Source organism: Panicum virgatum, chromosome 3K (assembly GCF_016808335.1).
Source record: "Panicum virgatum strain AP13 chromosome 3K, P.virgatum_v5, whole genome shotgun sequence".
Lineage (NCBI taxonomy): Eukaryota > Viridiplantae > Streptophyta > Magnoliopsida > Poales > Poaceae > Panicum > Panicum virgatum.
The window spans coordinates 2,688,862-2,825,279 of record NC_053138.1 but is presented as its reverse complement, the minus strand read 5'-3'; the positions used below and the strand labels follow the sequence as shown (position 1 = coordinate 2,825,279).

The 136,418-nt window shown below is 47.9% G+C and overlaps 9 protein-coding genes and 1 pseudogene across 16 annotated transcripts in view; 6 read left to right on the top strand and 4 right to left on the bottom strand.

Moving 5' to 3' along the window:
• Positions 1-1,184, bottom strand: part of LOC120696782 (transcription factor VIP1-like) — a 3,538-nt gene extending 2,354 nt beyond the window's left edge. Inside the window, exons 1-2 of the mRNA XM_039979768.1 lie at positions 535-1,184; positions 121-253 (exon numbers count right to left, since the gene is read on the bottom strand). Coding sequence (XP_039835702.1) covers positions 121-253; positions 535-1,040 — 639 coding nt within the window. The 5' untranslated portion in view covers positions 1,041-1,184. The remainder of the gene's footprint in view (positions 1-120; positions 254-534) is intronic.
• A 16,144-nt stretch (positions 1,185-17,328) lies between these two features.
• On the top strand, positions 17,329-21,311 carry LOC120696781 (calcineurin B-like protein 6). Its single transcript, XM_039979767.1, has 9 exons — positions 17,329-17,693; positions 17,769-17,934; positions 18,044-18,126; positions 18,240-18,299; positions 18,779-18,887; positions 19,416-19,468; positions 19,837-19,917; positions 20,014-20,126; positions 20,942-21,311. The coding sequence occupies exons 2-9, from the start codon at positions 17,820-17,822 to the stop codon at positions 20,997-20,999; spliced, it is 672 nt and encodes a 223-aa protein (XP_039835701.1). The 5' UTR covers positions 17,329-17,693; positions 17,769-17,819; the 3' UTR covers positions 21,000-21,311.
• Positions 21,312-23,824: 2,513 nt separating this feature from the next.
• Positions 23,825-31,692, top strand: LOC120696780. Its single transcript, XM_039979766.1, has 6 exons — positions 23,825-24,119; positions 27,297-27,382; positions 27,457-29,385; positions 29,472-29,681; positions 29,760-29,884; positions 30,332-31,692. Exons 1-6 carry the CDS (start codon positions 24,117-24,119, stop codon positions 31,270-31,272), a joined length of 3,294 nt encoding a protein of 1,097 aa, XP_039835700.1. The 5' UTR covers positions 23,825-24,116; the 3' UTR covers positions 31,273-31,692.
• Positions 31,693-34,638: 2,946 nt separating this feature from the next.
• On the top strand, positions 34,639-42,180 carry LOC120696779 (annotated as a pseudogene).
• A 4,533-nt stretch (positions 42,181-46,713) lies between these two features.
• Positions 46,714-54,844, top strand: LOC120696778. Of its 4 annotated transcripts, none has more exons than XM_039979764.1 (5): positions 46,714-46,954; positions 52,676-53,092; positions 53,184-53,390; positions 53,480-53,604; positions 53,819-54,844. In XM_039979764.1, the coding sequence occupies exons 2-5, from the start codon at positions 52,680-52,682 to the stop codon at positions 54,409-54,411; spliced, it is 1,338 nt and encodes a 445-aa protein (XP_039835698.1). In that variant the 5' UTR covers positions 46,714-46,954; positions 52,676-52,679; the 3' UTR covers positions 54,412-54,844. The 4 variants fall into 4 exon arrangements, with proteins under 4 accessions (XP_039835698.1, XP_039835699.1, XP_039835697.1 ...); XM_039979765.1 differs by lacking the exon at positions 52,676-53,092 and having other exon boundaries at positions 46,720-46,954; positions 53,184-53,203; positions 53,281-53,390; XM_039979763.1 differs by lacking the exon at positions 46,714-46,954 and adding an exon at positions 49,184-49,894.
• A 2,449-nt stretch (positions 54,845-57,293) lies between these two features.
• Positions 57,294-65,523, top strand: LOC120696777. Of its 2 annotated transcripts, none has more exons than XR_005684293.1 (4): positions 57,294-57,629; positions 64,239-64,451; positions 64,525-64,649; positions 65,077-65,523. XR_005684293.1 is itself a non-coding variant. In XM_039979760.1 (4 exons), the coding sequence occupies exons 1-4, from the start codon at positions 62,613-62,615 to the stop codon at positions 65,184-65,186; spliced, it is 1,548 nt and encodes a 515-aa protein (XP_039835694.1). In that variant the 5' UTR covers positions 61,244-62,612; the 3' UTR covers positions 65,187-65,523. The 2 variants fall into 2 exon arrangements, 1 of the variants encoding a protein (XP_039835694.1); XM_039979760.1 differs by lacking the exon at positions 57,294-57,629 and adding an exon at positions 61,244-63,712.
• A 17,142-nt stretch (positions 65,524-82,665) lies between these two features.
• Positions 82,666-87,040, top strand: LOC120696776. Its single transcript, XM_039979759.1, has 5 exons — positions 82,666-82,878; positions 83,731-84,969; positions 85,056-85,268; positions 85,360-85,484; positions 86,205-87,040. The coding sequence occupies exons 2-5, from the start codon at positions 83,759-83,761 to the stop codon at positions 86,723-86,725; spliced, it is 2,070 nt and encodes a 689-aa protein (XP_039835693.1). The 5' UTR covers positions 82,666-82,878; positions 83,731-83,758; the 3' UTR covers positions 86,726-87,040.
• A 4,442-nt stretch (positions 87,041-91,482) lies between these two features.
• LOC120696775 (E3 ubiquitin-protein ligase PUB23-like) lies at positions 91,483-93,118 on the bottom strand. Its single transcript, XM_039979758.1, has one exon. The coding sequence runs from the start codon at positions 93,067-93,069 to the stop codon at positions 91,807-91,809; it is 1,263 nt and encodes a 420-aa protein (XP_039835692.1). The 5' UTR covers positions 93,070-93,118; the 3' UTR covers positions 91,483-91,806.
• Positions 93,119-108,443: 15,325 nt separating this feature from the next.
• Positions 108,444-113,091, bottom strand: LOC120696774 (protein FAR1-RELATED SEQUENCE 9-like). 3 transcript variants are annotated; one of them, XM_039979756.1, is made up of 6 exons: positions 112,965-113,091; positions 112,862-112,893; positions 109,552-111,729; positions 109,347-109,477; positions 109,183-109,263; positions 108,444-108,767 (listed from the first exon to the last, which is right to left on the bottom strand). In XM_039979756.1, exons 2-6 carry the CDS (start codon positions 112,878-112,880, stop codon positions 108,705-108,707), a joined length of 2,472 nt encoding a protein of 823 aa, XP_039835690.1. In that variant the 5' UTR covers positions 112,881-112,893; positions 112,965-113,091; the 3' UTR covers positions 108,444-108,704. The 3 variants fall into 3 exon arrangements, with proteins under 3 accessions (XP_039835690.1, XP_039835689.1, XP_039835691.1); XM_039979755.1 differs by lacking the exon at positions 112,965-113,091 and having other exon boundaries at positions 109,552-111,785; XM_039979757.1 differs by lacking the exons at positions 112,862-112,893; positions 112,965-113,091 and adding an exon at positions 112,106-112,811.
• Positions 113,092-115,270: 2,179 nt separating this feature from the next.
• LOC120696773 (transcription factor LHW-like) lies at positions 115,271-120,912 on the bottom strand. Of its 2 annotated transcripts, none has more exons than XM_039979753.1 (10): positions 120,302-120,909; positions 119,657-119,803; positions 119,457-119,538; positions 118,927-118,968; positions 118,781-118,840; positions 116,660-118,378; positions 116,424-116,525; positions 116,188-116,325; positions 115,979-116,104; positions 115,271-115,804 (listed from the first exon to the last, which is right to left on the bottom strand). In XM_039979753.1, the coding sequence occupies exons 1-10, from the start codon at positions 120,391-120,393 to the stop codon at positions 115,643-115,645; spliced, it is 2,670 nt and encodes an 889-aa protein (XP_039835687.1). In that variant the 5' UTR covers positions 120,394-120,909; the 3' UTR covers positions 115,271-115,642. The 2 variants fall into 2 exon arrangements, 1 of the variants encoding a protein (XP_039835687.1); XR_005684291.1 differs by having other exon boundaries at positions 115,705-115,804; positions 116,424-116,520; positions 120,302-120,912.
• Between the last annotated feature and the right edge of the window lie 15,506 nt (positions 120,913-136,418).

Here is a 136,418-nt window from a genome sequence, read left to right as displayed (position 1 = left end):
ACCAAGCTACTGCACAGAAACCAGCAAGATGTTATGACCCAAGTACAACAAAACATGTTATTACCCAACACATCAATTCATCAAACAGTTTAACTGATTTTGGCAAATATAACCCTATACCTGGAGAAGAGTGAGCTGCGCTGACAGCGTAGTGGCCTCGGTCTGCAGAGTCTGGACCTTCCTCTCCAGTTCACTAGTATACTTGATCTTCCTCTCCTTAGACCTTGCCGCTGACTGCCTGTTCGCCAGAATCCTACGCAACAGCACCAGCATAAGCTTAACATAATTTGGTAATAATGATAACCCTAAATCTCGCAACTATTGTTATTAAAATGATGCAGACAGCTCAGATTCCATAACAGATAGCACACTAACACTAGCAGCACATCGCTACAAAACTTTGATGACTCAACGTGCATACATGCTAAATTACAGTATTGGATAAGAAGGTAACATTCGGATCTGGGAAGCATCAAATATCGATTGATGGGGAATAAAAAAAGGGGGGAGCAAAGCAGGCCAAAATTTCCCAACCTCTTGGCGCGCTTGGGGTCGATGAGCGCGAGCTCGGCGATCCTCTCGGCGGGCATGGCCTTCTTGGCGTAGTCCGGCAGGCCGGTCGAGAGCGCCGACTCGCCCTCGAACGGCGAGCTGGCCCCATCCATGGAGCCGCTCCTCTTGTGCCCAGCCCCTCCTCCTCCTCCGCTTCCCGTGCCTTGCAAGGCGAGTCCCTCGAAGAAAGCGGCGTCGAGAGAGAGGCTCCGCGTGTGGGACCCTCCAGGCGGGCGGGGCGCGGGCGCCGGGGCCGCCTGCGGCGGCGGCGGGGGCGGGGTGGGGTCAGAGACGGCCGGGGAGTCGTCGGAGAGCGAGGGGAAGTCGAGGTCGGAGAAGGAGAAGTCGCCGTCCGGGTCGAGGAGGAGGTCCGCGTCGGGGAAGCGGAGGAACGTCTCCGAGTGGGCGCGCCGGTGGTGCCCCCGCGGCGCGGCGCCGCCGCCCGAGGACGGCGCCGGCGCGGACGGCAGCGGGAAGCGCGGGTCCATGTCGGTCAGCGACGGCGGCGAGGTCCTCGGCTAGCTCACACCCTCGCAGCGGCAGCGGCAGCGGCAGCGGCAGCGGCGGCGGCGGCGTTCCGGGTGGGGGCTGCGAGGAGAGACAAGAGTGTGTCTGCGTGAGGGCAGTGGGTCGGGTTGGTGGGCTTTCGTACGTGTGAGGAGTAGAAGGGCGGAGGACGCGGGGTTGCTGCCGCTGCCCACCGCGTGGTCGCGGTTCACGGAGGGGGTGAAGCCTTGACACGGATCTCGAGGTGGATGGACGGTGGAGGGAGGACTCAGTCAGTGGGGACGGTGCAGGGAGCGTGGGGAATCTTTGGTGTGGACGCGAGGTGTCTGCGGGGTGGACTCGGTGTACGTGGTCTGGGTCTACGCGAGTCAGGGTGCAAGGAGGGTAAAAGCGTCATTTTCGCTGGGGAGAATGCCTTGCCGCGGTTCCTATTCATATCGGGCTGTGCTCCAGCAGACGCGGGCGGGCCCGGGCGACTGTTTGCCGGTGGCCTCGGTAGCCGCCCAATGACGTGTGGGCCCCAATCCGCGTGGGCCCTCATGCCAGTGCGAATTCCTGGTGCCCCTGCGTCGTGTCAGTTGGATGGCGGTTGGGTCTTGCGGTTTGGAGAGTGTGGGGCCAGCGCGTAGGGGCCTGGGTCCCTGCTGTAAAGTGTGTGTGGGTCTTGGGGGAGGACGACGACCGGCTGCCACGCCGGCGGCACAGTTGGCAAGCCATGGCGGTGGAGCTGTGGAAGGAAGGTCCCATGAACTTGCATCCCAGTGGCCACTGGCCAGCGCCCTGGCTGGCAGTGGCGTGGGAAGTTTTCCTGAAGCCGCGGTGAAGGTGAAATTATACTTTCTAATATAAAAGTGTGTAATACTCCCTCCGTCCCAAAGTAAACGCAATTATTTGATTTTTAGAAACTATGTTTGACCGCTCATCTTATTTAAATTTTTTATGTAAATTATAAGACAAATAAAATATTATTAAAATATTATTAGTGATGTAATAAGTCATAACAAAAGTGATAATATTTGTAAAAGAAAGTTGAATAAGAAGAGCGGTCAAACACAGTTTCTAAAAGTCAAAGAATTGCGTTTATTTAGAGATAGGGAGAATAGTAGTTTCTATATATAAAATCATTTATTGTTTTTCTTCCATCACATGATCAATGGACTCCACGCCCCCTCCACAATGCAAGTCTCCCTGGTTTTTTGGGCATGGAAGAGCGCGTAGACTTGAAGTCTTATCTAGAAATCAAGTCTTGTTTTTTTCTTCTCTTTTCAATAATTAGGGTGCCACATCAGCAAAAAAGGTATAAATAGAGAACTATAAATATACTTACACTCCATGATAGAGTCTAGGTTAGGACTGCTTTTAGTGCTTACCATCGGGCACTCTGTGTGTGTTTTACTTTTTGAAACGAACAAGAGCTGCGCGTTTAAGGTGGGTGAGAGCATGAAGTATGTTTGACCCCCTGGTCGGCTGGTCACCGACAGGATAAAAATCTCTCCACCAATGCATGAAGTATTTGTGTTGAGATTTGCATTTCACCCATAGTGATCAATGGATCACGTCGACGAATGCATTCAAGTATATATAAATCAATAGATAGATGTGAGGTTAGATATATATAAATAAATTGATGATGTTAGGATGTCTTGCGAGATAGTATCACTAAGCCTCCGTTCGGCTTTTACAAGAACGGGCCGCTCCGTACATGGAAGAGAAAATTCCTTCTGCAGCCCTAGAAAAAACAGAGCTCCCCTCCATGGCCTGTAAAAATGAAACTTCCTTATTTGACACCAATTTTATTTTCTATCCCCTCTATAGTCTTACCGTTACCTCCGTGAGCAAATTCTGTTAGTTTCCTTTAGCGTCGTTGCCTGCCGCCTGTGGTTCCAACCTTGCCGTAGGCCGTAGGCACGCCTTGCCCCCGCTGTCCTGGCATTCTCAGACAGCCGCCATGCTAGCCCCGCCAACCCCGCTGCCCCGCCGGCCGTCTGCACCACCGACCGCTCAACCTGCCGGCCTTCCGCGGCCGCCCGCGCCGCACCGTCGGCCAGGGCGGCACGTCGCCGCGCCACCACACTGGGGCGGGGCCGTGTGCTCGCGCCGCCACCGCTGCGCTAGGCTGGTTGCGACCAAGCCCCGGGGAAGTCTGCTCATGTCCCTCAACTGTCCGCGCCCACTGCCCTCGCCGCCACCTTCGACCGCTCCCTCCGCTCCTGCTGCCGCCGCCTGCTCAAGCTCTTCGCCCGGCTCGCCGTGCCCTCGGCTCCCCGCGCAAGCGCTGCGCCGTGGCGGCCGGGTTCCAGCTGCTCCAGCAGTCACCAGTGGCAAGGACCCCCCGCGGACTTGCCCACCACGCTAGAGCAGCTCCTGCGGCCGCCGCCATGCGTCAAGGGCAAGCCGAGGAGGCGCAGTCCTGCCTTCTGCTCTTGCGTGCAGGGCCGTGGCCGCGTCACTACTACAAAAACGTTAATTTGTCCCGGTTTCCCAACCGGAAACGCCAGTCCGGGACAAAAGAGGGTGCCCTTTTGTCCCGGGTCTGGCAACCGGGACAAAAGAGGACTTTTTGTCCCGGTTGGTAACACCAACCGGGACAAAAGGGTGCGCCAGCCAACCGGGACAAAAGGTGCAGCCAGCGCCCACGTGGCTGGCGCACCCTTTTGTCCCGGTTGGTGTTACCAACCGGGACAAAAGGTATTTTTTTTCATGTTTTTCTTTTCTCAATTCTTTTTCTATTTCAATTATACTTTTGCATTTTAATTAAACTTATGTATTGGAATTCAGTGTGTATGATCTCCACTAATATATACATATATATAGTTACTTATATATTATTTTTCCTAGATAGTTTTCATATATAAATTAATTCACTTATATATATGTATACACATATCTATACATGTGAATTCTTTTACATATGAAAATGTCTAGGACCAATATTATACAAATATATATATATACACATATATATTATTGGAGTGCTTATATATATAATACATACATACTCCATTATATTTGCATAGGTATATTCGTTCTTAATTACATAGTAGAATTCGCCTTTTGGAAATTTAATACATACATACATACTCATAAATAGAAATTTAATACATAGACACACATATATATTTACATAGTTATATTCGTTCTTAATTACATATATACGCGTATATTGTCATATTTGCTGTGATTGTCAATATTAGATATTCCATCATAGTAGAATTCGTCTTTTGGATCGAGGACTTGCTCAACAATAAATCCGGAGAATTGTTTTTGAATTGCCATAATCTTTTCCTCCGGTATGAGTTTATCGCGCATCTCCCCGACCTATGGAAAAAGGGGATAATTAATTTCGACTAATTAAAATACGAGTTTAAATATTAAGTAATGAATCGTGCAACGAATCATCCAAGTGCATACCGGAAAATCTGTCTTGATCTTCAATTCCTTGTCAAATTTGCCTGGATGATTTTTAGCGAATTCTTTCCAAACCCTGTGCATGATTAGAACAATTATAGTCAAGTAACAAAGTGATTCAAATTATCGGTCACCGACGGAGTAGTGGTAGAATTAATTTTTCATCATGTTAAGAAGATTTTCGTATTGTTCTGGAGGTCTCCTCAATGAGTCCATAACCACGAGTAGGCTCTTCTCGGGAATTATGACAATTAGGACCCAGTGTTCACTGCAAGATTATACGGAGGCAGTTCTTGGTAGTTAAGGTTTAAACAATTCGATTACAGAATAGAAAGAGTTAGACGGAAGGAATCACTCATGCAAAGTTGTAAGGAAACAATATCATTTGCTTGTTGTGATGAACGCTTATGTACTTGAACAAGTTTTGGAATATCTCATCGGTATTGTCGCGTAGAAACCTCCAATTACAAGTAATTGGGTCGATGAAGCCGAGGTGAGAGTATCACTTTCTTCTGCAAGTATGTATCACCATTCTACATGATACCGAATAAATTAAGAGATCAGTATGTTGAGATCGTGCAAAACAATACGTAAGGAGACTAAAATACTTACAGAACCCACAAGCCGACCATAGAGATGTCGAGGGCCTCCTGATGGAATAGTTGGTAAATTTCTTCCCAGTTTATCCATATAATGGCCTCCCTCCGTAAGAAATCGTCATCTTTAATCTTTGCGCCCTGCATGAAGATGCAATCGGCCATTGCACGCATGTAGTGCTGGTGCAGCTTATACATTTGCGTTGGAAGCACAGACACTACTTCGGGGGGTACAAGAGTTTTGCCGATCTCAAACGTCCATTTGACGACCACATCGGCCTTTGGAATATCTTCTCCCCCTGCAATCTGAGCGGCCGTCAGGTTTGATTCTTTCAAAAATATAACAAAGTCTTGTTCTTGCGTCGTCTGTCCCACTACGAGAGGCACTATTGATTGTTTCTTTTGGGCTCCGAGCTGTGGAACGTCGGACGACGACGACTTTGATTGTCTCTTCTTTTTCTCAGTAGTTTTGATAATTGTGCGTTCGTAGTCTGAAGGGGGGTCTCTCGGAATGAATTTTCTCTTATTTGTTTCGCACATTCCCTTAAAAAATTTCAAATCTATCAGATTTATCACTTTCTCGGGCTCCGGCTCCGGCTTCGGCTTGAAGTGCTCTTTAACTCTTTCTTGAGCTATCCGATCGCATTCTTCAAGGCTCATGTCCCAGGGTTTAATAGGAGCCTCCTTGGTTTTCTTCTTCTTTTCCTTCTTCTTTGGAGGCTCCTTAGCCGGTGCAGCTACCTTCTTTGCCGGCGGCCGTTTCTGCTTCTTTGCCGGCGGCGGAGGGGGTGACCATGGAGGCGATGGTGACGCTTGAGTGTTCATCAGCGCATGAGATGATGGTGATGGAGAATGTGCTGGTGAACCTTGCCGAGACAGTGCTACCCTTGGGGAGTTTTGCGGAGATGCCGGTCTTGGAGAGGCATGCTGAGATGCCGGTCTTGGTGTTTGATCATCCGACTTTAGGACAATGTAGCGCTTATCCCATAGGATGTAGCCATGAATGACTTCTGCTAGTGTCCTCTCCCCATCGCCTCCAGGAATATCAAGCTCGAGCGTCTCCCAACCCTGGCACACCTGCTCCACGCCAACTCTTGTGTATCTAGGCGGAATTTGCTGCCCGTGGTACACGTCGCCTGGTTCGGTTGGCATGGCGGTACCGTACGCAACAGTGAACATTAAGTTCTTAACGGCAGTCTGCAGGTCACAAGGTGTCCGGTGGGTGATCTCAACCACTGGAAATCGCTGCGGGGCCGACGCTTCAACTGCGGCCTGGATCCCAGTGGGCTCGACGGCGGCGACGTCTGTGGAAGCGCAGCTGCTTTTCCGCTGAGACAGGTGATCGGCTGCGACACTAGGCTCTGGAGGCAACGTTTGCGCTTGCTGTTGCTGGATCATTGCTACGGCCACTTGGCGTTGAACCTCTTCCTCCAGTCTTTGATCGTGTGACATGAGCCGTTCCTCTAGCCTTCGCAAGTGCTCCCGCTCATCATTCTTTCTTCTTTGCCGGCTTCTATATGAATCAATGTAATCCCTGAACCCATACTTCCACGGAACCACGCCTTTGCCTCTTGTGCGGTCCGGATGCTCTGGATTCCCAAGGGCGTAAGTCAGCTCGTCCCTCTCTCTATCCGGCTGGAATGTTCCCTCGGCCGCTGCTTGTATGGCCTCCTGTAGTCTCTGGGCTGCTCGCTGGATGTTTGGCCCATAGATGCAGTCACCAGTCAATGGGTCCAAGCTTCCCCCGTGACCATAAAACCAGGTCCTTGACCTTTCAGGCCAGTTCATGGTCGCAGGTTGGATGCCTCTGTCAAGCAGATCCTGCTCTATCTTCTCCCATTTGGGTACTGCAAGCTTGTAGCCTCCTTGGCCTAGAGTGTGATGGTACACTTTCTTCGAGGCGTTGTCTTTGGCCTTCTGCACCTTCTGAAGCCCAAGCTCTGAAGACTTGTATTCCACAAATGCATCCCAGTGACCCCTGAGCTTTTCGAGCTCGCCGGTAAATACGGGTGTGGTCCCGGTCTTGATATATTTCTTCGTCAAAATTTTCTTGAATGATCGCAGCTGTTCGGCCATCTTACTCAGGGTCCAGCGCTTGCATATCTCTTCGGATTCAGCTGGAACCGTGAAGTTTTTCTTAAGCTCCCGCCAGCACCATTCTTTTTCTCTTTCGGGTACCGCATCCCGTTCCTCGCTTGGATTGGAAGCTTTCCAGAGCCTGAAGCTGATCGGGATGTTGTTCCTGACAATACATCCGGATTGTCTTATGAATTTTTTGGCGGCAGCTTCTGGAGCGATCGGTTCGCCATCTGGACCAACTTCCGTTATAATGAACCGCCCTTCCAGTTTTTTTGTTGGGCCTCGCTTCGTCTTTTTCTGCTGCGATGATGATCCAGACGGCTATAAAAAAACATTCATAGTATTCATATAGATTCAGATGAAAATATGATTGTCACTACAAATAATTATAGTTGTGATATGTACATTAGCACTTTGTTCAGCAGCAGCGTCATCCTGAATAGATGGTGCCTCAATTCCATCACCGGACATATTCAAATATATGTCGGTATTGCTGCCATCATCAGCTTGTTCAGCGACATCTCCTTGACCTTCGCCAATCATATTCAACAAGAACTGTTCGTCTTCCGCGTCTGTGTGTCGCGGGTCCATCGTAACTAAAATATGAATACAAATAAAACCCTTAAAAAATTATCTAAATAATCCACATATTTGCGAGCATTTGACTAAGTACCGATCGATGGACGAGGTCGAGTAATATTCTCTAAGTAATTCAAGAAATAAACTTGAAATATTCTATCGATAATTTTACTAAGTACCGATCGATGGATGAGGTCGAGAAATATTCTCTAAGTAATTCAAAAAATATACACGAAATATTCTATCTATAATTTCACTAAGTATCGACTGTGAAATATTCTAGACGGTTTTTTCACTAAGTAATTCAAGAAATATACATGAAATATTTAAAAGAAATTTAAACTCACTTTACACATACATACATACATTCATACATTTAAAAATTTGTAAATATACCTTTATTTATACAACAAATTATGATTTCACTCTTAACAACAAATTATGATTTCACTCTAAATAACATGAACTCTAAATTATGATTTCAAATTATGAGCATGTCCCAAAGTTACATGGGTGTAGCTTCCTAGCTACTGAAAATGAGCCATAATTGGTCGACGATGTCGATCTCAGAGCTGCCAGTTGCAATGCTAACTGTGGAAATGATAAGGCAGCACGGCTTATATAGTAAAATCCATCAATATTGCATATAGAAGGAGCAGATGTCTTCATCCAGGCCCCGCAGTGTCAATGGTAGAAAAGGTCATCTAACGATCGCAAAGATAGCATCCATCTTGGGCCTTCTTTGTGCTCGCCGATTGACTTGCTGCCGGTCCCTCTGGCTGCCTCCACAAACTTTAATTTGCACTTGAGGTTGCATGCAGAACCTTGAGCCATGGATATCGTTGAACCTTCACTGGGCTAAGGTAGTAGCGAACATGCATGTTTTCACCAAATATGGGGATCACTAACAGCAGTCCTGAAGGTGGTCAGTGCTTAACCCACACGAAAACATCAGTATAGCCATGTCTTATATATATAATTTTGGATTTGCAGGCACGAACCAAGGTATCTTGCAGTAACAAACAGTTTCCATTTCATAGTGATTAAGCAGTAGCTTCCTAAGCTTCCCAATGTTTTTTTTTGAAATGGCAGGGGCTCTGCCAATTTATTTAAGGAGAAGTAGTTTTACAGGGAAGTGATATCACATAAATAAGTAAACACTCGACACACTCTGAAAACTAAAAATTAAAGAACATTGGGGAACTATACAGAGGCAGGAGCTTCCCAACGTAGCGAGAGGTTCTGGGGTTCAATGGAATGGAGAAGGTGTTGAGGGGACTCAGGAGATCGAGCTCTACCTTTGGGTAGTCGCGGCGTGGGCTGGGATGGCCTGTAGCGGCGGGTCGACGGCGAGCAGGGGATGGTGGTGAGGGTGTTACGGCGGCGGTGGTGTTCCGGTGGGTCTCCGGTGGGTTGGTCGGGGCTCTGGGCGGCGGCGTGAGGTCGGGGCTCTGGGCGGCGGCGTGAGGTCGGGGCTCTGGGCGGCGGCGACGTCGATGGCGGTGGTGCTCGGCTCGCGCGGTGGGGGGAGCAGGACGGCGGCGGCACCAGGCGCAGATGAGAAACCAAGTGTTAGGGAAAGGGCGAAGGAGGAAGGAAATATATGGGGGCCTTTTGTCCCGGGTGAAGCCACCACCCGGGACAAAAGGACCTTTTGTCCCGTGTCGTGGCTTCACCCGGGACAAAAGGGGTTTTTGGGCGGGCCGGGAAAATTCCCAGCCCGCGGCCCACCTTTAGTCCCGGGTGGATCTACCACCCGGGACAAAAGGGGCCCGTTTTCCCTCGTTCCAGCCTAATGTTATGTTTGTTTTTGTTTCTTTTTACTTCTCTTTTAAAATTGGCTTTCATTTGTTAATTCAGTTAATAAAATTATGATTCCAAAAATTATGGAACAAAATTTCTTATCTCTATATAAACTTGATACACGCAACAAAAATAATTAATTTTCATTTAAGTGATTGGGTCAATGAAATATCTAACTTTTTTGAAATCATATTTGTTATTTTGACCATGCAAAAATATATTAGGTGATTTTTTTTTCAAACTGTTGCTTTTCGACAGAAAGTGGATTCTATCACGATATTAACGTTTAAAAAGTGAATTTTAGATAAAATTAAGCAATTTCATGATATTAATGAGTAGTGTGTGAGTTTGAGAGATAGTGTGTATTAGCGAGATTGTGTGTGTTAGTGAGAGAGTATAGTGTGTTAATGTGAATGTAATTTCATGAAATAAATAAAATTAGTTGAGTAATCCATTATTGAATGAAAATTATAATTGAGTCTAGTAATTAAGTGAAAAATATATAAAATAATATATATAACACATAAAGTATAATTGTACAGTACATATATAATAAAAGTATTCGAATTGCGATTATGTTTTTATACAATAATATAAAATGATTCAAGTACATGAAGGATTAGCGGTAACAGACTTTCTCTTCACAAATGTCCCTTGATTATGATCACGGCGCAAGTATGGAGCATCATCATTGGCTAGCAGAATGCATGGATCAGCATTTACTTCGAAAGGTGGAATGGCAACAAAATTATTATATTCTTCTGAAAAGTCTGTCTTGTCCTCCACTCCAACGATGTTTCTCTTTCCTGATAGAACTATGTGTCGCTTAGGCTCATCCTTTTACTTGTTTATCCCCTTCTTTGACTTGCTGGACATGTCCTTAATGTAGAAAACCTGAGCGACATCCTGGGCTAGGACAAATGGCTCGTCTCTATATCTAAGATTGTTGAGATCAACTATTGTCATCCCATACTCATCTTTTGTTACCCCTCCTCCAGATAGCTTAACCCATTGGCAACGAAATAGAGGCACCTTGAAATTGGGACCGTAATCCAGCTCCCATATCTCTTCAATGTAGCCGTAATATGTGTCTTTTTTTTCATTATTGTCCGTGGCATCCATACGAACACCGCTATTTTGGTTGGTACTCTTTTTATCTTGGGCTATCGTATAAAATGTGTTTCCATTTATCTCGTACCCTTGGTATGTTAAGATATTTGAAGATGGTCCCCTAACCAATAAGAGCAGTTGTTCACTTATATCCATGTTATACATTAGATGCTTCCGCAACCAGCTGCAGAAAGTGTTCATGTGCTCAAGTGTAATCCATGCCTCAGACTTTTCCGGGAAATTGGAGAGCAGAATTTTCTTGTGTTCCTCGATATATGGGTCAACCAAGGATGATTGTTGAAGAACCGTATAATGCGCTTTCTTGAATGAGAAATTATCTGTGCAGACATAAGATTTCTTTCTTAATGTACCCTTTCCAGTTAGTCTCCCCTCATATCGCGATTCAGGGACTCCAATCGGTTTAAGGTCATCAATAAAGTCATCATAAAAGTCAATGACCTCCTCAGTTCCGTAGGCACTGGCGATGCTTCCTTCTGGACGAGCTCTATTACGAACACATTTCTTGAGTACCCCCATGAACCTTTCGAATGGGAACATGTTGTGTAGAAATACTGGTCCGAGAATATCAATCTCTTTGACAAGGTGCACTAGAAGATGTGTCATAATATTGAAGAAAGATGGTGGAAATATCAGCTCAAAGCCAACAAGACATTGCACCACATCGTTTTGCAGCTTTATCAAATTCTCCGGGTCAATTATCTTCTGAGAAACTGCGTTGAGGAAGGCACATATCTTCACGATGGTTAACCGGACGTTATCAGGCAGAATCCCCCGCAGCACATCCGGAAGAAGTTCGGTCATAAGCACATGGCAGTCATGGGACTTGAGATTTGTAAATTTCTTCTCTGCCAAATTTAAGATTCCTTTTATATTGGATGAGTATCCAGATGGAACTTTTATACTGCTCAAGCAGTCAAACATGGTTTCTTTCTCTCCCTTGCTAAGAGTATAGCTGGCAGGACTTAAGTATTGTCGTCCATTATCTCGCTGTTGTGGATGTAAGGCATCTCGTTCTTCCATAAGTTGCAATTCTTGACGTGCTTCTACTGTATCTTTTGTCTTTCCGTACACTCCCAAGAATGCTATCAGGTTGACGCAAAAATTCTTCGTGAAGTGCATCACATCAATTGCATGACAAACATCTAAGATTCCCAATATGGTAGCTCCCAAAATATAGATTTCTTCTTCCACATGGGCGCCATTCCGTTTTCGTTCGGAACAGGTTGGCTACCAGATCCCTTTCCAAAAATAACTTCTAGATCTTTTACCATGTTGAAGACGTCTTTACCACTACGGTGCATCGGTTTTGTTCAGTGGTCCGCTTGGCCTTTGAAATGCTTGCCTTTCTTTTCGTACCGCATGCCTGATGGGAAGAAACCGACGATGACCCATGTATACAACCTTCTTACAGTGAGTCAACCATATATTATCGGTATCATCTAAACAGTGTGTGCATGCTTTGTATCCCTTGTTCGAATGTCCTGACAAGTTACTAAGAGCAGGCCAGTCATTGATCGTTACGAACAGCAATGCTCGTAGGTTGAAGTTTTCCTGTTTGTATTCATCCCTCATCTGTACACCTTCATCGCCCCAGAGCAATAAGAGTTCTTCGACCAATGGTCTTAGGTACACATCAATGTCATTTCCGGGCTGCTTTGGACCCGGGATAAGCACTGGCATCATGATGAATTTTTGTTTCATGCAGAGTCATGGTGGAAGATTGTACAGACAAAGAGTCACAGGCCAAGTGCTATGACCACTGCTCATCTCACCAAAAGGATTCATGCCATCCGTACTCAAACCGAACCTTATGTTTCTCGCATCCAAATCAAATTCAGGGTACGTTCTATCTATTTTTCTCCACTGCGACCCATCAGCGGGGTGTCTCAACATCGAGTCTTTCTTGCGTTCCTCTTTGTGCCATCGCATCAACTTAGCATTATCTTTATTTCTAAACAGACGCTTCAAATGTGGTATTATAGGCGAATACCACATGACCTTCGCAGGAACTCTCTTCGGGGAGGCTCCCCCTCGACATCTCCAGGATCATCTTTTCTAATCTTGTAACGCAATGCACTGCATACGGGGCATGCATCCAAATTCTCGTACTCGCCTCGGTAGAGGATGCAGTCGTTGGGGCATGCATGTATCTTTTGCACTTCCAGTCCCAAAGGGCAAACAAGTTGTTTGGCTTCATACGTTGTGGCAGGCAATTCATTGTCCTTAGGAAGTATTTTTTAACAAGTTTGAGTAATTCACCAAATCCCTTGTCGGATACACCATTTGTTGCCTTCCATTGCAGCAACTCCAAGGTGGTGCCAAGTTTCTTAAATCAATTTTGACAATCTGGGTACAACAACTTATGGTGGTCCTCTAACAACTTCTGGAACTTCAACCTCTCCGTTTCACTCTCACAGTCTGCCTGCACATTGTGCAATGCCTGCCCCAGATCGTCGCTGGGATCATTTTCTGCTACATCTACTTCGGGCTCTTCCATGGGAATATCGTCATCGAATGCACCGATTCCAGCATTCCCGGGAAAGTGGTCGTCAAAATCTTCTTCTTCATTGTCTTTCATGGTAACCCCCTGTTCTCCGTGCTTCGTCCAACAAACATACTTCTTCATGAAACCATTTGCGAAAATGTGGCTGTGTAGGATTCTTGAAGATGAGTAATCCTTGTTATTGTTGCAATGAACACACGGGCAGCACATAAAACCATTCTGCTTGTTTGCCTCAGCCACAGACAAAAAATAATACAGGCCATCAATGAATTCTTTCGAACGTCGGTCAGCATTGTACATCCATTGCCGGTCCATCTGTATTTTAAATAAATCGATTTGAATTCTTTACACGTATCGAATAAATAAAATATATCAAACCTAAATTAAACTAAATGTAACATAATATGAATGATTAAAAGATATGCAATATCCATCATACATCTTGATTAATTAAAAGGAGTACTTAATCCATTACAGAACTTAACAAAGGAGTACTATACATGAAATTTAAAAATTCGGTCAACAACACATAGGTTTTCAACCGTCCTTGCGTTGGAACGCAGAATGCTCTAACGGATTTCTTGCTAGCGCAAAAGAAGATGGCGGTACTCAGACCTCTGAGTTTGGTGGTGACGAACCGTAACGCCGCAATAAATCCTCAAGATCAAACGGAGGTTCCTCGCCCCTTGCCATGCATTCTCTATATTCTTTTTCCAAATAACGGAGCGCTGCCCTATGAAAAGCACTAGGTTTTTTGGACCGACGACCTACTCGAGTTGTGCCCTTCTCTCCAGAAGGATAACGATCACCCCCACCGGCGCCACTCTCTCCAGCTGCTGAAGCCATATTTTACTGAAAAATACCTTTATTTTCCACAAAATTATAAATTCTTACCATTACAATGCAAAAATTATTTACTATTACAATTATGATCAGATTAATAACTCTTGCAAATAACAATGAAATCATATAAAAAAGACGAAATGTATCATTAATCCTCAAGAAATCTCTAATTAATTGAAAGAATTCTCTATAACTTCTAATTATTTTGACACCCTTCAGTTCCAGGAGTACACTAGAGTACTGAATAAATACATTCATGAATAATTCATTCATATTACAAAAATTCTATTATACTCATTTCATTAATTCATTCATGAATACAAAAATCAACTATCCACAATATGGTCATGTATACAAGTACATCACATGAAGTGTCTACACTCATTCTAAAAATTTCTACTATCCACATACTCATCTAAATCTAAAAGAAAATCACACCTACATATGCAATCTAGCTAAATGTCCAAGAAATGAGCTAGCTACACATTTTCTCTATTTCTAAAGCATGAAATGAGCTATACAAGCCAAGGAAGAAGAGAAAAACAAGCCCCAAACCTTTAGCGCCGATGGATGGACGGGGAATCAAAGATCTTCATAAATGTGGTGAAGAAATGAGCAAGAACTCCTCCCTCCCGAGCCGAGAATAGCATGAAACAAGTGAGCTGAATGGCTCGGGCGGGGGGAGAGGGAAGGGGATAAGGGGGGTCAAGTCCTTTTGTCCCGGTTGGAGACACCAACCGGGACAAAATGCCCCCATTTTGTCCCGGTTGTTGTCTCCAACCGGGACAAAAGGCCTTGGCCCCCCCTGCTGACCCGGCTAGCCGTTGGACCCGGGACAAAAATCACCTATTGTCCCGGGCCCAAAGGCTGCCGGGACAAATGGTCTAGAACAAAGGCATGTTCTGTAGTAGTGCGTACATGTCGTGTCGTGCGGCACGGTGGAGCGTGCGTGTTGCTGCCGTGACCGGCACATGTGGCTGCTCTGCTCCACGTCCAGGAAACGCCGACGCCATCCAAAACTCTCACGGCAACTGAGGAAACGAACGGAAGTTGCTCACGGAGGTAATGGTAGGGCTATAGAGAGGATAAAAAAAATTGGTGTCAAATAAGGAAGTTTCGTTTTGCGAGGGCCACAGAGGGGAGCTCTAATTTTTCTAGGGCCTTAGAAAGAATTTTCTCTATATGGAACAGCCGAATAGTCCCTGTGTTATACAAATTTGTGAAGAATCCGTTTGGCTGGGAAAGAGCCCAAGTTTATCTGAGAACTTCCATTCTATTTGGAACGTAACCAACGAGTTTTTTTTTGGGGGGGGGGGGGCATCTATTGGTCTGATAAAATAGTTACATCTATCGTTCACTAGTATATTCAGAATGAAACTAGGGGGTTCATCGACCCAAATACAAGACGATTTTGATGAAAAAACTTTCCTAGCAAGCTCTTGAGCTACTTGATTAGCCTCCCTATTACAGTGTTCAATGGATATACTGTCGAATCCGCTCCACAAAGTAATGCAATCATCGTAAATTGCCGTCGCCGCTGTTGCCGAGAAACCTCCATCATTCATCGTCTCCACAACCAGCATGCAGTCAGTTTGTATAATGAACCGATTGCATCCTATATGTTGCGCCAGCATCAATCCTTCTTTAAGTGCATATGCCTCCGCCATTGGGGCATCAATAACATGTGGTAAGAAGCTATGAGCAGCTGCAATCCATTGTTTCATTGGGGCATCAATAACATGTGGTAAGAAGCTATGAGCAGCAGCAATCCATTGTTCTTTCTCTTCTCTGATGATAACTCTAGTACTCCCACTTCCCGTACCAGTGTCAAAAGCTCCATCCACACTCACCATCAGTTTTTCTTCCTGGGGTTTCTTCCATCCTTGGCGTATAATGCTTGTTTTCCTCGTGGCCCTTACGTAATTGCTAGTCAACGCTGCAATCGACATTGCTGATGTGAATGGTGTTTGAGTGCTTTCTCCGTGCACAAATTTCCTTCTCTCCCACCACATATACCATCCAGCTGTTAGCACTAGTTCCACAAAGCCCACATTGCCTATGTTTGTTGTGCTGTGGCTGGTGGCTGGTGCTGATTTGTTGTGAGAGAAAAGTACTGCTGGCTGGCTGATGGCTGTTGGCTAGTGCTGGTTTGGTGTGAGAGAAAAATACTGTTGGCTGAATGCAGAAAAGAATGATTATTCAGAGATGGAATTTTCCTACCTGAGCGAGATTGATATCACGCCAAACCTTCGTTCTTGCAAAGGCTCTCTCTGATTTTGGGATGATTTGGTCTGTGGACCCATCATGCACGGGACTGAGTGTCTAGCTTGCGGGATGTATTTCTTCGAGATAATGTGCAGATGTAATGATTCGGTTGAGATAGGCCTAGCCGCCTAGGGCCACAAGGGCCATGGCCCAAATAACCTCTTATGCCCCTCCCTCCTGCCTCCTATACATCTTGTGAAAGATGGTTAGATTGTCTATCTAAAATCCAGTTAAGACCCAATGTGTACACTAGCAGGTCCAGGACGGCCCACAAACATTAAGTAGCCATAGTTTTCGTTTCTTTTTTATTTTTTTCTGCCAGCGGGTTTAGGTCTGCTGAGAGTCGATGCTGGTGGGCCAATGCAAGCACAGCAGGAAGGAGCAGCCGAGCGCAGTACAGCAGGAAGCATCTTTTTTCATTTGTTCCTTTTCTTGCTCCGGTTGTACGTTAAAGCTGGTGACCCTCAATTTTCCTTTTCCACCAGAAGAAAAGATAAGTAAATGTTGAGCTAGTATATATTATTTCAACATTTCAAAATACTTTATCCAACATTATTTTAGATCTTGTTCAACATTTTATGTAGTAATGTTGAAATAGTATATCTGGAAATGTTGAAATGGTATATCTAAAATGTTGAAATAAAAAAAAATAGAAAAATATTGCAATGTCGGATCTCAATTTGTTAGAAAAATCCTAATAAAGATGATGGTTGAATCAGAATTGAAAACAAATGAGTCGTTAGAGAGATAAAGAAGTTCAAAATTCAGTTTGGAAAACAAATTCGTGTAAGGTAATAAAGTTCATGTCCCATCTATCCACGTCCATCCGCTCCGCTCCCAGGCCTAGTAGTCGGTGGTCCTCCGCACGGCAGCACCTGCTGTTCTGTCCAAACCGTGTCATGCTAGTTTGCCCCACGCATCCAGTCCGTTAACTTAGCTACGTGCACATATCTCAAAGTGGAAGGTGTTGAAAAAACTTTCTTTCGGAAGATATATAGGAATAGCCCTCCCTCCTTTTCATCTATCTGGTCCAACGAGTATTTCTGTGGTGTGGGTCGGCCCCTAGGCGTTGGTGGCCCAAACTCCGTTTCGCTCATCCACACGCCCCGTCGACCTGCTTGCGTCAGAGTCGACGACGCGACGAGAGAGAACCAGGGAGGAATCGGCCGCGTCTCCCGTGACCCGTCTCGCTCGCCTCTCTGCGCGCGCGACCCGCGACCCCTCCTCCTCGCTCGGCGCTCGCCGACCCTAGCTAGCGGCGGCGCGCAGCAGGCAGCCCGAGCCCGCAGCCACCTCCCGGCTCCCGGGGACCTGGATCGACGAATCTCCAAGCCGCAAGGCCGGAGGGCGGAGGCGACGCGCCGACGAGACCGGGCCGGCGCCTAGACCTAGAGCTGGACCGTTGCGGTCATGGGGTCCTACACTGGGTCCGCCCCTGCTGTCATCGTGATTGCTCCACTACTGTGGCCGTGGGGTCCTGACCCATTCGTTGGTTTTTGCAGCTGTGAGCCGCGTTGATTTGGGGATTTGGATCGCCGTCGGTAGGGTGTGAAATGGTGGACTTTCTGCGGCGGCTTGCTGCTGGCCTGCTCAAGTGCTGCGATCTCGACATACCCAATCGGCCAAAGGGCCTTGAGGAGCCCGAGCGTCTGGCAAGGGAGACAGTTTGTATGTTCTCTTTTACTCTTGCTTGCTTCTGCGGAATCAGTCTTTACGTTCAGATGCTTGTTTCATATTTGTTGCCTTGCATTCAGCAGCGAATATCATGTGTTTGCAGTTAATGTAAACGAAATCGAGGCTTTGTACGAGCTGTTCAAGAAGATTAGCAGTGCCGTGGTTGATGATGGCTTGATTAATAAGGTCTGTAAGTCCTGCTAATTTCTTTGAGTGTGAAGTGGCAGTGAATGGTAATTTTGTTACACCTGAACCATGATGCCTGATCTCGCTTGAGGCCTCGACTGTCTTATCTGCAGGAAGAATTCCAATTAGCACTGTTTAAGACCAACAGAAAGGATAGCATGTTTGCTGATCGGGTATGCCCACTGGAACCTTGTACCTCTACTTAGTGAAAATTTGTTATGAAATGAAAGTTCATGTTGCTCAGTTCATAATGGTGTTCAGTCTATTCTTTCACAATTGTTGTGTCCTTTGCGCTATTTGGGTCACAATTTTTTTTTGTATTTGTGTGTTACAAAAGGATCAATGGTACACTACACCATGTGTTTTGTGAACATTGACATTATGTCAAGCTATCTACAACAGTGATAGGATGGAATGGACCCTGAGCTTTTTCAACCTTCAATAATGTGCTCATGTGTGGAAATATATATTTCAATGTCTCTGCTTGTGTAATCACCCACCTGCAATCATCGTGATGGAGAGCCAAGTGTCAACTCTCTTTTTTTTTTTGAGTTACAGTTTTGTTTGATTTCTGAAACTTGCATGTGTATACTTCTTTTGGGTTGACCTGAAATCAACACAAAGGTGTCCTGTTTTCAATTCATTGACTTAGGTATTTGACTTGTTCGACACCAAGCATAATGGAATTCTTGAATTTGAGGAATTTGCTCGAGCTCTTTCTGTGTTCCATCCGAATGCACCAATTGATGACAAAATTGATTGTAAGCCTTGATGCTTCACTTTATTTATCCATTTATGTATCCTTGGTAATGCCACATAAGTGGCCGAGTATCAAGTTAAGTTTTTCTATTTGATAATATTTCAAGATAAAATGCTGAGTCATTACTGCTTACTAAATATCCGTGAAAAGGCTGTTGGCTGTTGGATTCATTGGGATATTCCATGTGTATGTGGACATGATAGGTCGCCAGACAGACATTCATCCCCCCTTTACAAGTCAAAATGTACTGCCACCAAATCCTATTTGTGGCAACTGGGAATAGTTTCTTTTGATTTGGTTACCTGTTGAGGCTCTCTAGGTAGGGAGAGACTTGTAGAGTATATTAGTGCAAGGCCTGCATCTTTGTTTCCAAAAAATATACCAAATCTTTAGTATTGGAACTTTTCTGTTATGAACTATTTAGAATGACTTTATAGTTAACCAATTCAGCTGATTCTACTTTGAGAAATCATCTTTGTGTCATACTAAGTCATTCATCCTCATGAACTTGTCTCACATCAACTTGCAGTTGCTTTCAAACTGTATGATCTCAAGCAACAAGGCTTCATTGAAAAGCAGGAGGTACCTTTTGTTTGCTTATTTTTAAATAAACAATTTGTTTTGTGCTATATGTATTAGTGCATATGTTTGGTTTGCATATATTTTCCCAATATGTGCTATAATACCTCATACATGAGTGCCATTATTCATCCTTTCAAGTCATGTTCCAAGTTTAGCATATGATTTACCATCATTGAAATTTGGAGGTTATTTCTCAAGTTGAGCCGAACAAAATTGATGATGTTGAACATTATGATTCTCCAAGGACCACATACACTACTCCTTTTTATGGATCATTCTTAAATTTGCATGGAAGAAGCATATCCAATTTGGCAACAAATGCAGCCAGCAACACTGAAAATGTTGTGTTGCACCTTCTTGATTGTCAGGTCAAGCAAATGGTGGTTGCAACACTTGCTGAATCAGGAATGAATCTTTCAGATGATATTATTGAAGGCATTATTGACAAGGTATATCTGAGTACATGTTTTTCTGTATAGGATATATGTCTATCAAATTTAAGGTTAGTTGCTTGCTCAGCAAATCCTCATTTTTTATATTACTAGACATTTGAGGAAGCAGATACAAAACATGATGGGAAAATTGACAAGGAGGAATGGCGGAACCTTGTCCTGAGGCATCCATCTTTGTTGAAAAATATGACTCTCCCATATCTCCGGTCAGTACTGTTGATGAGCTGCCCTTTTCTTGACAATTTGAGTTTACTTCCTGAATTTCTACTTGGGTTCCTAGGGATATATTTGAAGCTCAGCATCTTAGATCATAACAATTTGTCATGCTATTGTCAATCACAAATGGGGCATAGGCCATCTGCTCCCAACATTTCTCTACATCTTTCCATGGCCTCAGGACAGGCTGTTTCAAATTCATTGCCCCTCAGCACACAAAAACTATGGTGTTTTATTGTGACTTTTCGGTTTCATGTTATGACGTGCATGATACGCACGGGAGACTTTTGCTGTTTCCAACAAGCTTCAATGTAAACTGTGCCCTTTGCTTTACCCTGCGTAATAAGTCTTTTTAATGTCTTAGTAATAGTGGACATGTGTAGTGAAATGGAGGGGATACATATTCATTCAACTCTTGCTTGCCACAGATTGCTTGTTCTTGTCCATAAAATTAGATGGGACGGGGTAGACTCCTTAAAACACCATCCTTTCCACCCTTGGCCCTGCTTTGATTTGAGAAAGAACATCAGACTTGAACCAGACACCTGGACTGGCTGCCTGAGAGCGTGCTAGCCTGCGATAGGGCTCGCTTGATCTCTTCCTTCAGATCCTTATCCGGTATTCTGTGCTAATCATGCACATCAGGATCACTAATTGAAACTAGGCCAAACTGTTGGAGAAAAACACTTGCATGAAAATGATGATGTGTTTTATCCCTGTTTTTTTAACTTAACCCTTGCATGTTAGATCAACTAATAGAATTTGTTGAAATATATCATTCTTATTTTGATTAATTTTTGAACAGGGATATTACAACAACATTTCCAAGTTTTGTGTTCAACTCTCAAGTAGAGGATGCATGAGATCCTTCCTGAAGACACCATTCAAGCCTCTGGGGCGCCAACATAACAGATTCTGCGAGGGGGCATTGTGTGTATTTCCTTGAAAATGTAAATTTTGTGTGGTGGCGATGCCCTTCTGAGGGTTCTTTCTTTTGTATAGTTGAAGTGTTGAGTATATTCTACCCAAGATTTCAGTATGAACAATCTCTTGTCATGTGTTTATAAGATGTTCTTCAAATATATTGTTTAATTAACAAGTTGCACCTGCTGGGACGAAAATTTTAATGTGAGAAATGGATAGGCTTGTGAATATGTGATTATTTCCTCGATCAACTGTTTGTTCGGACTTCGGATGGTGCTCGTACTGTGCCTTGATGGTTGAGTTGTTGAGTACCCTAGCTGATTAGATATACAGATTTGATCCCTGAAACTTTTTTTTTGAGGCAAATCACGAGAGCTTCATTAAGGCAGGATAACATGATTACAATCCTTGTTCGCTGCGTCCCTTATACAGTCCGGGAACACATCAAACCAGGAGCACACGGGGGCCTCCATGGACGGCAGCGTAGAACAGGAATGTGCCGCCATATTAGCACCCCTTCCTACCCACCCAACTCGAAAAGAAACAAAGTTTGCACTCAGCTCTCAGATCTCTTGCCAGAACCCAGCTACAGCACTGCGTCTACCATCTTCCGACAGGAGAAGACCTGCAAGCGACTGATTATCCACCTGAAACTGGGCATGATACGGATCAACAGACGGCTGAAACCGTTTCAATCGCGCGGCTCTGTGTTCGGGAAGTATTTTTTTTTTTGCCTCGTGTTTTTTTTCTTTCTAAAATTCAAGTGGCGATCGATGAGTCCATCGGCCCTACACGAGCTTTCCTTTCCTCTACAAGCAGGCCCGCCACTAGGTTCCGCATATGCGTCTGTGGCCACAAATGCATCGGATCGGAATAATTCAGGTTCATGGTCGTGGCCTCTCGCCCAGGATGGCACCAGCACGGGGCATCAGCACGGTCCACCCGACCTACTTACCTGGCGACCCGTCCAATAATCCCCCCCACCCCCGCAATAGATATCGTGAGAGCAAGATTAATGATTTAGTTCGCTGCTGGTTGTAAGAATCTTTGCAGCTCATCTCTTAGCCTACTGTATAATGATTTAGCTCTTCACCACTAATACATGACTCATTTGTCTCTTTCACAAAGTTTTTTAGTTTGTGTCCGAGCTTACAATCTGTTTCCCTTATCTCTCTTCTTCTCTCTCCTCCACCGCAGCATTTAGCTAGCTTACAGCCTATCATTATATTTGCTCTAAAAGAAAAATTAGTGATGTGTTTAGTTTCCAAAAAATTTCTTACAGTACCTATCACATCAAATTTTTGAACACATGTATGGAGCATTAAATGCAGTTGAAAAAAAACTAATTACACAGTCTAACTGATTACCACGAGATGAATCTTTTAAGCCTAATTAGTCTATGATTGGACATTATTTATCAAATAAAAATAAAATGTACTACAGTACCAAAATTTAAACTTTTCACCAACTAAACATATCCGTAGGAGTACAAAAGTTCCTTCAGTTTTGGGACCGGCAATCACTCTCCAATGTGCTTGTAGCCTGTACCAATTGAGCAAGAACCCAGTCTGCAGGTAGGTACAAAAGTTGGAAGTACATGTGGGGGCGTTCTGCTCAAAAGCTAAAAGAGAACACAGAACAGCCTTAGGCAGTCGCAAAAAGATCAAATCCATGTGATTATTCTGGAGATCTCATTATTCTGCCAAAAAAATTAGTACTCCCTATGTTCCAAATTATAGGTCGTTTGACTTTTTCGATCCTAAATTTGACCACTCGTTTTATTTAAAAATTTATGTAAAACATCACTTCTTTTATTGTGGATTGTTTTATCAATACAAGTTATTCAAGAGTGACTTAAATTTAACTATGTTTGCATAAATTTTTTAAATAAGACGAGTGTTCAAACTTGATATTAAAAAAATCAAACGACATATAATTTAGAACGGATGAAGTAGAAAGCAAGTAAACAACCGAGACAAGCACAGATTGACTTGTAAGGAACTGAACTGGAATACGTACGTCTCAAGGAATAGGAACGCTGTCACGCAAGGAACAAGAGAATCGTTTGATTATTCAGAGCTGTACGTGTTGATGATGGTCACACTTACAGACAGGCGCGACGAACGAACGGATGGGATAGCAGCACAGATCGGGTCACACGAACACAAAGCCACAGGCTGCTTTTGCCGGAGATGAGCTCCAAGAACCACAAGCTCGTAAAAGCTAAAGGGATCTACAGAAAGCTCAGGCTGATCGGTCAAAAGATCGGAGGCCGCTCCTCATGATCATGCTGCAAGAAAAGCCACAAACCCTCGTTGCGTCACGCATTTGCCTAATCGGGATTGTGGGGGTTCACAGAGCTTAATCTTTCCCAAAGCAGCCAAAGATGATCTAATAAGAACGCACTTTCGCTGTAATGTACTATAAAATTATAATTCTAGCGCAAAGCGCGTCGGTATTGGCATGCATTCATTTTAGTCTTTAGAGTAGGGGTTTTTTGTATTTATATACGGCCCAAATTCAATTGGGGACGGAAGCCCAACCTCATGACCTGATGAAAAAAAATAGATGGGGTCGTGGCGGGCCCCACATCGGCCAAATGCGGTAACCAACGCTGATCAGACCGTAATCACCGTCGTCCACAGCGGGATCCAACGGCGCCCGCGCCCCCAAACCCCACGGTCCCACCCACGTCCCTCTGCAGTCTGCACCGCCTTCCTTGGAAACCCCCTGAAACCCGCCATTCCAGGAACGCCATCATTACCTTCCTGGCTACCCCTCCTCTCCCATCGTTTCGTCTGCTTCCCACTCTCTCGGCCATCACCCGTAAATAAATCCCCTAATCACCCGCTTCATCCTCCCGTTTGTTTCTCGCCATCTTGGGGAGGAGTGGGGTTTGTTGGCTCCTTCAAAAATCCATACTTGGAGGTTTCGGAAGAAGAGGGTTTTATGCCTTGGGTTCCTGGGTGTGTGTCGGTGCTTCTTCTTGGAAGATTTGTACCAGTCTGAGTTCCTGAAGCTGGGCGGTTCTTGGAGATAAACTTGGCTAGGCTAAAATGGTATGTTTCCCATATCTCCTCCCGCGGTTTCTTCCGTGTCTTTATTGGTTCTTCGAGGAAGAAGTGTGGACTGAATCGATTCGGTAGGCAATGCGCCAAGAAAGATGAGTTGTTGGCGATCGATTGCGCGTGGACAGGGGGAGTATTTGATCTTGGCCCCGGCCTTGATCTGGATGGCCCCCCACTGTGCACCAAGGTTGGGGGCATTACTGTTGCGAACTGCATTTATTTTGGTGTCCTATTCGTCTGATTTCGTACTTCGATATTCATCAGTCCGGATTAAAATTCGTCTCTGAAAGTTGTACCTTTTCAACTGCTCCGGCAGAATATTCTCTTGCTCGGGCTGATTGAGGACCAAAGCTCTTGGAGATGCTCTTAAGCTGGTTTCTTTGTGTAGAATCTAAATCCAGATCAGTCTGAAGTAGGGACTGCTCAATGGCTTCTGTATCTAATGCTGCACGAGCTGCCACGGATTCGGTGTAGCCAGCTTGTTGATTACCTACCAATGCAACCTTTGGCTTTTTAGATTATAGCGCATGCGTGATGTTGTGACATGTGGCCTCACTGAGCATGATACTCACTTCTCGTCGATGCACTAGAGTGGGCACTGAAATTTGATCCATGATGTCGGTACCCTGCAACTGGGTACCCACTCCTACTGTGCCAAGACTCGCGTAGTTATCCGTAACTATGAGATAACTACGCCCTAATGAGCTGAGCAGCCGGACTCCTGGGGTCCGACTCCATCTCACCGGACCAACGGTCCTGGACCCGCTTTCCGCTCGGGGATAGGTCCGGTGTCACCACGTGTCCTAGAGGTGGAAATGCTCAGTACCTGTGGCCGCGGACCCGGACCCCCGCAGGTGGGTCCGGGACCTCCACGTGCCATCCGGACTGCCGCAGATGGGTCCGGGACCTCCACGTGCCTATCCGGACCCCCGTGAGCTCTCGGCTCAGCTAGCTGATCGGGAGGGGTCCGGAGCCGCCGCGTGTCACGCAGACGCGGGCGCGGGCGCAAGCCTTCCGCTGGAAGCTCCCTCACCCACCAGCATTAAGTGCGAGTGGTCGAGGCAGGCTCTGCTGCCTCTGTGCACGGGACAGCTTTTGTCAGTCCACACTGTGGATCACCAGTTACCGAGGCGGCTCGTCAGTTACCAAGACAAGCATTAAAGACTCAGCGCCGTGCGCATGGGCGACGAGTCATGATGACTAGCTACTGACTGGAGCAACAGTGCACGCTGCTACAGTGGACTGAGTCAGTAGTTCGGCGCTTCATCATGACCTCGACGCGCGGCTGCAGAGGCTAGACTCTACTCTGACAGGACAGCTCAAGACCATCCCCGGTCAGAAGCTACGCACAGAAGCCGACGACAAGATCTCCGGATCTGAGGCATTGAAGGCCAAAGTGTAGTTTATAATACATCGCTGGGTCCACATGTCGGGGCCCCGCTCAGTGTACGTGCTCCCCTTGGACATATAAAAGGGAGAGCACGCCCTCCTAAAAAAAAGATATCTCAGACAGACTCTAGGCAATCCAGAACACAAGCTCACTCAGACTCAAGCAATACAGCACACAGTGGACGTAGGGTATTACGCTCCGGCGGCCCGAACCACTCTAAACCCGGTGTATTCATCGTGTTCTTGGTGTTCTTGAGCGAGATCGAACTAGTCCTAGCTAACCCCCGAGTACTCACCCTCTGGGCTTAGGCGGGTGTATTCCGCCACCCGGCTGTGGTTTGCCACACCACGACACATGAGTAGCAGAGTATCCATGTCTCCTGTCCCCCATGGCACCAGCCTACATATAGATCAATGGGCTAATAGAGCATGAGGGCGTTACAGTTGCACAAGGAGTAACTCTCGCAACCTCACTTGTTTGTAGCTAGGTTGGAAATGAACAAAGCATGGTCTAATTAATGCATATAGCTCATGGTAAGAAATGAAGTACAAAACAACATAGCTACAAACTTATGGCAAAAGTAATAATGAACAAAACGTGCATGTTTGCTTCTTTAGGGTCTCAGCTTTGAATCTACCTTGCAATGGAATTCCATGAAACCTTAGGTTGGAATTTTGGAAAGTGTCAAATTGGGCTAGTTCACTCTCTGAAATTTATCTTTTTTTTGTATTTCCTTGTACGACTTGTTTTTAGTTTTAAATTTTGTGGGGTTTGACCTGACGTAGTAACCTATTACAAAAATACATCCAATTTTTCATGATTCTTTTCTAGGTCGGGTATCTAACATTGGTTTAATCATTGCAAACCAAAATGCATGAAATAAATCATAAAGGGCTCTTAAAGAATGTTTCTAAATAGGGCATGATATAATTCATCAGCTTACAGAATTGGAGCTTAAAACCGAACTTTTTTAGGGGGAACCAAAAATGATAATAGATATATAAAGATGGAAGCTAATACAGGAGGAGTAGCGAGTATATAAGTTGTCTTATTAGCAACCATAAGAAGAATAGGAGTATTGGCTTAGGAATCGGAAAGAAAGCTATAAATAAGGTCATTGGCTTTAGTAGCTGCAGCTGGAGAAAGCAAGTCAGCTAATTTTGAAGTATTTGTTTGCCAGTTACTAATGTCATGAGGTAGTGATACAGTGGTGGAATGATCACGTAACCAGTAACAACCAGCACCTTATTTTCTGGTCAGGGAGACAAATTGACTATTGAAGTTTGTGTTCGATAAATAGAGGTGGCTCACCATCAGCATGGTACAACCTGCAAATAACCTTTTATGATCCAGGACGCAAGTGCCTTAACTTAATTCCTTCTACTTGTACATCATGGGTGAGGGTGTATCATGATCAGGTATTCAGGTCAGGGCAGATAACCATGCGTTGGTGCACAGTACAGCAGGTGTTTCGAATTTCGATTTTGGCAATGCCAAGGATGATGGCAGTACTTGTAATGTATGGGTTAGGCGCAATGCAGTGAAGGAAAAGCAGGCATGAGGTCAAGTAGCAAGGCAGGAGATGAAATGATGAATGCATCGCGAATCCTTTTTGTTACTGTTTTGTAGCAAGTTTAAGTTATTAATGATTTAATGCACGCAAACTTTCATTTTGTACTAGATAATATGCGAATATCATCAGTCAGTTTTATGATGTTATCGTGCAGTTCTTCTATAGTTGATTGTTTATATAACTAACCACTCTCACATTTATGCAGAACATCGTGTGTGAAGTGTGTGGAGATATTGGCTTCAAACATCTGCTTTTGTGTTGCACTGACTGCAAGGGAGCTTCCACACACCAGTATGTTTTCCTTTTTCGGATTTAAGAAAAGTAACGCCCTGCCTTTTTCTTATTACAATTCATCATTGATGCAGATACTGTTTGGACAAAGTTCTATATGATGCATCATCAGTAGACTGGCTGTGCAATGAATGCCATCAAAGGCATAGTGAAGGTTCTTACAGCAGGTCTCTAGGGAAGGTGTCAAGTGAAAGGTCGTCAAATCACACCCACTTTGGCTCTACATCACAGCAACCAATTACCAATAGAGTGGAGTCAGCCAGAGTTTTTGGTTCATGGGGACAACGAAAAAGTACGTCCTACACAGCTAACAGTGCATATCTAAAGAAAATCAGTTCTTCCGAGATGAATTCTTTGCGCGAGAAGGGCATTAGAAAGAAATCAAATATGAGAGGCATGAGCATCAAGAGAAGAGGATGCAGGGATGCAAGTATTGCCTGCACCAGTGGGAAGGCATCACATTCTTGTGAGAGCATCAGGGCAGAAACAGCTGAGAACAAGGATGGGAATTGGCAGGATGCTAATGAAAACTCTGTTCAAACTTTGAAGTTGAACAATGATGTTGGTTCAAATCATTTGACACTAGGATTAAAACAAATCAATCACCTAAAGCCACATGATGAGAGATCAAAGTGCATGAAGGAAATGATGGATAATTCTAATGAATCAGAGCCTTCTAATATGAATGAATGCTCTGTTACTCATGAAGTTAATTCGAAGGCAGGGAATAAACCATCAGATGAACTCTTGGTCCATCAAGTTGAGGATAGACGAGGGGAATTGACTATTGTTTCGTCTCAGAACACATCAAGAGGTGATGTCCATTTTACTCATCGTTATCCAAACAAGCAACATTATTCATTCAAGGCAAGCCAAAATCTGAATCCTGGGTCAGCACCTGAGCTCAACCAAACTGGTCAGAGTGATCTCGAAAGAAAATTTTCGTTTTCTGTTGGTAAAGTGGCTGTAAACCAGGTATCAGGGTTGAAAGATGACAGTGGTGCAATTTTGTCTTCCAAACACACTGATCATGACAAACAACCAAATCAACACACTCCAGTTATCCGCAAAAATATGAAAGATAAGTCCGAAAAGGATCATAGAACTGTGGTCGGTGCACATCAAAACAAGTATTGTGCAAGGAACAAGGACAAGCTTGACCCACATGATGATAATAATATCAATGTCCTAGATGACTTCATGCTAGTAAGAGTGAAGAAACAGATCAGACTCCAGCTTGATCATGAGGCTAGCAATGAGTTGCAGAAGAGAAGCATACCTGCCAATGGACCACAGCCTTCCACTCCACAAAATGATAGTTTAGATAAAGCCATGTCAGATTTATCAAATATGGGTGTGTTGCCAAAGGAAAACAACTGTCTGCCATCTATGCGCATTGAAAGTGATAATCTGAAGAAAAAACACAGTGGGCCATCAAAGCTATTGGATAAGGATAATTCATGTTCATCCTTAGAGATCTCTTCAAAATCAATTGTTATTAAGGCTAGTGGTACAGAAGTAGAGATTTCTGATACTCTTGAAAACTTTGGCAAGGTCAAACCAAGAAAGCGACGGCGACTCATTCTCAATGATGATGATGAAGTTGAAGAAAAGAAGGCTGAAGATATGCGGAAGGAAAATGCCAATCCTCAGCCTCCTAAGTGCGATGAACCAATGACAAAGCATAGGGTAAACACTGAATATTGTGTGGAAGAGGCTGTACAGACTGGTGAATTAAATGATCAAAATCTCATGAATGGTACGCCTGTGAAGAGGAGAAGATACATAGCTCAAAACGAAGATGAAGAGGATATTTTATGTTCTGCAAATGCTGAGTGTGCTCTGAATGAGGCTAAAAATCGGTCTCTAAATGATGGTGCAAAGTTGGTGCCACAAACTTCAGTTGCAACAGATCATTCCCAACAATGCAGGCCATCTCATTCAGAATCTGACGATCAACAATATTATATTTACTCGCAAGCCCTTGATGAGCCTGTTTGGAGGTATGTTTAATGATATTTTTCTATCTTTGAATAAAAGAAAATTCTTTTGTATAAAATGGTGATGTATTCTATCTTCTTGTCAACAGTGGAGTCTTTAAGATAGATACTGAAGTGCTTATGTTGGATGCCCACTTGTCCACGAAAGCATGTCAGAGAGTAAGGGATTTGTCAACATCGTTACAACCAGTAGTTGAAGTAAACAAGCTCCCACGGTCACAAGCCTGGCCAAAGAGTTGGAAGTCTTTTGGACCTACTGATGACAACATCGGGTTGTTTTTCTTCCCACATAGTTTGAGGTGTGTTTGTGTCTCTTATTTCTTGCTTTTCTCCTGCTTGATGTGATTCGATTTACTCATCTTCTTATCATATCCCAGGCAAAATGAAGTGTCAAACAGACTAGTTAACAACTTGATCAATAGTGATGGTGCCTTAAAAGCTACAGTTGGTATCGCAGAGCTACTTATCTTCCCCTCTTCTTTATTGCCGGAACAATACCACTGTAAGTTTCCAATTGGATAATTTTTTTTTCCTTTTTGCCTCTGTGTCCCGGACAATGCATGCAGCCATGCACCCATTTAGGATGTGGAAACAGATTATGTCCAGCTGTTATGATTTTTCTACTTTAAACTTAACATGTGAACCAGTGTTGCTTTTGATATTTGTTTGTGCGGGCAGTGGGAGAAGAGTGACCTCTCTGGTGCGCTGCTGGAGCTAGGGACCTCCAGAATTTGCTCGTAGGATAGTGTAGGATCTGTTGTCTTTTTTATTGCTTTTATTATTATTTTTTGGTATGGAGCGTAGGTTCTAAGAGTTGTTCAGAGGGTGGGACTTGGTGTCACATCTCCTTTCCCCCCTTATATAATGAATGATACACAACCTTGTCTTATATTGTATCACAATATTCTCCCACTTTTCCAGTTACTGATCAAATTGTCTTGAACTTTAGTTTTCCAGGGGAATCACTACCTGTGGGGAGTGTTTAGGCGAAGGAAAGATATGGCAGATGAAACTGTCCTAGTCAAAGAGCAAGATGGTTCAGTGAAACATGCCATAGAGCAAGGGCAACAACAAGAACAAGATCTTTCGGACCAGCGGGATGAAGCATTGTATGAGTCATCAGACCAAGAAACTTTTGCCGTGAAGCATGTTGTGCATATTGAGAATCAGCTGCTGGTGGAGTGCGACCATGAGGCAAAAAAGGAGGCTGTGGAAGCTGCCACAAGAGAAGGCACTAACTCACCTGGCAGGAATTGGTCCTCTGCTAAGACGGATTCTGCAAAAGTTGGATCAAACTGCACTGTGGAGCCAAGAAATGATAGTGAATTGGATGTGCTTGGAGACTTGGACCAGCAAGAAGGCTTCACCCCTTTGCCTGAGTCGAATGCCTCAAGTATTACTGAACAATCAAGTAACTCTGGACCTGCTACAACCAGTACCAAACTGATCAAACCTGTTGAGCACGGTTATGGACAACCCCACTCAGGTTCAGAACCGTCGACAAGAAAGCTGTTTGGATTTGTCACTGCCCAGACACCAAGATCTCAGCAACTAATCCAGGAGATGGTCAGGGAAGGTGCACTGCTGTTCCCAGTGCCAGAGATTGTGACTACTGATTCCATCACAGGCCACAGCACTGGAGTTATATCTTCTGAAATGAACCCTGATATTGAGCGTCCACATCTGCTGCGTGATCCCCCTCAGGCCTTTGACTTCGTATCCATGGGAGACGGCCTGCCTGGTGCAGATTCTGAAGCCTGCCTGGATCTGTTCCCAGTGCGACAGGAACATATTGGATGGGCGCCCAGGGTGGAAGTTAGCAGGGAAGTGGACCTCGACCTGAACCTTGGCAAGCGGTCGCAAGTGCCCTCATTGCCACCGCTGCTCTGAAGCTCACTGCGGAGTTTCTTCTGTACAGGACTCCTGGCTGAGCTCGATTTTGTTCAGAATCGTAATGAGGTGTTTTGTCTCCCTTGTCTCCCAATGGTCGTTGCTTCCTTAGGTTACTGCCAGCGCCTGTAAGTTTTGTAAAGCAGTGCAGGGGTTTTCCTTATGATTATTTAGTTTTTTTGGTGTTGTGGATCCCAGACAGTAGGGGTAGTACTGAAGAGCTAACCATAATGTTGTTGGCAAAGGGAGTTCATTGGTGTATTTGCATTAAGAGCCTGTAATTAAGTCAATTCTGTTTGTTGTCTGGCCTTTTCGGATGACAGGGTGTAGGGTTTGAGCTTGAGCGAAAGGTTTGTTAACTTTGTATGTAGAGGTAGATGAGTTTGCTTAGAACTTGAGAAGCTAAAGTTATTGCTGGAAGCTGCAGCATGGCTTCACAAGTCGCGAGTATTACGGGAGCAAGCCGACCCTGCTTTTGCCTTCACCACGGTCACAACATGAACATGTGACTTTGTATGGTGTTTTGGAAAACGGAATTCATAATCACCACTCGATTATTTTCTATTCTGTCACCAGTCAAATTTCGATGCCCATCAGCCCAAGCCCATCTTTTCTTTTCTTTTTCCCTTCTGTCTAGCTGGCTTGTCGGCTGACTGTTGTTGTGTTGTCTTTTTTTTTTTTCGTTTCAGATTCATCCCATTTATAACTCAGCTTTGCATCAGTCACGTGTTTGCATCAGCAGTTAGCGCCATCAAATGAGTTCTCTCTCTCGCCTGCTGCCGCTGTCGTTGTTATCGCCGGAAGCCCGGAACCCGGGCTACTAGCAACGAGTGTTATATCGTCTCGACAAAAGATTCTCAAAAGGATAATGCTTCCTGTAGGGCGTCCGACGAGAAAAAAATCGGACGCTCTCCACATCAGCGAATCGGTCTTGTTCGCACTCCCCTTCTCCCTGGCTCCCTCGCACTCCTCTCCACCTGGCTCGCTTGCTCGCCCTTCGCGACCCGCCGCGCGGCGGAAACGCCACGCCCGGGGTGAGATCCACGCTGGCCTTCGCCGCCTTTACAGGATCTCTTATTCGTCAAAATGGCTGTTCCTTTTACAACCTGATTACCAAGGGACCACTATTAGAAGAGAGCATAATAAGTAAATGCTGACGCCATCTTTTACTTTTTAGATGGTCAGCGGAGCCATAGGCCTTGTTTTGGTTGGGTTGGGGGAAAAAATTTCTGCGAAAGAAAACTATGTGTTTGGTTGCCACAGTGCTGAAATTGAGCCCAAGAGATGGGGCCATATGCAACTAAACATATGGAAAAATTGTGTGCATGCAGTAATTATTGATTTTGCAACCAAATATGTGAAAAAATTTACAACCAAACATGTATAAAAGTTTGCATGAATTTTTTTTCACCTCCAAACCAAACAAGGCAATAAACTCGATAACCAGCACCGTGGAGTCAATAAGTTCAAATTGACAGCTAATGACATTGATTCAATAGTATTTGGCTGCCGCCGCCTCCAATCTCCACAGGTGCGCCTGCGGCCTGCTTCGCCTGGATCGTCGAGGGCTCATGCCGCTCGGATTTGATTTTGCTTGATTAGGAGGGAACTCGGGGTCGGCGGTGGGAGATCCAGGGGCGTCCTACTCTCTGCGCCGCCGCGGGAAGCCCCAGTCTACGATGTGGTGAGCCCCATGTGGGCGGCAGCGCACGAGGCCGGCGTCGAGCTCCGGAGCGGCAGCGGGAGATCTGGGGGCGGCGAGGTCCACATGACATTGCAGTAGAATTTTCGAATGTTGCAATAGTTTGATTCAAGACGTTGAGATCGTGATTCATATTGCCATAGGGATATCCTTCTCGCCGGTTGTTTTCGTAGACGCAACTTTGTATTTTGACGAAAAGTGTGGGGGAGTTCCACAGCAAATGCATTAAAAAATAAAATTGTACAATGAAGGAGATACTTGCGGAGAGAAGGGGGGAGGGATAAACAAAAAACAAAGAGGGTTACAACACAGGGATTAAGTAATAGACTCTAGCCATTGTACAATTGTTGGCCGATCTACTTCTCTAACTCTCAAGAGCTGGTGATGAGCCTGTGTTCTTGAAGTTGTGTAACCATAGCCGAATAGTGGCCTACCATTATTGAAGATTTTTGAGTTTCTCATATTCTAAATCTCCCAGCTATCGAAAAGGTCTCCATGAAAAAGGGGTGTTGGTTGATCGGCAAGGAGAGTGGTAAATAAAAGAGAGAATCAAGATCATCCGCACTCATGATCTCTTGGACAGAAATGTTACTATTGTTAGCAAAAGAGTGGATAATTGGGAATTTGTTAGCAAGTATTTGATCATTCCAGAGATCTTCCCAAAAGGACATTGTTGTTCGATCACTAATTGTGCATTTGGCCACTCCCTTGCATAGAATATTCAGCCTTAGGCTGACCACAGCAGAGGGAGCAAGAGCAAATTTGCTCCCTCCTCGTTTCCCACGCCCTCTCTGTCTACAGTGACAAACAGTGCATCTACAGTATCAAACAGTGTATTTGTTTCTTCATTTGCTCTTTTCATTGTGGATGGTCTTAAGGCATTTTTTCACCGGAAAGAATCCACTTCTGCAGAGGCATGAGGTACTTTTCTTGTGTAATATTTGAACCAGACAAGGTGTACCCTAAGGAATGTCTTCTTTATTATAGAACTTATGCAGCTATTTCATCAGAAGAGCATTATTCTACAATCTGAGACTAATGACACCCAAATCTCCTTTAAATTTATGCTTCTGAACCATAGACCAAGCTGCAAGGTTGCCAATTTTTTTGTGTGTCATCATTTCCTCTCCAAAGACACCGTTTACGAACTCTGTCAATATTTTTAATCACCCGAACCGGTTGTTTAATGGAATACATAGTATAGGTAGTAATAAGGGAGATTGAAGAGATGCATCTTTTTTTTCCCTTGTTGCACCTATATGAATTTAATATTTCAGTAGTTTTTTTATGTTGCATGAATTTAAATGAATATTTAATAAAATAGAACTACGATGTTGCGGCAGAAATTCTACTCTTTGTATCTAGATATTTTGATGTGTAAATATAATTTTTATAATGCAATCGTGTATCCTTAATGTTGCGACCGAATGTAAAGTCCAATAGCATAAGTATTTGTTACGAATATAACCACCAAATAATACAGAAACTGCTACGAGTACCTTGTATCGTGGTGGACCCATCTGGGCCAACGGCGATCTCTAATCACACGCTACGATCTCTAACCTCCTCCGCGTGGTGTTTGCACAAGCACAACCCAAAACCCAAGGCTGTCACCTCCACCGCCTACCCAACACCTTGCCGCCGCCGTCCGAGTCTCCAGCGACTCCAGTCTTCAAGTACCTTCTCTTTCGTTCCTTGAGGGGGAGGGGGAGAAGGGGCCCGTCTCCATCGGCAAGGAGGAGGAGAAGGCAATCTCATCTCGCACGTTGTGCGGTGGGCCGTTCCGCCGGGGTCGGGATTGATGGGTTTGCGTCGTTGAGGCCGAGGCAGTTCTTGTTCTTGGGGTCATCGACATGGTACGAGTTCAATAATCTTTCCTCTGTTCTCTCTCTCTCTCTCTCTCTCTCTCTCTCTCTCTCTCTCTCTCTCTCTCTCTCTCTGCAAGGGATGTGGCCGGAATGAGTTTACTTGGTAATGTGCCTGGGTTCCAGTCTTCCGGATGTATGCGCGAGCCCGAACGATCGGTCGTGCGCAGTGATCATTGCTGTTCTTCCTCTGGACACCCACATTGCTCATTTGCTCCACAGGATCGCAGCATTACTACTGTCAGGAGTTAATTTGTTGTTGTGCACCGTTAGTTTGGTTTTGGTGCTCCGGTAGTATTCCATCTGGATGGAATCTATCTTCGAGGCGTACCAATCCATTCTAACAAATTTTCTTGTGTTTGCAACTGTGAAATGATCGCCTGAGTAGTTGGATGCAGCGCCTCCTTTCTTTCATGATCTCGGAAAAAAAACTAAATTGTTATTTGATCAGCATATAGTTAGGTTTCCAATCTTATCCCCCCCACCCCCCGGGGTAGTCTGAGTGTGTGGCCATGGGTGTATGTGGCAGTGAGTATGGCGGTCACAATTATAGGAATTCATAGTTGTCATTGGCTTTTCAGGTGCAATGAGTTGGAACTACTTGTAAGAAAAGTATTTTAGTATTCATAAAAATATAGCAAAACTTAATCCTCACCACCAGATCCGACTGCACTAACCACCTCGTTGCCCTTGTTGCTAGCCTCTGTCGAATTTGCCATTGGCACCTACCTGGTTACCCAAGTCGCCTGATTGCCACCTCCTCCCACCTTGTCACGCTTGTCCTGCTCCGCAGTTGCTGCCTGTCTACAAAATTAAACAATGTGCCTTGCACCAGATATTAGCAAAGATCACAATATGACAATATAGCTATACAGTTTGGTGACCTTATCATGGGATACCTTTTACATATGATAATTTCATTAGAAACCTTTCTGCAATTTTATGCAGGGAACTGTGTGTGAAGTGTGTGGGGATATTGGATTCGAACACCTCATGGTATGTTGCAGCGACTGCAAAGGATCTTCTACACACAGGTATGATTTCTTTTCTCCCTAATGATTTTTATTGTATTAAATATGTGAAAAACTTGGCTACACCTTCAAATCTAGCTTCCTGTATTGGAGAGAATAATTGTGTGTATACCTCCAAATCCTAGAAGGGTGGGTAATATAGTAGCTATACATGGGCCTCTATACATGGGCTCACATGTACACCAACACCCCCCGCAGTCTGAACTACCGGCGCAGCGGTGTTCAAGACTGGACAACAAGAAAGCCAACACCCTCCCGCAGTCTGAACAACCGGCACAACGGTGTTCAAGACTGGACAACGAGAAAGTACACACAGGGCAAATACCACCCCCGCAGCCACAACTAGCCACCGGCTACGTTGAGGCTGGAGCGAAACTCCGCGAAAGTCGAGGAGGGAAGACCCTTGGTGAAGATGTCAGCAAACTGGGAGGTGGTCGGGATATGGAGAACTCAAACATCACCGATAGCGACCCTGTCGCGCACGAAGTGCAAGTCGATCTCCACATGCTTCGTCCGCTGATGCTGGACGGGGTTGGTGGAGAGATACACAGCGCTGACGTTGTCGCAATAGACGAGCGTGCTCTTGGCGAGCGGGCTGTGGAGCTCCGGCAAGAGCTGTCGTAGCCAGGACGCCTCCGCCACGCCATTAGCGACAGCCCGGTACTCCGTCTCAGCGCTGGAGCGGGATACAACCGCCTGCCGCTTGGACGACCAGGAGACCAGGTTGCCGCCCAGGAAGACGGCGTAGCCGGAAGTGGAGCGGCGAGTGTCCGGACAGCCAGCCCAGTCAGTGTCGGTGTAGACAACCAGCTCAGCTGTGGGAGAGCGGTGAAGAATCAAGCCGAAGCCAACAGTGCCACGGACGTAGCGGAGGAGACGCTTCAGCGCAACAAGGTGTGACTCACGGGGATCATGCATGTGAAGACAGACTTGCTGAACGACATATGTGAGATCCGGCCGGGTGAAAGTGAGGTACTGCAAGGCACCGGCAAGGCTCCGGTAGGAAGTAGGATCAGCCACGGGATCACCCAGATCAGCAGATAGCTTCGCTTGAGTGTCATCAGGAGTGGAGTAGGGCTTGCAATCAGTCATCCCAGCCCGCTCCAGAATGTCGAGTGCATATTGCCGCTGGTGAAGGAACAGGCCAGACGGGCGATGCTCAACAGTAACACCCAAGAAATGGTGGAGCTTACCAAGATCCTTCATAGCAAACTCCTGCTGTAGGGAGGAGATGACGCGCTAAAGCAACTGCTGACTGGAGGCTGTGAGCACAATGTCATCAACATAAAGCAGCAGGTAGGCAGTCTCATCCCCACGGCGGTAGATGAAGAGAGAAGTGTCAGACTTGGCCTCGGTGAACCCCAATATCAACAAGAACGTGGCGAATCGAGAATACCAAGCCCGAGAAACCTGTTTCAGACCATAGAGAGACTTGTTGAGCCGACATACCATATCCAGACGACTGGAGTCCACAAATCCCGCTGACTGAGAGCAGTAGACTGTCTCTGACAGAGTGCCATGAAGAAACGCATTTTTCACATTCAGCTGGTGCACAGGCCAAGAGCGAGAGAGTGCAAACGAGAGGACCGTGCGCATAGTAGCATGCTTCACCACTGGACTGAAGGTCTCATTTTATAGTCCACACCAGGCCGCTGGGTGAAACCCCGGAGAACCCAGCGAGCCTTGTAGCGCTCCAGTGTGCCATCAGACCGACGCTTATGCGTCCAGATCCACTTGCCAATGACCACATTGCAACCAGAGGGACGCGGCACGAGGTCCCATGTCTGGTTGGCAATAAGAGCCGCGTACTCCTCTTCCATCGCGCGATGCCAGTGAGGATCCGTCAGGGCGTCGCGGACAGAGGAGGGTACCGGAGAGACCCGCGGCTCTCCCTCGGTGGCGGAGAGAGTCGCGGCCGGAGACGCCATCCGCCGAGGCACCATGGGATGGATATGCCGAGGATCCCGATGGATGACTGGCGGGTGGTACACCGACGGCTCAACTCAAGAGCGAGTCGGCGGAGGCGGCGGCGGCGACGACTCCGATGTAGGCGCCGCAGGAGCCTCCGGAGCCGGAGGCGGCGCCGGCGCCGAACGACGCCGGTACACCTGCACCGGCTGAGCGTACCGCGCAAGTGCAGGGGGAGGCACCGGGCCGCGCGTGGCGCAGCAGGAGACACCGGGTTCGCGCGCAGCACGATTGGAGGTCCGGGGGTCGCGCGTGGCGCGACAGCGGGCACTGGGGCCGCGCTTGGCGCAGCAGGGATCACCGGAAGCAGTGCCAGAGTCCCGGGAAAACCTGTAGGGAAAGGATAGACAGGCAAAGGTGGCTGAACCACCGGGTCAGTCGAAAAGAGGAACTCCAACTTGGGGTCAGGAGAAGGTGTGGAGGAGGTGGAGTAGGGGAAATTCGACTCGTCAAACACAACGTGTCGGAAGATGAGGACCCAGCGAGAGGTGAGGTCAAATCATCGGTACTCCTTGTAGTCAGGGGAGTAACCAAGAAACACACAATGAGTTGAGCGGGGTGCCAGCTTGTGAGGAGCAGTGGCGGAGATGTTAGGATAACATACACACCCGAAGACACGAAGGTGGTCGTAGCGAGGAGGGGTACCGAAAAGAGCGTGGTGTGGAGTGGGAGCAGGAGAAGCAGTGGACGGAAGACGGTTAAGTAAGTAGGTGGCGGTGTGGAGGCTCTCAGCCTAAAAGCGGGTAGACAGAGAGGCCTGGATGTGAAGAATGTGTTTCTTCATATTGGAGAGAATAATTGTGTGTATACCTAACCCTAGAAGGGTGGATAATATAATAGCTATACATGGGCCTCTAGATGGGCCTCTATACATGGGCTCACATATACACCAACAGTCTGTTATGCTCATTATTGGGCACGGCCTAAACTGGATTTGTTTCCTTATAAAAAAATCATCACAAATTACACCAAGTATTCTATCTTTTGTAGTTCAATTATGATTTCAAGAGAGAATTGACTGTTATCAATTCTTATCATGATTTGTGATTCTGCAGATACTGTTTGGACAAAGTTCTCTTTGATGCAGCATTAGCAGACTGCTGGTTCTGCTATGACTGCCAACAAAGGCATGGTGAAGATCCTTGCAGCAGATCTATAGATAAGGTGTCTAGTGAAAAGAAGCCAGGTTATGCTCATTTTTGTGCTTTAGCGAACCAGCGAATTACCAAAAGATCAGTGTCAGCAAAGGATGATGCCGCGGCAGTGAGAAACGGAAAAAGAAATCCATACAGGAAAAAAAAATAAATCTCTCAAAAAAATATATTCTCCAGAAAAGAATTCTCCATGGAAGAAATGCTCTGAAAAGAAGTCCAATGTGCGACCAATGGGCAACTGCACCAATAGAAAAGCGCGCAATGCTACAAGTATTGGCCGTACATGTGCGAAGGCATTACATTCTTGTGAAACTAGGGCGACAGAGACAGCTAAGAGCAACAATGGTGAGAACCGGCAGATCAACAATGAAGACTCTGTTCACACACAGAACAGTGTTAAGCAGCCTTGCCCTGTGATTGTGAATTGCTTGGGTTTTAAATTAGGAGATATTGACCTCTTGAAAATGAGGAGAGGTCGCAAACCGAAGATCTCCCAATCAGTAACAGCACCACTGAAAGGTTTTGTTGTCATGGAGAAGAATTCTATTTTAGGATCAAAGAATCCAAAGCCTTCAAGTCCCACATCTGAGCGTGGAAACTCAGCTAATGAGAAAAGTGGAGACAAATTGAACTGTATGGACAATGGTGTGGACTCCTCTTTAAAGCCCAGAGATCATGAGGATCCGACAGATCACCCAGATCTACTTGGATGCAAGAATACAAAAGTGAATTCTGTAGAGGACAATAGAAATTCAGCTGGTGAACATCAAAACACATATCAGGCAGTGTCGTTATCGACGAATAATGGTGGTAATAGAAATGTCATAGATGACCTGGCGCTAGAAAGAGAAGATGAAGAGATCAGGCCCCAACAGGATTGTAGGGCTAGCACTGAGTCGCAACCAAGAATCATCGCTGCGAATGTAACACAGCCTTCCAGTCTGGAAAATGGTGTTGCGGACAAAGTCACACTGTATTCAGCAAACATGGGTATGTTGCCCAAAGAAAACTACTGTAGGCCATCTGAGCACATTGAAATTGAAAATCAAATGGAATATCAGAGAGAGAAATCAAAGCTATTGGATCCGAAAAAATTTATTCTTGCAGACAGTGCTACAGAAGAGGAAATTTCCGATTCTCTTCAAAACTTTGGCAAGAAAAAAACAAGGAAACGAAGAAAACTCATTCTACTGAATGATGATGATGACAACAAAGAGAAGGTTGTAGATGTGCAGTTGGAAAATGTTAGTCCTCGATCTCTTAAGTATGATGGACCAATGGTGAAGCATAGAGTCGACAATGAGTATCATGTGGAAGCAGCTGCACTGACTGGAGACTTCAGGAATCAAAATCCCAATAATGGTGGACCTGTTAAGAAACAAAGAGGATACATAAATTTCAACAAAGATGAAGATGCTGTTGTCGGTGCTGCAAATTCTGATTTTGCTCTGGATGATGTCACAAACTATGCTCTAAATGATGGCACGAACATGGCATTAGAAAATGATGTTGCAAATGATCATTACCTGCAATCTAGAATGACATCAAATTCAGAATCTGCTGATCTGTATATTTACTCGCAACCTGTTGATGAACCTATTAGGAGGTATGTTGGATGATCTTTTCCTTCTGATTCAAAGTAACACTCCTTTGTATAAAATGGTTGTCTTCATTTCTTTGTCAATAGTGTAGTCTTGACGGTAAACAGTGACGTATCTGTTAAGATGGATGTACACTTATCAAATAAGGCATGTCAGAAAGTGTGGGAATTTTCAAAGTCATTGCAACCGGTACTTGTAGTAGAGAAGGTCCCTTGGTTGCAAGTCCGGCCAAAGAAATGGAGGTCTTCAGGACCTACTCATGACTGCATCGGATTGTTTTTCTTCCCACCTAGTTTTAGGTATGTTTGCTTTTGTCATTGCTTCCTTTTCTTCTACTTGTTCGATTCTGAAGTACTAATTGTGTTGATGCATTTCAGGCCAAACGAAGTATCAAACAAACTCACAAGGGAAATAATAGAGAGTGATAGTGCGTTAAAACTTACAGTTGGCGTTGCTGATCTATTGATCTTCCCCTCTACCATATTGCCAGAACAAAATCACTGTAAGTTGTTCGGTTGGAGAATTCCTTCTCCCCTTTCTTATTTCTTTCTGTGCAACACAGGCAAACACTTAGTTGATACACAGGCAATTTTTTGTTGTTGTCTGATATAGAATCTTTCTTGTGAACCAAATTTGTTTTTTATATGTGGCCTTGTTCTATAATTTATCACCGCTTACCAGTTTCTGATCAAATCTTATTCTTTAGTGTACCAGGGGAAACACTACCTTTGGGGAATGTTTGAACGAAGGAAAGACATGTCTGACAAAGGTGTTGTAGCTAGGGAACAAGATGGTTCAACATGTGCCGAAGAGGAACGTAGACAACAAGAACATAAATTTTTCGACCAACAAGATGGTTCAGTGTGTACCTCAGAGAAAGGGGAACTACAGGAAGAGCATGATTTGTGGCAACGAGATTTAGAACATCACAAGTCTTCACACCAAGACACTATTGTCGTGAATCATGTAGAGAGTCAGCAGCTCGTGGTGGAGTCCGATTCTGAGGCACAAATGGAGGCTTTAAAAATTCCCATAGTGGGATCAAACAGCTCAATGCATTCTGAACAAACGAACAAGCATGAAGGCATCACCTCTTCACCGGAATTTAATGCCCCAAATGCCGCCGAACCATCTGCTGAGGGTGATCACAGACAATCCTGCTCTGGCTCAGATCCTCTCACTACCAAACTGTTTGGCATCCTCATTGCTGAGACACCAAGAGCTCGGCTATTGTTCCAAGAGATGGCCATTGCTGAGACACCAAGAGCTCGGCTATTGTTCCAAGAGATTGCTAGTTGAGGAATGTTGAGTACTCTATCCTGTTTGTGATGAGTGAATTGTCAACCGTGCGGTGTTTGTGATGAGTGAATTGTCAACCGTGCGGTGTGATCATGTGCTTGGTCTTTGGATTGCAGGTACACGGGCATCGAGTGTCGACGAAGAGTTGCCGCGGAGGAGCTCGGTCCGGGCGGCAGCTGTGGCGTTCATTCCTGGACCGAGGGCGCAAGCAGCGACGGAAGGCGGGTTTTTTGGTTTGCGCCACAAAACCAAGGAGGCGGACGGCGGTTGAAGACGCCAAGTCGTGGAGGCACGGGCGTCGGTCTCGGGACTGACGGAGGCGACGGGCGTCGACGACGTCTAGGGCCTCGCTGCGGGCGAGGAGGTGACGGGCGTCGGGCGGCGTCTGGGGCCGTTAGAAGGCCGAGGCGGGAACGACGTCTAGGGCCACAGCGTGAAGGCGGGAATCTTCCCGCGCGAGGTGTTTTGGCGGTTTTCTCAAAACCGGTCACCTACCCGAGTTTCGCGGACCTTCTAAAACCGTGGACCGGAACTTCGTCGACGTGGCGGCATCGCAGCAAAGACTTCGAGTCGAAGAAAGAAACTCCGCCGTCGATCGAGTCTGTACAGCGGGTGCTGCAGACCCGACCGGTCTGACCGGTCCCATGGACCGGTCTGACCGGTCTGGCCGCAGCAACTGGGTATAAATACCCCCACCAGGCTGGTTGAGTCTCTTAGTCTTTTTGTATTCTCTTCGTTTTTCCTTTACCCTGCCCCTGCTCCAGGTTAGGGCCAAGGACTCCAACGCAAACGAGGGTTAGGGTTTAGCTAATCTCTCAATTTTAGTGGGTAGGATGATGGGCGGATGGCTCTAGCTTTGTATAGGTGAATTCATCTGAAATTTATGAATGAAATCTTGTTGAGATCATCTATGTGTGCTGAGTATTCGTTCTCCCCTTTCTCTCTTGCGTTTTGGGTTTGATTTCTCCTCTTTTGGGATGCTTCATGTTTAAAGGAATCGAGCCCTTGGTTTCGTGCTTTGTGGAACTCTTTGTGACGATTTCGATGCATCTAGTCTAGTGCCAAACCCCCTGGAATCGTGAGTTCTCACGAATTGTAGGTTTTGTGTTCTTGAAAAAAACCCAATCCACTTTGATCTTTCCCGAAATTCTCAAGATCCTTTAATTTTTTGGGAGAGATTTCTTGGGGATATGTTCACGGGACAGGTGTGAAGGTATCCTCCAAGTTTCGTTGGATTTAGACTTCGTTAGCTCGAGATTTGTCATTTGGAGCTTTGGTTGCGGGTTGTCTGGGAGCGACCGGTCTGACCGGTCTGTGTAACCGGTCTGACCGGTCTGGAAATTCAAATTCCAGCCCGACCGGTCTGTGCTAGCGGTCAGACCGGTCTGACTCAGCAGAGCTGTTGTTTGGGGAGTTTTTCCGTATTGCTTCCGTTTATCTTCCTAGGGGTTTTTGCTTAGAGATAGCTAGTCCATAGCAACTCTCTCACCCTAGGTTCGAGGGTTTGTGGTGATTTTCGAGATATAGGCCGACGGATCGATTTCGAGAGAAAATTTGATCGGCTCCCATTCACCCCCTCTGGTCGCAAGTTTCGGTCCCTCACTAGTAAAGGCGCACTAGTATTCCCAGTGCAGGAAGAGACTGCGATTGCTGATTATACCAGCACACGCAGCAGTGCTGGAGTTGGATCTGGACTGAACCCTGACTATCATCATCTGCTTGAGCGTTCTCAACCCTTTGATTTCATTTCGACGGGCCTCGATGAGCTTCCTCAGGCTGATGCGGTGGCTTCTGACGGCTGTCTGGATCTGTTCCCCGTCCGGAGGGAGCATATTGGACGGGCTCCCGGGGCAGAAGCCGGCAGTATGGAAGTAGACCTTGAGCTGAGCCTTTCTGTGCCCTCGCGGACGACCCCCGTGTTTCAGCTCTAAAGAAGCTTTGATCTGGAGTTTTTGGGGAATGTTACAAGGTTCATTGATATTGTAGTGGCTTCCAATTCCATAGGTCACATATGACTGTTTTCTTTAGTTACTTCTGCCAATGCAAGTTCTGTAGTGCATGCAGGCTTCTTTTGCGTAATGGGTAAGGCTGTCTACGAGAAGTTTTGCATTGGACATTGCGTAAATTTTGGTTAATTCTGTTTGATGTTTGGCCTTTGGGTAGTGCTGACCCAAAAGGAAAAGTTTTGCTAAGGTGAGTTAATGGATCGGATTCTGTTAAATCTTCAGCTTTTTGGCATATACCCAAAAGGAAATGCATTAGTTAACAGAATCCGATCCACTAATGGCGTTTCAGTATATGCTTTGTTAGTGGATCGGATTCTGTTAAATCTTCAGCTTTTTGGCAATGAAGACCACTTCGTTTTATGACACGTTGAGGCTAGCTCGTCCTACAACTCATTTGTTGGTCGGAACCTCGGACCTATCTCCAACTCATTTGTTGTTGGATGGCTCTGCAATGCTTGGAATCATGGTGGTTCAACTTTCATGTCAGTCCTGTAACGACACTGCTGCGTGCTCTTGTTTGTAGTGGCTTTCAGGACAAGTTTTTCTGCCACCTTGTAGTATCACTTCATCTGTCATCAGTAACATGCGAGACTACATATGGCACCTGAATGCTCCGGAGAATTTTGTGTATGATACCCGATGAATGATTTGGAGCATCTCCACACATTCTCAGTTTCAGGACACCATCTCTTCTTGCTTGGGTGAAACTGAATCGCGCTGATGGCAATTTGACAGATGCAATTAAATGAACGTGCTAAAGGCGTGTGTTGACGCGCCGTGTCGTTTGACAAGCAGATCAGAAGCCACGGGGAATGTTGAGTGGTGAACGCCGGGGGATCTCAATGGATGGTAACTGTTGACAATCTGAAACAGAAGCACAGGCAGGAGGAAGCATGGCCAGCGGCGTGGCGGCCCGACTTAGTGACTTGCTCAATCCGTCACTCCATTGCCATGGCTTGTTAGAATGACCTTGCCTGGCCGGTGGCCATCCTGCCTGCGTTTAAGCATGATGGTTCCTCTCTTGACCTCAGCCTCCATCTCTGTCCGTTGATTTTGGGCCAGATATCCTGCATGAACCTCCTCCTTTTATTGTCATTAGATCGACGCTGACAGTGTGTTAGAGTTAGAAGTGTGTTAGAGTTAGATCCAGTGGGACTGACATACTTGACCGCTTGAAAAGGATCCACGCCCCAACCTAACAACAGTTTTAACATTCCTAAAAAAAACTATAGTTTTAACTTTTATAAAGGATGGTGTAGATGCAATAAGTTTAAGGGCAGTAATACCGTCGAGAACGTGCATGTGGAGAGGGTGGAGCATCGGAACGGAATGTTGTGTTGAGATGGAGAAGATGCAACTTCAAAAAAAGTGATTGTCGGTACCCAGGACTGGGGTACCCTTTCTTGTTGTATCTAGACAAGGACCTTGTAGTTATCCATGACTACGACCAAACAGCCGGACCCCTGTGGACCGGAGTCCTGATCTCTCGGCAACGGTTCCGGACCTGCCTCACGACTGCGAAAGATCCGGGAACGACGCGTGTCTCGAAAGAGGCGGGTAGCCCGAACAGCCGGGGCTCCGGACCTCCCGAGGGGTCCGGGCCCCCGCGGAAGTCCCGGACCCCTCATGGGGTCCCGGACCCCTAGTATGGTAACCGGACCCCTCGCTAAGGAAAGAAGTCGACGCCATGCTTCGGGGTGGTCCGGAGCCGACACGTGTCTACAAGCACGGACACATGTACAAGGCCGCTTGGTCTCCATACTAAGCCTCACCCACCACTGCATTCATTACGATAGGGAAACATCCGCATTGATGTAGCAGAAGCCGAGGCGATACTTTGACCAGGGGACACTATTGATCGCGTATTACCAAGATAGTGGAGCTGCTGGCGCCGCCCACGCCGCGCCTGCCAGTCTGCCATAACAGATGAACACGACGGCTCGGCTTCACCCATTATGACACCTACATAATAGCCTCCACAGGCTACGCCGCAAGCTACGCTCCCCCAACGGACACCTTGGTGACGGGACAAGAGAAGACCACTGTAGCGCTAGCAGGGCGTGGGAGCGTATCGGGGAAAGATTCGTAACCACTGTACCCATCTAAATACTCTGCGTAGTATGCTACGCAGTCACGTTGGGCCTACTTGTCGGGGCCCAAACGTCTATGTATCCGCCCCCTTGGTCTATAAAAGAGGGCGCCCGCTAGAAGGAAACTCAAGCTGGGTAAGAGCCAAGGCCCGGCAGAGGATAGACTCATACACAACAGAGATCAAAACTTCTCCCAGTGGACGTAGGGTATTACGCTCCGGCGGCCCGAACCACTCTAGATCGTGTGTTCTTGTGTGCTTATCTCAGAGTTAGATCAGCCCAATCGCCTAGTACCTTTCCGAGCACTCCCTCTCTGGGAATAGACGGGTGCGCTCCGCCACCCGGCTGTGGGTACCCTAAAAATCCCACGACAGAGATGGAGAAGATGGGCATCATGGTCAAGGATGAGACGATCAGTTGACCACAGCAAGACCTTGGTCCGGCGGAGGAAACTGAAACTGAAACCGCGAGGCACACCCTCCGATGTGTGAGCTCACCAAGTTGACTGCGAATTCAAAATTCCAAGGGAACGGAATGGGCGAACTCCGTTCAGGCGGCAAACGGAGCCGCCGCCGCCGCGCTTCATCAGTTTCCAACTCTACTGCTCTGCATGACTCCATCCATGTTTCCGCCGTTCCGTTCCGTTCCGTTCCGCTCCCACCTGCTGGCTCGGCGGCGCTCTCCCACCGTCCCACGGCAAAAGGCACCGCGCCGGGTATATAAACGCAGGTAGCGTGGGGTTGGGGCTTTGGCGTTTCGCTTCGCTCCTTTCGCCCTCCTCCCGCTCCGGTGGGGTTTTCGCCCGCCTCACGCCGCCGCCGCGGCAGCCGGGTCTGGGGATTCCGGCGCCCAGGACCCTAGCCAAGCTCCGTCGGCGCGCTGTGGGGGATTGCTGGGAGGGGTGGTTGGTCTCTGCGCCTCCACTTCGGATTCCTCGGCCGGCGTAGAGGGGATCAGACGCCTAAGGTACCGCACAGCCTCCATCTCCGCTCTTCCGCTTCGTAGGATTGTGCTGCTCGGATGAGCACCGGTTGTTGTAATTGTGCCGACGGGGATTGTGTATGTGCTTGCGGCTTCCATGTTTGTTTGATGGATTGATGTTTGCTGTGGTCGGGTCGATGCTTGCCCGAAAAAATGCTACCTTTATTTAGAAATTCGTAGTGATTTGTCGGCCAGTTTCTGTGGCTGTCTGGTTCCAATTTTTGGGTGGGGTTCGGCCTTGGTTGTGTGCAGTCACTAAAGATTGGAATTTTCCCTCGATCGGATGAGCATGATTCGGGTTCTTGAGGGGCAAGTGGAATTGAAAGTCTCATGGTGCCGTGGGTTCAATTTGATAAATTTTCTTTTCCTAAAAACGGTAATGCTTAGTGATTTGTCAGCTGATCGCTGTCTGTTTTATCACTGGAGGCTTTGATTTCTTGGTGGGCCTCAGTCTTGGTTGTGTGCACCTATTGCTAATGCCAAATTTGTGGCAATCTGGTCATTATGACTTTGATTATTGAGGGGCAAGACGAATTGGAGGCCTAGTTTTTATCGAGTCAGAGGACTGTGGTTCTTGGCATGGTACAGATTGATGTCGAGCAGAGAAGGGGACGATTTTGAGGATATTGATGCGTGTAACTATATAATCCCAGCGGATGATTTGAATGCCTTCTATCCGGTGCTCTTGTGGTTGCTTGAAGCAGGGTTTCCTGCACGCTGCTGCAGCAAGTAAGCTGTGTTTCTCCTGCCAAATCTGTGGCTAATGGGATGTTAGGATCGTGGATATGGTGTGTTATACCATATGAAGTCATCCGTAGGTGGCATATTGCAGTATGCCATGTGTGGCCGATATAGCATTTAAGTTTAAATAGATGGCACTTTGATGCATTTCCAGTTCTAGAATTTTGTTTCATTTCACTTCATTCCATTCCATTTTGATGGTTTGAACGAGTTAGTAGAGTCCTAGAGGGTAGCTTTTGTGTTGTTATTCATTTCAAATGTTACCTTCAAAAATTGGTAACTGGATTGATCGCTTATTTTATGAGCACCTTGTATATATAAAACATTTTTAGAGGAGGTTAAAAAAATTATTTTTAAACTGTTATTTTCCATATATATATATATATTCACGTTAACCTTGTTTTTTTTCTAACACATTGGTTTAGAGGATATTTGCTATTGTTAGTTCCATCTTCCTCCTAACTTTTGTTCATGTGCCCACTTCGTATCTTTTCTTCCTTGAGGCACTATGAGTGTTTTGGCATTATTCCATTCTTGCAATTAGTGTTGACTGTTGACATAAACTTTAATCTTGCCATGGCACGAGTGAGGAGATGCGGCATGCTGTGTTGGCCCAAGGACATAGTCGACGGCTCAGGCATGGCATGGTGGTGGCCTGTCTTGGCTAGCCCCACGGGCCTATTGGAAGCACGGACACATTGTCCACACTTCACATATCATAATTCATCAATGCATATTGCATTGGAAAGAATAAAATTCCATTGAAGAGGCGAATATATTCGCCTTCCAAGATAGAAATGTATCCATTGAACATAGAAATGAGAGATGGAAAGGACAAGAGCTTGTCGTTCATCTTCATGAAAGTTGTTCATAGGTTGGCCCACCTTGCCACCATAGCCAAGCAAGAGGTTGGATCCAGTAGGAGGGTGCTTGTCAGTGTTTTGGATCGCCGACTAGTGAATTTAGAATTGCGCGTATGGCTCGGATGGTGTACAGAGCATAGTCACAGGATTCGGGGTCGATGCCTCGTCCCTCGACCCGGGAACGTCGTTCCGATTCGAGGGTCGGGGTCGAAGAGGGTCAGTGTCCCATTCAAGGTTGGATCGTGTCCCGGTTTGAAAGGGGTCGCAGCCCCATTGCTAGCAGATTTAGTTGGGATAAGGAGGTTAAGGACAGTGGATTGGTGTGGTTTTTGTTAGACAATGAGCTGAGTACGTGTAGCATGGTCTAAATGTACTCTTTTATATGTTTCTTATATGCTTGTGCAGATTAATTTCTTCATTAGTAGCACATATATAGTTTTTGTCTTTATCGACCCGAAGATATCGACCCCGATGAATCAGGGTCGCGTCCCACATAATAATTTATCGTTCCATAGATATATACCCCCTTCGTACCACAATTTTATAAAATGACGACCCTCGACCCTCGACCCCGTTCCTCGACCCGGTCGACCCAGGAACTTTGTGACTATGGTACAGAGTAGACATGCGGGCAGAATGTCCATACGTCCAGTTTGAGCGGCTCTTGTACTTGCACTTGTTTGCAGTAGGGGTTATAAACGGGCGAGAGGGGGAGTCTCTGGTTCGGTCCCCCGCGGGGGGTCTCACCTAGGGTTGGGCATAATACCCGAAACCCGAACCCGAAAAATCCGAACCCGTACTCGAAAAGCCTAAGCCCAAAAAACCCGTTCACTACTTCGAGTATCAAGTCCTAGCACCCGAAATTATTACGGGTAAATCAGGTTTAGAACCCGGCACCCGAATTTTGGAAAAACCCAGAACAACTAGGCAGGCCCAACAACACGAGTAATTTTGGCCCAGCCCACCAAGCCTCTTCTTTACCCTTCACAGCAATCCACTACCCTATCAAGCCCGCCACGAAACTAGACCCCCATCAGTAAGGCAGTAACTCCTGCCGCAACTCCATCCGATGGCGGCGTATCTCGACTGGACGCCGAAGATAGCACCCACCAGCCACCGCAACGTGAGTGTGCGACTGCACAGCGTTGCGGTCCTTACCCCAGGCCTCCTCGTCGAGCTACAGGCCAACAGCGACTCAATCTCTCCCCATCCCCATCAGCATCTAGTGCCTCTCATCGCTGCAAGCAGGTGTCGGAGTATCTGCTCGAGCTTCATTGCCTTGGTGTCGGCCGGCCACAAGTCCACGATGTGATGCCACTAGGTGTCCACTAAAGACTAGTTGGATCTTGGATTCTTTGGGTGTCGATCAGCAGATATATTTTAATGCTAGTGCTCTGCTCTTCTTGAATGCTTCATGCCTTTTGGCCTGTTTGATGCATGCAATGCGAAGTCTCCTGCCTTTGTTTTGTATGCTTATTTTCTTGTTTTGCGGCTTTGGTTAATGTTGACAATTTATACTTTTAAATTTTTGTTGGTTCACAAAAATATATTACAAATCCTGGATGCAATGTATGCACACAGAACATCTCGTAGATTTTTTGGTACTTCGAGAATACTCGAACCTGAACCCGAATTGTTGGGTACCCGTATTGTCGGGTTCTTCTGCTTTTAGCAAATTTTGGGTAGCAATCTTGAAAACCCGAAATTCCTAAAACCCGAATTACCCGACCCAAAATTACCCGAATGCCCAGGCCTTGTCTCACCTTCCTTTTTATATATCAAGGGAACGAGACAGAGTAAGAGGGAGGGATGGAGGGAGGGAGAGGGTCTTCGGGATTCCGCCACCTTCCTCTTTCGAATGTGGATGACGACGGGGGCGTTCGCATGTCACGCCCTAGCGCAGCAGGTGACGTGTGTCCCGTCGTGGTGCCCCAACGTGGCGGCGGCGCGGGCTCCCCGTTATGGCCAGTCACCTCCACCGGTCATAACGAGACGTGCTTGCTTCCGTTCTTATGCCGGAAGCCTTGACCCTAAGCGCGGTCTCCCACGCCCATGACAGTTGGGGGAGGTGTAGGACCCTAAGGGTCCCACATTTTTGGGTCGGCAAGGCCGAGTCTGTGCCTTTGGGGTTGGGTGATGCAGAAACTTTCCCCTTGGATCGGATGAGGCGGAAACCTCCCTTGAGGGTCAAGCGAGGCGGAGGCTTCCCTCCAGGTGTCGCACGAGACACCACGTGCCTCATGCCTGGTCCCACTGGCTGGCTGTCGACGCCTTCCCCGCTAATGGGCTGGCTGCGGCCATGCGTTGGCTCGATTGGGCCCAGCCACGTGGTCAATAGAATTAACCCTGTGGTTAGGTTTCTAAGGGTCGTATTTTAGGGTATCCGTAATATCTGACCCTGTTAGTGCCCCATGTCGCAAGAGCACGACATGGCGCACTTTGCTGTCGTCAATGAACAGGAACTCAAGGTGGGGATCCGACCTGAATTTGGCAAGGACTGGGGCCTAATTTCCCATTCGGGGATATGTGGTGTCGCCTGAAACAAAAATGAGGTTTCAGGGCTTCTTTACGAAGGATTGGAAGGGAGGGATAGTGCATGCACACTTTTCCCGACGGGCTCTTTTAATGGGTCATGCTCATCCCCCATCAAATCTTGCATTGTCTGTGTCGTGCCGAAGCCACCATACCTCCCATTTGGCATGACCTGTTTGGCCAACTATATTGATGTTGTTGTAAAACTTACTAGAATTGATGTGGTTGAACAAGATTAGGATAGTTTGATCCTTTTTTGATTTGTTTGTACCTGTAGATGTTATACTAATCTTTATACATGTTCTCTTTGTAGATATTTCCTGGATGCAATCATTGTGAACAATGAATTTTGATTTGACCTCAAAGATGAATGATCAAAGCCAACCGGGCCGGTCCAATTTTGGTCCAAGGTTGAAGTTGGCAAATCAATTACCTTTGAGGAAATCAAAAGGTAGGTTTAGATCTAAGCCTATGTTGAAAATTGATAGGGATTGCCGGAACTATCAAGCAAATTTGAAATATATGAATATTTGCAAGCGCAATCGCAATGTGAATGATCAACAAGCAAACGTTGCGTAACAACTAACCAAAAGAAATCCTCCCAAAGATAGAGAAGTTGGGCCATGGAATGCTTTGGTAGCAAAGAATTGCGAATCAAAGCATTCAAGGCAACCGACTACCTTAAGCCTAGAGAATACCTTGAGTCTTTCTTGAACGGATTTCAAGTGCTCCAAGACCTCTAGAGATCGAAATAGAGTTCTTTCGGAAAAAATGAAGATGGTGGCCCCTCCGAAGTCAAAGAATGACTCAAACGCCACATCAGGGTGTTTGGAGCAATCTCATCGTATGGATAATTCATGTCCAACTCAGTTGAAGGTGATAGCAAGTTTAGTTCACAAAGCAAACAATGTTGAGACGTCAAATCTAAACAATAGTGCCTTGGTTTCACGGTCCGAGGGCCGATCAAATCCTTATCAAGGAGAATACATCAATGTTGGGATAGATGGCACAAAAAATCAAATCATGTGAAGAAGAGAAGAGTTTCAAGAAAATCAAACATCCCAACGGCAAGTAGGTTCTTTGTTGTTGACAACAATGGCTCAAGCAAAGAGAAGGGAGGTCAAGATGAAGTTATGACCAAAGAAAAGGGAATGATAGGTCGTACAAGTGAAGCCATTGCCACGTCTAGCAATGCTCATAAGCAGACGGGCACAACAAAGACAGAAAATGAAGTTCCGAATTCAAGCTCATTGTTGGTTGGCAAGAAACACGGGCAAGGCGGTTTCGTGGATAATTTGGGAGATATTGTTGTGAACCATTCTAGACTCCAGAGCAATAATGCATCATTCATGGAAGGTCGCAATTATGCAATAGTTTCTTCCAAACTTATGCTTCCGAATGAGCTTACAAAAACAAACTTGAAGTTGCCTAATAGGAACAAACTGGTTGGAGGCAATGGGAAGACCAATGACAACAAGTGTAGGATGAAACAACCCTTGTTAGAAGAAATGCTTGATAAAGATGATTGTATTGGTAGTGATGGATCCGTACGACATGATCTAACTTGTAGGTCAATGAAGAGGTGGAGATGCATTGAAGACAGTGAAGATGAAGAAGATAATGGCGGTGATCAATGTGCCATGGTTTTTGAACATGACGAAGGTGTCCACCTGAAGAATTTGACTTCAGTGTCAATTATGAAGCAGAGAAGATGTACAGAAACAAATGAAGGCAAAGTTGATGGTGGTTATCAGAACCCATTTGGTGTTGAAAATGATTGTGAAGGAGTTCAGCGATTGGGGACTTATAAGTCGAAGAAGAAACGAAGAAAATACATTGAAACAAGCGAACATGAAGATGAGATGTGTGACCAGCATCGAGTGTGTGTTGAAGATGGTACCAATGAGTTGACACAAGCTGCTATTTCAATGCATTGTGTCCGGCAATGCCATTGTTGCCCAAAGCCTATTGACAAACCTAGATGGAGGTGTAGTAGATGCTGTGGATTTTCTTTTACATTCTGAAACATTATTGTATTCTTCACATGCTAAATTTTTTTTGGTGTTTCATGTGAACAGTGGAATCTTTAAGATAGATGGTAAGGAATACGTATCATTGGCTGGACATTTCTCAACCAAATCATGCGAGAAAGTGTGGAAATTGTCATTGCCGCAGGTGGTTCAAGTGACAAAGGTTCCTAGATTGGCAGCATGGCCCAAGATATGGAAGGCATCAAAACCCACTGGTGACAGCATTGGATTGTATTTCTTCCCTCATGAAATGAGGTGCTTTTACCTTTCTTTCCATTTCCATTTCCTGCACTGTCATTTCCATGTGAATAATTGTCTAATCATCATCTTGTATCTATTACTAGGCATGATGAAGAACTAGATCAACTAGTTAAGGAAGTCATTAATAAAGATTTGGTCTTGCGAGCTGTTATTGATGAAGCCGAGATGCTGATATTCCCATCTGTTCTACTGCCTGAACGACATCAGAGTATGTGTGTCTTGTTCTCTTGAATATATGACCTCATCTTGCAATAGACAACATATCTGGTGCACTTGATTTCCTATTTCATCAATCAGATTCAAAAGTAGCCAGTTATTAGAGTTACTGTGTGCTGCTACTGAGAAATATTATTAACTCTTCCAAACCAACATTTGTTCAGAACAGGGCCGTTCTTTACATTGTACTGTTTATATAATTGCAGCATTCCGAACAAAACACTACCTATGGGCGGCATTCAAGGCAAAGGAGGATAAAGGTGCTGTAACTGTAGAACAGGAAGAAGATAAGGAAAAACATGTTTCAAGCCAGCTAGCTGAGGTACAATCTGAAGAGTCAGATCAAGAAACGATTTCGATGAAATGTGACAAACCTTTGGTGAACCAGCAGTTGCCTGCTAATAGCATTCAAGAAGTTGAAACTTGCTGCATTCAAGGGCCAACCAACATGCACCTTGAACGTGTAGCTCCTGAAGAAAAGAGACTGATGAGAGAATTATCTTATGATGTCAGCACCAGTGCAACTACTGCTGTTGCTACTGATGCCACGACAGTTGCTAATGCTGATACCTTTCCCTCTGAAGCTACTTCGTTTGCTACTAATACAACTCCCGTTCCTGCAAATTATCGACCCATCAGTCCAAGCATGGAAGCTCTCCCGTGCAGCAGCAGTGTCTTCGGTATTGTTGTCCGTCAAACTCCGGATCTTGAGCTGAAAGTCCAGCAATTTATCCAGGATATGGAACGTGAAGGTTTACTGGTAGCTGTTATGCAGGAGGAGGCAATTGGTCCCGGCTAGTGGCCAAGCAATATCACAACCGCCATACCGTAGCTGTAGGGAGTAGAGAGCACGCCATGATCAAGCTGCTCACTGGTGATAGCAGACCAGCCAAGGTCCAGCATGAGCAGACAAGGTGACTCTGCATGGATCGGTGAAGCAGCTTGCAAATGTGCTTGGGCTTTCTGGGGTGGAGGTAGTCAGTCAGGTAGTGTTCTTGGATACTAGCTTTTTTCAGTTTATGTAAGGTGTATACTTAAATGACACCACCTGTTTGTAAGGTTCAGATGCTTGTAGCGGAGAGTGCTGTTAGTCTAGTCTAATGCATGTTTGGTCGTGCAAATAATTTCTCAAGTAAGACATACCTGGGCTGGGCACCTGTTTTCTGAATGCTTGCCGTTTCCTTTAAAGAGAATCGGAGTTGTGTCAAACTCATGGTGATTTCCTTCAATTGAAGTTGTGTCTTCGTAGCATCTGGTTGCTTTCTCGTCTCTTATATTGCGTTGAACCTGCATACAATACAAACAAGATGTTTGGCTGGTCTGCTTGTGCTGGCTTGTAATTGCTACTTGAAGATAGATCGTTCTTGCCAAAAGTTTCTGCGGAAGAATCTGAAGTATATGCTGTTTATGCTGCAGGCCCTCACTGTTTTAGATTATTTTTCCTCACATACGTCAGCCTTTAGATCTCTAGAGGTCAGACGAGCGCTCTTTTGGACTCCACAATTTCGCAATATTCCCTTGCCTTCAGACTGCGGCATTTTGTTTTGCGGAGGAACGATGTTGGATCGCATTCCGGTAGCTTGAGTGCTTCCTTGTCTAGTTCAGATCCGAGCAATTGAACTGAAAGCCAGCGTCTGTTCTGGTTAGTTTTGTGCCGTAGTGATATTAAGGACATTTATTCAGTAGTGTTTCTTCTATGGTCCTATGGATTGATGCCCCTATTTACAGTCAATCGGGCCGAGCCTCCTTTTTTCCCTCTGTTTTTCAAAAGAAAGAAACAAATACACACCTCTGTCAGCTTTAGATTCACGTAATAATGATGGCTAATGCAGCAGCAACCCATGCTGTCCGGACGCCGCGAACACGGTTCCCCGTTTCGACCTTGCAGGTGTACAATTATGAATAGGAGCAGAGGACATCATCGCTCATGAGTCATGCCCCGCCTATCGCGGCTACTGGTCGATGTTTAAGGGATGATTGCATTATCCACGTACTTCCTCCGTTACAAAATAATTATTATTTTAGAAGATTTTAGACACATTACTCATCCTAAGAAATAATTTTGTTATACCTAATTACTTCTAGCAATTATAATTGAAAATCATGTTATTTATTTGATTTTCTGAATACTCAATGAATGCATATCCATTGGACTAGCAAAGTAACATCTACTAAGTATTTTAGCGGCTCTATCATTTTTGTACACAATGTTTTCTTGGTACTTAGTTTGTTTTAATTAAATGGATCTCGTTACAAGCTAAAAAAACTCTTTGTGGGACTAAGGTGTCCAAACATCTGATTTGACAGGGACTGAAGTTTAGTCCTCGAATCTAAATGGAATTTTATTATACTCCACACAAGCTAAAATTTTATTAAAATATAATATTTATTTTGGAATGGGAGGTTAGAAATATCCTACTGTGTCTGAATTTTTTTAAAATAATATTTATTTTGGAATGGAGGGAGTGCACGATAGATAGAACAAATAAATGATCGTTTAATTTTAGAAAGTCTCGCCTTATCTGATTGCCCTCGGGTACGAAAAACGTTAATTTTAGTGACGGCCACGGGCATGACACAGTTAACAAGGCAAGAGACCTCTTGAAAGGAAAAAGCACCGTGGGACGGGGACTGCCGCGGGCCGGGGCGTCCACGACACGTTGAAATGCGCAATTTGTCGTGCCCAGCTACGAGCTAGCGCCCATCGCACTGTAGGTCCATCCATGTCTAGCCCCGCGAGTGGAGCGAGCACTGTTCAGCCCACCCTACCCTCAACCCGCCCGTGAATTTGGGATCTGTTTGGTTGCTGTTTCGACCCACCTCAACCCGTGTTTGGTTGTAAAAGGAGGTGGGTTGAATTCAACTTAAAAAATGAATATTCTCCTCAGATCCGGGTTGGGATGGTCCGCCCAAATAAAACGGACCACCCCAACCCACTTGCACGCCGTGTTCGCTCTGTCACGTGTGGCCAGCGGGGAGGGGAGACGGGGGAGCGCAAGCGGAGGTCGCCCATGGCTCCGCAGAGGAGCAGCACAGGGCTCGAGTAGCTGGACGGCGGCCGGCGTGGCGCGGCCCGGGGACGGCAGCCGGCATGACGCGGTGCGGGAACGACGGCGGCAGTAGCTTGCCCTGGCGGTGCGCATCGCGGGGACGGAGGCGGTGGCGGCGGCGGCTCGTCCAGGCGGCGTGCGGTGCGGGGACGGCAGTGGTGGCTCGCCCAGGCGGTGCGTGGCGCGGGGACGGCGGCGGCGTCGTCCAATCTGAGTAGCGGTGCACGCGCGGGGCCAGCAGGAGCTCACAGCTAGGCAGCCATGGCGGGCGAGCTCGAGCTGGAAGCGGGCGGAGGTGCGGTTGCGGCGGCCGGCGAGATTGCGGGAGGCGGCCAGAGGACCGTGGGAGATTGAGGAAGGAGGCAGTGAGAGAGAAAAATAAACGAGGATGACAGGTGGACCCCACAAATAACAAGCTAACGGAGTGAAATCTCCATCCATTGTAACCTCCCTCAACCTTGCAACCAAACAGAAAATTGGATCGGACCCATCTCTTCTAACCAAACATGAAATTGGATTGAACCCAACCCAAAAATAGAGATGAACCCAACCCATCCCATTTGGTCCCGGAACCAAACACATGCTTGCAGTTTTCACGGCAAACATCTCGCGAGCCGCACGAGCACGAGCGCGAAGCCACGAACACCGTAATGTCCGCGCTTTCCATGTATCGCGAGTAAACGCAATCGAAAGGTGTCCTCACGGGCGCCGATATTTCGCCGGACGCACCGCGTCCGTATCCAATCCCTGCAGAGGGCGGTTCCCTCAAGTCCAGCGGTTGCACGCCTAGCTTCTACAAGGAAACCGCTTGGCATTTCCTCTCCTCCTCCTCCGCCTCCTCTTTCTACCGCGGCAAACCTCGAGCTTCCATCGGTTCCAGGAGTCACCGTGGGGGGTTCCTTGGTTGTCTCTGTTCCGGATTTCTTCTCTGAAGTTGTGCTAGAGATGAACGAACGCCCGCCATAAGGTACGCGCGTGCTCTCTCACCGATCTTTTCTTTTGCGGTTTTGCCCTTAATTCTTTACCAGCATTGTGGTGCCGACTTCCGGGATGAGCAGAGCTCTGTGTGCTTGCTTGTATTATTTTTGCTGGTGAATGAATTGGTACTTGTCTTTAGTATTTATTCGCCGATTGGTTTGGGCTGGGCGAGTCGGGGCCTCGGCCCTCGAGGGTTGATCTCTCGTGGGGATTAGCTGGGTTAGTTGTGCGTAGTCGGCAATCAGGTGCTGGTTGCAAGGTTGGGTCTTATCGTGGTTCCTCCTGGCCGGAAGTTGTTTGGGTGGCGTGCTGTACTGCTGTGGATGGGGAGCAAATGAGACTAGGAGAGGCGATTACTGGATGAATCTAGAAAGCCTGGACGGCCTGGCAGGTATACCTGCCTCTGCATCTCGTGCTCTCACCATTATGAGGCAGGGTGTTCTACATCCATGTATGTCGTTCTTCACTCTCTTGGGTATTGGTTGGGTAGCGGCGCCATCCTGCCAGTGCCCAGCATGGACGTTTCAGCATTTATGTGCCAAAAGATGGTTGCTTGATTCACTTGCAGATAAGTCTTGATGCACTTATGCTGATGCTTTGATAGTTATTCTGAATGGTATGTTCATGGATTGGGCAAGCAGTTTGGCTAGATGGCCAAACAGCATGACTTCTACCGGGCAAAGCTTGTGCTGCAATCTGACACACACATTGAAACAGCCACTTAGTCTCTATTTATAGTACGGACAGCTACGTACTATTACGTAGAGGTGCAATGGAACCAGAGACACCGATGGATTACATTTTTCTAGTCAGAATAAAAAACATTATTGTTGAAATAAGATGCAGATGTGGTAATGTCTATTACGAGCACATATTAATACAAGACGAGTTGGATGCCAATAATATTGATCATGTTCCTTATATTTTGAGTGAAAGCAACAACAATATGTATCATTTGTTATGATCATTCGAACATTTTACAAACCACATTCTAACCAACAAGCACATTAGTAATATATAATATACCATGGACTCCAAATCACATGGAGCCGTAACCAAAGAGATAGTGTCTAACACATTACTTAAAAGAATTCATATGTTGCACAATGACACGAAGCCAAATAGTTGACACTTTATTCTCTCTTTAAATTAAGTTGGTTGGTCACAAAACCCATAAAGATCAAACCATTTATAAAATTATCTTCAATAAAACACTTTTAATTGAAATGTTAAGTCAAACACTTTCAAACTTTCTTCAAATTTGAAACTTTTATACAAGATAATAAGTTACTGTTGCATCGAACTTTGAACTTTGTTCATGATCAACTAGCAAATACTTAGAAAAATAGGAACTTGGCTTCATTTGTTCTCTTGGCCCTAAACTTACCTTGAGACTTAATCAAATTGCCCTACAATTCATGCCTAATAGATATCCTATGCATATATCTGACTTCATCCAACCTAATTATGTGGATATTATATGTTGAAATGCTGGGGTATCCGATATCCAAAGAATACTAGCTGTACATATTTGAAACTGGCCAGGGTCCAAGATTTTTTCAGGAGTAAATTGCACTCTAGGTCCCCAAATTTGTCTTGAAGTTTCACCAAGATCCCTAAACTCTCAAATCATACATTTGGGTCTCTAAACTGTGTTAAGTGGTTCATCCAAGATTCCAAACGTGCCACGTGAGCTTTCAACGCCGACGTGGCATGCCACGTGGTGCCACGCTGGTAAATACTGACAAAAATTCCCCTGCACAATATCATCTTCTCACATCCGCTCCTCTCCCTCACCAATCTCTCTCTCTCACGGACTGCGGGAGCCGTGGTCGTCTTCGGCGCAGCCGCCATGGCGGGAGCCGTGCTCCCAAGGAATGGGCACCGCGGACGCATTGGCCACCAGGGAGGTTCGTGCTCTATGTCCCGGTGGCGTCCATCACCCACACGTCGTGCCACCCTCGACGCCGTCGTCTGGACCGCCTGCAGATGAGGGGCGGCGCGCCCACGGGGCAAGGGGAGACAGCTCTAGGCTGCCCGAGGGAGCCTGCGTGGCCGCCACCAATGCAGGAGCCGACGCCCAGGTCGCTGCCCCAGCACTCTCCTAGCCCATCGCCGTGGGATCCCTACTCCGTGGCTGGAACAGGGGAAGCAGCAGCAAGGCGGCGCACCTAACGCGATGCCGCCCGCCACACCATCACAGTTGTTGCCCGCCGTCCTGCAGCTCCCGGACATGCACCAGCGTGCGTAGGTGGTGCCCGCAGGAGGAGGAGGCTTGTCGGCCGTACACATCTTTTCCAGCGGAAAGCAATCGACGAAAGAGATTGATAGAGGTAGCAAGCAGCTCACTGGGAATCACGCGCCTGATGCTTCCGTTGTCATCAAAAAGGGCAATCTCTCCTCTCTTACTTTTGGCTAGCCTTCACCAAGTAGCTCTGCGCTGCTCAAGCAGGCCGACAGCAGACGTGCGCGCCGCCGGCGCTGCGCATGCTGCCGCCACACCAGTCGGGCGGCCTGCCGCTGCGACGGTCATGCAGGCTGCCGCAGCATGCAGGTCGCGCGGGCTGTCGTCGCGCAGGCAGGAGCAGCGCCAGCACGAGCTTCGCCATGGCCGGCAGGCCTAGGTGCTCTACGGAATGCAAGAGAGATTGGAGAGGGAGGGAGGGAGATAGGAGCAATTGGGAGAATATAAAATTATGCAGGGGGATTTTGTTGTTTATAAATTTTTACCAATGTGGCACCACGTGGCATGCCACGTCAGCGTCGGAAGATCGTGTGGCACATTTGGACCTCGGACGAACCATTTAACACGGTTTAGGGACCCAGATAGCATAGTTCAGCTAGGCGGCGATTAGGCGCGATTAGGCGCTAATCGGAGGGGAACCGCGTCGATTTGGGGCTAGGCAGGCTCCTAGGCGGCGGCGTCTTGTCGGCGGCACCGGTGGGGGAGGTGGAGGGGTTCCGCGGGCCTGGCGGAGGTTGCTGGTGGGGGCAAGGTTCACCAAACCGGTGGGAACCGGTCCGGTTTGACCGGTTACCGGTCAAACCGGTCCGGCCCGATTCCGGTTTGGTCCGGTACCCAACCGGCCAAAATTCAAAATTTAAATTTAAATTCAAAAAATGAAAAATTCCCAAAAAATTCCTAAAAATACTTCAAGGTGCAATGAATCTAATAGTGTCAAATTTTCTCAAAAAATCGTTCATTTAGTATAGTTTGCGGGGATTTAAAGTTAAATCAAAAAAGAAAAAGAAAAAAATGGGCCGGCCCATTAAGGCCCACCGGTCAAACCGGCCGGTAAACCGGTAAAACCAATCGGTAAACCGGTAAAACCGGCCGGTAAACCGGTTGCACGGGAGCTTTTGAATTTGGATTTGAATTCAAACCGGTCAAACCGACCGGTAAACCGGTAAAACCGGCCGGTAAACCGGTCGGAACCGGTTGCACGGGATTTTTTGAATTTATTTGAATTCAACCGGTTTCCACCGGTTACCGGTGAAACCGGTCCGGTAAACCGCTACCGGAGGGCGGCGGTTTGACCGGACCGGTCGGTTTGGTTAACCCTGGGTGGGGGAGGAACTTCAGACGTGCTTGACATCGGGCGGCGGCGGAGGAGGAGGACGAGGTGGAGGTGGCAGGCGCGGCGGAGGAGGAGAAGGAGGCGGCGGTTGCATCTGCGGGAGCGCAGACGGGCGGCGTCGAAGAAACAGGGGAGAGGGAGAAGTCATCGTATGGTGAGGATGGCCAGATGGATAAGGTGGGATGGGTGGATAAGTGGGCTGCTGGGCTTTCCTGATGGGCCTTTCTTTAATTTTGGGTCCACAGTTCTCTTATTTTTTTCTTTTATTAAGGTAATACATATATAGGTATATAAAAATTAAAACGCCTAGAAAAACGACTAGCGCCGCTTAGGCGCGATTAATCCCGCCTAGGCGCTAGGCAGTGGGTCGGCGCCTAGAATCCGCCTAGCGCCTAGCTGAACTATGCCAGATAGACAATTTGAGAGTTTAGGGGCCTATGTGAAACTTCGGAATAAGTTTGGGAATTTGGAGTGCAATTTACTCTTTTTTCGGAGATTCAATTCTTTTGATCCAACTGAAATTTGGAACCCTTAGGTTGATCAATCGTTTAGAAATATTTGACCCGTTTACAGGTGCAGCTCCCTACTTATGCAACTACTTTACAGATTAATGTCTTACTTGTTGATTTACAGCTTTGTTCTTGGTTTAGCTTAGATTTTTGTCCTTCGAATCCTAGCACCTTGGCATTGTCTTGGTGGGTCTTGGTCAATTTGCGTTATGCTTGCGATACCTTGTGTAATGCCGTCTAATGTGTAATGTCAGGATTTATCTCTTGGAAACATTTTGAGTCACTTTTAAACAAGCTCACATCCCTAGGCACATCTAAAGATCATGCCACGTTTCATCGAAGCCTCTAAATATATACATAGTGTTAGTTGTGGGTCTTCAATCACGCTCACATTTGTTTGGTCCTAGTTTGTTGCACCGGGAGATGTAGCAAAACCATTGTGTTGCCTCCAGAGCTAGATGCGCACTAGGGTGGTTGTCTTATGAGCTATTGTCGGAGCTAGGCATACAACAACTTGGGTGGCAAGGGTGCCAAACCATCGTGCGTGGAATAGTGTTATGTGTGCCTAGGTGGGTCAAGGTAGAGCTAGATGCACACTGGGTGGTTGGCTTATGAGCTATTGTCGGAGCTAGAATACAACTTGGGTGGCAAGGGTGCCAAGCATCTTGGGTGGAATCGTGTTATGTGTGCCTAGGTGGGGCAAGGCGACTGTCATCTAGATTGTCGCTTATTGCCCATACCTTAATTTTTCGTGCAATTCTTGTTTTTCCTATTATGATCTTTTTGTCTCTGTAGCCATTCCTTGGATGCTAGCATTTCGAACCATGGTTTTACTCTAACACTAATCAAAAGTAGTTCAGGCTAACTTAAATCGTTTGAAGCTATATGGAGAATCAAAAGCAATCTAGTGACGCTTATTTTGGGCCAAGATTGCGGATGTCAACTAGATCGAAAGCAGCAAATGGATCCAGGAGGAGACGCGAGAGTAGGTTTAGATCTCAGCGCATGAACAAAATTGCCAAAGACATGGAGAAACGGAAGGCTTATATGCTACCTAACACAAGGAATAGGAATGATAGAAGTGGTGTCGGTGTTACAAGTAATGCTCATGTGCGCGGTCGCAAGAAAGCATGTAGTAGTGGTAAGAAGGATCAAGATGGTAACATTGTCTCGCCACAAGCCAATAGAATACCTCATATGGATAGCAGAGCTGAACAGTCTTCCGATGCGCTGCAAGTAAAGAAGAATTGTTTGATTCCTTTGGTGGATATCAAGTCGTCTAATCCTTCTAGAGTGGAGAATGTACTCCCTTCGAAAGAACTAGATAATCCAAACCCTTTGTTGCCAATGGATGGATCGAACACCAAATTAAGATACCAAAAGTTATCTCACTTCAAGACTAGAACGTCACATCCTATTGATGCGGAGGTAATGGCCAAGTTGCCTCATAGGGCAAAGAATAATGATGCATCAATGCATGAAGATGATATCTTGGCTTCAAAGTCAAATGGTCAAACAAGTCATACTCGAGGACAAAACACCAATGTTAAAAGGCATACCAAGGAAAACTCAGAAACCGTGGCAAGTGAATCCTTGGTTCCTAATGAACATGACTCAAGTGAATACAAGGCGAGATGGGATATGAATGTCAAAGAGATTGAGGTAGAAACTCGCATGTTTGGTAATGACCTTTCAAGGCACCAAGTGTGTAAAAAGAGAAAGAAGGAAGAAGAAAAACTTAGAACATGTGATAACGATGATAGTACAAGTGCTATACAACAGGATAACTTGACTAGTAGGTCGATAAAGAGAAGAAGATACATTCCATCGAATGAAGAAGATGAAGATGAATTTGGTGCTTGTGATAAGAATTTGATGGGTGTTGATGCCGGCATTGGATTGACACCACAAGCATCTATTTTGAACAATTGTGTTGAGAGACAATGTGATTATTGCTCAAAACCTATTAATGAACCTGCTTGGAGGTAAAGTCCCATGTTTTGAATTTGCATTAAGAGTACAATGCACTGTCGGTCCTCGAACTTGGCTCAGGGTGTCATCCCGACCCCTAAATTTCTAAAATGTACATTAAAATGTACATTCAGGTTCTCAAACATGCTAATTGAAGTCCAAATTATCATTTTTAAAACATAAAGTGAAAATGTTTAACTTATGTGGAGCATACACGTGGGTCCAAATTTTATTTTTATAATTTCTGCTCAACTCTTATATTTTCTATTTTTTCAAAAATTTGTTTCAAAATTTTATGCCAAATATTTTCTTTTCCAATATTTCCTCCAAAATTTGTCTTTATATAAATTTGGTTTAGCTTAAACAACTATGATTTGGACCTCGCGTGATATGATTAGCAAGTTTAAGGATCTGCATATGCATTTTGAAAGCTTGGGGTTCAGGATGACACCCGAGCCATGCATTTTACTCTTGTATTTACATTGTTGAAGTTGATTGTATTATTCTAGATGCTTACAATCATGTTATTTATATTAATAGTGGAATCCTTAAGATTGACGGTAAGGAATACATATCACTTGTTGGACATTTGTCAACAAAATCATGCGAGAAGGTGTGGAAATTGTCAAAATCATTGCCTCTGATGGTTGAAGTGGAAATGGTTTCGAGATTGGTTGTGTGGCCTAGGATATGGAAGATGTCAAAACCTAGCAGTGACAACATTGGATTGTATTTCCTCCCTCATAATATGAGGTGGCTTTCTTCCATACCTTGTACTTTCACTCCCATGTAAATAAAATGTCTGATCAACTTGAATCTATTCTAGGCACGATGGAGAACTAGATCAACTTGTTAACGAAGTCATGAAGAATGATCTAGTCTTGCGGACTATCATCAATGAAGCTGAGATGCTTATATTTCCTTCTATTCTATTGCCCAAGCGATACCAGAGTATGCATGTTGTTTGTTGTTTAAAATTTAATTTCCTTTTCTGTGGGCCAAATGGCAAGCTTTGATAAACATATGTTTCCGGTATATATTGTATATTGTTTATACAAATAACAAATTTTTCTATCAATTTTGGATATATTGCCTTTTCGGTCAAACTTTATCCAGAAACTCAAACAACTTATGATCAATAGAATTCCAATAATGCCACATTGGTTGTTTATGGCATGCTGTTATTGAGAAATCATTTACATTTGCATTCATTAGTTGTGCCATCCGTTTCAAGCGAAACTCAACACTAGTTATTATATATACTGTTCTTATGTAATCATATTAATTCTTCCAAATTAGTACTAGGCCTTTCTTTACATTTGTACTAGTGTCCGTCCTTAGTTGAGTCGTCATGCTCTCATACATTTCACATTTGCAGTGTTTCAAGGCAAATACTACTTGTGGGCGGTGTTCAAGCCCAGGGAAGACAAAGGCGGTGTGCCTGCAGAACCACTAGATGGTACTGGGAAACAGCAGATCAAGAAATGATTATGAAGAAAGGCGCTGTGCCATTGATGGGATGATTCGGCCTTGAGGCGTTTCTGATGGTGCAGCAGCAACTGTGCCAAGACTTTTGAGATGGAAACAAGGGAGTGGCTTTTGTCAGCTTGTATATATGCAGTATGCACCTTCTATGCGTGTCTAAAGAACGACTGCTTGTAAAGTTCAGGTGTTTGTATCCCTGCTGTTAGCTAGCGTTGCTTACTGTTCGTAGTTTAATTCAGGTTTGGCCTTGTATTTTTCTCTAGTCTGTACTCTGTACTATGACATGTCAGTGCACCAGTTTTCTGAATGCTTGTCCTTTGGTAGGATCTGATTGCTTTCACGTCTCCTAATATTGCCTTCCACGCCTGCATGCAAAATAAGATGTCTGTCTGGTTAGTCTGTATGTTCATGCGGCTCTTGTATAGTATTGGGTGGGTGTACAATCAGATTTGCTAAGAAGCTCCTGATCGTAGCAATTGCAACTTTGCAAGTAGCTCTTCGCGTGTAGTTGGTTTATCTTCTTTTTTGCTTTGAAAGAAGATTGTAGTTGGTTAATCGATGGGCAGTATAAATGTTACTGGAAGTTTTGGTCAGATCTCTGCATAGCCCGGCTATCTGATCTTGTGCTGACATCTTTCCTTGTTTGAAGCTTCCAGCTTCTTTAGTTTAAAAAAAATCCAGCTTCTTTTACCTCACTCATAGCCCGGCTTATTTGGATCTAGAGATCGGACAAATGAATCTGCATCGGTATAAGGCCAGTTTCACTAGGAGTGTCATTAGCACAGTTACCAAACTAGTAATCGAGCACGATGACGCATGTCTCACATCTCATGACACTCATTTTCCTCTTTTTTTTATAATAGCTCTACAGTGTCAATAAATTTAATGCTCATGACATTTCTGAAACTGATTTAAGTCCACCTTTCCCCTTGTTTACCTTTCAGATAAATGGATCGCACAGGCGCTGCCTCTGGTAGGTCCGATGCCCCTGTTGTTGGAAAGGTAGGGTCTGTCCCATGCTCAGGCAGCTAGCCCGCTTGGCGCGGAGGGCGGCGCTGCAGGAGATGGAGTCGCGCCCCAATTTATAAATGGCCAAACGGATGGTTTGGTATGGCCCCGCTGAGGCACGGCCCGTTTAGATATGGTTACTAAACGGACCATGCATGCCCGCCCATGAGCTGAGCTGCCGGCCAGGCACGACACCAAGGTGCGTTGAGGGTGTCGTTCCCTACCCGCTCGGCCTCACCTCGCTGCCAATATTCGTCGGCGCGGTTATCTCGCCGCCGTCTCGCACTGCTCGGCCGTGCCTCACCGTCGTCCTCCACGTCACGCAGCCGCGAAGAAAGGGGCGGCTAGGATAGCAAGACGAGCTAAGTAGCTAGGATTTAGAGAAATGGTATATATAGACTGATGTGTGTGTTTTTTTATTTGAGCTAGCTGTTAATCGAGGCAAGATTGTGCCGACCATCTAATCGAGACGTACTGTCGTGGTGTGCGAACCCACAGCCGGGTGGCGTAATGCACCCGCCTAAGTCCAGAGGGTGAGTACTCGGGGGTTAGCTAGGACTAGTTCGATCTCGCTGGAAGAACACGATGAACACAGCAGGTTTAGAGTGGTTCGGACCGCCGGAGCGTAATACCCTACGTCCACTGTATGTTGTATTGCTTTCGCTCTCAAGAGGTTGAGAGTCTTGGCGTGTCTAGTGCTGAGTCCAGCGTGAGTCCGTGTGTGCAGCGAGTGCCTCTCTTTTATATCTCAAGGGAGGCGCATACATGGCCGTTGGGTCCCTTACAGGTGGGCCCAATCGATGTAGTATAAAATAACATATTGTTCATACATTATGGCGTTGCAGGCAAAGGAGATCTCATTTCTGGATTTCCTTTCTCTGCCCGCGGGAATCCTCCGTCCAGCATATCCATGCCCTGTCTTGTCGAAACGGCGCCAGGGTGAAGCTTGCGGTGTTGCCTGCAGCGTAGTTGAACGGGCCGTGTAGCTTGCGGCGTAGGCGGCATGATGGAAAAGTGACGTGCTGTCGTATCTATTTAATGCGGCAGACGGGCTCTGCGCGGATGCGGCGCATGCGGCTGCACTGTGTACCTCGGTAATATGCGATCTACAGTGAGGTCTGACAAAGGCTGCCCGGCGTGCCGCGGTGGCAGAGCACGCCTCAACCACCCGCATTGAATGCGGTGGGTGGGTGAGTCTTCCAGCGGAAGACTCGCGCCCGCACCCGCGGGACACGTGGCGCCCCCGGACCCCGCCCCGGCAGTATGCTGGTTCTATGCGTGTGGGAGGTCCGGACGGGTGCGAGGAGGTCCCGGACCCCTATGGGGGTCCGCGCCCTCGGTTGTTGGTTCGGAGCTTCCCCTCCTCAGGGACACGTGGCGTCACCAGACCTGTCCCAGAGCGGGGAGCAGGTCCGGGGCCGTTGGGCCGTTGAGGTAAGAGCCTGACCCGTGGGGCCCGGCTGCTCCGCCTCTTATGGCGTAGTTACGGATAACTACGCGAGTCCTGTCTTGCTGGAGTAGGAGTGAGTATCCCTGCTACAGGGTACCGACAGTGGCCCCCGGGCCCACCTCGGGAGAGGTGACGAACCCGCAGGTGGGGCCACTACTGTGATTTGGCTCTGCATAACTTGAAGCCTCTAGCGTTAGGCTATGCGTACTGCAGGAGTCTTGTCCGGCTTTGATCATCCATCGGGTTTTTCGCTGCCTCATCACATCGCAACGGCTTACTGACTCGTGACACCCACGCACAGTGTTACACCTAGTCACGCGAGCGACGCTCGGCATTATTGCGGCCGGAGTAAACAGGATATTTACCACCAGCACAGTTCCCGAAAAGCCTGGTCATGCCAGCGCTTAATGCGCGCACGTCAGCTCAGCTTCCGCCTCGCTTCGCGTGCGGGCGACGGTTCAGATCTCGCCTTTTCACACCTTTATTTGTTACCCGCCCTCCCTGACAGGCTGGCCTGGGCCCCCTTGTCATGGACTGGGTGGTTAACACCAGGCGCGAGCGTCGCTTGGGTTCCAGCGACGGTTCCGGGGGGCACCGGTTGGGTTAGGCTTCATAAAGGGACGAACCGCATACCGCGGTTACTTTTCTGCATTCGCCTTCTTCCTTCCAAACCTTTGCGCCTCTTTGCCTTCGAGCCTCCTCGCCCCTTACTCTTCTGCATAGATTGCTCCTCGCCTCCATAGCGAGATGGCATCCCTCGTTCGTCCCCGCCGCTTCCAGACTGAGGAGGAGCTGAACACGGTGCGCCGCCTGCTTGGGTGGAGTCCACAGGAGACTGCCTGGGGGATTCGAGCAGGCTCGGTTCTCCTCGGCGATCTCCGCGCCGGGGAATTTGTGCTGTTCATCTCGCACATTTCCATCGGCTTGGGGCTGCCGATCTCCTCATTCTTTCTGCTGCTGCTGGAAGATTTCAGCCTCCAGCTTCAACATCTCACGCCCCACCCCATCCTCCTGACGTCCAACTTCGTCCACCTGTGCAAGATGTTCGTGGGGGTGCGGCCCTGCGTCATCCTCTTCCGCCACTTCTTCGTCCTGGTGAAGTCCGGGAAGGGCAAGGATGAAGTGGGGGCGTACTACTTCCAGACGAGGAGTGACTTGTGGACGCCCTACATCCCCGGGCTCACTGGCGGGAAGTGGAAGGATTGGCGCAAGGACTGGGTGATCGCCACCACCGAAGTCAACAAGCACCTGGTCATGCCGACCGGGGGACCCGCCTCCGACCGCCAGTACTGGAGGGCCAAACCATCCCTACCATCGAAGTTCGACTCCGTGCTGAGCAAGTTCAGGGCGCTGGCGGAGGGCGGCCTCACCTCGCTGCACGTGCTCGGGGACTTCCTGAAGCGCCGGATCGCCCATCTGAAGAAGCGGCCACGTCCTGCCTGGAGCTTCACCGGGCCCCAAGACTGCAGCAGGACCCACCGCAGGGAGGACAGCGATCTGACCCAAGAAGCCCTGGAGGTCTTGGTGCGGGCGGTGACGGGGGAGATTTTCATCCCGGAGCACCTGATCCTTCCTCAGGGTGTCGTCCCCCTCTGCGAGGACTCACGCCTGAGGACTGCTGTGCTGGCCACCCTGCCGACCCTCGACGACGGTCGGCTGGCAGCGCGCCAGACTGGAGGCGACCCGGACCGTGGGATTCGGATCCCTGGTGCGTCCGGGGAACAGGCCGTGCCGAGCGCCGCGGGGTCCGGCCCTTCTGCCAAGGGCAAGCAGGCCGTGGCTGGTAGCGCCGCCACGAGCGGTTCCAGCTAGGCCCGGAGCAGCTCTGGTGCGTCGTCGGGGGAAGCGGGCCGGCGCAGGTTGCACCGCGGCGACAGGACCCCAGTTATGGAGCCCGCCGCAAAGCGTCAGAGGACCGCTAAGGACGCGGGCCAGGGTAGCTCCCGGGCCCCCGGCCCTCGCGGGACCCCCGGCCCTCGCGGGACCCCCGGAGTAGCCGAGCCCCCACCACTACCGCCGGGAGATGCCTCCCCCGGCAGCAACAGCAGCAGCAGCAGCCACGGGTTAAACCTCTGCCACCGCCACAGGAGCAGCATCAGCAGCAGCAGCCACGAGGTGAGCCTCCGCCGCCGCCTCGGGAGCAGCAGCAGTAGCAAGCGCGAGGTGCGCCTCCGCCGCCGCCACGGGAGCAGCAGCAGTAGCAGAAGCAGTCGCCGAGCCTCCATGGGCGCCGGGGCCTCGACGGCAACCGCGGAAGCGACGGCGGATGTGTGGAGCTCGGGTGGGGCGACTTTCGCTAACCCGATGGTGCCCAACGCGGCGGCGGCGGATGAGCCAGCGCCAGACGCAGCAACGCCCGACGCGGCGGCGGCGGATGCGCCAGTGCCAGGCGCAGCCACACCCGATGCGGTGGCCCCCGAGGCCCCGGCTACGGCGGCAGTCGCGCCGACACCGGGCTTGGCGACGGCGAGCACAGCGGTAGCGGGCGCAGCCTCGGCGAGCACCTCGGTACCCGAGGTCCCGACGTCTGTGCCGGACGTCCCCACCCCCAGATCCGAACCTGCAGCAGTGGAAGAGCTGGAGGTGGTCTCCGGTAGGCGGCTCCTGCAGGGTCCCCCAGAGGAGGGCGCGGTTCCCCTCCCCCAGGTGCCGGTCCGGGTCCAGCAGATGATAGAGGAGGCAACCTCTACCGCCGAGGCAGCCTTCCGGCGGGAGTGGGCTGCTCTAGAGAGCGAGCGTCTGCGCCTCAGCGATTGGCATATCTGCCTGGAGGAGCGCACGAAGGCCGAAGCTTTCCGTGCCGCCGCCGCCCGATCCGAGCTTGAGGCCGACCTGGAGTCCTACAGGAAGGGGCTCCGGAAGGTGTTTGACCGGGAGTTTGTGCTGACGACACGGGAAAAAGTCGTGGCGCCGCGGGAGGAGGCTATTGCCAAGGAGGAGGCCAGCCTCGTGGCTCAGCGGTTCTAGTTCGAGTCCCGCAGCCAGGGACTCGAGGTCCGCAAGCTGGAGCTCGACAAGCTCTCCGAGTCTCTGTACCAATGGCGCCAGGAGCTGCAGGCGACCGCCTGCAAGCAGGCTGTTGCTGAGATGGAGCTCGAGGAGGATAGGAAGTCCCTTGCAAAGCGGGAATCCCACGCCACCAACATGGAGCTCCAGCTTGCGCGCCAGCGCGAGGCCCTCAAGTCCCTGAAGGAGTCGGCGGCGAAGAAGGAGGCCAAGCTCCAGGAGAGGACCCGCCAGGTGGAAGCGGCCCAGGCAACACTGGACGCCCGGGTGTAGGAGGCGGTCCGGAAGCTGTAGGAGGACCAGCTCAGGGGGCCCAGCGGATCGTCGACTGGGCGAGCGAAGCGAGCTCAGCGCTGGTGCCACTTGGAATGAGTCCAATCCAAATAGCGTAGCCGCCAGCTTCGATTGCTGATGCCCTCCCAGTGCTGAACTCTGCTTCTGATAGACTCCGGCGCCTGGAGCCGATCCTTGCCGGTCATCTTGAAGCCGAGGGCCGCGAGCTGATCCGGATGGTGGCGGAGCACATTTTTACCTGCCTCCGAAGCCATGACCCCGCCATCTCGCTAGCCCCAGTCGTTGATGGTCCGGTGGCGGAGACGGAAGCTTCCACACGGGAAGGCGTGCGGGAGGTCGTCGACTTCGTTGCTGCTTACTTCAAGCGTGAGGCTGTAGATTCTGGAGCTGGTCCATCACAGCAGTAGCACTTTTGTTTTGTTTTTTGTAGATGTAAGAACATTGTACTTGTTGAAATTTTAAATAGAAGAAAATTTCAACTTAGCTGTTTGTCAGTTGTTCTGGTTTGCGTTATGCAGCACCTCGGCGCCCTGGCCCCCTGGTAGATAGGTTCAGTTGTTAGGACCTATCTGCCATCGGAGCCGAAGAAGACACTCCGGACCCCCGTATGAGGTTGAGCAAGCGTCCTTGGGCATAGGTGTAGCATAAATTGGAAGTCGAACGAGCGACTTATTCCCTGTATAGCAGAAAAAACTACAGATATGAAAATCAAACTCGCTTGTATGGTTGTAATGATACTGCAACTTAGCTATTTGACACATGCAGAATCGATCCGTGATGTCTGACTCAAAGCGAACGCTCCGGACCCCCTAGGAGACAGGCTCAGTTGTTTTGAGTCTGTCTACCATCGAGACTGGACCTCGATCTGCATGAAGTCTTAAAGCGGATGCCGGGACCCCCTGGTAGGTAGACTCAATGGTTTGAGGCTAGAAACCACCAGTCTAGGCCTAACCTGCATACCACTCAAGGTCGAAGCTTAGTAGCAGGCCCGCGGGACTTATTCTGGACCGGCCCCAAGCTAGTACGAGGTCCGGGGCTCCGGATACGCAGGTCCAGGCAGCTCAATGCTTGTTACAGAGTGGTGGAGTATGTAGACTTAGGGTATGGAACCAGGCTAAGGCGCTACACAGGGCTCCGGACCACTCCAGGAAACAAACACGACTTTACCGGACCTGGCTTCGATGTTCCGGACCCCCCGCTAGCAGTGGGTGAGGCCATTCTGTCGTACTCGATCCTTTGAGATATGGAGCTGGACCTGCCGTGTAGGACTTAGGAAGCCAACCCTTGAGCTAGAACGAGGTCCGGGCCCCTAATTACCCAGCTCCGGGTACTAGAGCACTCGTTACAGGGTGGTGGAGCGTGTAGGCTTTGGGTACAGAACCGGCTAAGCGGCTACACAGGACTCCGGACCACCCCAGGAAACAAGCACCCCCTCTCCATAGTGGGCCCCTAGGGGTCCAGACCCCTGTCCCAGCAGCAAAGGGGGTCCGGACCTGTACGGCAGTCCAGCAACTCAATACAGATCTTAGCTGTAGCGACAAGAGTGGAAGTCCGCGCGGGGGTTAGAAAGGGAAAAGCTTGAGAATCGAAATGCGGAATAAAATTTGACACAAAGACAGAACTGGGAGCAAATCTTTCCTTTGCAACTTGATATACATGGCTTGCGCGATGGATGCCAGAGGCCGGGTTTATGAGGGCGGACATCTACTACTCTGGGCCGCGCGTTAATGCTAGCTGATGGTGCGATGGATGCCAGAGGCCGGGTTTACGAGGACGGACCCCCACCGCTCTGGGCCGCACGCTAATTCTATCTCATTACAAAGGAAAAATTCATTTCCCTGCTCTGCCTAAGTGTAAAACTTACACAGATGCTCTATATTCCATGGGTTGGGTAGCGGCACCCCATCTTCAGTGGCAAGGCGAACGCATCTGGGCCGGCATACTTCTGTAACCTTGAAGGGACCCTCCCAGCTGGGGGAGAGTTTGTGGTGCCCTGCTCGGTTCAGGATCCGCCTCAGGACGAGGTCGCCAGCCCGGAGCTCCTTACTGTGCACGAACTGTTGATGATAGCACCTGGTTGTACCGTGCATTTCGGATTGCTGCTCGCCACCTTCGTTCGTCAACGAAGTCCACATCATTATGCCGCAGTTGTTCCTGCATGGATTCGTCAAAAGCCTGGACCCGTGGTGAGCCCAGGTGAATTTCCGGGGGAAGGCATGCTTCAGCCCCGTAGACCAGGAAGAATGGGGTCTCCCCGGTGGCTCGGCTGGGTGTGGTCCGGTTGCCCCATAGCACACACAGAATCTCATCAACCCATTTGGCACCATGCTTCTTCAAGCAGTTATAGGTGCGGGTCTTGAGTCCCCTGAGGATCTCTGCATTCGCTCTGTCGACCTGTCCATTGCTGCGGGGATGTGCCACGGACGCAAAGCATAGTTGGATGCCGATGTCCTCGCAGTACTCTTGGAAGAGTCTGCTTTTGAATTGGGTCCCGTTGTCCGCGATGATGCGGTTTGGGACGCCAAATCTGCACACAATGGACTTGAGGAATGCGACTGCTGATATTTTGGTGATGTTCACCACAGGGGTAACCTCCGGCCATTTTGTGAATTTGTCAATGCCGACGTAGAGGAACCGGTACCCGCCGACGGCACGGGGGAACGGCCCCAGGATATCCACCCCCCATACGGCGAATGGCCATGAGGGCGGGATCATTTGCAGAGCTTGAGCTGGTTTGTGTATTTGCTTTGTATGGAACTGGCATGCTTTGCAGGACTTTACTAGCTCAGCCGCATCCTGGAGTGCTGTCGGCCAGTAAAAGTCATGCCGAAAGGCCTTGCCAACAAGCGTGCGAGATGAGGAATGACTTCCACACTCGCCTCCATGGATCTCCGCGAGCAACTCGCAGCCCTATTCCTGGGAAATGCACCGCATGAGGATACCATTGGCGCCACGGCGGTATAGATCCCTTTCTACCACCGCGTAGCGTTTAGCCAATCGTACTATGCGCTCAGCGGACACATCGTCATCAGGAAGGATATTGTCTTTCAGGTAGTCCCGGATCTCGGAGATAAATGCATCGGGACCTCCCTAAGCAGGTGGGAGTGGCTCTCTGAGGTCTCCAGGATCCTCAACAGAGCACACAACCCAGGGCGGGTACCACAGGTGGAATGCCGCCGGGACCGGTAGCTTCGAGGTGCTAGCTTGATCCCCTTCATCCAGTTCGGCAGGCTGGGCTGTAGGTCTCAGCAACCGTCTTTCGAAGACGCCCTCGGGCACGGATGCCCAGGTAGATGCTCTCGCGGAGAGATCATCTGCTGCTTAGTTGAGTTCGCGGGGAACATGTTGCAGTTCCAAGGCGTCGAAGTCCTTCTTGAGCTTCCTCACGTGGATGAGGTATGCCGTGAGCTGGGGATTGTTGCAGCTGCAATCCCCTCGGATCTGCTTGATGATTAGCTGAGAATCTCACTTCACCAGAAGCTGTGGGACCCCCAGAAACAGGGCTTGTGTCAGGCCAAAGATCAGAGCTTCATACTCTGCCATGTTGTTGGTGGCCTTGAACTCAAGGTGCACCATGTACTTCAGAAGATCTCCGTTTGGGTCGATGAGGACCACACCAGCTCCAGCCCACTGCTTGCGGACGGACCCGTCGAAGAAGAGTGTCCAGTGGGGCTCGGTGAAGACTGGTGTCCTGACTTCCGGCTCCGGGGGTGTAACAGAACGGGCCAGATGGGCCGGGCCGAATCCGGGGGGGTTACTGTAGCTCGGCTACTGTAGCGCCGAAAAAATACTGTAGCGACGGGAGTATAGTCCCAGACTGGAAGTTGAGAGAGGGACGAGCCAGCTTAAATACCAGGCCCAGGGTAGTTGAATAACTCCGGTTGCAACCTTTTGCGCGAAGCGAGGACGAAAGCGCAAGAGAGTTATTTAGCAGGTGTGATTTACTCAACGTGCAGAGTAGATCTTAGCCGTTACCCCGGGTCGGGTCATTACAGGGGGTCCGGCGTTGAGGTCCGGACCCCCAAAATTGCTTGGAGAAGGAGTCCATTCTGCTATGAAATCAACCAGGATTTGGCTCTTGACTGCATGGCGGGGCTAGAATTCCAGCTGGAACTCAGCCAACTCTGCTGCCCACTTGGCGATGTTACCCATGGCGCTGGAGTTGTGCAGGATTGCTCTTAGTGGGTAAGAGGTCACTACGATAACTCTGTGTGCCTGAAAGTAGTGGTGCAGTTTCCTGGACGCAATAAGTATGGCATATATAAGCTTATGCGTCTCAAGATACCTGGCCTTTGCCTCGTGGAGGACTTCGCTGACGTAGTAGACTGGCTTCTGGATGGTCCGGACCCTGGCGACCGGGTCCGGCTCGCCCTTATCCACCACGTCAGGTCCTTGGGCCCCCAGCAGTTCTGGGTTCCCACTGGGACGAGGCTCCTCCGGACCCCCCTGTCTAGGGTCCGGACTTTCAGACAGAGGAGTGGCTGCCGGACCCCCCATGTCCGGGGTCCGGCTCACCATCCTTGGCCGGGGAGACCCTAGTGTCCCCCTGGCGAGCTTGCTCCATCATCTCGGTGACCAGCACCATGCTGACCGCCTCTGCAGACGCAGCAAGATAAAAAAACAACATCTCACCTGGCTCTGGAGCCACCAATACTGGCAGTGAGGTGAGGTGCTGCTTCAGTTCCTAGAAGGCTTGTTCAGCCTCTTCAGTCCAAGAGAATGGACCGGACCTCCTCAATAGTTTGAAAAAGGGGAGGGCCCTCTCAGCCAGCCTCGATATGAAGCGGCTAAGAGCGGCCAGAGATCCAGTAAGCTTCTGGACGTCCTTGATGCGGCCAGGAGGCCTCATCGCCTCGATCGCCTTGATCTTGGTTGGGTTTGCCTCGATGCCTCGATGTGAGACCAGAAACCCAGCAGCTTCCCTGCCGAGACCCCGAAAATGCACTTCTCGAGATTCAGTTTCGTGCGCGTGGCGCGCAGCTGGTCGAAGACGAGGGACAGGTCCTCAACTAGTGTTGTCCCTACCTTAGTCTTGACCACAATGTCATCAACATACACCTCAACAATATCTCTAATTAGATTACAGAAAGTTTTGTTCATAGCTCGTACAAACATGGGTAAGGCATTCCGCAGACCATATGGCATGACAATATAGCAATAAAGTCTATCAACTGTTACAAAAGCAGTATGCTTCCTATCCTCTCTAGACATCTGAATCTGGTGGAAACCAGAGTATGCATCTAGAAAAGACAAAAGGTCACACCCGGAGGTGGAGTCCACGATCTGATCGATACGTGGAAGAGGATAGGGGTCTCTAGGACATGCCTTGTTGAGGCTGGTGTAGTTGATGCACATCCGAAGCTTCCCGTTGGCCTTTGGGACGACGACCGGGTTGGCCAACCACTCGGGGTGGTGGACCTCCTCAATGAAGCCAGCGTGTAGCAGCTTGTGGACTTTTTCACGGATGAAGTTCTGCCACTCCATGGACTGCTTCCGAGGTTTCTGGCATACCGGCGTGGCGTCAGGGTAGATCCTCAGATGGTGCTCGATCAGTTTCCTGGGGATCCCGGGCATCTGTGACGGTTCCCAGGCGAACACGTCCACATTTGCCCGGAGGAAAGTGATGAGCGCGTCTTCCTATTTCTCTTCCAGGTTTCCCGCGATGCGGGTGGTCCTGGAGGAGTCCGCTCCGATCTGCACGGTCTTTACCGGAACATTGTCCGGATCAGACGGCTGAACCCTAGGTGCCTTTGCAGGCACCCTGGCTTGCGAGGTGGACGGGTCCTTCTCGGAACGTGCAGCCTCTGCCGGCAGAGCATGCAGTCTCTCAACTGCAGCGACGGCAACGGTGCGGTCACCCCGCACGGTGAGGACACCGGCAGGGGAAGGCATCTTCAGGACCAAATACCCGTAATGGGCAATGGCCATGAAGCAGTAGAGAGCCGGTCTGCCAATAGTGGCGGAGGACGGATGAAATTTCAGGTATGGCGGAGGCGGGGCGGCGGCGACGCGAAGGAGGCTGCGGGGCGGCGGCGGCGGCGCGGAGGCGGGCGGCGGCTGCGGCGTGGAGGCGGGGCGGAGGAGGCTGCGGGGCGTGGCTGCGGCGCGGAGGGCGGAGGTGGCTGGCAACGCGGAGGCGGGTCGGCTGTGGCACGGAGGGCAGAGGTGGCTGGCGGCGCGGAGGCGGCCTCGGGGCGGGCGATGGGCGGAAAGCAGCGTGAGGAGGAGAAAAAAATTCGGACTCGAACTTTAGGTATGGCGCGCGCCATGACAGGTGCTCCGCCCCTGCCTGCCAATGATGGCATTGAATGAGAGGTTCACCTCTGCAACATCGAACTGGACGCTCTCTGTGCGGAAGTTCTCCTTGGTCCCGAACGTGACCGGCAGAGTGATGCTCCCCAGAGGGAACACCGGATGTGGGCCCACTCCGGAGAATGGGCGAGAGGGAGTCAGCTTGGACTCCGGGATCTGCATCTGCTTGAACGCTGCATAGCTGATGACGTTGAGGCCAGCCCCTCCGTCTATCAGCACGTGATAGAGCCTGATGTTGGCTATGACAGGGGCGGTGACTAGAGGTAGTACACCAGCCCCAGCCATGTTCTCCGGGCAGTCAGATGGCCCGAAAGAGATGGTGGTGTTCATCCACCTGTGGTGCGGCGCCGTCTTCGGGACCCCCGGCTTCACCGAAAGGACCTCTCGGCGAAGGGTCTTCACGTCCCGCCGGGAGACAAGCTCCCCGCTTCCACCGTACATTACGTATAGCTTCTTGCGGCGCTCCTCTTTGTCGGAGTCGGAGTTGTCGTGGTGGTAAACGCCCTTCAGCTCCCGAGCGGGGGATTGGTACCCCAGCTCCTTTTCCCCGGCAGCGGCCTCGCTGTCGGAGGCTTTCTCCTTGCCAGACCGCTGGCGAGGAGGGGTGAGCCGTCCTTGGAGGCCTGCTCACGCCGCCCACTGACCCGCTTCGCGAGTTTCTGGATCTCGCGGCAGTCAGCGGCACTGTGCGAGGCGATGGGATGCACTGGGTATGAACCTCCGCTGCCACCTTGCGGGCGTGGGCATTTGCCATGTGCATTCTGGCCCTCAGCCACTGCCGCAGCAGCTGGACCGCCGGGATGTGGCTCCCCGCGACTCCGGTTCTTGTTCTTCTTTTTCTTGCCACCGCCCTGGGCGGTAGCCCCGGAGCCACCAGCCTTGGCGTCTCCGTCTTGAGGAGCTGAGTGCCATGCGCGGCCCTCAGCGGCCCTGGCACACTTGTCAGCCACGGAGAAAAGTGTGGTAACGCTTTCCACCTCGTACGTCGCCAGTTTCTCGAGCATCTTCTCATCATGTACCCCCTGGCGGAAAGCAGTGATAATAGATGCATCAGAGATACGAGGAATGGTACCCCGTACCTTGGTGAAGCGCGAGATGAATGCCCAGAGCGTCTCTCTGGGTTTCTGCCTCACGGTGTGGAGGTGAGCTTCCACACCATGCTGCTGGTACGCACTGGCGAAGTTCGCCGTGAACCTCGCACAGAGCTCCTCCTAGGACTGAATCATCCCAGGAGTGAGGTTCATGAGCCAAGTCCGGGCTGGCCCAGTCAAGGCTACATGAAAGTAGCTCGCCATGACGGCGTCGTTACCACCAGCTGCAGTGATGGCGTTAACATACACCTGCATGAATTCCGACGGGTTAGTGGTACCATCGTACTTCTCCGGCAGGTATGGGCGGAACTTGGACGGCCATGCCACCGCGCGGAGGTGATCCGCCAGCGCAGCGCAGCCCACCCCAGCCACCGGGGTGCCCGCTTGTATCCGGGCGTTTCCTGGAGGCTTGGATGCCGCTACATCCAAGTCGGCGTTGAGGTTGCGGCCCTCAATGTTGAGGCGGCGTTCTCGTGCCCTCTCCACGGAGATGCGGGCGTCCTCACCCGCACGCCTGCGGTTGAGCTCCGCCCGCAGGTCTTCTGTTTGTGCACCCCTCACCATGGGGGAGTGCACGGATGCCGACGCACCACCCTGGCGCCGGTGGTAGGGTACCACCGCATTGCCAGGCGGAGGTCGTTGCCCAGTCCTTGCAGAACTGGGGGAGGCCAGAGCTAGATGGAGGAGACGGTCAACGTCGTCCCGCCACTGCCTCAGGGCATCTGGCGAGGCTGTAGCAGCTGGAGGGTTGCGAAGCAACTCAATAGCCGCCGCCAGCGCTCCGCCGCTCGCAGCTTGTGAGGGGGCCTTTGACGGGCACCTTGACTCTTGCCGACGTGCAGCGCGATCCGCCGCCGACGGTGGCTGCTCCACTGGCACGGTTGCCCTCCGTCATCTCCACGTCGTCGTCGTGGTTGGAGTGCTCAGCCACCCGAACCATGGAGACGAGCAAAAGATGAACTAAAACCAGCTAAAGCCCCCTACCTGGCGCGCCAAATGTCGTGGTGTGTGAACCCATAGCCGGGTGGCGTAATGCACCCGCCTAAGCCCAGAGGGTGAGTACTCGGGGGTTAGCTAGGACTAGTTCGATCTTGCTGGAAGAACACGATGAACACAATAGGTTTAGAGTGGTCCGGGCCGCCGAAGCGTAATACCCTACGTCCACTGTATGTTGTATTGCTTTCGCTCTCAAGAGGTTGAGAGTCTTGGCGTGTCTAGTGCTGAGTCCAGCGTGAGTCCGTGTGTGCAGCGAGCGCCTCCCTTTTATATCTCAAGGGAGTCGTGTACATGGCCGTTGGGTCCCTTACAGGTGGGCCCAATCGATGTAGTATAAAATAACATACTGGTCATACATTATGGCGTTGCAGGCAAAGGAGATCTCATTCCTGGATTTCCTTTCTCTGCCCGCGAGAATCCTCCGTCCAGCATATCCATGCCCTATCTTGTCGAAACGGTGCCAGGGTGTAGCTTGCGGCATTGCCTGCAGCGTAGCTGAACGGGCCGTGTAGCTTGAGACGTAGGCGGCATGATGGAAAAGTGACGTGCCGTCGTATCTATTTAATGCGGCAGACGGGCTCTGCGCGGATGCGGCGTATGCGGCTGCACTGTGTACTTCGGTAATATACGGTCTATAGTGAGGCCTGACAAAGGCTGCCCGGCGTGCCGCGGCGGCAGAGCACGCCTCAACCACCCGCATTGAATGCGGTGGGTGGGCGAATCTTCCAACGGAAGACTCGCGCCCGCGCCCGCGGGACACGTGGCGCCCCCGGACCCCGCCCCGGTAGTATGCTGGTTCTATGCGCGTGGGAGGTCCGGACGGGTGCGAGGAGATCCCGGACCCCTATGGGGGGTCCGCGCCCTCGGTTGTTGGTTCGGAGCTTCCCCTCTTCAGGGACACGTAGCGTCACCGGACCTATCCCAGAGCGGGGAGCGGGTCCGGGGCCGTTGGCCCGTTGAGGTAAGAGCCTGACCCGTGGGGCCCGACTGCTCCGCCTCTTATGGTGTAGTTACAGATGACTACGCGAGTCCTGCCTTGCTGGAATAGGAGTGGGTATCCCTGCTATAGGGTACCGACACGTACCATGTCGGCTAAGAGCAAATATAATAATAGACTTAAAGCCAAACTAGTCAGCAGTTTTGCTGATATGGAGGAGAGGAGAGAGAAGAGAGCTTGACTCTTGTTCTAGCATCAAGTTTGGCACGGAAGTATAGGTATTTGTGGGCCCAAATAGAAGTGTGTGTGAGGAAGAGTAAGAAAGAGAAATGTATCACATAATAATAATAAATTTTATAATAGACAAATATGAGACAACTATTATATGACTTGGCTCTTAGCACTTGATTTATAGCCAAACACTTATCTCTACTATTAACTATGCTCTAAGGGAGCAGCCCAAACATGATACGAGGCACTTGTCGGGTCGGCTCGAGCCCCAAAGACCTCATGTCATGTCTAGGCCAGATAAAAACTCATGCCATGGGCCGGTCCATAGGCCTCGTCTTTGCTGGCCAACTATACCCTAAACTTCCCTCCGCCTCACGACACAAGTCGTGCACGTAATTCAAGATTCAAGGGAAAGGGCATATAGTCTAGTGGTTATAAGAGACTCCGTAACACCTGACATCCTGGGTTCGACTCCTCATGAGAGCGAATATTCTGATATTTAACGGCGTTGTGCATTAGATGGTAGGCGACGTTTCCGTCGACAGCGAGGTGATTGTGGTGACTTTGTCAATCTCGAGGATTTGTCGGCTCAATCTTCGAAGATGCTCATAGGGGTAGGATTCAAGATTCAAATTTTTAAAACTTTAACCTACGATTAATCTTGTATAATTAAAATTTTTGTCTCGTAACAATCGAATTATCGTATTTATATTTAAAAATATTTCATATGACTTCTTAAAAATATAGTTTGTTTTAACTATAATTTTGTTGCTACAAATATTATATTATAGAAAATATTAAAAATTAATTATTATTATTATTATTATTATTGATGAACGTGTCAAATTTAACCACATCTTATATTCTAGGTCGGAGGGTAGTGGCACCATGCCGCCTTCGCTCATTCGTTCATCTAGATCGGGCGATACTTATTTTGAGACAAAAAAAAATCGGACGCTAACAGAACCCATTTTGGAGCCGTCGTTCTGGCGTGTTCAGGGTCAGAATCCCTCGGGCACTGCTCGTGCTGGACCCTAAACCCTAAGGCTGCAAGGCCTTTCGTCTAGTCAAGTCTCATTAACGCAACGCAAGGGAACCCTGTCGCGTGGCACGGAGGCACCAGCGGCGGCCCACTAGCACACACCGCCGGTTCACTCCACATATACAAACGGCTGCGGCGGAGCGCGAGTGCAGAGCGAAGCGGCGCCCGTGGCGTGCGGAATCTTCGCCGGACGCATCGGTGCTTTTCCATCCGCTGCATCGTGCCTAATTGCGTGAAGGGTCAGGGATATATTTGGAACACAGCCTTGTGCATAGCAAATGAACTGGTATTGCTCGACTTGTGTCAATGGGTGGCAGACCGATCCCGGCAGTAAGACTAAGAGCAAGTATAAGTAACGGGTGAATAGCGAGAGAGATCCAACGTGGGTGAGAGAGAAAGAAGGCGAAAAAAATAGGCGAGTCGCAAGAGGCCCGATTGAGCCAGCGATGTGCACTATTTGACAGCAGAGTTGTCCTCTCGCCCGCTTCCACGTCGAAATTGAGGAGTTAAAACGGCGGGGGTCCAACACTACCGCTGCGCAACTCAATCTAGCGACGCCCGCGAGCAGGCGAATTCATTAAACTTACTCTAAGGTATCCGCGAACGTGCAACGGAAACTGCCGGCTGGTGTCACCTCACCCCGCGGCGCGAGCAGCTGCAGAGCTAGCCAAGAGGCTGGAATATACACGCACAGCATGCAAATGAACTGATTTGTTTTTTTTTAAAAAAAAGGAGATAACTTTGCTTTGAATTGAAAGCGATACTAATGAACTGATTTGTTACTTGTACCCTTTGATATTGCTCGACTCGTGTCAACAGGAAGACGTGCCACGATGGGAGACGGTGCGTGCAGAGAAGACGTGCCACGCGACCCACGTGCATCGGAAACCTGGATCGTAACCGAAACGGAATGGATGAAATCTCGGCAGATTGATTTCTGGGCGGACGGATCGCTCGCCTTCCGTTGCATCCGGCTCCGTTTCCAAATCGCCGCGGCCCGGCTCTCCGTGTCCCGCACGACCCGGCCGTTCCCGATACACAACCGCCTCAAACGCAAAGCCGCTATTATAAATGGGATTGCAGCGCACCCGGTTCCGCGCTCATCTATCCTCTCCTCTCCCCATCTCGTCTGAATCCCTCTCGTCTCGCCTCTGCTCTCGCTCGGGGTCTTCTTCTCGCTGCTACCCCAGTTTCCGCTGTTGGCCACCGATAGTTGGGGACGCGTGTTGCTGCCGGTGTTAGTTCTCGGGAGGGTCGATTTGGTTTTCAACTTTTCATCTCCGGCGTCTCTTCCTTACTGGAGATCAAGCGAAAGCCGGCAGATCGTGGTATGCCTCTCTCTCTCTCTCATCTATCTTTTGTCCGTCTCCTTTTCCTTTTCAGATCTTTACTGGACAAAATCTCTTTTTATTGCTGATATTATGCGGGTGTGCTTGTGTTGATACTTGCTTAACTAGCGCATCTATTAGTCACTTAGGTACAGGTTGCACCGGATTAGCCGGTGCAAGTGGAGGTGATTGAGATTTCTTTTGCTAATGTGAGGATATGGAAATCGAGCATCATATATGCTCTGGGGCACGGCGGTTAACTTACCAACTGATTGGAAAAGCGTGAAACTGCCAAAATCAACATATCTAGAGTAGAGAGGCTGAGATTATTAGTAGATCCGTTTTATATGCATGCTACTCTTGGTGGACCGTGTGCTTGCATTACAGAGCTCATGCTGTACATATCAGCATCTTCATAAACCAATGAATGCGTACTTGTGACAGATGAGCCTAAGTGTCGGCATACGGTCCCCTAGCGTGGTCAAGGAGATGGCTATCACATACATATATTACTACAAAATTTCATGTGCATTTTAGGCAACCAAATATAAATATTTGTTGTGTGTCTTAATATCTAATTTTAGGTACCTAGCTTGCAAATGTATCTCACTATTTTTTTTTTACAAAATGCAATTGTTTGGTTACAAGTTGAGCACTTAAATACTTTCTAGTGTAGGGGAGTTACTTTGAGGGTGGCTATGTGATTGTGATTGATGGAGTCGAGCAACAAATTCATCAATCACTTTCCTCGGTGTACATTCCTTTTTTTAAGTACGCATAAAAATTTTATATGTAGCAAGTAGTAACACACTTTGATACAGTATAATCATAGTTCGTTTTTCATGTGTGTAGGAAATTTGGCTTACCATCAATCAATAAGATGGTTTTTCGCCCAACGCAACGGAAGCCTCGACAAGAGGTGTCTAAAATCTTAAAGAAGTCTCGAAAAGAATACCGGAAAACTCAGGAAAATATGAGAGTCGGTCCACTACCCGTTAAACAATATCCTTTGAAGAATAGTAACACTGGTCGATTGGAAGCTAGGATAATGGGAAAAAGTGATAGCAAGTCAAATCAAGTTCAACCTACCTCAAGCTTGAAAAGTCACTTGATTTCTTCTGAAGAACAAAAGATTTCTACTCTCTTGAGGTCATGGGAAGATATGGATGCTGCATTGAAGAAACCACATCCCTTTAAGAAGAAAGTAGAGGTTCCTAAAGTTTCACCGCCGACTCGTTTGAAGGCTATGCCGGAATTGGCTCACAAGGAAATCAAGAGATCGAAGGAGCAATCAAAATTTGACCAAGGGGAAGCCATCAATGTTAGAAAAGATGGTACTGAGAAATTGGATTTACCAAAGAGTTCCAATTTGTCTGCAATTCCAAAAAAACCTAATACCTTAATGGAACATAAGCTCGTGGTTTCTAAGAATAATTGCTCAGATGAATGCAAGGAAAAACATGTTGGAGTTGAGAGTAGCAAAGGAAATTGTAAAGACCATGCAAGTGGAGGTCTTGACATTCATGGTGCTCTTCATAAGCCGGAAGATAATAAGTCTTTGAATGGTAACCAACCGATGCAAGGACTTAGAAATTCAGGTAAGAGTTCCTCCAAAACGTTTGATGAGGATCTTTCAAGACGCCGAAGAGATAAGGCATTACATAAGGAAGATGGCCATTCTCTCCATAATGCTGACCAAAGAGGGCTCACAGAGATAAACTTTGAGTTGAGTAACAAGGGTGAAGTCGCTAAATGTGATGGAAACACCAATAATGGCATGCCTAAGAAGAGGAAGGTACCATCGTTGGAAGTAAACCCTAAGACAATTGAGTTTAATGATAGTAAAGATTTTCAAGGAAATAATATGGTTAGTAGGCCGAGGAAGAAACAAAGATGTGTGACAAGTAACGATGAAGAGAAAGGAGCAGAATATGGTGGTGGTGATTTTGGTCCTATGGGTGTGGAAGATGACATTGCTAGATCTATGTCACAAGCCACTATTTTGAAGGATGGTCATGCTAAAGTCTTCGTGCCATTATTTGTCGAGCAACAACGTTGTTGCTCGAAGCCCATTGACATACCTCATTGGAGGTATAATAGTTGCTCCAATAATAAATTTGAAGTATTCTTGTACTCTTTCATCTTTGTTCTAATGTTTTGGTTGTTTATGTCAACAGCGGAATATTTAAAATAGATGGGAAGGAATACATGTCAGTGGCTGGACATTTGTCGAACAAATCATGTGAGGAAGTGTGGAGTTTATCCAGACAACTGACTCCATTGGTTGAATTGAAAAGGTTTTCAAGGTTGGAGGTGTGGCCTAAGGCATGGGAAACATTGAAACCAAATGACGGCAACATTGGCATGTATTTCTTTCCTCTTGATATGAGGTGCCTTACTTAACCTTTGCATATCTTTTCTTCACTTCTACCTTCCTTTCTGTAAGAGTAAAATGCCTAATCTTTTTTTTTCAATTCCTAGGCAAGACAATGACATGGATCAACTAATTAAAGAAGTCATAGAGGATGATTTGGTTTTGCAGGCTATTATTGGTGATGTTGAGATGTTGATATTCCCATCTATTTTATTGCCTAATCGCCACCAAAGTATGTATAGCGCGTTCTCTTGTCAAAATGCGATCTCTTCAATTGATGAAGCTTTTTTTTAACCTGTAAGATTTAAGGTTCTGTTTGGATGACCTAGGACTAAACTTTAGTGCGTGCCTGTTTGGATCCATGGACTAAACTTTAACGGGGACACATAAAAAATTTAGAAATATCATATTTTTCCCCCTTGGATTATTCTGCCCTTGTGCCTGCATGCGCATAGTGAGGGGTACTTTGATTTTTTTAGCAGTTCGCTCAGTGGCGGAGCTACACTTGCTCGTTGGGGTCCGCCGACCCCTATGGTTTTCTAAAAACTCAATGGGAATTACTGTTCATCACTGTTCTCTAAAGGCGAAGACCCCGGTGTGCGATAGTTGAGACCTCGTCTCCATTTTCGGCTGGCTTCGCCCCTGATTTGCTGGTTGGTTTAGTCCAAATTAAGTGGGTTTTAAGGACTAATGGACTAAACTATAGCCTACATTTTAGTCCACCTATCTGGATCACCTAATAGACTAAACTTTAAGCCTAGCCTAAGGTGAGTTCATGGATACCATCCATTCGAGGCCTAATACTAGTTAGTAGTTATGATATCCTGTTCTTGATAAATCAAATTTAAATTTTCCAAATCAGTATCTGCTTAGGTTAATCAAATTTAAGTCTTTGCATTTGTACTTTTTACTTCCGTGATCATTCGATCACAATGTTCTCTTATATGTGCAGCATTTCAGAGAAAATACTACCTGTGGGGAGTATTCAAGCCTAGAGAAGATAAAGGTGTTGCTGCAGAACCACCAAGTGCTATAGAGCGTTTTGCACATGAGGTAGAGAAGGAAAAACAGTGGCATATCTTGGTCGACCAGCAGGATGAAATGATTCTGAAGACAAGCACCATGAACAATCTGCCGATTAAAGGCCTTCAAGTTGAAGCTAGTCGTGTCAAAGGGCCACCTAACATGAGCTTTGATGTTAAAGCTCCTAATGAAGGGACACAAGCAGAAGCTGAAGCTGCTCCAGTTGCTACTAATGCTGCTACATCACCTGCAAACCATGGACAGATTGATCCAACATGTATGGGACTTCCCGCAGGCAGGCTTATGGGTTTTGTCGCGCGACGGACTCCGAAACTTGAGCAACTTGTTCAAGAGATGAAACATGAAGGTGTATTGGTATTTGCTATGGAGGGTGACAGTTTGGGTGCCGAATCTTGGCCAGGCAACATGGCTACTGCCGTGCAGAAGTAGGGGTAAGAGCATAAGTGCTGTGCTCTATGGAATCGGACCTCAACCAGCGTCCCTTGTCGGCATGAGCAGAAGGATGCCTAGCTTGTCCAAGTAAGACGATACGGACTAGGGGTCTATTCATTGATGAAGCAGCTCGGGGGATGTTGAGCAGGAGCAGGACTTGGATTAGAGAGTATTTACTGCCTTTGTACCACACCTTCTGTGCCAATCTTTTCAGAGAAGGCTGCAGTAGGGAGTTCACATTTCGCAGTTTGTACCTCGTCCTAGACTCCTAGTAACGTGACGAAGTGTACCTTAGTCCAAGTCTAGTTTCGACTTATTAGACCAAGATGTAAATACTATTTAACATCAGCTTGTGTTTTCTGAATGCTTTGCATTGCCCGCTGGCCACTTAGACTATTCACACTCATTTTCCTCTATTTTTCTTCTCTAAAAGAATATTTCTAGTCTGGTCATCGAGATTCTCTCCATTATACTCAGTTTTCCTGCACCCATCCATCCTCTACATCTCTCCTTTACCTGATGTGGGGCCCACTTATCATAATTTTTTTCCTCCTTCCTACCCAATCCCCTCCGCCCCCCCTCTCTCCTCCCTCTCCCATCTCTCCGCCCCTCTCGCAGGCCACTTCCCCATGGCGGGTGCCCGCGCAGGCCATGGCGGCGGCCGGAGCCGCGCGTGGTCCGGCCACGCCTCCCCGCCGACCGCCCGGCTCTCTCGCCGCCCCTCCTCTGCTCCATCCGCCACCGCCACCGCCCCTTGAGCTCGCCGGCCTCCATGGCTGCAGCAGTGGGCTGGATCCGGCGGCACCACCTCCCGCCTCGACCGGCGCCACCTCCCTCCTCCATCTTCCCTGCTCCCTCCTTGCTCGCGCTTGTGCTCTGCTCTTGGGCCATGGCGGCGGCGGCCTCCCCCCCCCCCCTCTCCTCTCCCTCGCCAGCGGGGCGCGGGCCATGGGGGCGGAGCTCCAGCACTGGAGCCTGCGGAGCGTGAGCAGGGGGCGGCGGCGGCGGCGGTGGACCATGGGCCTGGGGCAGCTTCGGCGACGGCAGACGCGTACGCGGAGCCCCGTGCGCGTCGGCGACGGAGGCCCGCGCGGCGCGACGGAGGAGGCGGACTGCGAGCAGGGGGAGACGTCGGAAGTGCAGGCAGACGCGGACGGCCGCGTTCTCCGCCGCCTCGCCCCCGTCTCTCTTTCCTGCTCCGGTCGGCCCCTCCCCATGCCTCCTCCTTCCGCCGACGAGCTCCGCCGCGGCGTCCTCCCTCTCCGCGTGCGGCGGAGCCCCCTCGCCGCGCACCGGCCTCACGGACCATGGCGGGCGCCTCAAGCTCGGCGTTGCGGCGAAGGCTCGCCTCGAGCTCGGCGGCGCGGCGGGCGGAGGCCGCGGGATGCGCGGCGCGTGGCCGGGCTCGAGCTCCGCGCGGATCCCGTCATCCCTCTCCCTCCCCGACCGGCATCCATGGCGGATCCATGGCGGCGGCCATGGCGTGTCCGCGCCGCCCCTCCCCTCGTCCCTCCTCCGACGAGCAGTGGCGGCATGGGCGCAGTGCCGCCGTGCTGTCCTAGCACAGGCGCGAGAGCTGGGTGGAGCGCGCGGGCCCACACCAGGGGCCACGTCCTCCCATAGAGGAGTTCCTCTACTCCCTAGGAATAGAGAATCCTGAATCTCGCCCTACATCTCTTACAGTTTTACTACACTGCTATCTTACTCAGAAATATGCTAATCTCGCCCTAGTAACGTGGTTTTACATCATTGAACTGATATTTAAAAAGTACATTCCTAAACATTGTTATGATTCTGCTGCTATAAATATCGTAGCATGCAAAAAATTTAGAGCCAAAGACTAGTTCAAAAACTATGCCAATCTGCCTTATATTTTAGCCCAAATTAAAGGGAGTAGTTACTATAGTATTCGATGGATGACCTTATGTTCTTGACCCCGTGTGTTCAATAATTCCATCTGAACGCTGAAAACGTGTGTTTGCATGGGGAGCTGTATAACTCCCTCGATCTATCGTTAATGCATGCGACAGTGTGAATATGATCTCGGCGCGTAGTCAATTTCGTGTCCATTCTCTGAACAACGCTACCAGTCGCTAGCTAGCCTCCTCTTCCCGCCACCGTTCTCGCTTATCGTTCACACAAACCTGCTCCTGGCCTGCTGCCCGGCTATGTATTACTCCCTCCTTCCCCGTTTATAAGGCATGGTGGAACATGACACGGTCTTCTAAACAACACTTTGACCATTTATTTATCATATATTATATCACTTTTGATTATAAACTTATAATCATTGTAAAATATATTTGATTATGAATCCAATCATATGAAATTTGCATTATAAAAATAAAAATTTAATAGTCAAATTATTGGTCAAAGATGACAAGGTTTGAATCTTGATATACGTGTATGCCTTATAAACAGGGAAGGAGGGAGTAAGTTATAAGTTTTCGTCAATACTAATTCAATCAAATACTAGTAATGTGCCCAGCATTTCAAGCACCGAGGCGGCTTAAGACGGCTAGTTGAGGAGCCAATAATCATTGTTATGGCTAATATAATGGAACGACGAGGTCCTCTTAAAATTTAACAAAACCAAACGGGACAGTGTGCAACAGCGTGTGTACGGTCTAGCTACCAACCACGTGTGCCCTCCCATTGTTTTCCAGCCGCCGTAGCAGGATCCGTGTTCTACGTTCTATGGGGACTGTGTAGTCAAGTCCTTATATCTAGTGTGCTATGACCAGGGTTTTATTTCCCAACCGGTTTCCGGTAACCGCCGGGCTCCGGTTCCGGTTTACCAGACCGATTTGACCGGTTACCGGTGGAAACCGATTGAATTCAAATCCAAATTCAAATAAATTCAAATTTTCCCGTGCAACCGGTTCCGACCGGTTTACCGGCCGGTTTTACCGGTTTACCGGTCGGTTTGGCCGGTTTGAAATTCAAAAGCTCACATGCAACCGGTTTACCGGCCGGTTTTACCGGTTTACCGACCGGTTTGACCGGTTTACCGGCCGGTTTGACCGGTTTGATCGGTGGGCCTTCATGGGCCGGCCCATTTTTTTTCTTTTTCTTTTTTGATTTAACTTTAAATTCCCACAAACTATACTAAATGAATGAATTTTTGAGAAAATTTGACACCATTAGATTCATCACACCTTGAAGTATTTTTAGGAATTTTTTGGGAATTTTTCATTTTTTGAATTCAAATTTAAAATTTAAATTTTGGTCGGTTGGGTACCGGCCGGAACCGGAACCGGACCGGACCGGTTTGACCGGTAACCGGTCAAACCGGACCGGTTCCCACCGGTTAGGTTAACCATGGCTATGACACGAACCTGGCGAAATCTCTAGGCTGCTCTATAATACAATGTCCAACTTTGGTGGTACGTAGACTTGGAACAGTGAACAAAGAAAGACGTGTGCAGTGCCATCGGATCTAGCGTACGCTTTGCTTGTTTGTTTCCACGAACTTTTTTTAAGTCCCCGTCACATAAAAAGAATTTTACTATTTTAATGTATAAAATAAAATCTGTTTATCAGTACAACCATCGCCTCCAACTCAGGCCGATCGAGGACAACGCAAGTGACCAGGAGGAGCAGCAGTAGTGTCTTCTCGCTCCCTCTCAGGCTTTTGATCTTTTTCTGGGTGGCTTAAGTAGACGTCCGGTTGTGAATTTTGTAATAAGCTGATTGTGTTCACTTCAGACTTGCGCTTGGGGGGTACTCGCTTAGGAAGCCTAAGCCTGCTACCCACCCCTCTGTAGCCTTGCTTGAATCAAGTCAGGCTAGGAGGGTTGCGTTCTCTCCCTTCGCTCTTTTCTCTTGTACTGCTGTGGGCAGTGAACTCCTGTATTTCTGTTTTCTTAATGGAAATGGGGTTAATCCTCGGTTCGAAAAAAATAAAATAAAATCTGTTTATAAATTTTTTTTGGCAGCTGAGTGCTAATTCGCGAGACGAATCTAATGAGCCTAAGTAATCCATAATTTACTACAGTGATGCTGCAGTATCTATCCGATAATCATAGATTAATATATCTCATTAGATTCATCTCGTAATTTAGCTCTAGGGTTCTACAGTTAGTTTTATAATTAGCATTTATTTAATACTTCTAAATACTAAGATTCTCTTTGATGTGACATGAACTAAAATTTAACCTCTCAAAACAAACAAAGACTGATGATGATTCAATGGAACTGAAGTCCTCGAAAACTGAAGACATGTATGACCGTGAGCGCTCGAGCATGTGGTCTAGGTTGGCAAACCGTCTAGCTCATCAGGCTATTGAATTCGAAGAGGGGAGAGTGTGAAACATTACAAATTTCCAGATATCACGGTGCAAGAGAGGGTGACTTCAAAAACTGAATTTCCATCGATATGGACCAGCAGGACCCTTCCAGAATCCAGAGGCGGGGCACATTGTTGTCTTTGACTCTTCTCTGCCAAAGTTCAGTCCAACTGAATTCTCTCGGGCCGTGTTTAGTTCTCCTTACTAAAAGTTTTTAAAATAGAATCTTTTACATTTGAGATGTTATACATAGACTAATCACAAAACTAAGTACAGAACATCATTAGCACATGTTTACTATATCAATTTATTATCTAATCACAGACTAATTAGGTTTAAAAGATTCATCTCGCAATTTACAGATAATTTGTGAAAACCAATTATTTTTGTCTACATTTAATACATCATGCATATGTCTAAATATTGATGTGCTGATGTGTAAAATTTTTGACGGGAAACTAAACAAGGCCTCAAATCTATCTTTGTACAATCCGATATGATGGCACTACAGGTTTGTATTGTATCACAAAAAAATGAAAATGACTCCTCTATTCTATCTAAGAAAGTAAAGATTGTTTTCCGTTGTGACGGATTGATGGACAACCATTTTCAGGCAGCAAAGTTTTGATCGATCAACCAACAAAATCAATGAATATCACTACTACAAGCTAGTTGCAACTACCAGTAATCAACATGTTTGTTGCTCTGCAACTGCAAGAATTGCAGTGCTTGGCTGCAGATACTTGTCCTGTATACTCGCACCACGGTCGCAGCCATTAATGGCGACGACTAGAGGTATCTAGAGAGCAGGTAGGCGCTGACGCAGGGCGACCCGCTCCAGACGCCGGAGTGCAGCCTCAGCACGGCCCTGGCCGTCTCCTTGACGCCCGCGTCGCAGTCCGCCTGCAGCACGCAGCAGAGCTTCCCCACGGCGCCGACGCGCGCCATCTCACGCAGGACCTCCGGGGACGCCGCCCGGCCGCCCACGGCCGCCAGCACGCGCACCGCGCAGGCGTCGGCGGCCGCGGACACGCGCAGCAGCCGCCGCGCCACCACGGCGACGCCCGCCGGGTGCGCCGCCACCGCCGCGCGCCCGTCCGCGCACGCGCACAGCTCCGCCAGCAGCGCCATGGCCAGCTCCGCCGCCCTCCTGCCAGCCGCCGCGGACGCCGCGGACGGCGGCGGCGGCGCGTCGAGCTCTAGCTCGATGGCCTCGTGCGCGGCGCCGGCCTCCACGATCAGCGCGCGGTTCCGGCCCACGGGGCACGCGTGCAGGAGCGCGCGCAGCGCGGACCGCGTCGCGCTTGGGGACAGACGGTCGCGCACCACCACCGCGACGGCGCGGAAGAGCTCCGGCCGCAGGCGCTCCAGGACCTGCGCGCTGCACGCCTCCGTAACGGCGTCCAGCAGCTGCACCGCGCTCGCTCTCGCCGAGTCGCCGGGGCCGGGCACGAGTGCTACCAGTACGTCCGTCACCGCGTCGACGAGCTCTTGAACGTGGTTGTCGGCGACGAGGGGGCGGAGCTCGTCCCCGGAGATGGCAAGGGCACGGACGAGAGACAGGCACGCCGTAATGGTGGCCATGTCGTCGTGACAGCTCTTGATCTTGGCGCGCGACACGGCCAGGCGGAGCACGCGCTGGAGCACACCGGCGTCCACCATGTTCCGGCGCGCCACGTCGTTCTGTGCCGCGACCTCCGCGGCCTCGCGGAGCACGTCAACCGGCGGGCAAGACGCCGTGGACAGCAGCTTCCTGGCGACGTCGTCCTGCCGGAGCCCTGCACCCTCAGGCTTACTACTAGCCCCGGCCGCCGGCATGGAACTCGGGCGCCAGGACTGGATGAGCCTCCGGAGCGTGTGGTTGGGGGTGAGGTCGGCGAGGGCGAGAGGCTGGCCGGTGACCGGGCAGGTGGCGTGGCCGGCGGCGAGCCAGCGCTCGATGGCGCGGCGGTCGTAGGTGATGCCGGTGGGCGCCGTGACGGGGTCCTGCATGGGCTGCAGCGAGATGGGGCACATCAAGTGGTGACGCATGCCACCCATGTCCTCCTCCATTATCTATCACCACCAGCACCGTGACTTGGAATGGAAGTTGGAACTGAACACGGACATGACTCATGAGGCTTGGGGTTGCTCGCTCGCTTTATATAGCGAAACTGGTGAAGCGGTGCACTGCATACCAGGGGTTGACCTTGACTTTTGTGAAAAATTGAAAGCCGAAATACTTTTTGAAAAAAAAATAACAGGAGCATTGTTATGTTAGGCCCTGTTTAGATCCAAAAGATTTACGTCCAAAAACATCACATCGAATATTTGAATATATGCATGAAGTACTAAATAAAATTTATACAAAACTTTTTGCACTGATGGGTTGTAAATCGCGAGACGAATCTAATAAGCCTACTTAATCTATGATTTGCAACAATGGTGCTACAGTAATCGTCCACTAACTATGGATTAATTAGTAATTAATTAGACTCATTAGATTCATCTTGTGATTTACAACTCATCCGTGCAAAAAGTTTCGCAAATAAATTTTATTTAATGCTCTGAAATAGTAAGATTTTCTTTAAAAAAAATTGTCAAATCATCTAAACACGGCCTTACTCAAGAGAGGAGAAGCAAATCCAAGTTCTTACAATACTAATATTATGGAAAAATTGAAAGCCGGAAACTTTTACAGTCACAGTGTGCTGAAGAAAACGATTTTTAGTCGACTGCGCATGGAAAAAAGAAAAAGAATACTTTAAGTGTGACTTTTTATTAAATACAAGAAACGCCTTATATGGATGGATAGATGGAAGGAATACATGGGGTGTGTTTAGTTCCCACAAAATTTCCAAAATTTCCAAACTTTTCATCACATCTCCTATCACATCGAAACATTAAATATAGCAAATGACCCATGCATAGAGTACTAAATGTAGTTAAATAAAAAAACTAATTGCATAGTATTGATGTACGTTGCGAGACGAATCTTTTGAGCCTAGTTAGGTCATGGTAGGACAATATTTACCACAAACAAACGAAAAGTGCTAAGTGTGCTACAGTGACTTGACGTGACTTTTTCTCCCACCTTTTCCCCTCATCTAAACACAGTCATGGATGCAACAAAATTGAACTCAGGTAGGTGAGTCCTACTTGACGTAAACAAACTGATGAACACGTGTGTACGGGCCTATACATAGTGGCGTGTAGGGGTACTTAGATGAGCTCTACTTAGGCCCTATTTAGTTCTAAAAAATTTTCCTACAGATCTTCAGATATATGCTTGGAGTATTAGATGCAGTTGAAAAAATAACTAATTACACAGTTTAACTTTAAATGATGAGACAAATCTTTTAAGCTTAATTAGTCCATGATTGGATATTAATTGTCAAATAACAACGAAAGTGTTACAGTTCCAAAACTCAAAAATTTTCCCCAACTAAACAAGGCCTATACATAGTGGCGTGTAGGGGTGGTGCCGATCATGGCTCTAGTAATCTCTTCACAATCCAATAAACTTGATATAAATATATTTTTAACTTAAACCTATATAAGATTATAGCCTGATTCTTATATTATTTATGGTAAATTTTAAAGAGAACATATCAGGTGCAAACCTACCTCTCCGTGCAAACCATGCAAACTTTAATTTGGGCCACTGGATCAACATCCAAGGGGGGGCAGGGGTGGGAAGGGAGATTTGCAAAAGTATAATTACCCAACCTAAGGGCGGGTGGTTAATTGTAAAATTATCAATCCCTCGTGCCTTTTGGATGTTGATCCAGTGGCCCAAATTGAAGTTTGCACGGTTTGCACAGAAAGACTAGTATGCACCTGATATATTTCCAATTTTAAAACCCTTTACTAGTTCACGCTGAATCCCCTGTGGAGGCATGCATTTGAGGCAGCGAAAAACAGTTCGACAAGTGGAGTATCTGCCTATATTTCATTTTTCTGTTGTAGATTGAAGCTCTTGCTCAGATATTTGACGATGTAACAACGTTTACTCTCCCTTTCAGACGTTTGAACAGCCGGAGTCACGTCAGTGTGTGTTCTTAACTAAGATAGGGTTCCAACTTCCAAGGCATGAAACACATGCGGCGTCACGTAAGTGTGTCCTTAATTTAAGATCAAGTGACCAGGGTTAACCGACGTTTGTGTCCACGCACAAACCGTCCACACACAAACCTGCAATGAAGCCTCCATACGTGCAAGATTGCGACGCCTGTGACTCCATACGATCATTGTCGCACGATTTCAGGTCTGGAAGAGAAGATGGGTTTCCGTCTGACGATCCCGTATCCTTGCTGCTTGTTGTCAAAATCGTGACGTGGACGCATTGAAGAGGGACATGGGAACCGACCCGTTTAAATGATGTGCGCGTTCTTTGACCAGGCGATGCTAGAAATTTTGACCCGGCATCTGGTTTGTTGACCGGCTGGGCGCCGGCGGCCAGCCGCTTTGCAGGCTCTGCCCGTCAGCTCCGCCGCGCGTACGTCCGCCGTCCGGGGAAGAAGACCCGCCGGCGTAGCGGTCGTCGGCGCAGACCGCACACTTTTTCGGCCGTGTCCGGCCCAACAAGCACGGCGGAATGGACGTGCTAGGCTTCTGCCTGCGCTCGACTCTACTACTAGAGTACTAGTTCTTCCCGTCTCCAACACGTCCACATGGAGGCTTCGTAGTCGAGTTGACCAGACAAAGACAAAGAGGCAGTTTTTTCGGTGTTAGCAAATTAACATCGGTTTGCCTTCAGTAAATGCCTCCACATTCATTTCCCGCCAGAATAAACATCTGACCTTGACTCTCCCCAAGGACCAACTACTTGCAAATAGTAGTGAAAGATTTCCTGCCACAATCTATTGCACAATCAAATCAACACAAAACTGTTCTCATGTGCTTCGCTCCACATCCCTGCCTCAGCATACATGTTCATCAGCAGAGTATAGTAGCCAGAGGGCTATGGTTTCAACTCAAACAATTGTTCTGCTGCCCATTGTGCTAATTCAGTGTTTCCATGTACAAGGCAAGACCCAAGCAGTGTTCCCAAACATCAGATTTAACACGAAAAGGCATGTTTCTGATTATTTTTCAGCAGATTCAGACTGTTGACCAGCACGCCCAAGAAGATCTACAGAGCAAGTATAGTGCATTTGCTGTGGCTTAATATTTTGAGGAGCAATCATCTGACTGAAGTACTTACTTCCGCTTTCAACGAGCCCACCATGGCTCTACATACTGACAACACTACAATGTAGGATACGTGATCATAGTCTACACCATCTGTGACAGAACCACCAGATTAAAACTCTAATTAAGCGTAATGGCCGTCATTTGAACACATCAGGCTCATTAGCTTAACGGCTTAATTTGGCGATCCTTTCGCAACCCACGTTCCGATCGAAACATCACCGAAAGTCCCACACGAAGGTGGGCGCAGATGGTACAAGTACGACACATAATTGAAAATACAATAAATATACATAAGACTTTACCTTAAGTTTTACAAACCAAGTTTGAATAAATACATAATTTACAAACTTCGCATTACTGAAATCCGGGTTCAACTAGAGGAAAGGGCCTACAACTATAAAAAAATGTGCCCTAGGGAGATCCCTAACTAAACGTCTGGCTCCAAGACCTCCCATCCCTCGGCATCCCGACGGATGAACTTGGCGCAGCAGGGACAGAAGTCTACATCTGTGTGTCTTGAAATAATGTTGGCAACAAACCCTGAGTATACTAATACTCAGCAAGGCTTACCCGACCAGTGGGTATATCTTAGCCCACGCAACTAGACATGCAAGGTTTTTGGCTGGTGGTTATTTTACAAAAATAGCAACTGGAGGTGTATCCTTACTTTCAATATTTTAGCTGCATTTTCTATATAGATAGACTCTCACTAATGTTTGCCTATCTACACACATGTTGAAGCACCCAATTTAAGATTCAGAATAGTATCCATTTTTCATATCTCTACCATCCTAACTTATTTGCTACGAGGTGACAAAGAGATCAAGGCCCTCATAACCGCGAGACACGGCGAATCGATCCGATTTAACCTTGCAAGGTGGACCTAACCGACACGGCGCGCATAAACCCCGTCGGACCACACGCACCAACCCTTCCCCTTCCCGCCTCGAACTACAGGACCGCCCCACCATCATATGGTCAGCCGAGCTCAACATGAGACCACCAAAAGTAATACATGCATCCCCATTTCTCTGCGACTACTCGACTACCCCAGGAGGTGAGATGGAGTCCTGTACTTTCGAAGCAAGGCAGTACTAGGCTTACCGGTTTCGACTACCTCCTACTCCCGGCATGCGGTTAGTACAATTCAATCCCCGATCAGCACTGCCACAACGACCGGTCCTTAAATGACACAGACGGGGCTAAGGCACCCAGAAACCCTGTCCTGCTGCCATCCCTAAACATTCTCATTATTCCCCGTCCGGTCTCAATTTCCATAGCAAAAATCAATAACTTATGTACTGGAATATGAATATATATATATATATATACATATATATATATATACATATATATATATATACATATATATATACATATATATATATATACATATATATATATATATATATATATATATATATATATATATATATCGCGAGTAACCGGAAATTACTCGACTCCTAACATCCTACATCTCGCGAGTGCAGGAGACCACTCGTCTTCTACCGGTAACATTAAGCATATCACTTATATCGTCCTATACAGGCTAGTATAACTCAGGGAATCCTATGGATCATGCAACTAGGGTTCCAAACAATTCCTGAACTTAATGCACAATTAGTAGAAACATATATAGGTGTCATAATTAAAAATACTAGGATGTGCACCGGGGCTTGCCTTGCGCCTGTTGCTCAACACTGGGGTCAGACGGGCCTTGGGCCGGGTGCTCACACCTCTCCTCTTGGGCTTGCGTCGGCTGCTCCTGTGGTGCCGCGATCACCTCAAATATGGCGCCCTCAGATGCGGATGCTACACGTATGCATATGAAATAAATGAGTGCAGCCCAAAGATGTAACTATTTTACTTTAACTGAAATACCCTGCGGACTGTCCGCGCCCAAGTGGCGGACCGTCCGCCGTACTATCCTACCGACCCATCAGAGACAACAATGTCTCTGGAACACTTTCCAATTCTACCTGCGGACTGTCCGGCCACCCCTGGCGGACCGTCCGCAGTTCAAGTACTCATTCCACCAGAGACGGCAGCGTCTCTGGACAATTTCCTATACTCTACTGCGGACTGTCCGCGCCTAAGTGGCGGACCGTCTGCAGTTCCCTCCTGCGAACTTCCAGAGACGACATCGTCTCTGGACAAACCTCAAGCTTCAACGGCGGACCGTCCGCTCCCCTATAGCGGACTGTCCGCAATCAATCCTACTAAACAACCTGAGGCAACATCGCCTCTGGACAAAACCTACCCTGACCGGCGGACCGTCTGCGCCTCCCAGGCGGACCGTCCGCGATACCTAATTTCTGACCCTCGCCCCAGGCGGCAGCAAGGGCGGCGGCGACGGTGGCGGCCGTGCTTCGGCGCCGGCGACGCGCCATGGAAGGGGAAAAAGACTGGGAATCACAAGGAACTCACCACAAATCCATTCACGCGGTCGGTTCGAGTGGAGGACGACCGGAGAGGCGGATCGACGGTGAAGCAAGCTTCAAGCACCCCCAATGGTGTCCGGCGGTGGCGGGGGCGATTCCGGCCGTAAGAAGCCGGTCTAGGGGTTTGGGAAGGTGGAGGAGGGGCTAGGGAAGGTACTCACGCAAGGAATCGAGTTAGGATGGCCGGAGGAGGGAGATCGAAGGGAGGGGGCGACGTCGAGGCGAGCGGTCGAGCTCCACTCGTTTCGGGACGGAGTGAGTAGAGGGAGGAGGAAGATAGGACAGGCGGGTCCCACAAGGGGGTAAATATCTGGGTGTCACCTCGGGCGGACCGTCCGCCGGCCCAGTGCGGACCGTCCGCGAGACGGTTGTTACAATCCTACCCCCTAAAAGAAATCTCGCCCCGAGATTTAAGGAATGGCTAAAGGGAGAGTTATAAATGGGTGTGTACCTTGATAGACTTGTAGCAATTCCGGACATTTAGTCCGAACAAATTCCTCCGTCTCCCAAGTAGCTTCCCGCTCGGAGTGATTGCTCCATTGCACTTTATAGAAATCACTGGTTTGATTTCCGAGTGACCCTGGTCTTGTGATCAACAATTTTGATGGGATATTCGGGATAGACAAGATCGGGTTCCACTTGTAGTTTGTCAATGTCAAGCACCTTCTCTGGAACACGGAGGCACTTCCTGAGCTGAGATACATGGAATATATTATGAACCGCGGATAAGTGGGCAGGAAGTTCCAAACGATATGCCACTGGCCCACATTGCTCAACAATAAGAAAAGGCCCAACATAGCGAGGTGCGAGCTTTCCCCTCCCCCCGAACCGTTGAACCCCTTTCATTGGAGGCACCCGCAAGTAGACATGATCCCCCACTTGAAACAGGACAGATTGATGCTTCTTGTCCGCATAACTCTTTTGTCGGGATTGGGCAATCTTCAAATTTTCCTGAATGACCCGAACCTGCTCTTCTGTTTCATTCACCATATCGGGCCTGAAGAAAGTTCTCTCCCCCGCTTCTGACCAATTCAAAGGTGTTCTGCATTTCCGTCCATATAAGGCCTCAAATGGAGCCATCTTGATGCTTTCTTGATAACTGTTGTTATAAGCAAACTCGACCAATGGCAAGCACTCATCCCATTTCTGGCTGTATATGAGCACGCAAGCTCTAAGCATGTCCTCTAATATTTGATTTATTCTCTCTGTTTGACCGTCAGTCTGGGGATGATAAGCCGAGCTGCGGAGGAGCCGAGTGCCGAGGGCGGCATGAAAGTGCTCCCAAAACCGGGCAATGAACTGAGCACCCCGGTCCGAAATGATTGTTTTTGGAATTCCATGAAGACTCACAATGCGATCTATATATAGCTGAGCGTATTGTTTCGCCATATGTGTGGTCTTTACCGGTAGAAAATGGGCCGATTTGGTGAGACGATCTACAATAACCCATATCGAGTCATACCCCTTGGAAGTTTTGGGTAGACCGACAATGAAATCCATACTAATGTCTTCCCACTTCCAGGATGGAATACTCAATGGCCGCAAGGGGCCAGCTGATCTCAAGTGGCTAGCCTTAACCCTCCGACAGGTGTCACACTCGGACACATATTTCGCGATTTCCTATTTCATTCTGGTCCACCAGAGCCGCTGCCTAAGGTCTTGATACATTTTATTACTGCCTGGATGGATTGAATACCTCGAGAGATGAGCTTCCTCCAGAATCTGCTTCCGTAGCTCCAAATCCTTAGGCACCACCAGGCGATTGTTAAACCATAACACACCCTCACCATCCTGGTGAAAACATGCAGCCCTAGGATCATTTTCCATAAGCCTATGCCTGATCTTCTCCATACCCGCATTATATTTCTGAGCCTCCACAATTCGATCCCGGAGTGTAGGTGTGAGTAATATTAGCAAGTGTGCCTTCAGATACAATGGCCAGATTTAATTTCTCCATTTCTTGACATAAGGTGGCATGCACCGCTGTGGCTGAGATACAACTGCATCTGGCTTTGCGACTCAACGCATCGGCCACAACATTAGCCTTGCCCGGATGATAATGAATCTCCAGGTCATAATCCTTGATGAGTTCTAACCACCGTCTCTGGCGCAAATTCAGCTTGCTCTGGCTGAAAATATACTTAAGACTCTTGTGGTCTGAGTATATGTGAACAGGATTACCCAGAAGGTAATGACGCCAGATCTTTAATGCATGCACGACCGCTGCTAGCTCCAGATCATGTGTAGCATAATTCTCTTCGTGCCGTCTGAGGGCTCTGGAGGCATAAGCAATCACTCGCTGATCCTGCATAAGGACGCAGCCTAGGCCCGTACCTGATGCATTACAACAAGTATTAATGGCCGAATAATATCCGACGAAAACAAACAGGGATGAATACGGAGCCAAGACCGTACCTGATACATCATAGTACACATCAAATGGCCGGGTAATATCTGGCTGAGCGAGGACAGGGGCAGACGTCAGAAGTCTTCTCAGAGTCTGAAAAGCCTGCTCACATTTGTTGTCCCAACTAAATCTCACACCTTTCTTGAGTAATTCAGTCATGGGCCTAGCAATTTTTGAGGACTCCGGTACAAACCGCCAGTAATACCCTGCTAGCCCAAGGAAACTCCGGATCTCTGAAACAGACTTCGGAGTCTTCCAATTCAGGACATCCTGAATCTTGCTAGGATCAACAGAAATCCCCTTGTCTGAGATGATGTGGCCCAAGAACTGGACTTCCTTGAGCCAAAAATCACATTTACTGAATTTGGCGTACAGCTTGTGCTCCCGCAGGCGCTGAAGCACAATACGGAGATGCTCTGCGTGTTCTTCTTCATTTTGGGAAAATATCAGGATGTCGTCAATGAAAATCACGACGAACTTATCTAGCTCGGGCATGAACACCGAGTTCATGAGATACATGAAGTGAGCAGGTGCATTGGTTAGCCCGAAAGACATGACCAGGTATTCATAAAGCCCGTATCTGGTGGAGAAAGCCGTCTTGGGAATATCCTCAGCTCTAATCTTTATCTGATAATAACCCGAGCGGAGATCAATTTTTGAAAATACCCGGGCCCCGAATAGCTGATCAAACAGGATGTCAATCCGTGGAAGTGGGTATTTATTCTTGATTGTGACGGCATTTAAAAGTATATAATCCACGCACAACCTGAGGCTTTCATCTTTCTTTTTCACAAAGAGTGCAGGACAGCCCCAAGGTGACGTGCTAGGACGGATATAGCCTTTATCAAGCAGTTCCTACAATTGCTTCTTTAGCTCTGCTAGCTCATTGGGTGGCATCCGGTAAGGCCTCCTAGATATCGGTGCCGTACCCGGTTGCAATTCAATGGCAAATTCCACATCACGGTCAGGTGGCATCCCGGGTAGATCCTCCGAAAAAACGTCCGGGTACTCACACACCACTGGTATGTCAGCCAAAGCCTTGCCCTTAGTGTGATTCACAGTGGAAGTGGTTGACTCAAGGTTCCTTAAAGACAAGGTCATAGACCCTTGGTCAGATGATGTTATGTGCACCGAATGTGCATTAGTGTCTAAAAGAACTCCTTGTTCCTTCATCCAGTTCATGCCAAGTATAATATCCACTCTTTGAGTTGGGAGTACTATAAGATGTGCTATAAATCCTTTTCCTTGTAACTGGAGAGGCACTCGCCTGACAACTTGGTTGGTAATTAATTGACCCCCCGGGCGAATGAATATTGTATGGATTTGGCATGTTCTCTATTTTCAATCCCAGCCTAATGGCGCACTCCTTGCTAATGAACGTATGAGATGCCCCAGAGTCAAACAATATGGTGACGGGATGATCGTTTACAGAAAACGTACCCGCCATCACTGGAGCTCCCTCAGGAATACCCTCGACGGTGGTGTAGTGCACTTGCCCCGGCTTGAAATGAGCCACATTCTGCTTCTGACTCTGCTGACCGGACTGCTGGCCCTGCTTTGGCGGCATTGGGCAGTTCCGTGCAAAATGACCCAGCTGTCCACAGTTGTAACACGGAAATAAATTGGGGCGCATCCCCGGCTGCTGCACCCAGACCTTCTGCTCATTCTGCTGAGGGGCAGGAGGCCTGGCTGTCCCCTGTGGCTAAGTGTACTGAGGCGGCTTGTATCCCCACTGCTGCTGTGGCTGGTGCTGGAAGGGGGCATGCTGTGGGCCCGACTGCACCAGGTGGAACTTCTGAGGAGCGTTGCTAGAAGACCCCACAGCCGGTGATTTTCTCTTCTTCTCTGCTTTATGAGCTAGATGGGCATCCTCCTAAACGATAGCCCCATTGACTAACTCGCTAAAAGTGTTGAACTTGAACATCGCCAGGCGATCCTGGAGCTTGCTGCTAAGCCTCTGCCTGAAACACGGCTGCTTCTTCTCATCAGTATCCACGTGATAGCCAGCGTACTGTGAGAGCGTGTTGAAATTCTGGGCATATTGCATCACATTGTTGTTACCCTGCTTTAGGGCTAGGAACTCAATGAGCTTCCTGCGAATGACCCCTGCAGGAATATGGTGTGCTCTAAAAGCCTCCTTGAACTCATCCCAAGAAAATCGGGTGTCAGCAGGGAACATCGCCACGTGGTTGTCCCACCATGTGCGTGCGGGGCCCCTGAGCTGTTGTGCTGCAAACGACGCCTTGTCATTGTCATTGTAGGAATACAGCGTGAACTTGGACTCTATGGTCTTAAGCCAGCTGTCGGCCTCCAACGGCTCGTCGGCCTTGTGAAACAGCGGCGGCTGGGTCCCCAAGAACTCCTGGTACCCTGGAACAGGTGGCGGGTGGTGCCCTAGCCGACTAGCCGTGGTCCTGCCCCCTGCTCCACAAGCTGACGGAGGAGCGCCGTCTGGTCGTCACGCCCAGTAAGTATGGCCGCAATGGCCTGGGCCAAATCAGGAGGATTCGGAGGTGCTGCCATTCTGCATTGAACCATGACAAGATGAGCTCCTTTATTCAGATAAATCAAATCAATACCGACAGTAACTAATCTTTCTATTCATGGCACAATACAGAATATAAAGCTTCAAAACAATTCGAAATGATGCTTGTAGGCGGGGCCAAGCGATCGATCGGCGCAACCGGTCGGTCTAACCGATCTACCCTGGTCCAGCCGAAAATGGTATGGCGGATCGTCCGCAGTACATGTGCGGACCGTCCGCAGTAACAAAAATCCAGCTAACCGGACTGTCCGCGGAGAGTCTGCGGACCGTCCGCTGTACACAATGCCAACCAGACTCAGTTCCAACCGGTTCTGGTAAATTTTTCTCAATGTCCGGCGGACCGTCCGCGGCACCTGACCGGACTGTCCGCTGAACACACTTCAAACTACGCGACAGTGCCTCCGGTCCGGCCGACGACACTTTCGCAACCTTTCACGCCTCCCCACCGGCTCCTACGGAAAAACCCAAAAATACTACAATAAAGAGATGCATGCTCGCCCTACGTTCTTTCTAATAAAAATTGTTATACCTTTGAAAAATTTTAAACTAGTCATGCCAGTACTAACCTCGGTGCGTTTAGGCTCTGATACCAGCTGTGACAGAACCGCCAAATTAAAACTCCAATTAAGCGTAATGGCCGTCATTTGAACACATCAGGCTCATTAGCTTAACGGCTTAATTTGGCGATCCTTTCGCAACCCACGTCCCGATCGAAACATCACCGAAAGTCCCACACGAAGGTGGACGCAGATGGTACAAGCACGACACATAATTGAAAATACAACAAATATACATAAAACTTTACCTTAAGTTTTACAAACCAAGTTTGAATAAATACATAATTTACAAACTTCGCATTACAGAAATCCGGGTTCAACTAGAGGAAAGGGCCTACAACTATAAAAAATGTGCCCTAGGGAGATCCCTAACTAAACGTCTGGCTCCACGACCTCCCATCCCTCGGCATCCCGACAGATGAACTTGGCGCAGCAGGGACAAAAGTCTACATCTGTGTGTCCTGAAATAATGTTGGCAACAAACCCTAAGTATACTAATACTCAGCAAGGCTTACCCGACCAGTGGGTATATCTTAGCCCACGCAACTAGACATGCAAGACTTTTGGCTGGTGGTTATTTTGCAAAAATAGCAACTGGAGGTGTATCCTTACTTTCAATGTTTTAGCTGCATTTTCTATATAGATAGACTCTCACTAATGTTTGCCTATCTACACACATGTTGAAGCACCCAATTTAAGATTCAGAATAGTATCCATTTTTCATATCTCTACCATCCTAACTCATTTGCTACGAGGTGACAAAGAGATCAAGGCCCTCATAACCGCGAGACACGGCGAATCGATCCGATTTAACCTTGCAAGGTGGACCTAACCGACACGGCACGCATAAGCCCCATCGGACCACACGCACCAACCCTTCCCCTCCCCGCCTCGAACTATAGGACCGCCCCACCATCATATGGTCAGCCGAGCTCAACATGAGACCACCAAAAGTAATACATGCATCCCCATTTCTCTGCGACTACTCGACTACCCCAGGAGGTGAGATGGAGTCCTGTACTTTCAAAGCAAGGCAGTACTAGGCTTACCGGTTTCGACTACCTCCTACTCCCGGCATGCGGTTAGTACAATTCAATCCCCGATCAGCACTCCCACAACGACCAGTCCTTAAACGACACAGACGGGGCTAAGGCACCCAGAAACCCTGTCCTGCTGCCATCCCTAAACATTCTCATTATTCACCGTCCGGTCTCAATTTCCATAGCAAAAATCAATAACTCATGTACTGGAATATGAATATATATATACATCTCGCGAGTAACCGGAAATTACTCGACTCCTAACATCCTACATCTCGCGAGTGCAGGAGACCACTCGTCTTCTACCGGTAACATTAAGCATAGCACTTCTATCGTCCTATACATACTAGTATAACTCAGGGAATCCTATGGATCATGCAACTAGGGTTCCAAACAATTCCTGAACTTAATGCACAATTAGTAGAAACATACATAGGTGTCATAATTTAAAATACTAGGATGTGCACCGAGGCTTGCCTTGCGCCTGTTGCTCAACACTGGGGTCAGACGGGCCTTGGGCCGGGTGCTCACACCTCTCCTCTTGGGCTTGCGTCGGCTGCTCCTGTGGTGCCGCGATCACCTCAAATATGGATGCTACACGTATGCATATGAAATAAATGAGTGCCGCCCAAAGATGTAACTATTTTTCTTTAACTGAAATACCCTGCGGACTGTCCGCGCCCAAGTGGCGGACCGTCCGCCGTACTATCCTACCGACCCATCAGAGACAACAACGTCTCTGGAACACTTTCCAATTCTACCTGCGGACTGTCCGGCCACCCCTGGCGGACCGTCCGCAGTTCAAGTACTCATTCCACCAGAGACGGCAGCGTCTCTGGACAATTTCCTAGACTCTACTGCGGACTGTCCGCGCCTAAGTGGCGGACCGTCCTCAGTTCCCTCCTGTGAACTTCCAGAGACGACATCGTCTCTGGACAAACCTCAAGCTTCAACGGCGGACCGTCCGCTCCCCTATAGCGGACTGTCCGCAATCAATCCTACTAAACAACCAGAGGCAACATCGCCTCTGGACAAAACCTACCCTGACCGGCGGACCGTCCGCGCCTCCCAAGCGGACCGTCCGCGATACCTAATTTCTGACCCTCGCCCCAGGCGGCAGCAAGGGCGGCGGCGACGGCGGCGGCCGTGCTCTGGCGCCGGCGACGCGCCATGGAAGGGGAAAATGACTGGGAAGCACAAGGAACTCACCACAAATCCATTCCCGCGATTGGTTCGAGTGGAAGACGACCGGAGAGGCGGATCGACGGTGAAGCAAGCTTCAAGCACCCCCAATGGTGTCCGGCGGTGGCGGGGGCGATTCCGGCCGTAAGAAGCCGGTCTAGGGGTTTGGGAAGGTGGAGGAGGGGCTAGGGAAGGTACTCACACAAGGAATCGAGTTAGGATGGCCGGAGTAGGGAGATCGAGGGGATGGGGCGACGTCGAGGCGAGCGGTCGAGCTCCGTTCGTTTCGGGACGGAGTGAGTAGAGGGAGGAGAAAGATAGGACAGGCGAGTCCCACAAGGGGTAAATATCTGGGTGTCACCTCGGGCGGACCGTCCGCCGGCCCAGTGCGGACCGTCCGCGAGACGGTTGTTACACCATCATCCTTCGTCCCCATATCCCAAGATCATAGTGTTCCATGAAGCAACATCCTTTTGTGTAATCCTATTGATCGAAGATCTTTTGAGGCTTTATCCAGCATTCGTCCTTTAGTGTACGAGTCCAGTAAAGAATTAGCTAGAAAGGGTGGAGTACTTAACAATCTCCTCATTCAAACACCATGAATTTCTTTGCCTTGCTTAGATGCAGATAAATTAGCACATGCAGACGGGCAGCAGATGAAGGAAAAAGCATCATACTCAACTCCGGCAGACCTCATGTACAACCGCAGGGCCTCGCCTCGGCGGGGAGGACCGCGGAGGCGAGCGCGCGGGAGAGGGAGTTCCAGAGGAAGGCGGAGTGGGTGGTGGCGGCGGAGGACGAGGCGCGCCGAGGGGACGTCGCGGAGCGCGGCGTAGGAGAGGAGCAGCGTTCCGGCGAGCGGGAGCGAGGCAGGGAGGGCGGCGGAGACGAGGGCGCGGCGGCGGAGGAGGGCGCCGCCGCCGCCGCATTGGTGGGCGCGAAACGGACAGACATGTGCAGCTGTCACTTGCAAGTTGGAAATACGGGAGCCCTGGTGCGCGCGCGAATGAGGTGCTGGTGTCCACAGTCCACTGGCAACCCAGCAGAGAGTTTCGCCACTCTAGTGCCCATCAGCCATCTTCATGGATGCAGCCATACAGGAGTGAAATAGAAGTTTCAGAGTTTTTGGCAGTACGGATGATGCAGCTTCTGAATTTCTGACGAGTCGAAGGAAGAAGCAGCAACTCATGCTCCAAGCGGTGAGCCTGCAAGTGAACGCGGCAGCGGCAGCAGCTTGCGGTGTGACGATTTAAACGAATTAATAATCGCAGGCTCCATAGGAAAAAAAAAAAGGTCTCCTTCCTTCCTACTCCTACACGATTCTTATAATTCGGTAGGTTTTCACTTTTCAGTGGTAACTGAATGAAGGATTGGATTGTCAAGCGCTCAGTCATTTGTATCCCATCAGGAAAACTTTGCCGCATAGTGAAGAACAATTGTGTGCGTTAATGCTGGTTGGATTACCCTACCAAAAACCCATCCACTTCCCTCCAGATGCAGGGTGATTGCAAAGCATCCCTATCCACAGTTGGATTTAGCAGGCTAACATTTTTGCTCCCGATATCTCAGTGCACCTGATATTTCATGGTTGGTTTTTAGTAATCCTTTGGGGAAGATGACTGAAAAGTGCTATATACACATACACTCTATGGAGCATCCATCATCCATTTGGGGCCTACGCTTCTTGTAGCGTGGTGATCACAGTGCAATGTCGCGTGCCGGTGCCACCGCAGGGAGGGTGTCCTGGGTACTGTCTCGTTGAGGGAGTCGAAGACCAGGCCGTCCCTCGAGCTCCAGAAGCGACAGAGGAAGATGAAAGCCCGTGGGGACTTTCCTATATACGGGAGCTTTTCATGACTCAGTTTTCTTTCCCAATTCAGATCTCCAAACAATCACGGAATCTGAGAATTTGATATCCATAAACTATGGAATTTATTGAACTGGGGTTAATTTACCAAAAGTATTTAAGCTCATTAAAACCATACTTCAGTGAATGGGCTTCCAACAGCATGAACAATTGAAGAACTACTTGTTGGTTGAATTTGAAGTAATCATTAGCAAGACGCGGAGAGGTCAATATACCACATCAATGGTACTGCCGATTTTTCCACTTTAGTTTACTATAACACGATGTTTCCATTCCGTACAAGTGAACGACAGATTTACATCTAGTACATCAATTAGCAAATTCACAAAAAAAGGAAGAGAGAAACCTATTTCTGCTGTTGCTAGGTTGATGCCTACTGCCTATGTAGGAGGTTCAATAAACCATGCACATACAAGATACAACAATCAGTAGAAAGGATACAACAAGATATTCACATCAATTGTACTGCATCTTCAGAAATTTCTGTCACCACCAAATTGCGATGGTGGCTGAACTGCAGCATATGCTGAATATTCCTGCCACATTTCACAACACTGAACTTACCAAAGTAATAAAGTTTGAAGAGCTGAAGAAAACTATGGTGAGATCAGTACAATAAAGGAGCAGAAATAAAGGTAAATCCCCCTAACTGAAGAAGTGAGGAAGCAAGTATATGTACACTCTGATAAAGACATGAATACTTAGAAACTAAGCCAAGGTAGCCTAAGAAACACCAAAAATAGCGTGTATGTTTTGGAAGTTTGAAGATAGAATAAAAGAATCAGCTAGTATGCAAGATTAGCTTATTGCATGTATTCATCTGCTTAATGTTAAAATGGTCAGGTTAATTGTATTTAACCACGAATGCTTTGCAACCTCCAATCGTATCTACTTAACACTCAGACACCCTCAATTATGATAAGACATAGACTAAAAAGATCGTTTAAGTACCTGTGATACACACTGAGGCACTGATTGCATATTTGTATGCCCTTGAATCTGACTTGCTGAAACACCAGTAGCAGGATATCCCTAAAAAACATAAAAGGTGCATTCAGTAAACTGGAATCAGTTAATAAAACAACATTCATAAAGAAACACGATAGAACCACTACCTGGTAGAAGAAAGGTCTACCAATAGATGAGTTCGATGCAATATCTTCCGCGGCATAATATTGATCTTGATTCGGAGGATCGACAAAAACCAAGCCAGCTGGCTGGGGCAAAACCACTTGTTTTACATTTCCTATGAAACAATTTATACAATCAAACTTAATCGTTGCATAACCAAGATTGAATGCAAAGTGAAAGAGGATATACTTGAATGTTTCTCTTGTTTTGTTGATTTTTTCTTCCTCTTTTCAACCCTATTTCCATCTTTCTCTTTTCCCAAGGGATGCATATGCAATCTTTTGAGTTCACACACACTTTCCAGCGATTTTTCTCCACTCTCGAGCACATCCAGAATTAGTTTTCTGGTATTTTGATGACTTTTGCTCTTCATCAATAGATCATAAACAAACCTCATAGCTGTGTTACGATACATGAGTGCATAGCTGTGATCTTGTTCTGCAAATCCATCAACTGGAAATGGATATGTTCCTTTTCTGACATATTTTGTCCATCGCTTTAAAATATACTTTTCAGGAATCCTATCAACATTCTTGAGACTGAGTGCATTTAGAGCATGCGAACAAAGTACACCCATGGTCTCAAATTTTTTGCAACTACAGCTCAAGTCCAGGGTCGAGGTGTTAAGGAAAACTACCCAAACTTTTGGACCACTTCTTTGCAGAATGAACTCTAACCTATACAATGTTTCATCACACTGAACTTCCTGATATGAAGTTGCACCACATCCATCTAGAAAATATTTTTCAAGAGACTTATAGACTTTGTGTGTGTAAACTTCAGCAGCATGTTGCAAAATTCTGGTATGCTTAACTGTACACTCCGGAGCAGCCTGGTTGCACTGAATGTCCTCTAGAGACTCATTTTTACGCCAAATACCTACAGTTTTATCCAGCTCATGAACAACGGTGGCGAGTGAAGTTGATTCATCGTCAATGCTGCTCAGAACATTGTTTGAACCCTCATTCCTATCCAATGATTCAATACCACCATCAAATGCATCCTTGTGAAGAGCTGTGCACCATTTATGCCTCTGCTGATACAGATCGTTGAGCCACTGGTGTTTTTGCATGTTATATTCATGGTGCATCATGGCCCATGCTTCATCGAACTCTGCTTCTGACTCGCATTCTCTCATGCACTTTGATAGCATGCTATGGAATGTTCCAGAATCACTGATAGTGCCTAAATAGGACTGCAGGTTCTTTTCAATGAACCGTTGACAAAGGCAATGACGTGTCCCAGGAAGAACATCTTCAATTACCTTGGAGATTGATTCATTCTGATCGGTAAATATTGTTTTAGGAGGATGGCCACCCATTGCCTCTAAGAATGACTTAAACAACCATTCATAGGATGCTGGTGATTCATCCAACAAAAATGCACATCCAAACATGACATTTTGCCGGTGCTGGTTCACACCAACAAACGGAGCACATATCATATTATATTTGTTGGTACGATGTGATGTATCAAACATCACAACATCCCCGAAACTGTCATAGTCAATCCGGCTTCTCCCATCCCTCCAAAAGAAATTAGCCATTCTACCTTCTTGGTCTACTTCTACATCCCAATAGAACATACCTTGCTCATTTGCTCTGCGCTTGAAATATCCAACAAGGGCCTCACAGTCCTCTGGTTCAAGCAGTGTGTAACTACGGATGCTAAGCTGGCTGTGACATTCTGCACCATCTTCGTTTATATGCAAGCTGCCATGCATTGCTTGGATTTCCGCATTCACCATTGCATTCAGCACACCAGGTTTTGGGACTGAAAGGGTCCTCACTGATCTCAGTAAGTGTATCTCTTCTGGCCTAACCAACTCATGATTGTGTTCAGGAATTATCTGAATAACTCGCCATTGACCTTCAGAATCAACTCTAAAACGGACCATCGCTTTGCAATTAGTTCTGGTCTCTGGTTTATTAAAGTTTGCCTCAGTAAGCTGCTCATCATCCTTCAAACCTTCTTTTGAGCAGTAATAATCTTTTGTACGGATGGTTTTGGTTCCTGTAAAGTAGTATTGCTTTCCCTTTCGAACACTGAAGCCCATACGGTGCCCATAGTCACAGTACAGCCTGTAAGCTTCTTCCTCACTATATGCAGTTTTATTCCGCAATTCTTCGGTCAACTCCTCACGGCTTGGGATTATAGAACTATGTTCCCTATCCTCTTCATTTCCTGTGGGCTCTTCTTCCCTTCCCTGTTCTTGGTTGTTGAAGGCCAATTGCTCCCCATTTTCAGCACTGTAAATTATTTGCTGCATCTCTCCATTCTCCTGAGCTTCTTGTTCATCATCTCCGACACTGTCAAGACAGATGGCCTCGCCATCAATCTCGATAGCAATGCTAGTACCTTCCATCACTGCATCATGAAAGGCAATGTATTGGTCCAAATGCCAAGAAAGTGTGCGAGTAGACCTACCAAACAATACAAAAGCATGATTGATGCAACAACTGAAACAGATACACTAGCATCAGAAGCAATATTTGCAAGCCCAACCCACCCCCAGCAACACACGCATACACACAACTATTTGAGGACGAAACCTACTTGCCCACTTGCCATTGTCTTAAATATCCACACGACTATTTGAAGATGAAACCATTGGCTTAACAAATGAATGTGGCAAGTGACGACCTCTGCAGAACTTGTCATTTTGAGAATCAAATAGAACGAAGATGCCAAAATCTCGGGCATCATCTAATCCAAACTCGAATTGAGTAGAAATTTGGCGAACCTGTGGGCGAGCACTCCAGCCCTCAGCAACGGCAGAACAACGAGGAGATGCCCACACGGAGTGAAACCCAGCCCGGCCGCCTGACGACAGGAGGAGGAGCGGCGGCAGGCTGACCGACTGATGCTGCGATACCGGGAGGAGGGAGAGAGGAGCGGAGGCGGCCGGCGGGCCTCTCCTGGAGAGAGGAGCGGAGGCCGGTGGATAGCTACAGCGATACCAGGAGGAGGGAGCCGGGAGTGGAGGGCGGGAGAGCAGCGGTGGTTTGGCTGCTGCTCACGCGCACGCGGCCGGCGACTTCCCTCCGTTCCGGTGGTGGCGCCGACGCGTACGACGCTCGACGCCCTAGCCGATTGCCGTCGGGAGTCGCCGCCGCCTGGGCTGGGTCGGGTGGGGAGAGAGATGGCTTTGGATGGGTCAGCGGACCCGGCTCGGCTGCACCACAGGCCCACAGCCCTCAGAGAGAGGTTGTTTGGCCCAGTGAAAGGAAAATAACTAGGGGTAAAAACGTAAAGGAGACTTTTAACTTCATGGTCAAACAATAGATGTACCGCATTTGTAAATGTCAAATCCTGGGTCAGGCTTAAGACTGTTCACGCTCATGTTTCTCTATATTCATCCTTAAAAAAAATTATGCTATCTTTCCTCTATACTATATTTCTCTGCACTCAACTATCCTCTAAATCTCTCTTTTGTACCAGCTACCAAAGATGGGCCCACATGTCAGTTTATTTTTTTTCCTTTTCTTCCCTCCCGCACCTGTGCTGTCGTTCCCCATCCATCGCTCGTGCGGGTCCAACTTCACTGACAGTGTTCCCTGACTTGCCTTCAGCAAGTCAGGGAATCCCGATTGCGCTCGTGCTTGCCGACCGGCGGCAGGGGAGCACGGGCTCCCACGGGGCGGCGTCATCGACGCAGGCGGGCCAGCAGCGGAGGCAGCGCCGGAGGCTTGCACGGGGCGGCAGCGGAGGCTTGCGCGGGCTAGCAACGGCGGCGGCGGAGGCTTGCGCGGGCCAGCGGCGGAGGCTCCGCCGGCTCCCCCCTTCCTTCCGGCTCCGCGCGCGGCGAGGTGGCCGAGCGGCGGCGGCGGCGGTGGCGAGCAGGCGGCCCCTGCTCCCTAGCCCTGCTCGCGGAGCTGCGCACGGCGGGGCTCAGAGGCGGAGGCGGCGGCGGCTCCCGCCGGATCCGCGCGGCCGGCTCGGCGAAGGCGCGGAGCAGGGGCCCCGCCCCAGGCGGCGGGCCTCGCGCGCGCCGACTTCGAGCTCGCCGAGCGGAGACCCCTTGCCACGCTTCCCTGCCGCGCACCGGCCGCGCGGGGCCATGGTGCGGCGGCCAGATCCGCCCCGACGCGGGGTCCTGGCGTGGCGGAGGGCCTCGAGCTCGGCGCGCGGCATGGCGGCGTCGAGAGCGTGGGCCGGCGGCGGGCGCGCGGCACGGAGGGGCTCGGCTCCAGCACACGGCCGCCGCCGGCGCGGTGCCCCTCCTCCCTTCTCCTCCATCGAGGCCGGCGGGCTCGGCTCCGGCGCGGCTCCCCTCCAGGCTCCATCCTTCTCCCTCGCAGCGTGCGGCGGGGCAGCAGCGGGGCAGGGCCGCGGGGCCGGCCGGCGGCGGGCGCGCGGCCCCGTCCCCTCCCTCTCTCTCCGCGCCGGGCCCCTGCTCGAGCGTGCCGGCCGCGGTGAGGCGGAGGCGGCCACGGCGAGGCGAGGCGAGGCGGCGAGGCAGGGGCCTGGCGGCGGCGGCCGGAGCCGCGTGGGGCCGGGGCGGGTGCCCGCGCCGGGGCGGCGGCGGGCGTGGCGGGGCAGGGCGGGGCGGCGGCGGCCCGTCTCCTCCTCCCTCCTCGCCGGTGCAGAGGTCGCGGGGCCATGGCGGGCGGCGGTGAGGACGCCGGGCCTCGAGCTCCGCGAGGGAGGCACGCGGCGTCGGAGCAGGGGCCGCCTCCCTCCTCGAGCGCGGGGGCGGGGAGCATCCGCGGCCTCCCCACCTGGCGGTGGAGGCCATGGCGGCGCGGCGGCGGATCCAGGCGCCCCGGCAGCCCTCCGCCTCCTCCCTCCCTCTCCGTCCCCCTTCCCTCCCTCTCCGCCCCCTCTCCCCTCTCTTCCTCTGCTCCTCGGCGTGCGCGGGGGCGCGGTGCGGCGGCGGCGCGGGGCGCGGCCGGCGCATGCGCGAGGGGCGAGGTCCGGCGCGCGGTCGACCTCTCTGGCCGGCGCGGCGGGCGGGGGGGCTGCGGGCCCCGCGCCACGTGGGCTCCTAGAGGAGGAACGGCATGGCCTTCACAGTGGGAGGATCTCGTCGCTTCCCCTATCCAGGCTGTGGAGGATGCCGCTGCAGACGTTTCTTCCGTCAGGGACTGAAGTAGCAGAAGAAGCACAAAATTTTTGATCGGTACTAAATAAAAGTAATTTATAAAACTAACTCTGCAATCCTGCGCATCTTCGCGAGACGAATCTAATGAGGCCTTTGATCGCACGATTAGAGAATGGTTATTGTAGCATCACTGTAGTCAATTATCAATTAATTACTGTCATTAGATTCGTCATGAAAAGTTACACTCATTCATGAAAAGGTTTTGCAAATAAACTTCATTTAGTACTCCATATGAGATTTTTTTCTCGGGAATCTTTGTGATAGATATGATAGTGAAACCAAACAGGACCTCAAACGCTCATAGGATAGCAGCGAACAGCCTAAGAGCGGTAGAGTTGCAGTGATAAAATGACAATTTAGCCTCAAATTTAGGAGAGCAGCAGCTTCTGTGCCCTGGGCTGAGAAAGGTACAATGGGACAATTGACAGGCAGACAAAGGCTGGGGAAGCAGCTTGGGGTCTTTTATTTTGGGATAATTGGGATCTATTCTTTTTTATTTGAAAAATACAATTGGGATCTGTACTTCTATGGCTTCATCCTTTCGTTGGTGAATACCTGAATAGATACACAGCATCTGACGCAATGCTAGATGAATAGTTCTCTTTTTACCAACCGGTACAACAATGCATCATGATGTCTAGATTATATGAAGGTCAACCACGCTGTAGTATAGCGGTGGCAGTGCCGAGAATTGCTTCTTGAACGTACCCATGAATCCTCTTGATGAGAATTTGGGAGACAAAGAAATACCTCATGAGTTATAAAGCAAAAACAAGTCTCTCATGAGCAACCAACAGGCGGGAATACTGAAAAAGGGCAGCTCTGACCTGAGTTGAACAAGGCCTACAAATCAACTCAGAATTTCCATTCACTAGATGAACATCACAAAATTCACTAATATGCAGAACAAAAAAAAAACATCAGCGACAACAGAAACTAGGGTTATACAGCCAAAACATCGATCGCCTAATGATCATCTGTCGAACCAAACTATCCTCCTCTCGTACACGTCTACTGTTAAAGCTTTCCGATAGCACACTGCAGGGGCGATGCGCTGCATGTCAGAGATTCCAGCTCGTCGTGAGTTGACAATGCTAGTCATAGCAGAAGTGGGTTGACCTCCCGCTCTTAGCATTTCAAAGATGCCTCCTGTGACATTTGTGCTCGCTGGCTTGCTCATCTAAGATGCCCTGTAGCAGGGATAACGGGATATTGCACAACTCCTAGAGGCATTTTTACGTTGTTAGGGTTCTCTCCTGCTCCGCCGCCATCACAGCTAGGTTCCAGCAAGCGCATTAGAGAGAGGAAGATTTCCATTCTAGTCACATCCCTGTTAGCCTGCATAAACACGAGAAAGTAAGAACTACTACCAAAAGGCAGACAGCAAAGGAAACAACATGAAATTAAATCCATGAAAAAAGGAAATATTGCAACATGCTCTGAGGGGAAGCTAATATTGGCTTGTGAGTTCTCAGCAAAACTAGTGATCTTCTTAGCCACTGAACTGCTTACCTCAACAGTGAAACGTGCCCAGATTTTATTTTTGCGTGCTTCCATCACACCCCTCAAGATGGTTAATCCTAGTCCTTTGATAAAGTCAGCTATCTCCAAGAAGATACCCCTATCCTCACAAAGCATCTGCAGAGACACCAAAGTCAGCAATGGAAAGAACAATTGAGAACGACAGAATAGAAACAACTTGCAATAGCAGGATCATTTACCTCCACGAGCATCTGACGAGGCCGCTCAAGATCCTCAACAATGATCGGGCATGTCATAGATTGACTACCAACATCAAATGCCCAAGTTGCACCACCTTCGAAGTAATCTTTAAGCGGACCATTCTCACCACCAAGAATCTGTTTGGGGTTTATCGACAGTATCACAAAGGATTCATGAGTTTCAGCATCATCTTATCAAATAGGCTGCACATAGAGGACCAAAGTATATGCAGTACCTTAGATTCATTAGAGTCCTTGAGGTTGTCCGCATGCTTTGTCACACTTTGCAAGAAAAGCATGTGCTTAATGGTCTTCTCCAATAACGCATCGATGCTACACTGTTGACAACAAACAATGTGAGAATAACATTGATTGCAATACAAGGATATGAAAAGTTTGAACCAAGTGCAATTGAAATCTTAAATAACCATAATAGACATTTAAAATGCACCAAGTCAACAAAAGAGCATACCTTTGCCCCATTAGGTACGAGTTCCCGGAGCTCCTTTATACGATCCTGAATAAGCTGACGGTCCTTCGGTCGTGGCTTAGGATTCTCTCCCGGTCGAGATCTCTTCCGACTTGCCTTGCTTGACGTATCAACGCCCTTACTGCTTGAGGCTGAAGCACTTTCACATTTCATGTTCTGTCCACTCTCAATCCAAAGGCGTATCTGAGATTTGTGTATTCCATTATTTTGGGAAAGACAGCCATCCTCTTCCTTCTCTAGGAAAGATGGCTGTTTAACCAAATTTGAAACAGTGAACTCATTCTTGATTAGCGAAGAAGGAGCCCCAGATGATTCACAGTGCTTTGGATCTTTTGACCGACAATACGAACTACTAGGAATATCTGTCACTGAAGTCTTGCAAGAGGCACTGTCACCGGAGATCTGCTTGCCACCAGGATTGACATTGGAAATAACCGCATCCAATAGTTGGTCGGTATCAGTTAGGGAGAAGATCCCAGAATAAGGGAACTCGCCATCCACTGAATCAAAGGCTGGAGATGTATCGACATGAACAGAGGACTCAGGTGCACCTCTATTTGAACTCTCAGGTTTCGCAGCTTTCCTGGTAAGATCATTATCCACATTGCGGCACAAGTGATGAAATTCAGAACCGAACATGTCAAACAAATCACTTTCTGCAATAGGATCCATAAGGAGCGACGGAACTTTCTCATTAGAGATGTCTGGGAGCTTGCGTCGATCCATATTCTTGACAGCTTGAACAATTGCATCAGCAGGATCATGTACTTCATTAGCCTTTTTTGGGCCACCAAGATCCGAACTACTAATATGCTTCTCTTGAGAAATGGCTGTTTTCAAGCTACTGGAGAGATTAGAGCCAGATGACACAGCTGCAGAAGCTTGAAAGGTCTCTCCCTTGGGACACTCCATTTTCATAACAACTTGAGCAGATTGGGGCATTTTATATGAAATAGCTGCTTTATGCCCAGCAATCCCAGAAGTAGAATTGCATCTTTGTTCTAGATTTTGATTTGCAGTGCTGGCATACAGGTTACCCTTGACTACCCTACAACCTTCTGGGAGAAAACCAAAACCCCCATGACTATTAACAAAATCGGACAACTGGCTTCTGCCATGCAACAGAATCATGTTTGTGTTTTCATGGACTAAAGGGCTCCGATATGCAAGAGACTTCAAGAGAAAATTTCTGGGATCTGACTGCTCACCCATGTTTCCTTGTTCTAACTGTCTACTGTTAGTCATCAACAATGGATGTTTTCCCATTGACGTTGAGATAGATGAGATGAAATCAGAGCTCACAGCACTACTTTGAGTGTCACTTTCAACTCTCCTGTCACAGTAAGGGTTTTGGGGTCTGAACCTCGTGTCGGGAGCATATATAATGTGCTCTTTAACCGCTTGACCATTTCTTTGTGCAACCATAAGCAACGAAGCATTACTGCCTGTGTTTGCCAACATACTACTAGACACAGTCGTGGCATCCAGGCCATAGCATTGTTGATATGTTACTGGGGATCCACCAAAAAGTTTTGAGCGTACATCTGCAGAGTACATACTTGGGGGGGCATTCAAAGGGCGCGACTGGACCTTCTGGTTCAATTCGTTTTTAACAGATGACGATGATGCCATACTTGATCGATTATTTAGCTGAGAACACAGCTTCTTATATTGGAGCACAAGGTTAGTATCTTCCACTACCTGCCAGAACGTAAGCATTTGTAAGCTCTAGCATGTCAAAAGAATGGTTAGCAGAGTCTACATAATGAGAAATCATAGTAAGATAATAATAAAATTCCCCTTGATAGTCCTGAGAATCTTTTTTCGTATTTCTTTCACAATAATCTGAATTGCTAAAAATAGAGCAGAATCATCACAAGTTGCTCTGTTTTTCAGGTTTCCACTACCATCCACAAGATTTTGTCTTCCTCAGATCTCACCACAATATAGTTTATACAGGTATCAAGAGAACAGAACATTTGACCGGTCAACAATGTAGATAGTCTCGTAGTCATAAAGAAATACATCATGGCCCATATTGTAATGACAGAGGACAACTTCTAATATATTGTAATCCCATTTGCCAAAGCCTGGATATCTTACCACATTTGTAGAGCCTAGCTGCAGTACACCACGTGGTAACACAGGAATAATTGCAATAGTCTGCACAAACAATAACTTATTGAGCGTCAGAAGCAAACACTGTGTCAGTGAATAATCTAGCATGCAAGAGCAACGATCATACTAACCCGAATACCAGCTACAGATTGATGATTTATCTCAGCAGAAACCTATAATATGAGAAGAAATTAATTATTTACAGAAGCCAGTACTGCCATCCAAAATTTCCAAAACAAATAAACATCTCTGCTTAGGCAATAAGTAAGCCTGAGATCAAAGATAATGAGGAAATCCCTCATGGAGCAAGCAAGCATGAAAAAAGGGACATAACAACATGGTTGACTTCAGCCCTAGGGCCACCCATACAAACAAGAACCTCAAAGTATGTCCATTTATTCCGCATGTCTATTTGTTTTCTTTTGCAGCTAGCTTATCGCAATGACCACTTGTTGACAGAATAATTGACAAATTTCACTACATGCCAAAATTTGAAGACGCAGAACAAATACTTGAGGACAAAAAAACCCACAAGGACTTCTGCAGTGGTATTAATCCCTTGGCCTCACGCTTTAAATAAGGTGGGAGTAAAATGGACCACAGAAAACTGGAAATGGGCTACATTAATATCTGTTCACAAGGAAAAAAGGAGGAATTGTACCTCGGATCTGAGACTGTGATCATTGGCAGGATCGTGGATGATCCATTGATGATTTCCGGTAAAAGCAGCACGGCCAATTGTACTAACAAATATGAACACAGCAGACGTACATCAGTACAACTCGAACTTCTCCAACTACGCCATCAGTACAAAGCACTTAGCTAAGAAGACTGCAAGCTGCAAATGTCATCCTTGCTTACCCTTCGCCAACAACATGAATTTGCGATGCCATAATCTTCCTGACAAGCGTGCACACGCTACTGCCTGGTTCGCACCCGGCGTCAGGAGCCTCAGATCCAGCGGAGCACGATGCGTGACCACAGAAGCCGTCCTCCCAGACCAAATGCCTGCACATCACCGAGGCAAAGACTCGAATCGGCAAAGGAAAAGCTGAATTCGTGCACCAAGCACATGATGAAGCTAAACGCACAGCACATTAGCATTACACAGGATTGCAAGAGCATTTCGAGCATTCACGCCCTTGCACACCCCAACTACTAAAACACATTCACGCCAACTCTTTGGGTACATGTTCCAGTAAATTGCAGCACCGCCAAAAGTTTCAGACACTAGTTTCTCCAGCGGCAGGGCTCCCTTATTAGGAAGGATGCCTAGGAATATGCCCATCCGAATCTTCCCCACGCGCGCTCTCACTTGTCTACTAGGCAAATCTAGCTGAAACGGACGGAATGTGCACAGAAATCCGGAGCACAAACCGGCAAATAAGAAGCGGAATATAAACGTGCCCAAAAAATGAGAGAGGATTTCTCGCAAGATGGAGCTTATAAGATCCAAAGAAAAAATCACGCCGAAAAAATAAAGAAGGACGGAAGGGAGAGGCTTACACAGGGTCCGCGGCGCCGATGGCCTTCCAGAAGACGGCGTAGGACCAGCCGACCTCCTCGCAGAGCCGCCGCAGCGCGTCCCCGACCGCCATCCCGGCGGCGCAGAGCGAGAGAGAACCCTAGCAACCCTAGCTCCTCGGGAGGCCGCAGCCGCCGCCTCCAGCGCCCCTCTGAACAGGACGGACGAAAGGGACCGCCGCCTCCCTAGGCGCCGCGGCAGCTGGCGCGCTCGGCCTGCTTCGCGCGGAGCCCGCCGGCCCTCCTCGTCCTCACGCTTCCCGTCGCCGCCGGCGCGCACGCGCCCATCAGGGGGGCGGCCCCACTCCCGGCCTCCCAGCAGGCGCGGGTCCCAGCGTCAGCGTCAGCGTAGGGCCGCTTCGCTTCACGGGGCGAGGTAGCCGCCGGCGGCGGCGAGCGAGCCTGCCTCGGTGCTGGGGCTCAGGGGGAGAGTGGATTCGCTGCTGGGCGCTTGGGATGCTGCTGCGGGTCGTCAATGTCTTTGTGTGTCTTCCTCCTCGCTTTGGCTTTGGCCTCTTTGGGTTCGCACTTGCTGTTGCTGCTCTCTCTCTCTCGCTCGCTCTCGCTGTGTGTTTTGGCTTTCTCTTTCTTGTTGCTTTGCTGTGCTCGGCCTTTTGCATTCTCTCCCTCTTTTCTTTTCTTTTTTCCTTCGCGGCTCCCGAGGCAGGCATCATTCTCTCCACGGGGGGCAAAATGGGGATGCTAATGATAGCCCTCTTCCTATGTTTAGATTGGCTGCGTTGTGTTCTGTGTGTGGTGTGGTAGCAGTATTCGACAGGAATTTTGCTTAGGCAAGTCATTACTACAGTTACTAAAATTGAAAATTTGAGAATTGTGCTAGTAGAGTGTCACGGTGATGACATTTCTCTCACATTTCATGATACTCCTCGTTTCTCTCTTCTCATACTATTAGTACATGTTAACAAAATTAATGTCTATGACACTTCTATAACACTCTCACTGAAATTGGCCTAAGGACTCCCAACCTCACCCCAATTGGCCATGTGTGGGTTTTCTCACTTATCAAGCAAATTTAGCTCTAGCTTTTAAATGACTTTGTGCAAATTTTCAAATTTTAAAGGGATCATTAATGCCTTTGATTAATTAGCTTCTGAATGTTCCTGTTTTACAATCAAAGATGTACCCTTTTGATTTGATCATATGGTGTGCAAACAGTCTCGCAGAGGTGTCAGGTTATTGTGTCTGCGAAGACAGAGATTCTCACTAACAACTCGTTCAGAAGGTATGGAGAAAAATTCTGGATGTAAAAAATTCTTTTGTTTACCAAAAAGTATAGGCGATTTTGTACCAAGGCTAGCATTGTATGTTACCATAATCGTGCTAGAAAACCCTAGTTATTGTTCTTCTTAATGATATAACAGGGCTTTCCTCACATTATGCCAAGTAGCATTATTTTTTACAATCGTACCAAGCAGGAATTCCTTTTGGAAGCTTTACGTACAATATTCAGAACCCTTCAAAAGAAGACAAATAGGATAATGTAAGCTAATCCAACAAATCGAATGTCGTGGACCAGATTTATTCCGTAATGACAGATATGCCCTCGAGGTTGCTGGACAATTAACAGCCATGCCAATATGGGCCTTCAAAAGGTGGGCATGGAGTACAATTATGTGGTCGTGTATTCTTTTGAGGGAGTGGTGGGGTAATTCTAAATTAACAAGCATATTAAAAAAATTTACAGAGGGGGCAAAAGGCAGAGCCTAAACAATCAGATGGCAGAGCCTGTCCTCTTAGCCTAATTGAAGCATTTTCCAATGGCTCTGTTAGCTTCAATCTGCAAATGGTTAGTTTAAAAATTAAAATAATCTTGCTACTGTACCTTCTTTCACTGTCGTGGTTGGCCATGTCTTGATCCGAACAGGCACTGGTGGGTGGGCCTGCAATATTCTGTCTGCACTAGGACCCGTTTGTCATTTGGCATGGCTGCGTCAGACGTGTACTCTTAGCAGCTAGTTTTGTTTTTTGTTGCTATCTTTTTGCAGGGGCATTTCATAATGAGGTGCTTTGTGAGATCTTAGTTGTTTTTGAATGGAAGTCTGACTGACCCTGCTTTTTGTTAGAAAGATATGCTATTATATCACAGTTGTTTGATCTTGGCTTTTCGTTCTGAAAAAATGATTTGGCCTTAGCTGTTTGATTTTGAGATCTTGGTGCTGTTCTCCTGCTGATAAATCAAATGATCCTCCCTTTTTTTTTACTCCATTTATCTGATGCGATTCTCTATTCGTAATAAATGTGGTGAAAGGATTATCCTATGTTACATAATATCTCAAGGAAAACATTCCTACATTCTAGACTAGTACGCACTATGTCCATTCAGAGTTTCAGACTGAACACAGGGGCTGGGAAAAAACTAGAAAAACTTACAAACAGGGAGCACTGTCCGTGCTGGAGTTCACAGCTACAACAGTGTTACTCGAGCCCCGGTCCAAGTTTGTTGCTTCTCCATTTCACAGTCAGAAAGCCAAAAGCCCCAGGACAAAAAAGAACCAGCTTTTAAACTGCCAAAATATATTAGTCTAAGTCCCATTTCACACTCATTTTTAACAGTTAGGAAACCTCAAAACCAAAGCCCTTTAGCCTGTCCATCCTTTTTGTGCAACGGAAATTAAACATATCCATCCCTGAACGTGTGGCATTCCATTTGCATTTGTTTATTTATTGAGAGGTGGCCAAATCCCAGAGATAAACGAACCATTAATCTAAAGACTATGCTGACTCATTAGTGGAGGCTTGCAGACTAATCCTACTCCTCTTCTTGATGTGGATATATGGATGAATGTGTCGCTTCTAGAAGTGCTCCACTAGAACACAAACGGGGACGTTTATTTGAGTTTAGTCACATCATGAAACAGGCCAAAGCTGCTTTTGGCTGGAACTGGAATGGCTCAGTTTCATACGTATCAGTTTATCATTCAGTTGGATCCAAGGTAGAGCCAAATTAGATGATCGCTTCATTCTTTGGGGTCATGAGGTTGGGTGCCTGAAGTAGGATAATCAGCAACTCATTTAGGTGATCCCAGTGGAAGATTAGCAGTGCTGAACACGAGATGAGATCATGGGACAAATACCTAAAAGGCCATAGATTTGGAGGATGAGATCACACATCTAAGAGAAAAGAGTGACATCAGCTCAGAAGGAAAAGGTAGAAAACATGACACGAGTGATGCATATTTGCGTACCAGGACAAAAGGGTTGAGCATTTGTGACCTGAAAAACCTTACCCTCTATGCGGTGTCCAAATTCAACCGAGGATCCGTTTGGACGTACAAAAAACTAACAAAGATCTATGCCCTTTCGTTTGACAGCTAATTTAGCACAAACGCCCTGCCGTTTAGAAAAACAAAAGTGCATAACCATGAAGGAAACAGATACAGTGCCAAGTTTGCGCAGGATGGATTTGGAGTGAGACGAATAATAGAGGAAGGCACCAACCCACTACAGGACATAATCTGTATGAGAATCTTGACCTTGGCGTCTTGCAATTAATACCACTTGTAAGAACCCTAGGCAAGAGGGCAACAGTTCCTTTGATTTGAAGCCTGCTTTGTTTGCTTTGCCCCCACACTGATTCTGATTGTGCTATTAGCATGGGTATTGGGCCTCAAGAAAGGAGCACACATGGATCAGCAGTGGTATCAGGGAAAATGGGTCGCCTGATGTCTGTTTTCTTTTCTAAATACTATTGTTTGCGTATTTATATAAAGAGCTCTTTTACAATGATCGTAAAGTACCCTTGGTACTTTCAGGTACTTATTCTCTTGAATTTTTTCTGGCCGTTAATCTATGAAAATTAAATTAAATCAGTACTTGGTCCTACTATTTTTGGTACTTGGTCCCATATTTTGAAAGTACCATGTACTTTAACCTAGGTACTTCTGGGTGAAAGCCTTCTCCACCGTAGAATTTTATCATATGGACGGCTCCTATTTTTTTCAATCATTGTAAAAGTTCTCTTATATAAATTATCATTATGGTTAGATATTCTCGTGGCACACCATGTTTTAATTTGTCATGTCTATGCGCTGACTGAATCTTTACTCTGTTCAAGGTGTAATTTCCATTCAAAATAATGGTGGCATACTGACATGATTCCTACTAACCAAAAACTGCCTATGGGGGCAGGTTTCATGAACTATGAAGTATGAACCATCATAAGGCTTTCGCAAATGATAACCGCAAAACCCTAGCTAAGCTGTAGGTAGAAATGAAATGTAAGGAAAAAAATGATGGAGCAAGAAGTGAAGAGTATAGGAAAGCAAGAAGCATACAGTTTCTGGGCATGACGGATCCATGTGGCATGTGCCCGCATAGCCAGTGTGGTCTCTGTGGTGCTCGGTGATGGCGATTGTGATGTGTCCCCTCTTTGTTTTTGTTTGCTACCCTCATCGATTAAAGCCCTAATCATGGACGGCAAGAAAGGTGGCCATGGCACAAAGGCACCACGGCAGGGTGAAAGACAAGAGTGAGGGATCGGAGGACAGCAGGCATCGCATTGCAGGCTTGCAGCTGGTAGGTACCAGCTAAGCTATATACGTTCCCCAATCAAGCACTGCTCCACAGTTCTGCTCCTCTACAACCTTTTTCTCCTCTCTTGTCTTTTGATTCTTTCCCTTTACATTCTACTTTTGTCAATGATTCCGTATCCATAATTTCTCTCTAGGAGGAGTACACATGGCAATCTATGGGGGGAAATGATGTATATTCAGGCAATTATTTTGTGTGGTTGAAGAAACGAGAAGGCTACAGATTTTACTGGTACTGAATTTTGTCCCCGATAATTGAGAGGAAAACAATGTAATGTATCATCAGAAAATGTGATTATGCACAACTCCAAAACACCAAGCAGGTTAGTTTTTTTTACAAGAGCCAGTGTTGTTTTTTCCTATTTCAAGCACGTTCTTTTTCTGAATATCTGAAATTTCATACTTTCGTAGTGAACCTGAAAATGTGATCCACAATGACACCGCCATGCATATGATGCGTTAGATCAACCTTTGAAAACTTTAGCCACCATAGAAAATAGTATATGTGTCACATCGAAATGATTCCAACAGATTTGTTCATCCCAAACAATTACAGCGTCTCCTCGGCAACTTGTTTCCATACTTCCTCTGTAGTAGAAGTAGAACTCACTGTAAAACGCACGCAACGCAATCAATCTTTGAAAACTTCCTCCACTAATACCGAAAGTATTATACGTGTCACATCGAGACGATTTCAGTAGATACAACCATGACCGTCCCACACAACTATGATATGCCGGTAAATTTTTCTACAAAGTAATACAACTATATATAGGCGCACAATTAGTATTAAAAAAAAGAGAGGGAGAGAAACAGCAATAAAAAAAGAGAGGGAGAGAAACAGCAACTGTGCATACTAGCGGACAAGAAGGCGAGATCTCATGGTCGTCCCGGCGGCCAGTGAATGAACATGAATTAAAGCGCGGCATCGTCATCTCGGACAGATCTTGCGCCTGGAAAGCGAGATCACCCGGCAGCCCATCTGTCGGTCGTTGCAGCAGTAAACAAGTAGCCATGGCGTAGGTCGGTCTGAAAGGCCAGCGCGACGCGAGACCGCAAGAATGTCCGATGCCATTGGCCGCTTCCGCCTATCATGAGGCTATCCGCAGCGGGAGCCGCTACAACTCCCTGAAGGATGGTTTTAGCGGAAAAAGTGCCGCAGCGACGGGCTCCCGCCCGCGAAATCCAGCGGAGCGAGCGGACGTCCGCTACGGTTGGACGTGGCGCGGGGCCCGCGTGTCCGCGCGCTTTCCCAACCGTTCGGCCGGCGGGGCGGAGCGAGCGCACCGGCGAAGGGAGGCGGCCGACGAGCACCTGGACAAGAGAGGAGAAGAAGATGGGGGTGGCAGCGACGCAGGGAGGCCGCGGAGCTGCTGCTCCTCCACCGCGCCGGCGCGCAGCTCCTCGCTGCTCCTCCGTCGGCTCGCTGCCCCCTGCTGCTCCTCACCTCCGCGCACGAGCCGGCCTGCAGGGCGAGGAGGCGTGGCAAGGAGGAGGAGGCGGCCGGTGAGGTCGGAGCGCCACGGTGGACTGGATCTAGCCGCCGCCGTCGCAGAGGATTTCGCACCGCCGCCGCCAGCCCCCTTGTGTGTGCGGCCGAGGTGCTGGCCCCGGCCCCGTGCAGTCGGGAGGGCACCGCCTCCCGCCGCTGCGCGCGCCTCGCTGCTCTCCGCCCCCGCCGGCGGAAGAGGGAGGGAGCAGAGGTGGGCGGCGGCACGGGAAGGACGCCGGAGGAGGGGATGGGGAGGGAGGGGGTGGGCACGGGGCGGAGAGTTCGGGGAGGGGGAGAGAGAAGGCGGAGGTGAGGCTGACATATGGGGCCCGCGGACGGGTAGTTGTGATTGAGGATGAGATTTAGAGGACAACGGGCGCGGAGAAACTGATAGAAGAGAAAATCTTGCTAAGTAAAACAGAATATTTTTTTCGTGATGAATTTAGAGTATAACGAGTGTCGAATCATCGACACCCCGCTCTGCGGCGCGGTCGCTGCGGCATCACTGCGTCACAGCGGCTACGGCCGCCATGAGTGTTGTGCAAGATGGAATGGAAGGGCGAGACCGCGAGAGAGACAAATGTGCAGTCCAGTCACTCGATTGGCTGCTCGTCGCAGATGGTGAAAGAATCCAGCAACTCATTTAATTCTGGTAAGAACATTACCTGAACCTGCTGAAGTTGATTTTTTTCAGAAAGAGAAAATATTGCTTTTTTTAAAAAAAAAACTGAAAATATTGATTTTGCTTGGGTTGATGAATGTCATCCTGTCCCCATAGCTGCTGCAATTCCATCGATGGGCTGCAGATGGCCCCTCCCGCGAGCAGCAAAACCTCATCACGCATTCGCGGCATCATCCATCCATCCCTGCTGCAGTTTTCTCCTCCCTCAAAAAAAAAGTATGGGGGAGCAGGCCAAGAGGCCCACGTAGAGCCCACATCGGATAGGACCTGGTAAAAAAATGGTGGTGTGGAGCAGGCCTCCACTCTGTCAAGTCTCAACTGGCCCATGAACTTCCATACCCTTCTGTGAGATACTGTTAGTACACTGTTCATCATCGGAATTCCGTCCGTCCAAAAAAAAATCATCCTAGAAATTATAGAAAAATTTAACAAGAAGTTAAAATAATCATGTTTACCTCTATCTATTATTCATATTTAGCACTAATTAATTATTATATATACATGCACTTTTTAAATAGGGTAAGATGACTTATTTTGTAAGATAATTTTTGAATCCTAGAGTGGATTGTTTTTTTAGGACAGAGGTAGTAGCAAGCAGCAACACCTGTCCTGCAATGCAATGCACAAAATTTTAGTGTTGATGAATGCCCATGTTGAAAAATCCTCTTTCAGGCCCGTCTCCTCCCAAAGAAAAAGGCAAGCAAGTGTGGTCTTTTCTGTGGCTTCTGAAGGAGAGCTTGACATGTTTTTTTATGAAATAGGAGGGAGAGTCCTCCTATTGGCTATTTTACAACAGTCTCAAGAGACAATGAATGAAAGGAAAAAAATTGAATGATTACACAAAGGCTTCTGGCCATTTCAACATAGCTATTTTGCGCCTTGTTTTTGCTCTGAGGATAGCTAGAGCAAATTCAGTCTTAAAGTGCCGAAGACAACTTGAATTCCTTTAAAGATAAGATCATTTCTCTGCATACAGATGCTCCAACATAAAAGTATGATGATGTCCATGAAGAAGAGCAGACTAAGATGAGCTTTAACCTCTTCTAAAGCCAAAAAAAGGGCCAATCTCCACAAACACAATGTTGAGCTAAAGCTAGCAGGCTTGTGCAAATGGGCAGGCCTGAAACAGATGGGATAAAGATTCATCAACACGCAAAGTGTAGCAAGCACAATTATAGGAGGGCAAGAGTATGTTTCTTCTCCTAAGAAGTTCCCTAGTACTAAGCCTGTCCCGAAGCAATAGCCAGAGGAAGACTTTGTGTTTGTTCTGACAGGAGGATTCCTAGAGCCATAGGAAGATAGGATGTGTCGGCAAATGTCCAATTAAATGCACATAGGCTTCAGAGGAAGAGTAGAAAGGAAACCCCTGGATATAAGACCATAGGTCCTTCTCTTCAGAATCAGGTAAAGCGTTTAAATCCTATGCTAGTGCAAGGAGTTGCTGAGTAGCCAAAAGAGGACAAAGTAAGATGGAAAAGCAACTATAGCCCCTCAATGTTACGAGCAGTCTTGATTGAGATTTCTATGAATTTAGCAAACGAGAAGAGTTTTGGGTAGTGAAGTTTTGGTACTTTGTTCAACCAGAGATCATCCAAGAAAAGACAGCTTGCCCCATCTAAAACATTTGCCATGGCTAAATCTTTAAAAGAATTCAGCAATTTTAAATTGTCTGTCCACCAAAAGATCCATTGATATAATGACTTTCCCAAATCAGATGCACCCAAGGAATGTCATGTCTATTAAGGAATTTGTGAAGATTATTTAATAGTAGGGCTTCATTTTGTGTCTGCAGATTTAGCACTCCAAGACCTCCTTCAGCTTTTGGTAGACAGACCAAATCCCAAGCAGCCTTGGATGGCTCGTTAGGCTCGTTATCATTGATAATGTATTTTTGTAACTATTTACTTGCTTGATGACTGTTTTATGTAGTTGGAAGTGCTCATGAAGAATATTAGGAATGACGTGAAAATGGAATTTGTTACCTCTAATCTGCCCGCTTGGGAAAGGAAGGGAGAAGTAAAAGCTAGACGTCATTCACATCTCGTTACCAAAGTCATGAATTCAATAACGTTGGGTGTGGTCAGACCCAAGGCAGACCCAATTAGTTGAAAGGTAAGGTTCCAACAGCACAGCCAAAATGCTGAGCAAGATGAGCAATTCTGGCTTCTTCTAGATTAATTGGTACTAGCAAAGATTTGGAGAAGTTAACCTTAAGGTCTGTAGAAGCTGAGAAATCATGTAAAAGGTTCCTGAGGGACAGGACTTGAGAGGGCCAAGCTTCCAATGATTACAAGATGTCATCAGCATATTGGAGTACTGGAAAGTCCTAGCTATTGTAGTGGGATTGGTAGGTTCAAAATGGCCCTGGTTTCTTGCATTGTTGATCACACTCTGTACAAGATTGTGTTTCATTGTAGATCTTCTACAGAAAAAGTTTTTCTAAGAACACCATTCAGTAGGATTGAAGAGGTACCAGAGGAGAAAATAAGTTCCATCCAAGCCAACCATTTTTCTCCAAAACCTTTATGCCTCATGATGTTTAGCAATGCTTGATGTTCAATCTTGTCAAATGCTTTTTTAAAGTCTAGTTTCAAAATAATTATCCCTTTTTCTGAAGTGATGGCACATATGAAACCATACTGATTCTTGTGGATGAGATGCTGAAACAACTTCTGCAGCCTATAAGCAAGAAGCTTAGTGATAATTTTCATTGAGGTGTTGAGAAGATAAATAGACCTGAAATTATTGAGTAAGTAGGACCACCTTGAGATGTTCGTTGTTTCAATTTTACCTCCACTCAGCCGTCAGCGCCGTTGCGCATGCTTCCGGCCAGCGTGTGTGACCAGCGCTGGGCTCACCGTCGTCCGGTGGCTGGTCCTATCGGCGCCGGGCGAGGAGGGGAAGTGAATGAGTGGTGGCGAGCAGGTAGGGCTGGTAGGCTGGATATCAAGCCAGCTCGGCTCGTTATGGCTCGGCTCGTTATAGCTCGGCTCGTTAACATATTGGCTCGGCTCGGCTCGTTATACTAACGAGCCAGCAGGCTAGCTCGGCTCGGCTCGTTATCGAGCTCGAGCTAGCTCGTTTGGCTCGCGAGCCAACGTAGAGAGACAATATGAACACACATCATCACAGAGTATGGCTCGTTTGGCTCGTTATAGCTCGTTTGGCTCGTTCCAATTCTTGCTTCTTATGCTGCTCTTCTTACCCATTTTCCAGCATTGTTCCAATTCTTGCTTCTTATACAACTATTCTAACTCATTTTTTATATAAGCAACCTCTTGTTCATACCTTGAGGAGTCATAAAGCTGACTAAAATAGAACTGAATATATATCATTTTGAACTTAGGGTCAAGGATTGTAGCAATAACCATGACATTGTTCTTCTCTTCCAAATATTTATCAAATTTGTTTAACATTGCAGCACTCATTTTCTTCAAATATGGGTCATTAGAATTTTTTGTCTTTAATAATGCACCCATTTAAATTTGCTGGCTTCATAATTAACTGGCTCGTTATGGCTCGCGAGCAGCTCGCGAGCTGGCTCGAGCTGGCTCATTATAAAACGAGTTGGCTTGTTATAAAACGAGCTGGCTTGTTATAAAACGAGTCGAGCTCGAGCTGAGCCATTAACGAGTGAGTCGAGCAAGCTAGCGAGTTACAAGCTTTTCGTCCAGCCCTACGAGCAGGCCATCACACTTCTATTTCCTAGTCCCGAAATCGTAGAGGCAGATCCTGATTTGATTTTCAAAGTCCAGCCTCATTTTCCACCTACGTCACCTAGCCAACCAGTGTGCACGCACGCGCGCTTGATCAAGGTTAGGGCAGCCAGCGACGGTGCGGCAAAGGGAGGCTGCTACCTGCTAGGCTTGGCCATGGCGGCGGCGAGCTTCTTGATCCGTTACCCGTAGCGTGGCCTGGCCGCGTGGGCTGTGGGAGCCTCGGCGCACGAGGGCATTCCTGAGAATTTTTTTCGTTTTTATATTTAAAAATAAAAAAATTCAAAAATATATGCCGGTTTGGGAATATTTCAAAAATGGGGGCCTGTCGCCCGGTGGAGGAGCGACAGGGGCCTGTCGCCCACCCACGGGGCGACAGAGACCTATATGTAAGAAAAATAATTAACTGTAAACCCCTGTGTGGAACGGGGAGGCCGATCGCCCGTCTATGTGGCGCTCTCGCCCCGCAATAACGTTGCATGCAGGCCTTTAGTCTCCTTCCACTATGCGAATCCGGTAGGCCAACTGCATGCACGAAGCACATGCATGCAAGATTGTACACTATCTACTCTTTTATTTATTATTTATTCATTTCCTCGCATCTGCATGGGAATCGCTGGCCACATGCGGCATGCACAAGCATGCAATGTTATACGTTATCTTCTCTTTATTTCATTATTTATTCACTTTCTTTTTATTGTTTATTTTTTATTTCTTTCATTATTTATTCACTTTCTTTCATTATTTATTCGCTGACCGGCATAGATTCTTCCGACCGGCGTGGCCTTGCCCTATCTTGTCAGAGCGTTGCTCGTAGCTTGCAGAGTAGCTGGTCGTAGCGTGCGGCATAGACGACATAATGGAAAACGCCGTGCCGTCGCCTCCATTTAATGCGGCATCAGGCGAGCGCGACCGTGCGCGGCGCCACTGTTGGCTCGGTAACTCGCGACCAACAGTGCAGTCTGACAAAACCTACCCCGCGTTCCACGGTGACAGAGCACGTCTCAACCACCCGCATTTAATACGGTGGGTGGGGAGGCTTCCAGCGGAAGACTCGCGCCCACGCCCGTTGTAGTGGGACACGTGGCAGCCCCGTGGTAGTGAATAAATAATGAAAGAAATAAAAAAGAAACAATAAAAAGAAAGTGAATAAATAATGAAATAAAGAGAAGATAACATATAACGTTGCATGCTTGTGCATGCCGCATGTGGCCAGCGATTCCCATGCAAATGCGAGGAAATGAATAAATAATAAATAAAAGAGTAGATAGTGTACAATCTTGCATGCATGTGCTTGGTGCATGCAATTGGCCTACTGGATTCGCATAGTGGAAGAAGACTAAAGGCCTGTATGCAACGCTATTGAACGCTATTGCGGGGCGGGAGCGAGAGGGGCGACATGTCGCCCCATAGACGGGCGACCGGCCCCCCACTCCACCCAGGGGTCTACAATTAATTATTTTTCTTACATATATGTCCCACCAGGCGACATGCCCCTATTTTTGAAATATTCCCAAACCAGCATATATTTTTGAAATTTTTTTATTTTTAAATATAAAAAGGAAAAAGACCCCATTCCTGAGTGGGACTGGGAGCTGGTGGTGGTGTTGAGCCGTCATGGCCGAAGTGGGCTGGAACAGAGAACGCGGGCCCGGCACGCCGGATCCCGTGGCCCGGAAAGACACGGGCTAGGCCTGGACCAGTCTGGTCCACGGGCTGAAGCCGACAGCCCACCCTGGAGCTGGAGCCTGCGGATGTTGTGCGCCGCCGCCGCCAGGTGAGGAGGAAGATCCGCCGCCGGAGGAGTTCCCGCGGGCCGCGGTGGCCGCGCTTCTTGTACTTCGGCTTGGAAGAACGGTTGCCGCCGGTCGGAGACGACGAGTCGGCGGAGTGGGGCTGCGGCGCAGACGAGCCCCCGGCGCCCCGGCGTCGGTGCTGGCGAGGAACGCCTGCCCGGCCTCCTGCTTAGAGTCGTGCTCGTCGCGGAGTTCTTCCAGCATCAGGTAGCATCGCGCTGGGCGGGGATCGGCAGATTGTGGACGTGATCTTCGAATCCGAACTTCCCAAGAACAGCAGCGCCGTTGGGTGTAGTTGGATTCAGCCATGTCGACCAGAACCGGGACGTGGGAACGTACGGATGTTGACGATCTGCACGACGGAGGCAGTCAGGCAGGCGCCGGCTGAGGAACTGTGGCGGCGGCGGAGGAAGCAGAGGAATCGGTGGAGTGAGTTGGGGAGGCCAATGCAGCAGAGGGTTGAGCAGAACTGCAGAAGCAAAGGGGATTGGAACGAGATGACAGGGTCCGATCGTGATCATGAAAAGAAAGAACTCGAGGGAGATCAACCGCAGAGTTGCATTGATCATCAGAGTGTGCATGCCATTTATACATGTACAGCAGGAGCTAACAGCTAGAACTAGTCTACGCGATGGATGCGGGAGCGAGCGCAGCGGACGGCGCGGCGAGCGCAGAGCGCGCTGGCAGGCTCGGACGTTGCGGAGGCCGTTGGCACGCACGCGCTGCGGCTCTCGCTAACAGTCACAGTGGCTGGCGGTCCCTGGGGCCGTCTCCGGCTGTGCGCGTTCGACATCCGCAGCGAGGAGTGCTCCAACTCCAACGTGCTCCAGTGCCACGCAAGCAGACCTGGATCCTTGTTTCTCTCTCAAAAAAAAAAAAGAAGAAGGGCAAAGGAGACCTTATACATTGCCCTCTAAATGGCGAAGGCTTTGAAATTGACACAGACTTGGCGGAGCTGGGAGACAAGCATGCTGACTTCATCTCCGTTCTCCACGCTAAAAGCCGAAAACGTAAACATGATAGATGGACGGCTTATGTTATTATTATTGCACTATACTATAAAAACTGCAAACCCTTTTTTTCTCTAACTCCACGGGTTTCTCTCGACAAGGTATGACGAAGAATCTAAAGCAGCTGCGAAAGGGCCTGTAGCCTAGTGGTTACAAGAGTCTCGGTAGCACTTGAGGTCCTGGGTTCGACACCTTGTGGGAGTGAATATTCTGGGATTTAACGGCGTTGTGCATTCAGTGGTACACGATGTTCCCCTTGACAGCGAGGCGCCTGTGGTGACTTCGTTAATCTTGAGGATTTGCCGGCTCAGTCTTCGAAGAGGTATGATTTGCGTACGTGTGTTTATAAGGGTGTGAGTGTGCGTGCGTTGTGAGTGTCCAAGTTGTACTGTGTAATCTAAAAAAATCTAAAGTGGCAAAGATATTTCCTAGTAGTGAACATGATATGTTTGGTTCCGAATTTCGCGCATTAGTCCGCTTGTAGTACTGTTGAAGTTTGTGGAGGAGGAACATAATTTGAGGGTTGCGACCCCAAATCTATAGCCTGTAATGAAAGAAAGTGTACAGTGCCAATATTTCCCCCCCAAATGATTTACAATCTATATCAAAATATGTCTTGATTATTGCCATACATATATATATATATATATCATACAAATACATAATGTTTTAGACAAATATGCATGCTAGTTTTTAGACAAGTCGGTCCCAAATATTGCTGAACACCACCAAAATACCAACTAAGGCTCACTGTTTTGTGTAAGCCATATTAGGATTCCAGAGTGTATTTTAGAAGTATACTTTGACAATTAGTTGCTCTTAAAATATAGGCGTGTTATCAGTTGTTACACGATCGTCTTGTAATAGATAGACATATGTGAAATATGAATCCGTTGATAAAAAGGTTTATATACTAACTAGACATATAATTTGATTAACTATTGTTCAAAATTTACAAAATTGACGTCTTTGAAAAATCTAAGTGTGCCATACATTATTTTGAAACGGAAGGAGATGGTTTAGACACTTTAAGTAATGGAACAATGAGGTGTTATTAAATGTGGATACGACAAAATGAATTAGACACTAAGAGCAGCCATGTAGACACGAGAAAATGTATTGCACACTAAGAGAAGCACAATAAGGAATAAATTATTGCTGAAGTGGACCCATGTTTTTCTCCAAATAGCGAAGAAGAGACCAATGTTTCACTCTAAAACGCGAAGACTTCGGAACCAACAGAGACTTGACTGAGACGGAGGGGACATGCTGGCTTTTTCACCACATTCTCGCTAAAAGTCGAAGGTGCCTTTCGAGTTCAAAACGTAAACGCAGTAGACCGATGCGTTGCGATTAGTAACCGCAGCCGTTTTCCGCTAACTCCGACGAGTTTCTCTCGAAACGGTACAAATGTAGTAACCGCAGCCGTCTTCCACTAACTCCGGTGGGATTTTCTCGAAACGTACGACGAAGACTCTACGGTGGCAAAGGTTTGTCCCATCGGCAAACATGTTGGGTTAGGCGGCGGATTTCGCACATCACTCGGCACATCTTGCGGTTCATCCATTTGTGAACCCACATCGCCTTTTGAATCCACTTTCCCTTCTTATTTTAATCCCCACCTTTTTTTCGCCTTCTAAATGATCCTCAATCTATAAGTAGAGTATATATATCATGATCCCAAACTATGAGCAGCCATGTTAGACGCGAGAAAATGTATTGCACACTAAGAGAAGAGAAGCATGATAAGGAATAAAGTTTTTATTGCTGAAGTGGACCCATATTTTTCTCCAAATAGCGAAGAAGAGACCAATGTTTCACTCTAAATGTGGGCCCCCGGGCTAGCAAATACCCAGGTTCCCGTTGTGCTTTACTGTACTTGTCCTATGATCAGTCCGCAAGTACGCACAACAGCACCGGTATCACAACTGCACTCAAAACTTATTAGTAACATAAAAATTTAATCAGAGCTAATATAATCTACAGCAGAAGTAAGCAGAAAAATAGGACTTCCATCCTACAGTAGTGTGCCTCACTATTTCCACAGGCAACTGACTGGGAGTTAGTCCTAAAAAGAACCAACGTCGAAAACCCGCATCCTTCGGCAAGGAACTATACAGAGACGGCTCTTCTTCGAACTCTGTATTTTAAAATTTTAGCAACAAGGGTGAGTACAATTTTGTACTCGCAAGACTTCGGGTGTATATCAAAAATCCTATAATACATGCATGGTTAATCAAGGAATGCTGACAGGTTCACTAGCACTAGGCTGCATTTTATTTGAGTGTAACTTTATACGCATAATTTTAAAAATATTTTATTTTATATAAAATAGACCGACATCACTAATCATGACTCCCCATTTCCTATTTCGCGGTTCTTTGACCATCTATATCGGTCCAACAATTTTTGAACCGGTGCAAGTGTTACCAAACAATTCCCATACCAACTTCCAAACCAAAAGTTCTAAAACCGGCGACTAGCTCGAGCGCTCATGACCGTGAGCACGGCTATTCGAATAGTTTTACACTTTGCAGAGGTTGTACAGTTTACACATACGATATGTTTCGCTTTGATGCCAGCGCGGAGCCAACGCGCATTTACACAATTCCTTAGATGTGTCGGCAAGCTAACATGACAAAACCGTTATATCAACTGGACCCAAGATATGCTACTCGACAGACTGTAGGAGTTTCTCAGCTCCGTACATCTGCCCAGGTTAGCTACCCTGACACCGACGAACTCCTCGAGCACTCGGGCGGTAGCATCCTCTCGGGGCCAACTGACTTAATAAGCTAAGGCCAGTGCCCATTTAGCCGTATGATTGCACTGTAATACTTGGCTAGAATAGTG

Excerpts from the sequence above, each read along its gene's own strand:
- LOC120696778 (XM_039979762.1), top strand. The coding sequence starts at position 52,239 with ATGACCAAAGAAAAGGGAATGATAGGTCGTACAAGTGAAGCCATTGCC. Across the intron at positions 53,391-53,479 it reads TTCTTCCCTCATGAAATGAG|GCATGATGAAGAACTAGATC; the intron begins GTGCTTTTACCT and ends ATCTATTACTAG. Across the intron at positions 53,605-53,818 it reads ACTGCCTGAACGACATCAGA|CATTCCGAACAAAACACTAC; the intron begins GTATGTGTGTCT and ends ATATAATTGCAG.
- LOC120696781 (XM_039979767.1), top strand. The coding sequence starts at position 17,820 with ATGGTGGACTTTCTGCGGCGGCTTGCTGCTGGCCTGCTCAAGTGCTGC. Across the intron at positions 18,127-18,239 it reads ATGATGGCTTGATTAATAAG|GAAGAATTCCAATTAGCACT; the intron begins GTCTGTAAGTCC and ends TCTTATCTGCAG. Across the intron at positions 18,888-19,415 it reads AATTGATGACAAAATTGATT|TTGCTTTCAAACTGTATGAT; the intron begins GTAAGCCTTGAT and ends ATCAACTTGCAG.
- LOC120696774 (XM_039979755.1), bottom strand. The coding sequence starts at position 112,884 with ATGGATGGGGAACGACAGCACAG. Across the intron at positions 111,786-112,861 it reads GATGGGGAACGACAGCACAG|GTCTACTCGCACACTTTCTT; the intron begins GTGCGGGAGGGA and ends ATTGTTTGGTAG. Across the intron at positions 108,768-109,182 it reads TGCCTCAGTGTGTATCACAG|GAATATTCAGCATATGCTGC; the intron begins GTACTTAAACGA and ends GAAATGTGGCAG.
- LOC120696780 (XM_039979766.1), top strand. Across the intron at positions 27,383-27,456 it reads AAGGGAGCTTCCACACACCA|ATACTGTTTGGACAAAGTTC; the intron begins GTATGTTTTCCT and ends TCATTGATGCAG. Across the intron at positions 29,386-29,471 it reads CTTGATGAGCCTGTTTGGAG|TGGAGTCTTTAAGATAGATA; the intron begins GTATGTTTAATG and ends TCTTGTCAACAG.
- LOC120696773 (XM_039979753.1), bottom strand. The coding sequence starts at position 120,393 with ATGGCGGTCGGGGACGCGCTGCGGCGGCTCTGCGAGGAGGTCGGCTGG. Across the intron at positions 119,804-120,301 it reads ATCGGCGCCGCGGACCCTGT|GCATTTGGTCTGGGAGGACG; the intron begins GTAAGCCTCTCC and ends GGTGATGTGCAG. Across the intron at positions 116,326-116,423 it reads AGGACTCTAATGAATCTAAG|ATTCTTGGTGGTGAGAATGG; the intron begins GTACTGCATATA and ends AACCCCAAACAG.
- LOC120696777 (XM_039979760.1), top strand. The coding sequence starts at position 62,613 with ATGGAGAATCAAAAGCAATCTAGTGACGCTTATTTTGGGCCAAGATTG. Across the intron at positions 63,713-64,238 it reads ATTAATGAACCTGCTTGGAG|TGGAATCCTTAAGATTGACG; the intron begins GTAAAGTCCCAT and ends TTATATTAATAG. Across the intron at positions 64,650-65,076 it reads ATTGCCCAAGCGATACCAGA|TGTTTCAAGGCAAATACTAC; the intron begins GTATGCATGTTG and ends TCACATTTGCAG.
- LOC120696776 (XM_039979759.1), top strand. The coding sequence starts at position 83,759 with ATGGTTTTTCGCCCAACGCAACGGAAGCCTCGACAAGAGGTGTCTAAA. Across the intron at positions 84,970-85,055 it reads ATTGACATACCTCATTGGAG|CGGAATATTTAAAATAGATG; the intron begins GTATAATAGTTG and ends TTATGTCAACAG. Across the intron at positions 85,485-86,204 it reads ATTGCCTAATCGCCACCAAA|CATTTCAGAGAAAATACTAC; the intron begins GTATGTATAGCG and ends TTATATGTGCAG.
- LOC120696775 (XM_039979758.1), bottom strand. The coding sequence starts at position 93,069 with ATGGAGGAGGACATGGGTGGCATGCGTCACCACTTGATGTGCCCCATC.